Raw genomic sequence first — 115,337 nt, 5'->3', positions numbered from 1 at the left:
GTAAGTATATGTTAAGCATATATGTTAGAGCCCGTGGACCCCTGCTCTAATCGTCCAAGAGAGGAATCCGGGCCCTGGGGTTTTCACTAATCATTTCTACGATTAATGCACGATGTCTGGGGGCTCTAATCTATTCCAGTGAATGAGTAAGCTTTTTAGCAATGTTTCAGTTATATCACGGCACGTTACTTTCATGTGGAAGGAAACCCCAAGGTGCATGTAGACCAAAGGCCAAATGCTGACAAACAAGAACCATTATCAGAGCAAATCTGGATTCAAACCCATGATAAGCGGGTAGTGATAAGCGGGAACGACCAGGGCAAGCAGCTCAGACGCGGTTAACCCTTAACCAAAGTGTCTATTCAATACTAGCACAACTGTATTATCCAAGATACAAATGTACAGTGAACTACGGTTATAACGAACTCAATTGGAGCACTTATTCTAGTTCGTTATAACAGTAGTTCGTTATAATCGCTTATACGGCATATATACAGCAAATGGCCGGGACAAAATAAAAACAGTTCGTTATATCCGTCAGTTCGTTATATCCGTCAGTTCGTTATAGGCGTGTTCGTTATAATCGTAGTTTACTGTAGTTGTGAAGGAATTTTAAGCGTATCAGTCCATAGGGGGATTTCGATTCTGTTACCTGGATTATTGCGTGTCGTCTAACCAGACACCGTGGAACATGCTCATGCCCACAACCACTAGTACATCCGGCCATGTCTCGATTATTTACAGGCCACTGTGACATAGCTGGGTAATTGCAGCCTGTCGCGTAGGTATAATTTTCACTCATGCACTCATAGACATGATCAAAAATATTTCTGGCAATGGGTGAATCTCACGTGAAAAGTGTTCTGGAAACAAGCTATGTGGCACGTTGGTTCATTGTTCAAGGGTTGCCCGTGAGCGCGTTAGTAATTTGCTGTAGGGTTGATAGTATCTGTCATCCGTCGTGAGAATGGTGGAGCTCAGCTGACATGACTTACCACAATAAGCGAATCTTGGTCATTTAATCTACTTAACGTATCGCCCCGTGGGGATACCAGGCAGAGCAGCCTCCAAGCATGCCGGTCAGGTTGTTAGAAGCAACTGAGGATCGAGTGGATGACATGTGGGACTCCGTTGATTGCGTGTCTTCCTAACGACATGAATCGTTTCCAATATTATTAATCGGTGAGTTCTCTGGAACGGAATGTAACCTCTTAATTCAAAAGTTTACATTTCACATAATCATTGTGCCTCACCAGAGTTAACGAAAAACATGAACTCACTCTATACATAAACATATGTGCCACACCAGGAATAAGCCTAAACACTAAACCACTCTACACATGAACATATGTGCCACACCAGGAATAAGCCTAAACACTAAACCACTCCACACATGAACCTACGTGCCACACCAGGAATAAGCCTAAACACTGAACCACTCTACACATAAACATATGTGCCACACCAGGAATAAGCCTAAACACTAAACCACTCCACACATGAACATATGTGCCACACCAGGAATAAGCCTAAACACTAAACCGATCCACACATGAACCTACGTGCCACACCAGGAATAAGACTAAACACTGAACCACTCTACACATTAACATATGTGCCACACCAGGAATAAGCCTAAACACTGAATCACTCTACACATAAACATATGTGCCACACCAGGAATAAGCCTAAACACTGAATCACTCTACACATAAACATATGTGCCCCACCAGGAATAAGCCTAAACACTAAGACACTATACATATATATATACACTCTACGCGTATAGACACACGCGATACAACGTACATACGATCCCTATGTCATGTGCATGACATGACATGAACACCTGGTGTCATCACTAAATTTTCAGTGGCCTATTCATATAATTCCCACAGCTATTCACACTTTTACGCCAAGTGGAACCTGTTTCGGCCTAAAATCTAAGCTGGTTATTCCATTGCATTGACAATTTATATGTCCTCCACATGCCTTCCATAAAACGTTTTGAAAGCTTTACTGAGGCCTTGAATGTTAGAACCCTGACAAAACAACTTCTGAGCATGAGTCGTATGACGCTCTTTGAAATCTTGGTAGAAATAGCTGGCTCAATTGTACCTTAGAAGTTTTGAAACGTGGACACCAAAGGCTGGAGCTGCAGGAATATTGCTCGACATAAAGGGAAAGTTGACTATTGGAAAGTTGAAGTCACCCTCTTGTCATACAGTCTTGTGGAGAGTGTTTTGTCACTCTGAATGTTTATGCATTGATCTAAATATGAAACAGATGCAGCGGTTTTACTGGTCTCTGATATTTCTAGTTCAGGTGGGTAAATCAGTGGTAGGGAATTGACGATAGCATGGTTATTGAACGATATCAGATCATCGATACACTTGTTAAACTTCTTGGCACAATAGCATTACTTTGACTTTGCCCAAACCACTCTTCCTATAACCACAACACCGCACTACATATTTACACTACACCACTCTTCATGTTAGCAGTACACCACTCTACACGTAAAGACTACATCACTCTGCACTTTAGCACTGCACCGCTCTACATATGTACCCACTACACCTCTCTTCATGTTAGCAGTACACCATTGACCCGTGATGATCCGGGGTAGAACAGGAACCAATGCTTGCCGTAAAAGGCGACAACGCTTGTCGTAAGAGACGACTCGGGTGGTCAGGCTCGCTGACTTGGTTGATGCATGTCATCGTATCCCAATTGCGTAGATCGATGCTCATGATGTCAAACACTTGCCGTAAAAGGCGACAACGCTTGTCGTAAGAAACGACTCGGGTGGTAAGGCTCGCTGACTTGGTTGATGCATGTCATCGTATCCCAATTGCGTAGATCGATGCTAATGATGTCAAACACTTGCCGTAAAAGGCGACAACGCTTGTCGTAAGAAACGACTAGGGTGGTAAGGCTCGCTGACTTGGTTGATGCATGTCATCGTAACCCAATTGCGTTGATCGATGCTCATGATGTCAAACACTGGAATGTCTGGTCCAGACTCGATTACTTACAGACCGACGTCACATAGCTGGAATATTGCTGAGTGCGGCGTTAAACAACAAACAAACAAACAAACAAACAAACACTACACTACTCTACGCGGAAGCACTACGCCACTCCGAACATAAGCACTACAACTCTCTATACACACGCGCTGCACCAGAACACGTTGAATTTGTTTGAAGGTAATTCGAGGGGACGTATGTCAGAACGCAGTGTGTGAAAAGATATACTTGGCACACTCAGCCAGGGCAGCATGGGTGACGTCTGTGTTCCGCTGGTCCAAAGTACGCTTTTCACTTATTGATATCAGCTTTAATTGAATCACTGTAAGTGCATTTGAATGCAAGTGTGAATCATGTTTGGGTCTATCTGCAGCCATCATCAGACCTGAAGAGCAGGGCATGTGTTGCAGAATGAACACGCAACAACAGCATTATCTCCAAGTATAGTCATTAAATTACTATTTAATCAGTTTAAACATATTTTATTCACATTCCGTGAAAGGGATCGGCTTTCACACCTTGCGAAAGAGTCAGAATTCATTTACAAGCAGTGCAATTAGCATCACATAAAACAAGAGAAGTAAAGTGGCGAGAGAAAACAAAGAAGAAAGAGAATTATTAATAATCATAATGTAACACATCTGTTTGATGTTGATATACAGGTATTTACAGTCGAAAACGTGTTAATTTCATCGACAGACTCTCTATCTTTATCAAGATCAAATCTAAGTCGATATTCACAACATGATTTGGCGTACTATCACACGATTCACAACATTAGCATTGTTCATTACGCATATTAATAAAACTGCTAGGCAAAAGAAAGTTGAAAATTGGAAATGACCGACAAATTATTGTTACCAAAACGTGTCTAGGGTTGAAACAGTCGCCGAAACACTGCAAACCAAAGGTCCAAAACACAACCATTGCACCCGCATCCAACACATCACCATCGCACAACCATTTTTTGTTTGTTTGATTTTTAGCCAACATCAAACACAGGTGTTTACTTTCTTTTACCCGGCGGTGTATTATTTTAAATATTATTACTTATTTTGATATTTTAGCTAAATTCCATCCGAAATGAAACTATTTTATATTTCTTACTAATTGTTAGCTGTAAATGTTTTGTAAAGAAACATTGACATGAGTGGTATCTAGAGAGGTATCGGTGAACGTTGTTGCGGTATGTATAGCGTCCACGGACTAGCGGAACCTGTGAAAGTACATAAACAGCAACACCTGTGGTTTGTTTGGGAGCAGACATTGAAGTCTGATTCGTCCGGCCTGCTACAGCATACCTTTACACCGGTATATCTGCTTTTGTTTCGCCACCTGCATTCTAAGTCAACTGGAAGCACGCTTCTGGCCTGGTTACTTGTTTATTATTGTATTTCTATTCTTTATTATCATTAGCCGAGCTGCAAACTACGGTGTAAAATGTGAGCCTGGAATTGATTTGTACATTAACACGTAGGTATTGATACAAAGGTCGATAACAACGAACTTAGCTGAGGTTACCATTAAAGAATCATCACTGGAATTAACTCGCAATATTAATAAAATAATATTCCAATACAACTAGTTATTCGAAAACAACAGATGCGTATTGAAATACAAAGAGGTATCGAGTGACGATAATGGATTGACAATCAACAGAATATGTTTGCGGTGTGTTGTAAGTGTGCAAACAACCGAGAAAGGCTTCAGTGTTGTATAGTAATCATATGAACGTTTGAGATGACTTGATTAATAATGGATCATGTCCCCACGACTCGTCAAACATTTGTTTATGCGGCGTGGCATGGTCCGAATCAATTTCAAAAAGACAATTTAGGGAGTCTTGTCCACTCCGCTTGCAGACCCTGGCCCATTTCGGGCCGATCCTGGCCCATTTGGCATTTAGCATTTGACGTCGACGTACACGTCTCCCGATCTTGTCCCAGACGTGTTCTTTGTGGGAAAGATCAGGACTCATGGTTGACACCTGCGTTCTAGTGATGTGTTGCTGCTGGAGGTAGGCAGTTACGATACGTGCATGGTGGGCATTATCGTTATCGTCTTGAAAGAACAAACGTGAACCAGTAAAGCGTGCACAACTATTGGCCATTATGGTGTCTCGTACTGTCCACTGACATTCCATAGACAATAGGTATTTGCATTGGCGGGATCATAGTGATCCCGTCACATACCGTTATACCCTCACCACATTTGTCACGTTGCCTTACGTTAACGTCCGCATGATGTTCATCGGGCGCATCCAGACACGACCACGCCAATCCCGAAAGTCCAGGCCAATTCTGGAAAATATCTGAAAACATTACACGAGACAATCGGCGATTACCCCAGTTTTTACGCTCTAAACACCACTGGTATCTGGCTAGACACCACTGGTGTCGATTTGTTAACGGTTGTTAATCGCGTGGTCGCCGGGCATACAGATTAGCTGCATGCAGACGATTTATAATAGTCTGGTCAGTAACTTGAACTCTGGTGGCCTGGCGCAAGTGAAAAGAGGTTCGACCGGCATGTTTGGCCTCGATTTCTTGAAGCCTGAATTTCTTATTAGTCAATCCTTAACTTGACCAAGGGCTCTATGAGCGGGACGATCATTAACATTTTGTGTCTGCAGAAACCTTTTCAAAAGTCTGCAAATCGCAGACTGTGACACAAATGACGATATTGGCAACTGCAACCAGTTGAAAGCATGCCAATGGCCACAAAGCGTTCATCGCATTGTTGACGACGCACTCTCAATCTCATCACACATACTGCATTACGGCAAGAGTAGAGAACTCACGTGTTACTGTGGATAAAGAAATTCAAAATTACTTTTGCCTTAGAGCGATTTGACGATTGACCCTCTACCGACGAGCTCGGAGGAATTACATGGTCCATGTGCAGTGTTTCGTGTGTGTTGGGACGTTGGGTATTAGTTCCGAAACCTAACCAATCTCTGTCAGTCATTCCTCTTAGCTAATCTTTCTCCTGGCGACCAAACATAACATATTTATTTCATGATCCCCTTTTGTTTTGGATAATAACAACAATGATGATGACAAAACTTATAAACTAGAACACTAAATAACTCATACACTTGCAACCAATGTTGTAACATTCGCAGCCAATACTGCTACCTCTACAACTAATACTACTACTTCTACAACCTATATTGCTACTTTTACAAGCAATAGTACTACTTCTACACCAAATGCTGCTACTTCTACAGTACTGTCACTAATATAATCAATACTTTTACTTCTATAACTAATAATGATACTTCTATAACTAATATTGTTACTTCTATCATGAATACTGCTACTTCTACACCTAATACTGCTACTTCTATAACTAATACTCCTACTTCTATCATCAATACCGATACTTCTACACCTAATACTGCTCCTTCTATCATGAATACTGCTACTTCTACACACAATCCTGCTACTTCTATCATTAATACTGCTACTTCTACACCTAACACTGCTACTTCTATCCCGAATATTGTCCTCTATCATGACTACTGCTATTTCTATCATGAATACTGCTTCTTCTATCATGAATACTGCTACTTCTATCATGAATACTGCTACTTCTATCATGAAAACTGCTTCTTCTAATATGAAGACTGCTACCTCTATCATGAATACTGCTACTTCTATCATGAATATTGCTACCTCTATCATGAATACTGCTACTACTATCCCTAATACTGCTACTTCTGTCATGAATACTGCTACTCCTATCATGAATACTGCTACCTCTATCATGAATGCTGTTACTTCTACACCTAATACTCTACTTCAATCTTGACGACTGCTACTTCTACACCTAATACTACTACTTCTATACCTGATACTGCTACTTCTATCATGAATATTGCTACTCTATCATGAATACGGCTACTTCTAATCATGGATGCTGCTACTTCTATCTTGAATACTGCTACTTCTATCATGACTACTGTTATTTCTATCTTGAATACTGCTACTTATATCATGAATACTGTTACTTCTATTATGAATACTGCTACTGGTACACCTAATTCTGCTCCTTCTATCATGGATACTGCTACTTCTACACCCAATACTGCTACTTCTATCATAAATACTGCTACATCTACACCCAATACTGCTACTTCTATCATGTATACTGCTACTTCTATTATGAATACTGCTACTTCTATCATGAATACTGCTACTTCTACACCTAATACTGCCACTTATATCATGCATACTGCTACTTCTACACCTAATACTGCTACTTCTACACCCAATACTTCAACTTCTACAACTATAAGTGCAACTACTACTCCATAACAGAAATCCCTACTACTAAACAATTCGTAGAAATTTCAAAGCAAGAACTGCTGATTCGTATTCAAATACAAATGGGAAAACATTTTGAAGACATATTTAAATATATTGGGAGTTAGTGTAGATATTAGCGGAAAAGTCCATCAAGGGATTTGTTTTGTGAGAATGAGAATATGTGGGACTGTGTAGATACATCCGGTCCTTGTTGCATTGTGGGCCTGTGGGATCGCGTGGTCGTGTATGGTAACGGGGAAAAGTAACTGTGCTTCAAAGTGGTGGAAATGTTATGTTATTGAAAATAACAACATATAAGTTAGTTGTATGATCTTGTAACATAACAAATTCATAAGAAACCCCATATCTGGTAACAAGAGACAGGGGAGCACGCATTAAAAGAGGGGGGATGTAACAACTAAATTTATAATGTCAATATTGGTGTGATCACCATTTGGGTAAATATAGGCGAGGCAGCGGTGACGCATTGAAGACTCTAGAAATTGAAAACAGCATTGGGGATGTTGTTCCAAATGTCAACCAAAGATTAGTCCAACTGAGTTGGGGCTGGTTCTGGTCTTGTCGTAGGCGTCGGCCATTTCTTTCCAGACTTGTTCTGTAAGGGAGAGGCGGCCACTGCAGTACAACAGTGGTAAGCTGCCTCAAAACGTCAGTTACAACACGCGCAGCATGTGGGCGGGCATTATCCTGCTGCAACGTGACGTTACGTCCCTACATTCGAACGATGTCGTCCCGGTAGCGTTATCATTCAAATTGCATTTACCAATGATAAGTTGTGTTCTCCCATGAGTTGTGATGCCACCCCATACTATTACACTTCCGCCCTAAAACTGACGCAACGCAAGCGTCTCTTAAACGTTTTTCTGGACGCCTGTAGGCTCATGCATGACCATCAGAGCTGTCCAAATGAAACCTGGACCAATCTTTAAACAGTATACTCTCCCAGTTTTGTCCTCTGAACCTCAGATGTTTTCCACATAAAGTTTGGCATGATTGGCGGTGACGTGGACGCCAAACTGGTCGTATCGCTGGACGTCGAGGTCTGACGTTGTGCTCCCTCAATTGGTTGTGTACGGGTCTGCCAATAATAATGTCTCAACCCCGGACTTGTCCGAGCTGTTGATGTTGCAGTTTGGTTTCGATTCCGTTGATGCACCAACCGCATATGGATGTCTTGACCTGACGTCACACGTGGACGACCGGCCCGTGGGAGAGTTGCCCTGCTTTAGAAAACGTCTCAAAAGAGATGATATTGTGTTTTGAACTTTAAAATGTCTAGCAACGTCATTTACACCATTCTTGTTGCAGCATACCCACGGAGCGTAGACGATGACCTTCAGCATGCTGCAACTTAGCGTAATCGTTATTTAACAATTTAACAAAATATATCCCCTTTGCCATGATGCAGCTGGGGTGTGCATATTCCTATACCATAGCGGTACCCTATACTGGCGTCCTAATGACACTTAATGCAGGTGAGATGTGTATATTCCTATACCATGGTGGCGCCCTATACTGGCGTCCTAATGACACTTAATGCAGGTGATATGTGTATATTCCTATACCATGGTGGCGCCCTATACTGGCGTCCTAATGACACTTAATGCAGGTGAGATGTGTATATTCCCATACCATGGCGGTACCCTATACTGGCGTCCAAATGACACTTAATGCAGGTGAGATGTGTATATTCCTATACCATGGCGGTACCCTATACTGGCGTCCTAATGACACTTAATGCAGGTGAGATGTGTATATTCCTATATCATGGCGGTACCCTATACTGGCGTCCTAATGACACTTAATGCAGGTGAGATGTGTATATTCCTATACCATGGCGGTACCCTATATGGCGTCCTAATGACACTTAATGCAGGTGAGATGTGTATATTCCCATACCATGGCGGTACCCTATACTGGCGTCCTAATGACACCTAATGCAGGTGGGATGTGTATATTCCTATACCATGGCGGCGCCCAATACTGGCGTCCTAATGACACTTAATGCAGGTGATATGTGTATATTCCTATACCATGGTGGCGCCCTATACTGGCGTCCTAATGACACTTAATGCAGGTGAGATGTGTATATTCCCATACCATGGCGGTACCCTATACTGGCGTCCAAATGACACTTAATGCAGGTGAGATGTGTATATTCCTATACCATGGCGGTACCCTATACTGGCGTCCTAATGACACTTAATGCAGGTGAGATGTGTATATTCCTATATCATGGCGGTACCCTATACTGGCGTCCTAATGACACTTAATGCAGGTGAGATGTGTATATTCCTATACCATGGCGGTACCCTATATGGCGTCCTAATGACACTTAATGCAGGTGAGATGTGTATATTCCTATACCATGGCGGTACCCTATACTGGCGTCCTAATGACACTTAATGCAGGTGGGATGTGTATATTCCTATACCATGGCGGTACCCTATACTGGCGTCCTAATGACACTTAATGCAGGTGAGATGTGTATATTCCTATACCATGGCGGTACCCTATACTGGCGTCCTAGTAACACTTTACGTAGCTGGGATGTGTATAGCCCGATACTGCGATTAGCCTCTAGCGTTGTTTGTTTTCTGCTGAAGCTTGTTGTTGCTAGATCATCTGTTTGTAATGCCAGGAAGATATTTTAACCCTTTGTTTGTTTTGATTTAAGCCTGGAGCTGACAGAGCGCCTGTACTTTGACACCATGTGCATGCTCTTACCATGTGATGCATCGCAGAAGGGCGGTCTGCCAGAAGTTTAAAAAGCAGTGCTGATTGCAGTGGAAGGGAGACAAGTTTAGCTTCACTCTTGTCCCTCGTTCAAGCGCCACAGAAAGATTTTACGCACGCCTTCTAACAAGGCACATAAACATGGAATTGTTTTACACCCAATGGAATCCGATGGATATTCGAGACATTGCACATTGTACCCATGTACTAATTCAACCCTGGTTTTCGGCGTGACGAGTAGACGAACGCATTTAGCATTAGGCTACCCCACAGCCCTTGGCTGTAATTAGATATGTTTCCATACTTCACAAACTATTAGTTACGTGTCACTCTCCAGTGTACCGGGTAAACAAATTCATTAAACAGAGGCACATCAATGTTGGCAAATATATTGGAAATCAGGAAATATCGCTGAGCTTGTTCCAGGAATGTTGTGCTTTGTAAACAAAATGTAATGATACGCCAGCATTGACTCTAATCACAACTACTCACTTGAAGCCGGTTACAGTTAGTATAATAGCACAAGAAATGGCTACGAATACCACATGATATCACAGAATAGTATTCAATGCTGCTGTAGCTGTCATCATTTTCTGTTTCACCATACTGTCGGTTTTAGCAAATTACTTCAAACTTTTTTTATTTTCTTCAAGAATTAAAAGTGAACATATGTTTAATTATGCTGAAGATTAGCAATATGTAGCTTACATTGTTTTGCTTTTCATCTTTTAAAAATCCTTGAACAACATTTACTCCGCAGGTTTTTCGTAAATTTCTGGCCACAATTCTCAGTTGGAATGGGAACGAAAATTTGAGACGTGATATTCTTTCTTCCCTGGTATGCATCAAAACGCCTTGTCCATATATGCATTCCCAGATCTAGACCTTATAACTAGTGCCGTCAGTTTGTTTCTGTGGGTGCAATTAGAGTAATCATTAATGTCAAAGTGATCCGCACTATCAAACCTGGGTAACAGACAAAAATGGTGTTTCAAGTATTAGAATGAGACTCGCTAAAACTGGCAATTGACCCGGACCTAGTTCCTCGTCAAAATCCTGATACCATAATGAGACGTCAATAACCTTCATGCCATCACGTTAACACCATATCCCCACAATGAGACGTCAATAACCTTCACTCCAACACGTTCACATTATATGCCCACAATACGACATCAATCACCTTTACGCTACATGTTAACACCATATCCCTACAATGAGACATTAGTAACCTTCCCGCCATCACGTTAACACTACATCCCCACAATGATAGATCAATAACCTTCACGCTACACGTTAACACCATAACCCCACAATGAGACGTTATCAACCTTCCCGCCATCACGTTAACACCATATTCCCAAAATGATATGTCAATCACCTTCACGCTACACGTTAACACAATATCCCCACAATGAGACGTTATTAACCTTCCCGCCTTCACACTAACACCACATCCCCAATATGATACGTCAATAAACTTCACGATACACGTTAACACCATATCCGCATAATGAGACATTATTGACCTTCCCGCCATCACGTTAACACCATATTCCAACAATGACACGTCAATAACATTCACGCTACAAGTTAACACCATATCCGCATAATGAGACATTATTGACCTTCCCGCCATCACGTTAACACCACATCCCCACAATGATACGTCAATAACCTCCACGCTACACGTTAACACCGTATCCCATCAATGAGACGTTATTAACCTTCCCGCCATCACGTTAACACCATATTCCCACAATGATACGCCAATCACCTTCACGCTACACGTTAACTTAATATCCCCACAATGAGACGTTATTAACCTTCCCGCCATCACGTTAACACCATAATCCCACAATGAGACGTCAATAACCTTCACTCCCACACTTTTACATCATATGCCCACAATGCGACATCAATCACCTTTACGCTACACGTTAACACCATATCCCCACCATGAGACATTAGTAACCTTCCCGCCATCACGTTAACACCATATCCGCACAATGAGACATTATTAACCTTCCCGCCATCACGTTAACACCACATCCCCATAATGATAGTCAATAACCTCCACGCTACACGTAAACGCCTTATCCCATCAATGAGACGTTATTAACCTCCCCTCCATCACGTTAACACCATATTGCCACAATGATACGTCAATAACATTCGCGCTACACGTCAAAACCATATCCGCACAATGAGACATTATTAACCTTCCCGCCACCACGTTAACACCACATCCCCATAATGATACGTCAATAACCTCCACGCTACACTTAAACACCATATCCCCACAATGAGACGTCAATCACCTTCACGCTACACGTTAACACCATATCCCCACAATGAGACGTCAATCACCTTCACGCTACACGTTAACACCATATCCCCACAATGAGACATAAGTAACCTTCCCGCCATCACGTTCACACCATATTCCCACAATGAGACATTAATAACCTTCACGTTAACACTATATCCCCACAATAAAACGGCAATAACCTTCACTCCATCACGTTTACACCATATCCCCAAAATGAGACATCAATAACCTTCAGTCCATCATGTCAATAGCATATCCGCACAATGAAACGTCAGTAACCCTCACGCCATCGCGTTAACACCATATCCCCACAATAAGACGTCAATAGCTTTCACTCCATCACGTTAAGACCATATCCGCACAACGAGACCTGTAACCTCCAATTCGCCTCGTTAATAAGTCCAACAACCAATGATTCTCACAAATAAACGTTAACATTCAGTCAGGAAATGTTATGCAAATGAATATGGAAGCACATTAAGTTTCAACCTCACCACAATTAAACCTAGCGCACGAACCGACAATGATATACCAGGTCAATATCAACTTTGTATTATCATTATATTGTGATAGCCATTACTAATTTAGGACAAAGGGTACTTCTTCACCGCAAGTTGGAAAATTGAATTTTAGAATAACTTGAAATTAAAAACCTCCCAAATTTGTTAACTGAAATCGTAAATACCGTTTCAATTAGCTTCTTGTATATTCCATGCATAAATAAAAAAGTTAATGTCCTGTTAGTTTTCGTATTGACATCTTTTTCAAGTTAACCTGTTTGAAGAGCAAAATAAACAGCCTGCATGTACACGCATCACTGTAAAATATGAACAAACTGACTTTCATCCTCTGTGTATACGTGCGATCTGATCGATGTGAATGTAGTGTCCGAAGATGCATAACCGTTACCTACAACAACGGAGTAGCTACAGTGATTTCAATGTTAACCGCATACCGTTCGGACACTTTGACGGCCGATTTTAAGAAAACAACATTTCTTTGGTTAATAGATATCAGGAATACAATTTGATATTGTGTAAAGGACACAACAGCCTCCGGGCTGGGTTCTGCACGTTTACTGCATCTTCCCGAGGCAAGGGAGTTAACTGACTGTAAAAGTCTAAGTTTCCACGCTTACCGAACTACGCTGGAATTGTGTGCCTCGATCGTAGCGACACCAGTGGTTATTACGAGTTATGCCCCGTCTATGTCACTCTTGACCAATCAGATTCCACCTCTCATAGTATATGCATTTGCTTCAAACAAAATGGCGGCGTCCAGTCAAGACGATCTGATCTAAAATCAACCTATTTATTGTAATAGAAAGGGTCTTACCTCGCGAAGTGAATCAAATCACTTGAGCACTTGATTAAAAACAGATTTGGAAAATATCTGTCGACGCCCAGTTGACGGTACACATGCTCTGCAATTCCTACAATCGACCGAAATCTGCAGGGCAGTCGCCATGCGGTTTCTGAACCTGTGTTTCGTTACGCCATGTTGATTGGACTATGCATAGACTCGCTAGTCCAGCCAAAATGTAACTCCATTCTTGCAGCGTAGTTCGGCTATAGTCAGTTAACTATCTTGCCTGGGGAACATGCTTGCACTGGTAAAACTAGTGACTCCAGTTCCAGTATGGCTTGCTCCCAATGATGGTCAATGTGGGAGTGAAGTGAAGAGAGTAGCCTAGGTCCTTCTGTTTCCAATTTTAATTTAAACAAAAAAATGAATCTAATACTGAAGGCTGTACCAGACAAACGTTTACCCCGTTATGTTATACTCTTTATTGGCGACATTAAAGGTCAATATAAAAGAAACACCTGAGGGTGGTGGAGTAGGTAGTAACAAGTTGTGATATTGCTAGAAAATTGTTAAAAGCGGCGTAAAACTAAAGTCACCCACTAGCTGAATGTTTGTGAAATGTGAAGGGTAGACCGCTTTCCAAGAACAAATATTTGGAAGATAAAACAGGCGAATAAATTTCGGTTGGTTCTTTGATTTCGTAACCAAATTGCGTAGATCGATACTCGTGATGTCTATCACTGGGTTGTCTAGTCCAGTCCCGATTATTTTCAGCCCTCTGTCATATAGCTGGAATATTGATGAGTGTTGCGTTTAACAACAACCAATCAAATATTTCTTTGTTTTCAAATTGTAGTGGCTAAATCAAAGCTGTGTATTCCACGACGTGGTCGTTATTACAAAAAAACATTCAAAGCATGCATATAACCAAAAACGGATATATATATTAGTCGCATAACGACCAAAAATCAGTAACAACGTCAGCTGCAGCTATTCCTAGTTCTGAAATGACAATGTTTATACATCACCCCGTTACGACGTTTTATGCTTAGAGATGATCACCATGTTACATGAACATGATCTTGATTGTGTTAATTGCCTTCTGGCTCATAGTAGCACGATAAACTGTCTGTTTGCGCCAGGAGACGTCATATCACCCGAACATCCAGACAAGGATGAGTGTAACCTCATTGTACTCAGTGGGCTGCGGGCTATATGCAAACTGACGCTTTCGCAACTGACTGTTCAGAAGCATGTCTATAGTCCAAGGTCTACACACGATGGTATGTGCCATTTGATTAATAATAATAATCATCATCATCCGTTTACTATGCGTCAGAATCCATCCACCAAGTGAAAGCTCATGACGCTAAATTATTCTTTGCCCCGGGGTTTGGATGACGTCATAGCAAACACTATGACGTCAAAGGAAACATGAAGACGTCATAGGAAACACTATGGCGTCATATGAACACTATGACGTCATATGATGTACGTGGCCTCAAATGATTGCTTGGTTACCCAATCAAAAGCCTCTTTGCAATTTATCTTATATTCTTAACCACGTGGTGAAGATACAGGTGGTAAGATACTAAATCCGTACGTCACACGTGTGTTGTACAAGGTTAACGTTGTTTCATTCGTTTTGATTGGATAACCGTGACCTCTGTCACACCGGGACTACTTTGTTTCATTCATAAAAAAATCGCTAAACGTCTTTCATTTTGCAACAACAAGGCACAACTAAAGCAATCCCAAGACAGCGAGAGATATTTACAAACACTTTATTAAACCAAACAAGAAAGCCACACGCATCAAATTTGGTTTTCATTCTATATAAGTTTTGTATATAGCTTCTACAGAATTATATTATCGAGCTATATCGATTTACAATATAGGACTACCGATCAATAGATCGAGGGTCCCCATGAGCGTGAGGCACCCGACCACTTTCGCAACTTTCAATTTGATTTAACGTAAAAGGATAAGCGTGGTGAAATGAAGTCAGTTTAAACTATCTGGACAGATATCTAGACTTACTTTGGATGATCCGGTTGTGCCATCAAAGCGTATTTTGAGACAATGTTTCGGGAGGTGTTTGTTCATGAATGAACATACACGACTGCACGACCAGATCACTCAAAGTGAACAGTTCCGATGCAAATCATTTAAAAACTCCGTGAATAGTGCCTGATTTTTTATTTTGTGGCCAGAACATCCCAAATGTGAACAATAACATTCCCTGGCGTAAAACGCTGTGAATAGATCACGGTTGTCTTTTCTTATTCCGATGGTGACCTTGCCCTTCGTTCGAAGCTGTCACTGACATGCAAGCAAACTTGAGTTTGTTGAGTTTAACGTCTTCAGTATCGGGTCGTTCAGTTATCACGATTGTCTTTGTCGACGATATGATTTCCCTTTTCCAAAATGGTACGGACAGGGTATAAATTCGGATGATAGATCACGAAAACCGAACCATTTTGATTGCACAGCCGGAACTCCGGCAATGTGACTGACCGACTGGTGGTCCGATATTCAAAGCGCGGCGCTATTGTGACTTTTCAAATTTTCCTATAGGTGTCCTGCATACTAACAACAAGGCGTTTGAATAACCAAAAGTTGAAGAAATTCTTCCAAAAGGATCTTGAGCGTCGGTGCTGTTATGTTTGCAAACACAACTGCAGGCGCATGTTGTCAATGCGTATGCAAAGAAATGTCAACAATGCCCATATTTGGGCATATATCAATAATCATGCTCATCCAGATTTTGCAACCGGTTTCAGTTTGGTCTGTCAACGATCAACAGTTGTTATGTATTTACACTTAAATATATATTTAACGTGGGTATTAAATAAAATACCACGCTCATTCCGTTAGATACCATTTTTTACGAAACGAGTGGACGTTCTATGGTAGCGAAATGAATGTAGAATTCTATATATATGCAATGGAATCGTGGCAACTGTGTTAAACTGTCAAATAAAATCCTTTCATTGAGATTAATAAGTAAACCTTACCACTTGAATATACTGTAACAGGATTGTAAAGCATCCCTAATAATTTCAAAATATCATGCAAACACCAATTTATAAACTTACAAACGGACGGTAGCTTGAGACCGTATGAGTAACAAGTGTCGCTGAATTTCTCAAGCTGGTTTTCCGCGAGAGCAAAGGCTGAGCTCGTGTTAATCCCTAACATCCGTGTCGCATGTAACGCATCGTTCGGTTCAGAGTCCTGATAATCTTTAAAATATGGTGATCGTCAAATATTTAACTCTGATGTGACGTTTTGCTGACATAAGATTGGAAAGCGATCGCGTATACAAAGCCGAAGCATTTGAATCTTAAACAACCCAATGTATGTTTCATCAACTGTTAGATTCACACGTAAAATCTACCTTGGCCGTGGATCTTCCATTCAAGCCATTCAAACACTGAGTAGTACTATCAGAGTTGCAAGAAGTTCAATGGGTTTTCTTTAAAACTTTATTTATGCAAAATATCTATTTTTTTCAATCTTGCCAAAGTGCACTAAAATTCTATTTCGTTTGTCTTTTCAATATGGTGGATATCCCATCTAATCATAAGCTCCCCGATGGACAGCCCCTCACGCCGCCGAATCTTACGGTACCCTTTGTACACAACATAGGACAAGCTTGGTTGACTGCACGGCTACTCCCTTCCTCTTACCCTACACCGTCTGTCTCGCATTGCTATGACTGTTGCACATGTAGTTGTATCTATCCATCTATTTTATTTACCTATATCTATCCAATCATTTACTTAATGCGGGATACATGTCGCGCGCCCGTGCCTCTTACACGTTTTACATCGCTTATTTTAAATGTATTTTTTTGTAACATTTGTGTTTTTAGCACACTATGTGCTTTTATTTGTACTTATGAGATATTTGGTGTCCCATAGGCCATATCGGCCGGATGATATACAATAACTGTTTTTAACTGTTTGTCCTTATGTATGTATATCATGAGACACCTTAATTAAATATTTTCTTCTTTTTTCTTCTTCCTGACTGATAGAATAGAATGATGCAGGTACAACACAAAACCAGATTGTTAAGAGCATTTTTATGTTTACTAATTCACCTCTATTCAGCACTATATTACGTTACATTATCTTTATGATTAATATACAATGACATTACACATTATTGCGGCTCGAGCACGTTTGAGTAGGTGACCAATGGCTTTCTTCCCCGTTGGAGCTGGTCTTAAAATAAAGCGGCAAAACCCTTCCATATCCAATAGAAATCCAACAGTCGAGAGTACGATACCGACTATATTATGAGCATGGCGTCTTTAAGGTCCGATGCGAGTCGAGCTTTGCCAGTTTCGCCTTGTCCTGGGCCTCGATCTTCTTTATGGCCCTCACGAGTGTGTAGACGGTGGGATTCAGTCTGGTGTGAAATCTTTCAAGGTTGTTGTTTGTGCGTCGGCCATTTGTCAGGTGATGGTTCCATAAATGAAGTGGAAACTTGGCTTCACTGTCGACCCGAGTCGTTGAGGCCTCGGCACGTTGAGCATCAGGGCAAGAGTAGGTCCATGCTTGGATCTGGTCCAGGGGAAGTAGTGCCAGACCTGCACTCAGGGATCTGTCTGAAGTAGGTGCAACTGACCTTGTGTGGAGAACGCTATTTTTAAAGATATTTTTATTTTGGTTTCAGTTTACTTTACAGTGTGTTTTCCAATATGAATTAGTTATCAAATCTGTGACTTAAGCTCGCTCGGCATGTTATCTCCTTCAGACCAGACATTTTTAAGTAAGTTGGACTGTCCCATTCTAACAGTAGGTGTTCTCTTAATTGATGACCTTATCCCTGTGTGACAACTTGCAAAATAGTAGAGTGTGGCAAATGGCTCGTGTGGGATAGAACCTGATCACTGACCTGGCACCGCGTTATGTAATAACTCTTCCTACAAAACCTGACCGACATGATCAAATAAAGAGACTTGCCAGGATTACCCACAGAAGCGGACAGAATATGCGGCGATGAAGAATCACCGCCCGACTTCCTGTTTGTGTATAAGTGACAGAGCTAGTCTCCGCGCCGGGAACAGTGGGCCCCTGGGGCCTGATTATTCTGTCATGTGATCACCATTACTTTTACCATTTCTACCTTCTTCAACCTCCAACAATAAACCTAGCTGCTGCTGCTGTCGTCTTAAACTTCCCCACTGAGTTTTTTTCTTCTATCGTTCGACTGAGCTTACAACCGAGGGCAAGCCGTGCTCTTGGACACCATCAGTGCAGCACAGGGGTATATAAGACAGATTATTCGTATAATCAAGCAGATAAAGCAATCCCGTTATAGCAATATAATCTCGTCAAGGTAATACGTATTATTCATTATTCATCCCTTAACCTCAGCATGGTCAGCATAGACTGTGAACAGTGGACAAACTGACATGAATATTACAGTACATTGTCTTTGTGGGTGTTCTTTCTTTGTGGTTTTCGCATTCAGACACCAAGGTGGATATGATGAAAGGATTGTACAGCTTATGATGGGCTAGTGCCGTTAAACGAGGGGACTTTGGGAATTATGCAAAAACAATTATGGCTTGTAAAATTGCCTTGGGTGTAGTTCAACAAAGATTGATTTAAAGGCATGCTTCATCCATTGACGTTAAGGTGTAATATATTAAACGTTGTTGTTTTAATTTGATTTGTTTCACTGAGGTAGAATATCACCATATTCGCGATTCTGGTCACACGTTGAGAGGGAGAATACCAGCGAAGGTACTGTACTTCTGCGGCAAACACCACAGATTCATTCTATAGATTCAGAGATCATACATTCTCTAAGAATGTTCTCGCATAGATCATCACTGAGGCTAAATATGCCCTATTCAAATGAGTATCTTACAACCATCACTGAGAGGGAATCTGTAAAAGGTGTAGGCGTCATTAAACACATCTCAGTAAATTGCAGTTTTCGTTGTTACTTTTGTTAGAAAAGGTATGGAATGATGGAGGAAACATGTAAATATGAAACCCATATATCTGTTAAAGCGTGAGCCAAACGATCCTGCCAATCTATGCAGAATTCAGGCAACGAGGAGAGCAGAGGGTCAATTGTCCACTTTTCCCCACACATGCCCCTTAATGGTCTTTTATCAGTCTTTATGTCTTAGATTCCAGTACGAAGATATGAACAATTCCTGTCTGGGGACGGGCGTGGAAAATGTTATGTGATCATCATTCAACAAAGCGATCTCCGACTATCGTAAATCTTGTATGTTAAATGGGAATTGTGACTGTATTAGCGCTGGGTTAGCCTACATCTCACTCAGTCAGGTTTGGAGACGATGACATCCTAAAGTTGCTGAAGCTGTCCAGGTGCCGGGGGCAGTGCACGAATTGAAGGATGGAGCTTGCTAATTTTCCGATGCTGAGACATAGAATGGCACAGTAATTATTAATGAGTAATAATTGAACAGAGGTTTGACAGTGCCTGGGGCTGTGGCTTTGGGTTTGATGAACCATCGAAGACCTTGTTAAGTGATTTCAGACATGCAATGGTAGATATTCAGAGGGTGTTACTAAATAGTATACGTCATTCGTAAAATTGATGCGCGATGCTATCCAAAACCTTTATGACCTTTACATAGAGTTTTCACACCAACTGCTCGCCGCCAGTTACTTTAATAATGAACATTGTGAGAATGGCGGTGCTACGGATAGAGCAAGGTATGCTTACACTTTTCGAGAACACCTGGTGTCATCATTCTGTTTCAGTGCTTCATTCATAAAATGTTTATCACTTCTTTGCCTTTTACGTCCTATGAAATTTATTTCGGGAGATATGCAAGACTATTCTGTGGCGTTTACGTTTTCAATAAAGTACATTGGCGCATGTATACGTTCCGCTAACTGCTATCCCTGGCTCCGAATATAGTTTAACCAACTTATCTATTTCATATGGAAACAAAAACAGCATAGCAAAATATTGATTAACAAACAATAATATTGAAAACCAGAAGTGTATTTAAGAGCATTACGGTTTAGACACAAAAAGAGGCATGCTTATATTATTTAATCGGTTTCTTATTTATTTCATATTTTTATCAATCCGACTTTTTATCTGCTTGTTTATGTTATTAAAAGTGAAGGGTGAAAAACGTGGAAGATATAACGTGATCAAGTGCGGGCATATAACTACTGAACATACGTCAGTGGCAGACAGAGTGTTGACTGACTTTCAGTTGAGCTTGTTCTTAACTGTGAAAACAATGTAGCTGATTGAACGGAACAACCAGAGAAAGTCATACAATGACGAGTGTGTGCTGTAATCTGATGGCAGCTCGTCCATGAAGGGAATTAGATCTAGGAAATGTTTCGAAGTTTGCACAAGGTATGAATAGTCTTCTTGAAACAGTGTCTTGAAAAAAAACGTGCTATTCAGTACAACTTCTATTTAGCGGGTTCTGCTATGGAATTATATGACTTCATCTAAGGTATAGTGGCGTCATGTCTTCCATGTATGGCCCACCGCTGTGAGTGTTCACGAAGAAACAACGTATACGAGGAAACATTACTCATAATGTTTGTATTTCAACTGCCGATAAACATGAACTGTTTTCAGATTTGCTAATGCTAATGATTTGCTCAATTTTAAAATTTGAAACCTCCAGCTAACGCCGCAGTTCCAAATGGAATACTCAACAACACCTGCCAATCTGAAAACAGATAATGTTTATCTTTCAATTAAAGCCAAATCCAGTTCGACAAGGCGCAGCAGGACGTCCCTGGGTGAAAGTCAAAGAGAGCAGGGCAGTGCAAGTGCCAATGTATGGCAAACGCCCATGAACTTATAACCGGGATTTGGTGCATGGATACGCAGGGCGCAAGTCAGACACAATCTAGATTACCTGACTAAACTGTATTTTCCTAATGGGAGAAAAATTATACAAATTACCCTGTGCCTTCGACGCCAGTAAACCAGAGCTGACGTCTCAGATTGCAATCATAGTGTTAAGAGTTAAGAGGTTTAGACTCCCTAGGGGCATTGAGGAGAGGAATGACGCATGCACAGAATATGCAAAAGCATGTAGCCATATTGATTGGGTTTTTTAACCTTTATTTTTTAATGAAGTGATAGTTGAATCATTGAGGTACATATGTTTAGGCTGAATGTATGTACCAAATAAATATTGGAACTATTGCAGACTGAATATCTGAACAGTCAGTCGTTTTGCTCATGACATAGTTGGGATCGTGCAATGAATATTGAAAGGGTTTTGTGGGTTTATTTGCATATGCGCTCATGAGTTCAGGTTTTGACAACATTTGTAAAACGTAAAAAGCAAAGACTGACCAGGCAAACACCCTAATATACTGCTTTGTCAAACTAATACTGAACATGCAAGTTCAACGTGATCAACACTTTTATTGAAAGATATGTCTATATACATAAAAACAAATCACTAATACACTTTACGAATCATAAAATGCAATGAAGACGAACATTCAAAATTAGTATATTTATAAATATATTTAGGAAAATATTTCATTAAGAAGTTCATGTATTCCTTTCTCGAATTTATTGAGACTTATTTTCAATGTGTTCCATTATGTTGTTGAATGTCAAGAAGTACAATATTTCATTTTACTTCATACACTATGTAATTCCACTTGGGGTATTTTATATTACACAGATTTTGTGTTCCTAGACATTCTTAGAATATGTATGAAATGTCAAAAGACACATCAAGTGTATTTATGATGGCATACCAAACCGTAAGACACATCTTCGGAAACTTAATTGTATCATCCAAACATATTTTGTCAAAAATGGCTTATGCTTCATGACCAGGAATACCAGGCTGGACTTGAACACACTTTTACCAAACATGCCAGTCCACATGGTAGGAAATGAATGTATTGATTTGATTTAAAAAGAAAGAACTCTGAAGCACGACGTAATTCAAGTCCAAATATCATAAAACGTAACTTGTTTATGACTAGGTGTTTCAGACATTCACATCAAAACATCTGCTAAAAAGAGACTGGTTGCAAGTTAGGTTTACGCCATGCCATTGGAGTGGTATTTGTGAGCTGCAACGATCAGAAAGATGTACAATACGTTTGTGTCATGTGCAACATCTTGATAATGTGCAACCACCTTTGGTGATATACAGTGATGCGCACCCATCTTCAGTGATGTGATGTGCAACCAACAGGGTGAAATGAAATCACGGTTCCATAATTATAGGAGTAAGTCAGTGCATCCATGTAGCATCCGTTTGTAGTGCAGAGATAAGGCATTCTTCAAGTCTCAGCGATAGGTGAGGAGTTACGTCCGTGACATAGGATTAGATGATGTCAAATTGAATGATGAAGTGAGTGAATGAATCTGGTATATGGAATCAGTTCTCTGTCGGTAGCAGCTTCACTCTGTTCCTGATGATGACACCAATTCAATCTGTTGCCGATCTGATACATAGGGCGCCATAGTATGGCATAGGTAGTTGTTCACATCGAAAGTTGATAAATAGCAGCAGTAGCAATCCCATATAGTATCATCGACATGAAACAATATAAACATCACGACTGTGCCACAGCAAAGTAATGTACTCTCCTGGTCTGGATTGTTCCATGCATGTAATTCCTTCTCTGGACTACACTCAGATGATATCTGCTGTTGCCTCCGGAAGAGCAGGTAATGCTTCCCCATTTCGCGAACACCCGGTGTCATCACGTTAAATCCTTTTTACGGCTTACTGAAGCTGTTCGGCAGATAATCGATACTGATTATTCTCTGGAGTGGACGTTTTGAATTTTCTTATTGTCTTTTCTAAAATGATTATCTTAGCACAAGACTTAGCGTCATAAAGAATGATGCCGTTGGCGGCGAACACAGTACCAGCAAGCAATCACAGAGCCTAATGATTACAATTGCTTAACCAGCTGACTTCTTTCCTTCATCTCTTGAGTTGCATCGCGCCGTTCCTCAATCACTGTATCTGTAATACACACAGTTGTTTGTTGGTAACTGACATCTCACCGTTCCATAACCACTTTACTTGTTATTCTAATTTCATTTCCTTATACGTTACCGAAATTGCATACCATGAAATGCATGTAGCTCTTCCGAAATCGCATACAATGTAATGCGTGTAGCTGTTCCGAAATCGCATACCATGTAATGCATGTAGCTCTTCCGAAATCGCATACCATGTAATGCGTGTAGCTGTTCCGATATCGCAATACTTGCCTTGGTATATGCGTATTTGTTCAGAGATCATACCTATAGTGCTGATGAACGGACGTATAATAATGCTGGTTCAGAAAAGGTTCTGCCATCACAAGGCTTGAACCCACGTGGCCTATGTTCCTAACCACTATGTAGGCACACGCAGTAATGTTGACGACTTGTAACACTGATAAATACACGTCTAGTGCCAACCACTTCTACGAAAAATATCACACGTGTATACATGTACATTACATTCTTAGGTCTAACATGAATTAAATGATAACCTTTTTCGTCCATACAGTATCCCCACGCTTGCAATGTACATGCATGAAATACAATGTATACATACAATGTAAGCAAAACTGATGTAGTGATTGAGTTGGGTTATATGGCGGAGTGTCGGTGTAATGCGACAGGTACACTGCGGTAATGCAGATGGTGTAGACTTTTGCAACTTTGGTGAAAAATGCGAGCACTGAGGACCAAGGATCCTAATCAGGGTGAATCGGAGATTCGCGCAAATCCTGATTTGAAGTGTACTCAACTTATTGTCATAGCATCACGACTGTACACTGGTCGCATGTACTATTTTCCACGCGTACAAAGTCTCGTCAACACATTTATAAAGAATGCATGCTTGCTAAACATTAAGATCAAGTCACTGGCTATTGTAAATGTCCATTTGCACATTTGAATGTCCACGTATACTAAAATGTATATTAAAGTGTATCATGTCCACGTGAAGGTAGATTCAACGTTGCATTAAAAGTTAAAGGAAGGCTGAAGGTCCCCGCAACGTTGCGATCATGTAATTCTGTTGGCTGGGATGATGCAACTATAGTGTTAGAGAACGCCCAGCAGTCAACATTCACATACTACACGTACGCCACACTGAAGGTGAGGCAAAGGTCTGAAACAAAGTGGTAGTTATGCAAGACCTTTATGTGTGTAGTGCAAAAGACCACATGAAAAACATCTTGTCATTACTATGCAAGTAACTGCTTCACATTACAGGTAAGTTGCTGTCCCAGTTCCAAGGCGAACATGAAACAACAATTCAATATGTCGTTCCAAGAACTCAACGTTTAGGTCATGTCACTCGTTCTAACAGATAATTGATGTCTCAGATCTTTTTATTTCGTTGGCTTGTCCATCGTCGTTTCAAATATTGTGAACGCTGAAGCAAATATGGCTACCAGATACAGAAAGAAAAAGAGACGATCGAGCACAAGCGCCATGACCTTCCACTCCCGAGCAAGTCTCTCCTTTTCTTCTCTGTGTGAGGATTTATCCCACATCAGTTTCATATGTCGCCGTATTTCTCGCACCTCCGCTTCAAGAGCAGAAAACTGATGTCCAAAAGATGCATCCGCCTCCCCTGATGGAGTATGCATGCTGTTGCCGTTAGAAATACCACGCCAGCTCTCTTCTGTCTGAAGCTCGTAACAACCCACTCGGTCATACTTGAAGTCACTGTGTTTCTTCTCTCGGTTGTTCTTGACGTAGTTGGCTGCGGTGGCCGCCGCGATCTGGTCCTCTTCGCCTTTGTCTACCAGTTGGTTCCGCATACAGAAGATACGCGCAAACCCGTCCAACATAATCTGTAGAAGAAGAACATTAATGTTTGAGTGCAAAACAAAATGTTAGACAATGCGTTATATTTGATTACATTACAAATGTATATTATACACTTGGGGACTATCAAATACAGGTAGATACTTTTTTTTATTTTCAACATCTTGACAGGTCACTTCCAGGGATCCTGATTGAAGGCCGATGCCTTGTCAGATACTAATCGAGGGCAGGTACTTGACAAGATAAAATATTTAGTGAATGATCATATTTTTATCTCTTAATTCAAATATTTTTCATGATGTTTGAAAGTAAGAATCTTTTAAATGGAACTATACATCATGCACTGTCTGCAACACGAGAACAAAGAAAAAGAAAACATTAGAATTATTTCAAAATGGTAAGAATTGAAAAACATGAAACAATTTGACCATATATTGTCAGACAGTTACCACTCAATATGTACCGCAACACCTACTGTGTCAGGATAAAGGTAAGATGCAATGTGCACATTGAAACAGGACGTCCTTACATAATGTCGTAATTCAAAAAGACGTTATCTTAACCCAAAACGAAAAGTTGTGACGCCAATCCGCCTGCACAAACTGGTAAGCTCGTTAAATGAGGGTTAGTGGCCAATAGGAAGCCGTGCATGGGCTGAATTCGGTCGGCAAGAATAGTACGGGTCTGTAGAGATAAACAGTATAAGGGATAAATTACCAATAATTACCAACAAGCGACGAGGAATTATAGACTTCTGTACTGATAAAGGAATGATTTAAGCCCTGAAGGACAGATTATATTCTATTCCGAGCGGTCAATAGTCATTATAATACACCATATTAAAAAACAAGTATGTCAAGTCATCCCAAAAGAAAAACGTCATAGAAGTCAATGTTTTGTTCACAAGACGTCATGTTATCAATTTGTGACGTCATGTGGTATTGTTCTAAAACATATAGTAATGCGACGTCATGTCACTTCAATTGACCAATCAGCATTGAGAATCGGTGAAACGTACACGTGTCAATATCTAAAAGTAATTACACGCCATTTTTCTATCCCTATGGCTAATATGTTGAATTGTCCGAATTTCAAGACGACCGGTGTGTTCTGTTTTTAGAAATCGGTATTGCATTCCGGATTTCGAGTTTACTAGGTTTCGCTGTCAAATAAGTCTCGTGAAGAGGATTTTCATGAGGTTGTAAAATTAGTTGTACTGTGACAGCACCAACTGACCTTCTTCAACAGACGTGGAACAGTTGTTCTTGATCCCCGGAAATACAGGTTGACCACAATGACTGACAGTAGTGTTGACAGCGTGATTAATATCATGTTAAGACAGTAGTATGCACCTGCAACAAAAAATCCGTCATAACATAGCTGATCAGTAGAATTATATATATTTATACATCATGAGCATCGATGTATGCTAGTGGAAAGCGATGACACCCAATCCCATCCCGTTAGTCGCCTCTTACGACAAGCATGGGTTATAGAAGAACATTCCAACCCGTATCTTCACGGGGACGGTTCTTGTCATTTCAATGAGAATATATTTGTATCAAAACAAAGTGACATAAATATCTGCACAGTCTAATTAGGAATGATATAGCCAGCCATTTTATCGTAACTTGTGTAGAGACCGCATGCTAAGCATATTTTGAATTTGAATCCATGAATTAGGTTTCATTTCATTTTTTAAAAGCATCTTTAGAAAGCATATTGGATCCATCATTTATACACCAGGACACTTTCATCTTTCAAGAAAAAGATTGACTGGCAATGTGCTTCAACGAAATCACTAACAGTTCATAAAATCAAATTCTTTGATTCAACTTTTATTTCAATAAATAGACTAATTTACTTACGGCAACAACTAGGAATATAAAACCAGAACATCACGTAACATTTCAATTTAGGTATCAGCTATTCGTACAGCTAGGGGTTATGTTCAGGAAACATTTTCTTTCATCTGAATGCATGGGCCGCCCTTTAATGGGTGGGACACACGATCAAAGGAGCCGCTAATACAGGCTAGAAAGTGTCAAACGCGGAACTTCCCTTTCTTTACATATATGATAACGTTGCAAATTGTTCCCTCATAGGAACCGCATTTGACCGTAATTACAATATGTTTTCATGGATTTCATTACGAGGCCCTGCAGACCAAAATCGACCTCTTTCGTTGAAATGCGGGGCGTGACGCATGAATATCTGCGCGAAGTGGAAATATGACATCAAGACATTTTATATATAGATAAAACAGCTGCGATGTCGATTCTTCAGTTCACTGAGATGCGTCAATATTATTCTTACTAAAAATAATTAAATAGCTCTCGGCGTGTTTGTTTATTTGATGAGAGAGGGGGGCCTTTTGACCTTATCCCGTTTTATTGACAACAAAAGTAATGAGGCGTCAAAAGAAATTTATACTTTTCGGTAAAGAAAAAAAATATTTTTATTTTAATTTGGTAGTGAGTGAATCACCAATTACTTGCAGCATATCATCAAGATACACTTGTATTGAGGGCTGACAGTAACACTGAAGATATGTTTTGGAACACGAAACATACTTTTATACAGATTTTTAAAGATTTCGATGCGTGGTTTTGAAATTGATGCGCCATTGCCCAAGAAACTTAACCTTTCTTAACATAGTAACTGACATGCCAAACCATGATATACTACCACCCCGTGTACATATCGACCCCATCATTGAGATTATGTTGAATGAACCAGTAGTTGAGTGTATCATTACTGCAATACATGCCCTGTGCACGGTGCACGGGCACTCGGCCGAACCCCTGAACCCATCATACAGTTAGATCCTCAACACATCGATCACTGACAAGAAAAATAGATTCCTATCGTAACCCCAAGGTTATCCAAATTTTCGCTTATCATTCACCGACAGAAAACCAACTCTTCCTCTATAAGCCTAAGGTGCTGCGCTTTCACTGATCAGTCGGCGAGCTCTCCTGTGCAGTTCTGGGGTTACCTCATTAACAGGCTTTCTCTGGTAGATGAAGAACATAGAATTACCCTTTCTTACACAGCCCGTAAGTTACGTATGCGTTCACTCATCAATCAAAGACATGGAATCAAAGTCACCTACGCTTGTGCTATACACATGGGTAGGAAATCAGTTTCCTCTACAGATTCTCGCTCTTCGTGTATAGATGAACATCGACAAGTGATGGTACTTACCGATCAGGGGGATGGAGGATGCTGCTGGCGGGGTTGATTCAGCAAGCAGAAGAAGCAACACAAAGAAAGCAACGAATATATTCATTCCTGAAAAAAGTCAAAAGCAGTATATATGTAGTCATTTCCTGAAAAACGAGAGAAGAACGTATAACAAATGCATAGTACATCATTAAAATAATGCGAGGATGAAATTAATGTGTGTCCTTGGCTCGCATTTTTATGCGAACTGTTATCACCTTTAGCTATATCTGAGTTTCCAGCCTTGTCATGTGCTGATTAGTGATTTGCTGATTGGCAATTTTAATGGTAGGCCCATTCGCATTAATTTCAGAACGCATTAAATTTTGTGGCTAGTAGACTGATTAAATTGTGTAACATTGATTTCGGGGTGAACATATATCCTACGTTGATGGTTCATTTCGGATAGCGAGTGATAAGACAGAATACTAGTCAGACAAGTTTGTTTGTTGTTTTAATGCCGCACTTAGCGGTATGAAATGATAATAATAACTGATTATCTAATCCCCTTAGTAGAATATAATGATATGAATGTTCTATAAATACACAACAAGCGGCCTATATGATCCCCTTGTTTTCAATATGCTTTATGTATAACTATATGACCCTTACGTGCAAAGTAACGGTCTATCTGTTCCATTAGTACACGATAAACAGCTGATTCATTACGTGTGTACCGTTAGTTAACAGTAATACTAACCTAGCTGCATTTTGGCTGGGGACTCTGGGGGGAGCCAGAAGAGAACGAGGGTGAGTGAAGAGAGGAGGACACAGGGCAGGATGAGGATGTAGTTGTAGAACGCCACCTTCCTGCTGATCTTCAGCGTGAAAGTCAGGTCAACATACGGTTCTGGACAACACGGGTAATATTTCACATTCTTCTTAGCTGAAGAATCTAGAATATCCCATTCGTTGCTAGGAATATAGTCAGTCATTTCAAAACCTTTCACTGTGTATAAGAATTCCAGGTCCAACTTAGATCCATCATATGTCCAAGAACCAAACTTCAGAACGCATGTCTGAACATCGAAGGGGAAATGCCGAATATCAATAGAGCAAGAACTCTTAAAAACAGCTTGTGGGATCCATACAACGCCTCCATCATGAGAGATGACAGCCAAAGCATCCCTCTTTTCTTCCAGTCGAGTGTCGGCGCTGTAACAAAGGTGGCGAGAAATAAAACTAGCTCTTATAACATTTTGAACACTTCACAAAACATTAAAACCAATGAATGTATTTAGGTACTGTTTTACTTCTGTTTAATAATACTATATAGCATCATGAGGAACAGCTGGTTTGATATTCAGGGGAGTGAGGGGCTGAAAAATATAATTTTCCCTCAGGTGTTTACCTCAAAAACATTTTTCATGACGTCACATGTAGTTATTATATCCTACATCGTCAGGGCAATTCTTTGGTTCAGGCGATGTCTCTTTGTGGTACCGGATAATGTGAGAAAGTTTATTACATAAATCACCATGATATATTGCACAGGTCATGTATCAGGTGAAGCAAATATATTTGAATTATACCTCTGTTCGCCCAGCAGTGAGTGAGTACACGGTTACATGATATGGCAATGCAAAACCTTTCAGCTCCTTCTATTCTAGATTTTATAATCCCCAGGATGCTGGGAATGTCATGTTTTGTGCACATTCACCCGTTTTCTCGGGTATTATTTAATTCAGTCAAGGAGAAATTTGTCCAATTTTCTCTTTGCTCAACAAATAATGTGGAAATGTATCAGCCTAAAAAGCACGCCATCTGGAACAGATCGTGATACTTCAAATAAACAGGAGCCTGTGTGGAATGTTTAAATATGTTGGCGCTTACGTTGTAGTTGTTTTAAACCATACTGATGTTTATAAACATTCAACGGGTCAGTGTAAGATAACTGTTTTAGAGTAAGATTGTGTTGATTCATTTTTCTACATACAATACAAGAACATAATTAGAAGAAAACGACCCCAAATCGTTTTTGATATTTTAATGCCATGAAATGTAAAGAAAATAGGTCTGCTTAAACAAAGTAACAAACCTGCATCCGATTGATCTAGTGCCCGAAAAGTAAGTACCATAATTGGTTGAGTGCATGGAGTTCAAGTGAACATGGTACCCTGATCAGTTAAGTTCAAATGAACATGTTGCTCTGATCAGTTAAGTTCAAGTGAACATGGTCTCCTGATCAGTTAAGTTCAAGAGAACATGGTGCCCTGATCAGTTAAGTTCAAGTGAACATGGTGCCCTGATCAGTTTAGTTCAAGAGAACATGGTCCCCTGATCAGATAAGTTCAAGTGAACATGGTACCCTGATCAGTTAAGTTCAAATGAACATGGTACCCTGATCAGTTAAGTTCAAATGAACATGGTCTCCTGATCAGTTAAGTTCAAGTGAACATGGTCCCCTGATCAGTTAAGTTCAAGTGAACATGGTCCCCTGATCAGTTAAGTTCAAGTGAACATTGTTACCTTTTCAGTTACGCTCAAGTGAACATGGTTACCTTATCAGTTAAGTTCAAGTGAACATGGTCTCCTGATCAGTTAAGTTCAAGTGAACATGGTTACCTTATCAGTTAAGTTCAAGTGAACATGGTCTCCTGATCAGTTAAGTTCAAGAGAACATGGTGCCCTGATCAGTTAAGTTCAAGTGAACATGGTCCCCTGATCAGTTAAGTTCAAGTGAACATTGTTACCTTTTCAGTTACGCTCAAGTGAACATGGTTACCTTATCAGTTAAGTTCAAGTGAACATGGTCTCCTGATCAGTTAAGTTCAAGAGAACATGGTGCCCTGATCAGTTAAGTTCAAGTGAACATGGTGCCCTGATCAGTTTAGTTCAAGAGAACATGGTCCCCTGATCAGATAAGTTCAAGTGAACATGGTACCCTGATCAGTTAAGTTCAAATGAACATGGTCTCCTGATCAGTTAAGTTCAAGTGAACATGGTCCCCTGATCAGTTAAGTTCAAGGGAACATCGTTACCTGATCAGTTAAGTTCAAGTGAACATGGTGCCCTGATCAGTTAAGTTCAAGTGAACATGGTCCCCTGATCAGTTAAGTTCAAGTGAACATTGTTACCTGTTCAGTTACGCTCAAGTGAACATGGTTACCTTATCAGTTACGTTCAAGTGAACATGGTGCTCTGATCAGTTAAGGTCAAGTGAACATGGTTCCTTGATCAGTTAAGTTCAAGTGAACATGGTTCCCTGATCAGTTAAGTTCAAGTGAACATGGTAACCTGATCAGTTAAGTTCAAGTGAACATGGTTACCTTTTCAGTTACGTTCAAGTGAACATGGTAACCTGATCAGTTTAGGGGCAGTGATGCCCTGATAGCTGTGATTCAAGGGAACGTGGTATTTGATTGGTTGGGTGTAAGTATACGTGGTACCCTGCAGCTGATTGGTGATTGGTTCAATTGAAGGGAACAGTGTACCCTGATTGGTGTCGTACAGCAAAACTGGGCTTGTGACATAAAAATATTCGAGACGATATCCATAATAAAATAATTTATGGCATAATTATTTGGTTATGTACACTGGTAACAATCTACAAATACACCATTTGAATTATGTTATTTTTACAACGATGATAGGCTGAAAAGAGTGTTTTGTAAAACTAATGTTGTTTTCCAAAACAGATATCAATATATCATCGCCTTTCGAAAGATCAGTGATTAGTTACTATTGATTTTAGATTGATTTGTCTCAGCAGAGTGTTTATTTTGGTCTCTTACAGCCCTGAACATCCTGAAAGCAAATATTACTAGATCAATTGGATGAAAACATTTCAGTAAACAGTTACTTTGCTGTAGCTTTTAGAAGATTATCAAATACGTTTACATCATTGAGGACATGTGACGTGTCACAACTGCCCGCAGGCCATTGGCATGGTATTTGTGCATATATGATATCAAACTCCGTATTCTGGTGCAGGAGGAAAGGGAGGGGAGGGTGATACAGATAAGGGGCATATGATGGGGTGTCTCTGTAGAAGCCAAATCGATAAGGATGCATGTTAACCAAGTATCATCGCAATAAATTGAATATGTTCATGCTTGAACAGACATATGAAGTTTTTCTCGAAATTACTGACGGAAATGCTTTGAAAATGATTGACCTTAGTTACTTCTATGGGTTAAAAAAGCCAATTACATTGGGCTATCTAATCATCGTGATATTTCTCGTGTGCAAAGAGGCGAACAAAGGACGGAGATGAGCACTGTTTCAGACAAGGGGTATCGGCCGGGGTACCGGTTGCTGCCCAACTGTTCCTGGCTCAGCATATTTGTCTAAATCCTCGATGCATGATAGGCCATGATGCTCAATGTGCTACATGGCCCTCGGTGCATGAAAAGTCATGGTGTTCAATGTAGGACTTGGTCCCATATGCACACTAAGCCATTTTGCTCAATGTGTGACGTTGTCCTCGATGCATGATAAGCCATGATGCTCAATATGGGCCTTGATCCTAGATGCATACGTCATAACAATAAACCAAACATTTAAACATATATTCCACGCCTTGGGCGAAAAACGGAAATCGTTTTCTAATCAGAACGTTTATGTTTTCATTATAAAGCTGAAGTGTTGCTTGAGCGCACGTCATCAGTCGAACTTACTAGTTATACAATTTGATATCTGGCATCCATATTGAATCGGTAGGTACACGCACATTGGTGATGTTATAGTCGCTGACGTTCCATTTCAGGTATATATCCGTCCATTGCTGAAAAAGAACAATGAGTTATATATGTTATTATGTATTTAGTAATGACATATTGTTTTAGCAGAAAAGAAAATATCACACTTGAGTGAAATAACACTTTGTGAACACTACTTCAATGTTGCCCCAATGGCACTATTACTTTCCGAGTGAAAAGATCGCAAAGAACAGCAAGAAAATATATAAAATATTGAACATATCGAAAATGTTGTTGTCAAACAACACCTTGATCTTATCTTGTGACAAAGTTTGTGACACACTTTTATGAAAAAAAACAACTTTACCAGGTCACTCGATGAGATTATATCCATCTTGTTGTAAATACAAAATAAGTTATGGCAGACAAATTGTTATATCAATGTTGCTGATGTGAACAATGTTATATCATGCGTGTTTTATTCATGTTGTTTTCTATGTTAAATGAAATGTCCGTGGCGTTCTCTACAAACCTGTTATATCTATATTGCTGTTTCTATAAAACATGCTATAACATGTTTAACTATCCGTACAAATCATGTTATATATCCAGATTTATGTCTAAAAAAAACATGCTATAACATGTTTAACTTCCGTACAAAACATGTTATATCCATATTTATGTCTCCATAAAACATGCTATAACATGTTTTACTGTCCGTACTGTCCGTTTTATCCATGCTGTAATGTGTACATAAATATTATATCCATGGGGATCATTTCAGTAACATGTTGTATCTATGTTTAAGTATCTAAATACATGTACACTGCTAATCCGTGTTGCCATCTCAACGTGTTGTACTCGTGTTGGTTCATACGACATGCATGTTATAAATGAATAAATGAACAAAGAAACAAACTTACAAAGAAACAAACTTACAAATGAACAAGTTATCAGTCAGTCAGTCAGTTAGTGAGTAAACCAACCAACCAGCCAACCAAACAACAAACAAACAAACCAAACAATGAATGGTAAAACCACACGTTATGTGCCAAGATGGGACTCACATACGACGCCCACACGTTCGTGCTGAGGATCTGGTTGCGTTCATCCAGATCGAGGATCTGTATGAGGCTGAGACCGTAGTAGATGGGCAAAGTGTCGTTTTGCTGCTTCACCGGTCGCCCCATCTTACCAAGCTTAGCATAGTCCTCCAGTAGCGTCCGTATCAACAGTTTCTCGTCCGATAGGTCGGCTCGACCTGTAGGAAAACAAAGGCTATCATTTAGTAAATAGAAGATCAACGCATACTGTATAATTTCATTCATTCGAAATTGTTTTCAGTTATTTGCATGTTACAATAGTATATATATATATATTAAGTATAAAAGTAACAAGCAGCTGTGTTTATCAGTTTGTATAACACCGTATACTGTAAAATAAATATCAGTATCACAGGTCAGAAACCTATGATCCTGGGTTCGAATCCAAGATTTGATTTGATTATGCTTTTTGGTTTTCTGGCACCATAAGTGGTAAACGTTTGAAACTTAAAAGGCTTTCATCCAATATCAAGCTGACACGCCTTGATAGAACTGAATAAAAAGAACTGTTCAAAGCGACGTTAAACCAGCCTCACTCACTCACTCGCCAATGTAAATGGAAGGCCAAGGGAAGTGGATCGAAGACCATTTCCACATTGATTGAACCTAGTATGTTACTGACAAATCAAACACTGAAATAGTGCCAATCTGCCTTTGCGGGTTAAGGCAAGGGAGCGGGGGACATCCCTGCTCGACTGAGGAACTCAAATATGCACAGCCAATTGCGGTGCCTCACACCGCAGAGCCAATCTTGGCCCAAATCTCAAAACCGACAATGTTGAGAGACAGAAACACTGATATATTGAGACAAGGTATGTGATTCGATCATACAAATAGACATTTCTCGGATATTGATATCTGTGTATTTTGAATTAATAAGTCATATATTGTCACATGTACAGGAATACTCTTTGTTAGAGTTAGGCACCGACATATAACTGGAGCAGCAGTCCTGATTGTGGTGTTTTAATTCCATGTAGTGCAGCTTTCACCTTCATAGTTATTTCTAGACACGTCATGAAATGAGTTCCATGACCTTTTCTGCAGTTGTTTGATAGAGGTAAGCATGTTGTGATCATTTTCAATAAGTGATCATTTTCCGAGCCATCCATTATATGTATGGAACGTCAGCAGGGTTTACATCGTTGACAACTTCTCTCATGATTTATGATTTATACGTCCAGCCAGCGAGTCAGACGTGTTTCATATCAGGTTGAATGGGATAATGGCCAGACGTTGGTTGTCTGATAATCAAGTCTGGCAGATTAATCGTTCAGTGTCAGGGCTCAATAGGACCTGACGTAATGACGAAGCGAATATTGGTCAGACGGAAGTCAGTTATTAATTGATGGTGGGTGTCAGTTTGGGAAACGTACACCATAGATCACAGGATCCAAGACACTGACGCCTATACTGAGGGACGGCCACAACAAATGAGCAGCACAACATCCAAGATAATGACTCATACACTGAAGGACGAACTCTGCCGAAGAGCATCACAACATCCCCAGCAAAGTAGAGTTACTTCCCTTGAATGAAGTGTTAACTGTGAGATTAAATTTAACAACATGTTAGGCTCTGCTAACCTTAATTGACGCGTCGTTGAGTATTTAACGATTGTTTGGGGGTAACATTGGCAATAACGTAACCATCTTCCCGAGGCAAGGGAGTTAACTGACTGTAAAAGTCCTTGTTTCCACCCTTGCCGAAATAGGCTGGGACTTCTGGGTTATGTCCTTTCTATGTTTCTCCTATTGGCAATCAGAGTCCACCTATCATATCACTTGCATTTGCTTCAAACAAAAAGGCGGCGCCCAGACAAGACGATACAACGGGTCTTACTCCGCGAAGTGCATCAAATCACACGATCACCTTGATTTAAAACAGATCTGGAAAATATCTGTTGACACAAAGTTGACGGTACACATACTTTGCAAATCCTGAAATCAACCGAAATCTGCAGGGTAGTTTACGAACCGGATGTCGATTTCGTTTCACGATTTTGATTAGACTATGCATAGACTCGTTAGTCCAGCCAAAACTCAATAATTCCATCCTAGTTTGGCAAGGGTATAAACTGGACTTTTATATTCAGTAAACTCCCTTGCCCCGGGAAGACGTAAAGTAACCGAGATTTGAAAACCTGGGCTTAAATTACTTCACTTAGTCAACATCAGCTCAGTATGTATTTGACACAATGATCACATCAACTCATGGGTGAGATGTATCTGTATGTGTATTGATGGTATACCAATGGCATAAAAACATCAAGTATGACGATGGCGCCAATCGTGTCCTTGCCATGGAAATGTCATTTAAAGAGGATTCAGAAAAACCGACATTTAAAAAACAAATGTGTATAAATGTGCATATTTACTGATTGTGTTCAATCACAATACGTGTATGAATAACTAGATATGCAATAAATCATTTTAGAATTGACTTTCGCTTTGTTGTGTCAGTTCCTGCAGTATAAATATTCATACAATGAGGACAAGACTGTATAAACGTAGCACTTAACCGACCAGCTGACGATGAGACCATTGTGTCCAGTAATCTAACAATGTCAACCACGGACACTTTTTATAACATCCGAGGTGAGCGTACTGCATTTTTTAAAGCATTTCATAAACAAGACTGATTGAGAATAGTTTTATGCCTCTTTTAGCAACAATATATGTTCCAGCAATATCACCACAGGAAACACCAGAAAGTGGCTTCAGGCATTGTACCCATGTACATGTGTGGAACTGAACCCGGGCTTTTGGCGTGACAAGCGAACACTTTTACAGCTGTGCTACCCCAAAGGCCCCACCATAAACAAGAACTCCTCGCAAAGTCAGCGAAAATAATGACTTTGTGTCGCTCTTCAGCGGACAAGCTGAAGTGTTACGATCTGATACCGACTACATGATATGAAAAAGCAGATCCCCAAACACATACAGTTTTACAGTACACACGGTGAACTTGTTTATGAACAAGAAATGAACACGCTTATGATGACGGGGAATCCCAGCGGAGATTAACCCTTTTCTTTCAGAAACCAGTAGCCGTGAAGGAGATTGTTGGGGAATGTGTGAAAAATACATGTCCAATGCCGGTTTTTATATTCTGCTCTCAGGGCAGGCACGGGGGCGAATTAATTTTGAGTCTGTAGTATGATACAAAAAGAAAATGTGACTCAGTTTGAACTATAGTATGCTCACCTACAGACCACTATTACGTACTCTGTTGGTGCCTTTACAATGATATAATATATACACACAGCTGAGAGAGACTCTGACTAGTTTGTTCATGTAAACACCACTCTCCATCTCCTGCTGCTGCAGCATCATGCACACATTTCCATCACTTCCTTGACATCCCTCTAAACCGTAAAGAAAGACATGCAATAACCCCATCCCACACACATCGTACATGTCTGACACGAAACATCAAGTGATCATGTGAGGGGGACATGTACGCAATATCACTGATGGGAAGAAGAAAAAAAAATATAGCTAGGTTTACCGATATTTGTGAGACGCTTCTTCCGCTTTGTCATCTCAATCGATACAACCAGAAAGAAGGATCGCATGATCAACCGACGTCGAAAACACTTTTCTAACCAAATGGGAACTGCGTGTTTTTTGCTTGGGATACACAATTACAGATATATTGTTTCTGTCGAAAATAATGTGAATACGTCCGTGTTGTTTTTCATCCACACTCGAAGTTGGTGTTTGACACGACAATCAGTGGAGTAACATCTGCCTGGTAATAATGGATTGAAGCAAGCTGTGAGTCATTTTTCACAGGTTTCCACTTCTGACATTCATAGTTGACACGGGGGAGAAGAACATCACTACATATTTCACAAAAAATTGTCACGTTATCTCAATCCAAAAAATACCTCTTGTCTCATATTGACATCTAATGTGTTTATTCGGAATCACTCTCTGTTCAAAACCACGTGAGAATTAAAGTATCACTATTTGTGCTATTACCATAGGTTAATTGTCCAATTGGATACTCAGTGTAGGGCATGGTCTATTCATTTTCCGTGGGTACTGTTGTCACCTGCGCTGTGATATATAGCCTGTTTTAACACCCTCAATTTACCACATAGAACATAATTTGGTTCCGACCGTATTGTCATGTAACCATTGATGTAAACTATTCCTGTACCATGCAGTGTCCACCTCGTATGTAGTCATGATGGTTGTTTGGTTGGTTGTTTAACGCCGCACTCAGCAATATCCCAGCTATATGACGGCGGTCTGTAAAAAATCGAGTCTGAACCAGACAATCCAGTGATTAATATCATGAGCATCGATCCACACAATTGGAATCGATGGCAAGCATCAATCAAGTCAGCGAGCCTAACCACCCGATCCCGTGAGTCGCCTCTTACGACAAGCAGAGTCGCCTTTTACGGTACGCTTGGGTTGCTGAAAACCTATTTTACCCATCTATCTTAGTGATGAGGGACTCGTCATATCAAGTACCAGCTCCATGCATATAGTATATATAACATGTACAGTGTTTCTTTCTTCTTGTTTTTTGTTGTTGTTGTTTAACGCCGCACTCAGCAATACTCCATCAATATGACGGCGGTCTGTAAATAATCGGGTCTGGACCAGACAGTCCAGTAGTTGACATCATGAACATCGATCCACGCAATTGGAATACGATGACATGCATCAACAAAGTCAGGAAACTTGATCACCCGATCCCTTTAGTCGCCTTTCTCGACAAGCATATTCGCCTTTTACGACAAGCGTGGATTGCTGAAGACCTATTCTACCCCATATCTTCACGGGTCTCATGTACTGTGACTAGAGCTTGTTCCGTTAACATTGATCAGTACGACAGTATACTGACTCCGAGCCAACCAGTTATTTCTTTATCCCCTTAATGCCGGGCGCCAGGTAGGGTAACAACAAGCTACATCTGTTTAAGTATTTCAGTATGACGCTGCGGAGATTAAAACACCGACCTTCCTCTTTCAAGGCAGACGCTCTATCCACTAGAGCATGGAGACGGACAGCAAGGGTATAGTATCGCCAGACCAGGAATCAAAATTGTGTCGAACTGGGTTTTGAAGCAAGTCAAATTGGATCCGAAAAGGCCTTAATAACCGTTTTACCACATTGACATAGTTCGCAGTCCACTGATCAACAATAACATTATAACTACAGTGTACACATTCACCTGTCACTCATATACACCCCACTTTCACCTTACTTCTTACATGGATGTTGCACATGCTATCAACCACTCGTTCGTTTAGTGGAGGTTCATTGTAAGTAGCGTGTAGTAACTCACTAATTTCCTGAGCCAAACTCTTTCTCTTGGTAAATGGAGGTCTGGTGTCTGGTTTCGATTAAGAAAACATATTAGGATACAGGATATAGTCTATCAGCCATGTAAGCCAATCCCTATGTTCAGCTCACACGTCCATCTTCACTCAAGCGTTTCTGCCATAGTGAGTGAGTGAGTTGGGTTTAACGCCGCTTTTAACATTATTCCAGTTTTATCACGGTGTGTCAGCTTAATGTGGGAGGAAAGTCCGAAGTGATGCTGGTCTTAGACGTTTACCACTTCGGTGAAACCCACGAGCACGGGTACGGTGCTGACAAACCTAGAAACATAATCGGGGTGAACCGGGATTCCAACCCACAATCATAGGTTTCAGGCGTGTCCAGGGGATGCAACGCTGCACAGCGAATCGCGGCGCCTCAGACGACCGGGCCACCCATGCCCCCTTTTCTGCCATAACAATGATACATGTTTTCAATGTAACGTTGAAATAATTTACGTCTTGACTTGTGCATGTACATATGAAAGATTCAGTGTTAAGTCTTCTGTCTTTTCTCATAGTTTCGAATGTGATCTTTGCCTTAATAGATAAAAGCAACGAAACCCTTTCCGTACTCATGGAAAATCTCCACTTAAAGAGTGTGAATCGTACGATTCCGACAATATTCTGAGCATGTGTTTATGAATCACCATTAAATAGTAATGGCACCAGGGGTAGTGAAAAGGCAAGCGAATGCTGCACAAACACAAGCGACGGCAAGTCAGTGGTTCACCTGAACTAACACGGGAACCTATGTTGCAAGTCAAATAGGGCATTGCATCGGACATTATTTTGGTCACTGAAGTCACATTTGGAAATGTCGTCTATGTGTCTACCACAAAACATTTTGAAAGCTGTGGTAAGGCCTTGAATGTTGTAACACCAATCAAACAACTTCTGAGAAAGAGTCGTATGACTGTTTGAAATATTTATAGGCTCAATTGTAACTCAAAAGTTGTGAAATGTAAACGCAAAAGGCTGGAGCTTCTGGAATATTGCTCAAAATAAAAGGAAAGTTGATGACTGGAAAGATAACGTCACCCCTCGATTGGTTAATTAGCCACAGCGTACAGAATTGGAACGAAATACGTGCATTTAATTATACAATTAACATATTGGTCTCTAGCACAGAAGTGTATATATGTGTTAAGGAGAGCATTACCATACATACAATCACAGTATAAACTGTTTTAGCCAATGCATTCGCAGACATACGATAATTAAAGTGTTCTTCTTATCTATACCTACTACGCTTGTAGATTTACATATATAGTGTTGGCTTGTAACAGAACCATATTCAAACTCATGGACTCATTTTTCTCACTGATTACGCACAAGAAAAGGATCGCTTGAGGACCAGTCTCAGAGCAGAAGGCAGAAGGAGAACCCACGCCACATGGCGCAATGACTTCCCAACTGCCTCGGTCATTATCTGTTATTCCTATGTCAATATTACATTTAAAACTGGATGTGTATTTCCCACGAAGACAATGAAAGAAACACTTGAAGGTGCTTTAGAAACGCCTTAAAATGGGAACGACACATTAAGCCATTATGCCAATAGCCTAAATGATTTCATTCTCAGCAAAATCAATAAGTCTAGCAGGGCTCACTGATAAGTGAGTCTCAACGCTTATTCATAAGTGTAACCGTGGGTAACACACGCTAAACTGACTACATGCATAAGATGACCTCATATTCGAGATGGCATGATAATGTACTAAAGGGCTAGGAATGGTTACCCAGACCCGAAAGCATACATTAGATTACCGGGGTAGTACACGCGGGTGCTATATGTGCTGTGTTTAAAGATCCGCAGCCTTCGAAATCTTCATCTGTGAATTGTGTGATGTTTGGATGTTACAGGGGATGTGAGTTGTACAGACGGTCTGCTAACTGTGAGAGAGGATGTCAGTGGGAGACGAGCCGGGCAGCGGGCTATGAGAGTGTCAGCTTAATGTGGAAGGAGAGACAAGAGTGACTCATGGCGTTGACGTTTATCACGCTGGGGATTGTGTGTGTAATGTGTCCCCATCTCTGTCAGTGTCTATCTGTGTGTCTGTGTGTGCATCAAGAGTAATCGATTTCATTCTAAGAAGGGGCACAGCTTTTAAAAGGTGTGTGTGTGCGCGCGTGTATGTGTGTGTTTGTGTGTGGAGTAAACAATTTAATTCTAAGAAGGAGCATAGCTTTAAAATTTGTCTGTGTGTGTATGTGTGTGTGTGCGTGCGTGCGTGCGTGTGCGTGCCTGCGTGCCTGCGTGCGTGCGTGCCTGCCTGCCTGCGTATGTATGTGTGTGTGTGTGTGTGTGTGTGTGTGTGTGTGTGTGTGTGTGTGTGTGTGTGTGTGTGTGTGTGTGTGTGTGTGTGTGTGTGTGTGTGTGTGTGTGTGTGTTCCAGTTAAATCTGAACTACACAAACCAGTGATTGATATATGAACAACGTCTCACGCCGTCAGGGTACGATAGGACCCGATCAACCAGATTACCGAGTCTGACCATCCGATACGATCAAACAAACCGTCTCTGACGACAAACATAGGTTCCCCGGGTCCAACTCTGACCCTCAATCCACACGAGGGACGTTGTGTGTCATAGTCTTGAAACTCATCCTTTGGCATACCATGGGACCGTTCTATCGATTATCTGTCCATTTGTGCCTACTGTTCTCTCATGGGGGGTGTTCCTGAAGTGCAGATCTGTGATATATCAAGACATAAATGCACGTCTTACATCTTTGTCTCGTACATTCGGCCAGCAATTTGCATTGCGAACAAATCACTATAAGAGTTTACGGCTCATCTAAAGCGACATCTATGACAACAGAATGACGGGTCTCTATCTATAGCGTTGCAAGTTCTTTCAGCGGTAGTTAGGTGGTACATCAAATATATGATGCGTCAAATTTGGAAATGTTCTCTATACCGTCATATAGCTGGAATATTGCTGAGTGCGGTGTTAAACAACAAACCAACAAAAATCCAAACCTTATACGTTTCTAAAGCTTTACCAAGGCCTTGAATGTTATAACCCTGATCGAAATCCTTTGGAGCATGAGGCGTATGGCGCTCTTAGACATCTTCGTAGAAAGGGCATTGTACCTCAAAAGTTGTGAAATGCAAACACCAAAGGCTGCAGCTGCTGTAATTTTGCTCGACATAAAGGGAAAGTTTGCTAGTTGAAAGTTGAAGCTATGCCTCTTGTGATAAAATTTTGTTAATAATTTGTTGGCCCTGGGGATGTCTACTTTTTGCATAAATGTCTTATCACCAAACATGCATATATATGTGATTTATAAAGGAGTCTAGCATTCCACAAAAAAAATTCTTTGTAAAATTCCGATCAAATTTTTCTTTCCTTCTTGTCAAAAGTTTCCAGACCTTTGAAGATAAAGATCTAATAGTATGTATGGTCACTACGTGTTATGACAAACGCTGCATGGATCAATGAATGAAGATTTTCTTAAGCTTGTCGTGTGGGATAGTGGTGTGCAAAGTTGAAAAACCAAACGATCGCCGACATTTGTATTGGTCCATTTTTTCAAGCAAATCTTATGAGTTTTTGATAATCCACATGGTATAAAGTCCATTTGTCTTAGGTGAGGTGAAATGGGGTTTAACGTCGCGTCCAAGATTATTGCACTTATTTAGCGACATGCATGCACGTGTGTGTGTTTTTGTGGCTGCTTGTACTAGTCCGGACTGATGCCGATTTATAGTGCTAGCTCGGTCCCGTTTGTCTTAAATACGTCCTGTAAATATAGAATTTTATGGAGCTTCAGAATGCAGTACAAAAGAGGAATGTGCGTGTATTCAGCTTTCAGAGTCAAGCCAAGGGTTGTTGGGACTGATTCGTGACTTGTGCAGATTTCATCCTCAGTCAACATACTGTCATTATATATGTCATTTGTTTTAAATATCATTCATACCAAGTTCTTTGATCAAACAATTAATCTAGCGACGCTTACATATAATGGTTATGCAATTTGTCTTTTTACCACGTGAAAATGGTCTCCGTAAAACTCTGTGTCCATTTCGCTGCCCAACTCATAACCTGAATCTACAAAACATGCAGTTTAATATAACTATTGATCAATCACTTACTGTATGTACAAAATGTAACTTTTCAGAAATGGAAACTGAGTATAATTTTCATTTTGTTAAAATAGCAGGGACCAATTGATACCCAAATACCATTGTGTAGAATCATTCTTTTGAAAGATTAACAATGTTCTATGAAAGAATATATTATCATAAATGTGTGAATGTGTGAATATGTGAATATATAAAAAGAAATGTACCAACCAAATAACGAATGTAAAAAACTGCTGTCATTTTCAACAATCGACATGTCATCTGGGATCATATGACCAACAGGCTGGTGGCATTATGATGAGTACTAGTATTGAGGGCCACACGTTGTTGAGTCACTATTTGATAATGATTTATACACACCACCATGATATAATGGGAGGCTTACAATGAGGTCGTGGTTAAGGAAATGGTTTTGTCGGTTTTATTTACATCATGAGGTGTCAAGCCCACATTTTGCAACACGTTTCCATGATTGAACAACTTAGGTGGAATGGTGTTACTGTAGGAAAATGCAACTGTTGGCGGTTCCTGAACTATTGGGGAGATGCAGCGAAAGTGACGTCTGTCTGCGAATATTATTTTTGTGAATTTTCAATTCCCTTGTAAATCTCAAATTCAGGAACAAGCGGATCAATCGCTGTGACATCCGTAGACATGAGCGTCTGCTTGTAGCTAGTGTATTGAGACATTACATTCATTTGTTAGGCTATCCGCGGTTGGGTGACAGGAAGCTGTGTGTGAATGTCCTAAATCTCGATCGTGATTATATGCTTTTGTAGTAACCGTGCAACTGTTTAGCTGTCTATGGTGTATGAGGAGCTTAAAGTACACTCATTGTCCTTCCATTTGACACTACACCTTCTGATTTGTTGGGATCACAGCAGAACACCCACCAAGCTGTCAAGGTCATAAACCTGTCTGCTTTATTGAACTAGCGTAAATATTGCTCACAAACAGGTCTGGTGAAAACATCAGACATGTTCAGCTTCAGGACAAATGCCGTCTTTTCGGAACAACTTCCTGATGATAGAGCACATAACAGCATAAAAACACTACATTAGAAGCAAGCTAGCTCTGTTAATACGATCAAGACAATTGTGTAATTATTCAGATATCACAAGATATGTTATGCCTAGCATGGATAGAAACCTTATGCTGATATATATATAGGGGAACTTCGAAACATTATCATTATTCTTTCTACTTGTCCTGAGGAAAACTTAATCATTATAAATATTGTCTAGGACAATGACAGGTTTCTATCGCTGCCACGGATAGTGGAGATAATAGCTGTGAGGACCCATGACACAGCCTTGATCACTGAAAGAGGTCTGTAATTATCATGCAATGCTTTTATATTCATAGTTGATAATCGCGTCAACAGCAAGGATCAGCAATCAATATGCCTGCAATTTTTAATGTTAACCTGAGGGCGATAATGAGCACGTTTCATGTGTTATAAGTTCATGTTTATGTGCAAAGTACACGGTGGTGTGATGCTAACCCAACATATTATGATATAAGCAGAAAGATAGTTGTCGGCTTCGCACAGAGTTGTAAATTAATGATGATTTATATGGAACTTTATCCGACAGGATCTGTTGATAAGTACAAGGGTTAGTTTATGTGACGTAGCTGCCTTTTCACATATGTCGGGGGCCCACACTGAACACACACGAGACACTCTGTGTGTTGATGATTTTATCATCCTGGCCTTTGCATGATTAAACATTACCATGGGCAATTACAATTCATGGTTGTGAGGGGAAAAATGAGCAAGCAATCGTTCGGAAAATTACCACCGGTTTGATGTAAGCGGAATTATTTCAATATGATAGTGAAAGAATGATCGGTTCTGACTGGCGGCGATGCCAGTTCCCAAAACAGGCCTGCTCTTCAGGGAGAGCAGCGGCAACCGTGCTTCAACTCAATTAACCCCGTGATGCCCTGCACGGGTACAACAGGAATAACTACTGATTTTTTCTACTACGCGTTTGCACAAAATGGTAATAGAGCAGATCCCTAGGTTTCAAATAGTTTGCTTGAGAAAATAGGGATTAACCGGTCAGGGCGGATGTGTATTGGCGGCTGTTAGGATGGATGGAGTTGGTGGTTGGTGTGGTTTGTTTGGGATGAACACATAGGGGTAGGGTACGGGGTGATGGTGGGGAAGGGTGTGTGGGCTGGCCATGTGGCGTGGTTCGGGTGAATGATTGTATGTGGATGGAGACGGGTGGTCGAATGCATGTGTTTGCGAAGATGGGGCGAGTTTGAGTATAAAAGTGTTGGAAAAGTCGATAGGTGGTGATACGAGATGGGAAGATTGATAGGTTCGGTTGATAGATGATTGAGTTTTTGACTGGGTAAAGTTCTTGCCCAAAGTCCCTATGTTATTGAATGGGCCAACCTATATCCACTATAAACTAACAGTGTCGTAGTCAGTTTGGTATAATTTAATAAAAGATCCTATTTGTCCGACTTCCCGGACGAAATAATGTGTTGCACTGATCCTACACATAGAACTCAATGAACAATGAAGGTTGATTATGTAAATGTGGTCTGTATCAAAGGAATGTTGTGGCTCTTTCTCGTGCTCGCCTGACAGATAGACAGCTCTTCACCAGCTTCAGAAAGGCGGCCCGGACAATCAAGTGCCATCCTTCCAATAAAATATCAAAGATGTCTTAGAGCGTGGCTGGTAATACAGATCTTTGTATTACACGATAGGATGCAGGATGTCTCAAGCATGAACTATGGCATGATGTCTTGTGAGAGTCAAGTCCATATGTGTCAATGTCTCGCTCGGCAGATGTTCGGTTGCTGACATGGCACTCGGTGACAATGAGTGCACCATGTTGGTGCATTCATCTTCTGGCGGTCAGACGAGAAGGAGTTCTGTGGTTTACTACCGACACCCCAACCATGTTCTTCGAAAAAAATGAAGTCCTAAAATTCATATCATTTCAGACTCAAGGTCGGGTTTCGTAATTTTCGAGGCACAATACAAAGACTCAACCGTGCACACTAAAAATGTTATTGGATTAATATTCTGTGCGGGTGACCCGTGAAGATACGGGGTAGAATAGGCCTTCAGCAACCCATGCTTGTCGTAAGAGGCGACTAACGGGGTCGGGTGGTCAGGATCGCTGACTTGGTTGATGCATGTCATCGTATCCCAAAGGCGTGGATCGATGCCCATGATATCAACCACTGGATTGTCTGGTTCAGACGCGATTATTTACAGACCGCCGTCATATAGCTGGAGTATTGCTGAGTGCGGCGTTGAACAACAAACAAACAAGACAAAACAAAACATGCACGAGTGGTTAGCGATGCAAGTTTGACAAAGGGTAATACAACCTGGACCAAGAACATCAAACGACGTTGTTGCCATTACGACATTGAATACACCCTCCAGCGTACTCTGTTGGAAAAGGTAGAGATTGACCACATTCAAGGTTCCTGCATCACCTTTTTTGGTCAAATGATGAGTGAGGACATACTTGAGCATCGTGACCATTGCCTGTATACAATATACCTAAACTTTACCTCATGCCTTATCATGATGTGGAAAAACCAAGCACTATTCCTTTTTCTAGGATTGAGTGAGTAGTGTTTAACGATGCGTTTAGCAATATTTAAGCGATATCACAGCACAATACCAAAATGGTCTTCTCACATTGTACCTATGAGGGGAATATTGAATATGGTTCTTGGCGTTTTGGATCTTGTCTGTCTAGAATTACATTTCCACGACTACCAACGAGTATGTTTTCTTATTTAGCATATAACTTGACTTTCCCGTAGGCTATATCATCAAAGATACTATGCGTCACCATCATCACACAATATGATATCAGTCTTTTCATAATTAACTTTATGTAGTTGTACAGTAGCTCCAGTCGCGCTCTGCACCAATACAGAGACAAGGGCTGCTGAAAAAACAAATGCCATAGTCGTTCCTTATTCTGGTGATAAGGGTGATTCTCAGAGTTATACACCTGGACCTGTCTGAACGTATTATATTGGCATCGGTCTGAAAGTAATAAATTGAATGTAATAAATTGGCATCAATGGTGTCAATGTAATATGTCGACATCGATCTGAATGCAATATATCCGCATCAGTCTGCATATAATATGTCGACATCGATCTGAATGCAATATATCCGCATCAGTCTGCATATAATATATTGGCATCAGTCTGAATGTAATATATCGGCATCAGTCTGCATATAATATATTGGCATCAGTCTGAATGTAATATATCCGCATCAGTCTGAATATAATATATTGGCATCAGTCTGAATGTAATATATCCGCATCAGTCTGCATATAATATATTGGCATCAGTCTGCACATAATATATCGGCATCAGTCTGAATATAGTATATCGGCATCAGTCTGAATGGAATATATCGACATTAGTCTGAATGTAATATATCGCCACAAATCTGAATAGCATACAATGACACAAAGGTTAGATAGATATACCAACCAGTTAACCATCCACACATCATAAGCTGCCTGTTTTGCATTGTGTATTTCATATTATTAGTAGTTTCATTTCATAATGAGTATGAATGTGTCTGCATGTAACTGTAGATTTGTTTTGTTATGCAGAAAGTGTAGCTTCAACATGGTTTGATTGTCAACCGATCCAGTTTCCTGGAAATTGTGTAAATATGTTCAAAATAATGGTCTTTGGTTATACATCTGCAGTAATCTGAATGTAACATATTGTAAATCGTGAATCAATATGCGCGCCGACACCTTGCCTACAATGCGTCATGACATTAATGCGATCAGTCCTACCTTTGAATTCTAAAAACACAATCTCATTAATCGGTAATAAAATGTTGAATACTATGATAATGGTGAGGGGTATTAACAATTCAATTGAATAATAGCGTTTACTTTTTTCACAAACTTCACTTCTCCCGCTTGACAGATGATCCCACAGCCAGGAAAACAATGACAGAAAATGACAAATGAATGATAATCACATGAGATAGGTCCGGTGAACCGACAAAGATTGTAATGGTTTCGAGTATTGCACGAGTTAGCATGTCATTGATCTTTAGAACATAAATAACCAATGTGACGTATTCATTAAGCATCGCCGATTTGCTCTTCCGGATATTTCCACTACTAGGATGTGCAGTGTTTTCCCTTTAATTATAAGATGATTTGAAAAGATTGCGAAGAACAAATACACCGTCATATGCGGTCGGCGACTGTTCTAAATAGACAGTGTGACTCGATAACCAATGGAAAGCACAAAGTGGTAAAGTACATTGTTTACTGGTATCTTTGGTATGTGATCAATGCCATTGTTACTAACCTGTGCAGTTATCTGATACTGCACACCCGTTTGTCCAGATACACTTTATAATTGCGAGCATTACCCACTCGGAATTTTGGGACAGAATTCATCCTTGGATCGTTTCATGAAATATAGTATGAACTCCAATCTGAATGTAATATCTCGGCACCAGCACGAATGTAACTTATCCCTAATATGCTGAATGTAATATATCCTTACCCGCCTGAATGTAATATATCCTTAACATGCTGAATGGAACATATCCTTACCAGTCCGAATGAAATATATCCTTACCATACTGAATGTAAGATACCCTTACCAGTCTTAATGTAATGTATCCTTAACATGCTGAAGGTAATATATCCTTACCAGTCTGAATGTAATAGATCCTTAACATGCTGAAGGTAATATATCCTTACCAGTCTTAATGTAATATATCCTAAACATGCTGAAAGTAAGATATCCTTACCAGTCCGAATGTAATATAACCTTAACATGCTAGATGTAATATATTCTTACCTACCTGAATGTAGTATATCCTCAACATACTGAATGTGATATATCCTAAACATGCTGAATGTAATATCTCGGCACCAGCACGAATGTAACTTATCCTTAATATGCTGATTGTAATATATCCTTACCCGCCTGAATGTAATATATCCTTAACATGCTGAATGTAATATATCCTTACACGCCTGAATGATATATATCATTTACATTTGAATGTAAGATATCCTTATCCGCCTGAATGTGATATATCCTAAACATGCTGAATGTAATATCTCGGCACCAGCATGAATGTAACTTTTCCTTAATATGCTGAATGTAATATATCCTTACCAGTCCGAATGAAATATATCCTTAACATACTGAATGTAATATATCCCTACCAGTCTGAATGTAATATATCCTTACAAGTCCGAATATAATATGCCCTTAACATTCTGGATGTAATATATTCTTACCGACCTGAATGTAGTATATCCTCAACATACTCAAAGTCCTTACCCGCCTGAATGTAATGTATCCTTAACATATTGCATGTAATGTTTCCTTACCAGTCCGAATGCAATATATCCTTAACATGCTGAATGTAATATATTCTTAACATGCTGAAAGAAATATATCCTTACCCGCCTCAATGTAATATATCCTTAACATGCCGAATGTAATATATCCTTAACAGGTTGAAAGTACTATATCCTTACCTGCCTTAGTGTAATTGTGTTTTGAACATGCTGAAAGTAATATTTCCTTACCCGCTTGAATGTAATATATCCTGAGCATACTGATTGTAACATATCCTTACCTGCCTGAACGTAATGTTTCCTTATCCGCCTGAGTCGAATACATCCTTAAGATGTTGAATGTAAAATATCCTTACTAGTCCGAATGCAATATATCCTGTGTTTTGAACATGCTGAAAGTAATATATCTTTACCCGCCTGAATGTAATGCATCCTTAACATGCTGAATGTAATATATCTTTACGCGACTGAATGTAATGTATCCTTAACATGCTGAGTGTAATATATCCTTACTCGCCTAAATGTAATATATCCTTAACATGATGAATGTAATGTATCCTTACCCGCCTGAATGTAATACATCCTTTACATGCTGAATGAAATGTGTCCTTAACAAGCTAAATGTAATGTATCCTTACCCGACTGAATGTAATGTATCCTTAACATGCTGAATGTAATGTATCCTTAACATGCTGAATGTAATGTATCCTTAACATGCTGAATGTAATGTATCTTTACCCGCCCGAATGTAATATATCCTTAACATGCTGAATGTAATGTTTCCTTAACATGCTGAATGTCTTGTATCCTTACCCGCCTGAATGTAATGAATCCTTAACAAACTGAATGTTACATATCCTTAATCGCTTGAATGTAGTATATCCTTAACATGCTGAATGTAATGTATCTTTATCATGCTGAATCTTATGTATCCTTACCCGACTGAATGTAATGTATCCTTACTCGTCTGAATGTAATGTATCCTTAACATGCTGAAAATAATAGATCCTTAACCGCCTGAATGTAATATATCCTTAACATGCTGAATGTAATGTATCCTTAACATGTTGAATGTAATGTATCCCTACACGCCTGAATGTTATACATCCTTACCCGCCTGAATGTTATTTATCCTCAACAAGCTCAAAGTTATATATCCTTACCCACCTGAATATAATGTATCCTTAACATGCTGAATGTAATGTATCCGTACCCGCCTGAATGTAATGTATCCGTACCCGTCTGAATGTAATGTATCCTTAACATACTGAATGTAATGTATCCTCAACATGCTGAATTTAATGTATCCTTCACATCCTGAATGTAATGTATCCTCAACATTCTGAATGTAATCCATCCCTAACATGCTTAATATAATGTATCCTTAACATGCTGAATGTAATGTATCCTTAACATGTTGAATGTAATGTATCCTTACCCGCCTGAATGTAATGTATCCTTACCCGCCTGAATGTAATGTATCCTTAACCGCCTGAATGTAATCCATCCCTAACATGCTTAATATAATGTATCCTTAACATGCTGAATGTAATGTATCCTTAACATGTTGAATGTAATGTATCCTTACCCGCCTGAATGTAATATATCCTTACCCGCCTGAATGTAATATATCCTTAAAATGCTGAATGTAATGTATCCTTAACATTCTGAATGTAATGTATCCATAACATACTGAATGTAATGTACCCTTAAAATGCTGAATGTAACGTATCCTTATTATGCTGAATGTAATGTATCCCTGATATGCTGAATGTAATGTTTCCTTAACATGCTGAATGTAATATATCCTTACCCGCCTGAATGTAATATATCCTTAACATGCTGAATGTAATGTATCCTTCACATGCTCAATTTTATATAGTCCTTACCGTCCTGAATGTAATGCATCCTTAACATGTTGAATGTAATGTATCCTTACCCGCCTTAATGTAATATATCCTTAACATGCTGAATGTAATGTATCCGTAACATGCTGAATGTAATGTATCCTTAACATGTTGAATGTAATATATCCTTACCCGCCTTAATGTAATATATCCTTAACATGCTGAATGTAATGTATCCGTAACATGCTGAATGTAATGTATCCTTAACATGTTGAATGTAATGTATCCTTACCCGCCTGAATGTAATATAGCCTTACCCGCCTGAATATAATATATCCTCAACATGCTGAATGTAATGTATCCTTTACATACTGAATGTAATGTATCCTTACAGGCCTGAATGTAATATATCCTTACCCGTCTAAATGTAATATATCCTTAACATACTGAATGTAATGTATCCTTAACATGCTGAATGTAATGTATCCTTAACATGCTGAATGTAATGTATCCTTACATGTTAAATGTAATGTATCCTTAACATGCTGAATGTAATGTATCCTTCACATCCTCAATGTTATATAGTCCTTGCCGGCCTGAATGTAATATATCCTTAACATGTTGAATGTAATATTTTATTACCCGCCTGATTGGAATACATTCCTCTACTGCTGAATGTAATATATCCTTACCCTCCTGAATGAAATGTATCCTTATCATGCTGAAAGTAATATATCCTTACCCGCCTTAATGTAATATATCCTTAACATGCTGAATGTAATGTTTCCTTAACATCCTGAATGTAATGTATCCTCAACATGCTGAATATAATGTATCCTTAACATCCTGAATGTAATGTATCCTCAACATTCTGAATGTTATAATCCTTACCCGCCTAAATGTAATGTATCCTTACCCGCCTGAATGTAATGCATCCTTAACATGCTTAATGTAATGTATCCTTAACATGCTGAATGTAATGTATCCTTAACATCTTGAATGTAATGTATCCTTACCCGCCTGAATGTAATGTATCCTTACCCGCCTGAATGTAATATATCCTTAAAATGCTGAATGTAATGTATCCTTAACATTTTGAATGTATTTATCTTTAACATACTGAACGTAATGTACCCTTAACATGCTGAATGTAATGTATCCTTAATATGCTAAATGTAATGTATCCTTGACATGCTGAATGTAATATATCCTTACCCGCCTGAATGAATTGTATCCTCAACATTCTGAATGTTATAATCCTTACCCGCCTGAATGTAATGTATCCTTAACATGTTGAATGTAATGTATCCTTAACATACTGAATGTAATGTATCCGTAACATGCTGAATGTATTGTATCCTTAACATGTTGAATGTAATGTATCCTTACCCGCCTGAATGTAATATATCCTTACCCGCCTTAATGTAATATATCCTTAACATGCTGAATGTAATGTATCCTTAACATGCTGAATGTAATGTATCCTTAACATGTTGAATGTAATGTATCCTTACCCACCTGAATGTAATATATCCTTACCCGCCTGAATATAATATATCCTTAACATGCTGAATGTAATGTATCCGTAACATGCTGAATGTGATGTATCCTTAACATGTTAAACGTAATGTATCCTTACCATCCTGAATGTAATATATCCTTAACATGCTGAAAGTAACATATCCTTGACATGCTGAATGTAATGTTGCCTTACAGGCAGAAATATAATGTATCCTTAACATGCTGAATGTTATCTATCATTACTCGCCTGAATGTAATATATCCTTAACCCGCTGAATTTAGTATATCCTTACTCGCCTGAATGTAATATATCCTTAACATGCTGAAACTAGTACATCCTTACTCGCCTGAATGTTATATATCCTTAACATGCTGAACATAATATATCCTTACTCGCCTGAATGTTATATATCCTTAACATGCTGAATGTAATATTTCATTACCCGCCTGAATGTTATATGTCCTTAACATGCTGAATGTAATGTATCCTTACTCGCCTGAATGTTATATATCAATAACATGCTGAATGTAATATTTCATTACCCACCTGAATGTTATATATCCTTAACATGCTGAACATAATATATCCTTACTCGCCTGAATGTAATATTTCATTACCCACCCGAATGTTATATATCCTTAACATGCTGAATGTTAAGGATATATTACATTCTGGCGGGTAAGGATACATTACATTCAGCTTGTTAAGGATACATTACATTCAGGCGGGTAAGGATACATTACATTCAGCTTGTTAAGGATACATTACATTCAGGCGGGTAAGGATGTATTACTTTCAGTATGTTAAGGATACATTATATTCAGTATGTTAAGAAAACATTACATTCAGCATGTTAAGGATATATAACATTCAGGCGGATAATGAAATATTACATTCAGGCGAGTAAGGATATATTATGTTCAGAATGTTAAGGATATATAACATTCAGGCGGGTAATTAAATATTACATTCAGCATGTTGAGAATATATCCTTAACATGCTGAATGTAATATTTCATTACCCGCCTGAATGTTATATATCCTTAACATGCTGAATGTAATGTATCCTTACTCGCCTGAATGTAATATATCCTTAACATGCTGAATGTAATGTATCCTTACTAGCCTCAATGTTATATATCAATAACATGCTGAATGTAATATTTCATTACCCGCCTGAATGTTATATATCCTTAACATGCTGAATGTAATGTATTCTTAACATACTGAATATAATGTATCCTTAACATACTGAAAGTAATACATCCTTACCCGCCTGAATGTAATGTATCCTTAACAAGCTGAATGTAATTTATCCTTACCCGCCAGAATGTAATATATCCTTAACATTCTGAATGTAATGCATCCTTACCCGCCTGAATGTAATGTTTCCTTGACGTACTGAATAGATGAATCCTTACCCGCCTGAATCTAATGTGTATCCTTAACATCCTGAATGTAATGTATCCTTCACATGCTCATTGTTATATAGTCCTTACCGGCCTGAATGTAATATATCCTTAACATGCTGAATGTAATATATCCTCACCCGCCTTAATGTAATATATCCTTAACATGTTGAATGTAATGTATTCTTACCCGCCTGAATGTAATGTATCCTTACCCGCCTGAATGTAATATATCCTTAAATGTTGAATGTAATGTATCCTTAACATTCTGAATGTAATGTATCCTTAACATACTGAATGTAATGTACCCTTAACATGCTGAATGTAATGTATCCTTAACATGCTGATTGTAATGTATCCTCGATATGCTGAATGTAATGTATCCTTAACGCGCTGAATGTAATATATCCTTACCCGCCTGAATGTAATATATCCTTAACATGCTGAATGTAATGTATCCTTCACATGCCCAATTTTATATAGTCCTTACCGTCCTGAATGTAATGTATCCTTACCCGCCTGAATGTAATATTTCATTACCCGCCTGAATGTTATATATCCTTAACATGCTGAATGTAATGTATTCTTAACATACTGAATATAATGTATCCTTAACATACTGAAAGTAATACATCCTTACCCGCCTGAATGTAATGCATCCTTAACAAGCTGAATGTAATGTATTCTTACCCTCCAGAATGTAATATATCCTTAACATTCTGAATGTAATGCATCCTTGCCCACCTGAATGTAATGTATCCTTAACGTACTGAATAGAATGAATCCTTACCCGCCTGAATCTAATGTATCCTTAACATCCTGAATGTAATGTATCCTTCACATGCTCAATGTTATATAGTCCTTACCGGCCTGAATGAAATATATCCTTAACATGCTGAATGTAATATATCCTTATCCGCCTGATTGGAATACATTCTTATCATGCTGAATGTAATATATCCTTACCATCCTGAATGTAATGTATCCTTATCATGCTGAAAGTAATATATCCTTACCCGCCTTAATGTAATATATCCTTAACATGTTGAATGTAATGTATCCTTACCCGCCTGAATGTAATGTATCCTTAACATACTGAATGTAATATATCCTTAAAATGTTGAATGTAATGTATCCTTAACATTCTGAATGTAATGTATCCTTAACATACTGAATGTAATGTACCCTTAACATGCTGAATGTAATGTATCCTTAACATGCTGATTGTAATGTATCCTCGATATGCTGAATGTAATGTATCCTTATCATGCTGAATGTAATGTATCCTTACCCGCCTGAATGTAATATATCCTTAAAATGTTGAATGTAATGTATCCTTAACATTCTGAATGTAATGTATCCTTAACATACTGAATGTAATGTACCCTTAACATGCTGAATGTAATGTATCCTTAACATGCTGATTGTAGTGTATCCTCGATATGCTGAATGTAATGTATCCTTATCATGCTGAAAGTAATATATCCTTACCCGCCTAAATGTAATATATCCTTAACATGTTGAATGTAATGTATCCTTACCCGCCTGAATGTAATGTATGCTTACCCGCCTGATTGTAATATATCCTGAAAATGTTGAATGTAATGTATCCTTAACATGCTGAATGTAATGTATCCTCGATATGCTGAATGTAATGTATCCTTAACATGTTGAATGTAATGTATCCTTACCCGCCTGAATGTAATATATCCTTAAAATGCTGAATGTAATGTATCCTTAACATGCTGAATGTTATATATCATTACTCGCCTGAATGTAATATATCCTTAACCCGCTGAATATAGTATATCCTTACTCGCCTGAATGTAATATATCCTTAACATGCTGAAACTAGTACATCCTTACTCGCCTGAATGTAATATATCCTTAACATGCTGAATGTAATATATCCTTAACATGTTAATGTAATGTATCCTTAACATGCTGAATGTAATGTATCCTTAAAATGTTGAATTTAATGTATCATTAACATGCTGAATGTAATGTATCCTTAACATGCTGAATGTAATGTATCCTTGATGTGTTGAATGTAATGTTTCCTTACCGACAAAAATGGAATTTATCCTTAACATGCTGAATGTTATATATTCTTACTCGCCTGAATGTAATGTATCCTAAACGCGCCGAATGTAATATATCATTACCCGCCTGAATGTTATATATCCTTAACAACCTGAATGTAATGTATTCTTAACATACTGAATAGAATGTATCCTTAACATGCTGAATGTCATATATACTTACCCGCCTGAATGTAATGCATCCTTAACATGCTGAATGTAATGTATCCTTACCCGCCTGAATGTAATGCATCCTTAACATGCTGAATGTAATATATCCTTACCCGCCTGAATGTAATGTATTCTTAACGTACTGAGTATAATGTATACTTAACATGCTGAATGTAATGTATCCTTACCCGCCTGAATGTAATGCATCCTTAACATGCTGTAATGTATCCTTAACATGCTAAATGTAATATATCCTTACTCGCCTGAATGGAATGTATCCTTGAAATGCTGAATGTAATGTATCCTTACCCGCCAGAATGTAATATATCCTTAACATTCTGAATGTAATACATCCTTACCCGCCTGAATGTAATGTATCCTTACCTGCCTGAATATAATGTATCCTTACCCGCCTGAATGTAATGTATCCTTAACATTCTGAATGTAATGTATCCTTACCTGCCTGAATATAATGTATCCTTACCCGCCTGAATGTAATGTATCCTTAACATGCTGAATGTGATGTTTCCTTACTCACCTGAATGTAATATATCTTTAACATGCTGAATGTAACATTTCTTCCCCGACTGAATGTAATGTATCCTTAACATGCCTAATGTAATATATCCAATTTGGACGTGTCACAAATACATCTTTACCAGTATAAATATAATATATCTCTTCCAGTATAAGCAAGACATACTAGTATCCTTACCCATAGACACATGACATATCGATACCAGCATAAATGCAGTATTTTATTACAAGTTTGAATTTGATATATGAGTACCAGCTTGAATGTAATATTTCAGTGGTATGAATGTAACATATGATTAAACAAACTTTTATTCAGGAAATATGAATTACATGCAAGGGATAGGTGAACAAATAACTAAATATCTGTCTACTTATAAGAGACAAAATCCTTTTCTTATTCATATCATATATCTGCTAAAATCAGATTCGATTGCGCGATTCCGACTATATCATGAGCATGTGTTTATGAATCACTATCAAATTGTGATGACACCAGGTGTGATGGTAACATTGGTGATGGTAATATCAAATAGCTTTCAAATAGCTGTCAATTACTATCAAATAGCGGTGATGCCGCTCTTCCCTTAAATAACACATGTAACTTCAACTTCACACACACAAACGTTTAACAAACAAAAGCTGATGTTTACCGTTATACTTCCCGTGGAGCTAGGCGCGAGTTGGCCCCGGTATATGTAACAACTACAGTCCTATTTAATCATTTACCTCGTTGTGTTCTGTAGAATTTGACGAATAGAACTAACAGTTTCTCAATGGATTTGTCATTTATACCGTAAGTTGAAAAGCCTTGATTAAAGTAAACCATAGAATAATTTGAACTAATGTACATTCGGGTACAAAAGAGAACAGATGATCTATCCGGGCCTTCTACAGCTTACGGTTGAAGCTGTGATACTGGTCTGGGAGAGATGTCGAAGCCAGTTTCATTATTCAAATAGGTAACTGCACGTTTATCCGGGCAATATTGTTCTCAGTCAATCGAGCTCTTGAGTTTCCAACATCTGTGACAATTCTGCAGACATATTATCCGATATTACGTCACAATAATCAGCTTGAAAGGAAACATCAGTACAATATGTCTACTGATATTTTCTACTCAATCTACATTTTAAACTTAAGGCAATTTACCATTGGGTTTACCTTTTTAAGTATTAATTCAGTATTTAGTCTGAAATGTTAACCCATGGTGTTTGTGGCTGGTTACCCCCAGAAGTTCCTCATTAGCCATGTAAAGTAGTGGTTGATGCTTATTATATCAGAACCAGTTTCAATGTCTTATGGCTTAACCAGTATAACATTGATATATCAGTTCCAGTTTGAACGTGATATACCTTTACCAGCCTGAATGTAATATATCTTTATCAGTATGAACGTGATGTATCAGTATATTTATAAATGTAATATATCACCTCCAGATGGAACATAATCAATGAGTACCAGCCTGAATATTTTATGGCACAATCAGTTTGATAAATGTTTCTGTTATGTTGAGAGACTTGTGAACTCACTTGTAGCCTCGGCGTTAGAGAAGTACAGGATTGCCGTGAGAAGGACAGCGTTGAAGAAGGCGATACATTGTGACGTCATCTTCACTGTGTTGCTGACTGACCAGTAACTGTGCAGGGGACAAGAGAGAAACGATGAGAGACACGAGGGTCGGGAACAATTAGACGTCAGTGAGAAGCATCGTCAGAGGATTGTCTGTTGGTGTCTAATTAAACAGAGTAAAGATATTCTCGATCTTCATGTTGGTGTCTAATTAAACAGAGTGAAGATATTCACGATCTTTAAGTTGGTGTTTAATTACACAGACTAAACTAAATCTCAAAGAACGTTATGATATATTAATTATTTTATTGATTTTTTATCTGTTTATTCATGGGATTATAAGACTTGTGCGATCACCTGTAAAACAACTGCATAAATTATTTTTTTTAAATCACACTAATTTGCACTATCAAACAAGACAAACGCTTCTTCGTCGGATGGATTTTCCTGAAAGCAAAATACGAAAACACATTTTATACAACACATTGTCTTCGCCCAGAAGTGTATAAACATCTACATAGCAACCAGACGTGCTCTGGTGTGTTATCACCCAATTTATATTTTTATCAAGGAACAATCGATCTGATATGCCAGGCATCCTTCAGGGTTGATGATGGTATCTATGACATTCTCAGAGGGTCCAGGTGACCTGCATTGTACGCCTGGTGATAGAGATGATAGCTTGTGCAAGGCGTTCTCGGAGCTCGCAGACAAACAGAACACTGGCTTTTCATTTCTCTCTTCACAGTCAAAGAAGGGGTCGTGAAAAGGTTATTGTTTGTTAATTAAATCACGTTTTAACGAATCATAAATTGTTTTTAACAGGTGATAGAGATAATCTAGATTTATCTTTCTTGTTAATCTAAGACTATCTGTACGTTAATCACGTTTATTCATCATGCAATGAATATAGATACTGTGACCAAAGTCTCGCTTGATATTATTATCAGCACGAGTCGATTAAAGCAGCAACACCTCAAGGTTTGTCGAAGTTGTTTATATTTTTATTGACAAGTTTTGATAAATTTGAGATTTTAATTACTATCCAATATCATACTAAGGCATTAAATAACGATGCAAATGTTTCCGTTTTGGTATCAAGTTAATGTTTAGGGTCATGAAACATATATGGAACATCGTGAGTCATGAGGAAATGTCGACATGCACTTATGAATTCGACTGAAACCCGCCAGTGATTTTGCTTTTAACAACGTCACAATTTTAAAGTGACCTCATGTCGTTCTATGATGCGCATAGATGGTGCGTGATGACGTCGTGTCAGCTTTATGTGGCTTAACACGGGCAGCATTAGTTCGCGAACTGGTTGGCAAATTCCAAAACGGATTCTGTCGTTGTGTTTTCACAGGACATATATGTGTGGTTGTTATCTGCTTGTACGTTGATCGGGTGACCTATTCGGCAGCCTGCCACTTGAGAGTTTCTTGCGCGTCTGTCCTGCCTACATTGAAGCACATGTAGCACATGTGGTGCCTCCAAGTGTCTTTGTTCGGTGTGTGCCTCTGTTCACCCAGTAGTGAATGGGTACCCGGTAGGTACCCGGTGACTGTTAACCTTCTAGTGTGGTTGGTGACCTATGACGTTCTCGTAAGAGCTTAGGTGTGGTGTGGTGACAGATCACGACAGAACAGAACTATTTTCAATCAAGGCTACATAGCATAGCACTCATTTGACAAATTACATATTGCTGAAATTTATCTATTATTTGACACCATAAATCTAGAAAGTTTGTTTAACAGAATAGTATTTCTAATTTTAAATAATTTTATAATATTGAACATAGAAGGCATCTTCAGGCAATATAATGGGAACAATTTCTTTCTTACACCTACAAAGTATTCACACATAAAAAATGTTTCGACTTATTATTTGTTTTAACCAAAAAAATAGTGATGCTCGTATCCAATATCGTTAGATTGGCAAAACACATTTTCTCTATCAAAGGCATATGGTGCCACCGACCAGGCTCAGGATTACTGGAAATAGGTTGTTTAAAAGTCTACATTGTATTACAGTAAAATACATTCATTGGTCAGATTTTGCAAATAGAATTCATTTTCAATAGTATCCTTGACTATCTAATAGAATTTGCCCTTTCATGAGGAATCCATGTCAGATCTCCAATTTTAAATATATAGGTCTTCACGATATTTTATTTTTATTTTCAATTTCAGGTCATTTGTTTTGTTTTTTCTATTTCACGAGAAGTCCAAATGTAATTATTACCTGTCTGGAAAAATAAAATTCAGCCTATTATTTTCTGGTTTACCGTTAAAATTTTGCACAAATGAAATAAGTAGAATTGTGTACATGAGACGAGAAAGTTTTGTTGGTTTTCTTTCACCAAACAGCATATATAGGGGTGTGCTTTTCTTTGCTTGAAGCAATTTTCTAATGAAAGTCAGGTAAACATTTTCAATCATTGTTAAGTCCCCAAATTCTGAAACATATGTTAAAATAGGAGTTACGATCACAATAGTTAGCTTCAGTTGGTAACTTATAAACAAGGTGTACAATCTGGCTTTTCATAGTATAAAGTTCATCGGTTTAGGGCATTTCCACATATGTTTTGTCAATGTACATCTTTCCACAAATATATTTATACTTTTCAAGATTCTGGAACCAGCGAACCCTAGCACAGTTGAGAGGCGCAACTCCATGCAGCGAATAGCGGCGTGTTTGATTCCATGCAGCCCGTGTCGTCCGGGCATGTATGAGCACATCCTAAGTCTAAATTGAGAAATTGTGCTAATGGCTACACCTAAACATTATGTAATATCTCAAGTGACATCATGTCGTGGTCATGGTCATGCTGCTGAACAAAGCGCCTCGGGAACAATCAGAGTCATGTGGTTGTATCCCAAGTAAAACAACAACATCTAACTTCCTTTGAGGCCAAGTTGCTTCAGATATATCGTGACATCATGGACCACGCCAAGATGACGTGACATCATGGCACCTACTAGGATACTGTAGAAAAGTTGGGAGGCAACAACATTATGGAAACAGACAACAAAGGAACGCCAGACCCGGATATAACCATTTAGAAAAACAAAGCGTCCGTGCAAACGACTTTGGGGGTTCAAACACTGAACGTATGCCTAAAACTGATATAGTCCTAAGAAACCAATGTTCCAGTGTAAGATTCGAACACACAAACAGCGGATCCGGGAACCACTATGAAACATCTCAGACCACAAGTCCGCCTAAGTTAAAACACAAACACGTGAATACTATATGTGTTAGAAATCTTAGGAGTTAGAAAAATCGATACACATATTGCTCATATTGCACGCTATGGACATTCAGTTTCCCCATGTCTAGACATTTTATTGACTGTTTGAACACGCTACCGTTATTTCCTAAGATATAATGAACATTCATGTTTGTCAGCATGAAACTGCAACCTTCCTTGTATTTTACATGGGTGGTGAACCCTGGCCTATGTGGGCGACGTCGTTCATTAGCTGTCTTTTACCCCATGTTCACATGGATCATGATTTTTTCACTCCTTATATGGAGGACAACAGGTGTCGGACAATACAAATCAAAACATGTGGATTCACATGTAAGTGTGGAGGTGCGTTATAAATAAAAGCGACAGAAACATTTCCATAATCTTAAGATATCAGAGTCCAATATACGATTCCGACTATATCATAAGCATGTGTTTCTAAATCACTTTCAAATCGTGATGGTACCAGGTGTTCGCAAAAAGGGGAGTGTATTCACTTGTCACAAACACATGCAAAGGCAAGTCAACCGATCACTTGAAAATCCCTGACGCTCGACTTCCTTTAAATGACACCCTCTGTTTCCGTTAGATACTATAGAATTCTTAAATATGGTAATTAGTGAAAACAAGTTTGCTATGATTTCATTTACTGCTCTGTAAAATGTGTACATCTCCATATGAAAAAAACATTATATTTGCTCGCGTTAATAAACAAAACAGAAACCGTTTGCATAATGGCTTCCACGTGAAAAGTAGTACTGGTTAATATTCAAACTCATACTCATTGATTCTGTGTTTCTATTTGTGTGAGCGTTTTATGATCTTTAATTTGGGAATTGTTTAATAACTGAATATTCACGTTCTTAGCTGTTTATACTCTCAACAATCTCAGTGCCCTTTGAAATGTCAAACAGCGCTGTTTGAATCTCGGTCCTTCAGTCGGTCACTCTCACCCCGAGTATCGCCACCAACGAATCAATACTGTTCGGTTTCCAGGATGCATGAGCAGAGCTTTTTTCTTGTCTCTAACGTTTTGAAAAAGAGAAATCAGTGCGATCACTAAAGAAGTTTAGTGTTTATTGTACCGCTCTATAATGACGTAGTGTAAATCAAGAGCTTGATTATGTCATTGACAACTTCAAAGGAAGGGCAAGGGCACCTTGAGAAAAGGACCTGATAATCTTGTTGCACAAACTGCGGTGTTCATTACAGACTGAAATGTACTATTATTATTCGTATTTCGGGCGTTATGTTACCAAACGCTGAAGTCTCCGCGTCAGGCTCACTATTTCAGTGTTTCCTGATTGTGTTGGCCGAGTGACCTATCGTGCTTTTGAGTGACTCATTCAATTTGCAACTGCTTTAAAAGGAGTCGGAGACTGAAGATCCAGGAATATAATCCCCGGGCCAAGTCACTGCATTTCGAGAATTGTTGACAATATGTTGATTTGCATGCGCATATGTATTACACTGGGTCTATATGCAACTGGATCTTACCATGCCAGTTATATATGTTAACCTGCTTCAAAATAGATGTAACTGTGTTATTTATCCAATTTGGTTTTCAGAAGCACATACTTAAAGCATAATCTTTTTTAGCTTTGCAGATGTATGTTTACTAACATTCTATGTTTTTTTCACCTTGAAATTTAAACAAATGCAAATTCGGCAGAGCTTTTTTCTGTAGTCACGCCATGGTGATGTGTCTGGTTATTTTCATTGCCAATGTTCAACAGTTGGAAAGAGAAACAACATTAACGGTGCTACGCTTTCTTTGCTTACCAATGTGAATTTAGACGGCATCAAGCTAAACTGTATTATGCTGTAACTGGCCTGTTATTTACGCATTTAGACGATTTATCAATATGTAATAACATATGCATATAGTCCATACCATAATAAGTGTGATTAATTTTTAGAGATCAATAAAGTTCATTATCACATATACTTGTGAGTTTAAGCATATAGAACTAGGATGCAGGTTGTAGTTTATTCACTTTCACTGAGTTTAAGGAACGATGTGACAAGTTACTTCTCATAGAAATGTGCAAATTTCGACTATTTCGCGAATCTTTAGGAGTGAAAAGAATTACCTTTCCTGAAGTGATCATACGCTGAGTGAGATTCCAATCAAAACAAACCCGTGCGTAACACACGCATGAAATACCCCTTTATCCAATTTACAAGCACTTTGATTAAATATTTATAAAAAAATCGGAACAAGAACGTATATGTCGACGAATTTTGTGACTGACCTTTGTAGAAACAATAAAACAGGATCTACAACTGATCTGATACGTAATTCGGTACAACTCTTACCTATAACTTCGTGAGTATACATAACGTAAAACATAGAATAGGTCATCTGTTTCCGTACCAGATCAGGTTTATGCCCTCGTAAAATAAGTGTAGATCAGCACACCCAGGGCAGACGAAAGTTCATGTGATATATGTCCTTAATATATATGTACAAAGGAATAATATACAGTGCTGTCCCACGTACTTTGCGTGTCCAATAAGGAAATATAATATTTACATGCGATTGAATTGTGATTTATATGGACTGGTGTAAAAGAACTCCCGAACTGAACATGTTCAAATGCATTTGAAAATTATTCAAAATTATACATGTACCGTATATCGTCATCAACGTTTGATTATGCAATGATGTAGTTATTGTTCATTACATGCCTGTTGATGTAAATATAAAACGTCAACGCCAGAGAACGACCTGTTTCGATTATCCGCCGAAACCGATTCCATTGGGCGTAGAAGGAAACAGAGCGGTGATAATTCTATGAATGGGTAGTTTTAAACTTTACTGTTATACGGCAGTGTGGATCATCATGTTGTTACAGGCTATATTGAAGGAAGTTCATCACTATATATGTACCAATAAAAGATTTGTGTAAATAAAATAAACATGCAAAGAACTGTTCATCTCTTGCATTTCTCGCCCCCTTCAAACAATTCTCTCTCTCTCTAACTACGTTAAAACTGCAGCATGGTCTCTCTCTCTCTCTCTCTCTCTCTCTCTCTCTCTCTCTCTCTCTCTCTCGCTCTCTCTCTCTCTCTCACAGTGTTGTATGTAATTATATATCAACTGAGAAGAAAAAGAAACTATACCTCTCACTTGATTTTGTCATGTTTGATTTCCAATTGAAAATTTCTTAAGTTGGCGATATTATATCCAAAACGTTAACTTTACTGGCGCTTATCCAGCACTCAAAGAATACTTCTATATGGTTTTATTTTATAAAATTAAAATTGATTCAAAAGTTCCACACAAGAAAAGAAATGTTCGCATAATACACAACTGTTTATGTATATCGTTGATATACAATCACGTATATATGTGTATACAATCACGTATATGTTTACAATCACGTTTATAAATGGGTAAAATCAAATTATATGTGTACAATGAAGTATATATGAGTGTACAATCAAAGATATTTGTGTGTACGATCAAGTATATATGTGTGTACAATCAAGAATACATGTGCGTACACAATCAAGAATATATGTGTATACAATCAAGTATATATGTGTATACAATCAGGAATACATGTGCGTACAATCAAGAATACATGTGCGTACAATTAAGCATATATGTGTATATAATCAAGTATATATGTGTATACAATCAGGAATACATGTGCGTACAATCAAGTATATGTGTGGGTACAATCACGTATATGTATGTGAGTACAATTAAGTATGTATTTGTGTACAATCAAGAATATATGTGCATACAATCAAGTATATATTTGTGTGTACAATCAAGTGTATATGTGTGTGTATAATGAAGTATATATGTGTATACAATCAAGTATATATGTGCATACAATCAAGTATATGTGTGCATACAATCAAGTATATATGTGTATACAATCAAGTATATATGTGCATACAATCAAGTATATGTGTGCATACAATCAAGTATATATGTGCGTACAATCAAGTATATGTATGTACAATCAGGTATATATGTGTGTACAATCAAGTATATATATGTGTGTACAATCAAGTATATATGTGTGTAAAGTCAAGTATATATGTGCATACAATCAAAGGTATCTGTGTGTACAATCAAAGGTATCTGGGCATACAATCAAGTATATATGTGTGTACAATCAAGTATATATGTGTGTACAATCAAAGGTATTTTTGTGTACAATCAAGTATATATGTGCATACAATCAAGTATATATGTGTGTAAAATCAAGTATATATGTGTGTACAATCAAGTATATATGTGTGTGCAATCAAGTATATATGTGTGTACAATCAAAGGTATTTGTGTTTACAATCAAGTATATATGTGCATACAATCAAGTATATATGTGTGAACAATCAAGTATATATGTGTGTACAATCAAAGGTATCTGTGTGTACAATCAAAGGTATCTGGGCATACAATCAAGTATATATGTGCGTACAATCAAGTATATATGTGTGTACAATCAAGTATATATGTGTGTTTTGACACGTGGCACTGTTCATGTTCAAATATATAACCGTGTGCAGAAAACAGCTTGTGTTTTACATGCGTGTCTTATATGTGTGTTTTACATGTGTGTAATGTACCGCCTGAGTATACCCGTAGTATAATGTAGGTTATACTTGAGGATGACATGGTTTGTCGTTCACTACAGGTACATATACCCGCTGTGTTCCGCAGGAAAAGGTTCGGTGATTATGCGCTATAATGAGCAACTGCAGGCTAAAAGCGTCGCCCCATTCATATCACGCGCGTATCTGTGATGGCTCTGTCAAATTAGCTACGCATATGCAAGATAAAAACTGAGTTAACGAAGCGAATTGGCTTCTGTTTCACTTGATTAGCTTTAGGTATGTTGATTTCTGCACACATTATCCGACAGGTGGACCGCCTGTAACGCTGTACATGGGATAAGGCAGAGTGGGATAACACGACCCAGGGCATCTGTACAGCTGATCTGATTCCGTGCATTGAAATTTCATCTGCCAATTTTACACATTATGTAATATTACTTATGTGTATCTATTGAATATAAACTTTGTGTGAACCCATTTAGATATGTTCAATAGATACACATAAGTGGTATTACATAATCTGTAAAATTGGAAGATAAAATTTCAATGCCCGTAATCAGATCAGCTGTGCAGCTGCCCGGGGTCGTGTATATATATGTAGTATCATGTATTTGTACTATATATTGCATGTGATTCAATTCCTGTATATTATCTATTGTATGGTTTGTTGTGTAAAACGTCAACGCCAGAGAATAACCAGTCTCGGTTATCTGACGAAACAGATTCCAATGAGTGTAAAAAGCAAAATAGCGGTGACAAAATCAGTGATGACAACAGGCATACGCCAAAGAGGTAATCGTGTCCGCCACTCACACTGTTTGCATAAAAAAATAAGTGTTTGTCTGTTGCCTGACGCCTCATAGCGATACATTTATTTAGACTATATTTTCCATGAAATACCTCTTAAAATTTAGTATTTTTTGTTATCCTGCCTGGCGCTCGGCAGGATACTGTGTCTGAGAGGGATATGCCCACATATATTCTCTAATAAAAGAAACAAAACCCTAGGCCTTTCCATAAACTTAATATTATAGAAGCGACACTACACTTTCCGGCTTATTACTTTCTCCAAACTGAAAAAGTTGGAAGAATGACGTTGGATGATAAATAAAATCTCACCCTCGTGTCTTTTGATATCAAATATATCAACACTCGTTGATAAAAGTGGAAAAAAATCCTCGGCAAGCCTCGGAGTTTTCCCACTTTTATCAACTCGTGTTGATATATTTGATATCAAAAGACACTCGGATGAGATTATCTATCTCTCCACGTGACCCGAAATATGTCATTGGCCATTCGGTGTGTGTATGTCAAGTGTGTGTAAGTCACAGAACATCCGTCGGTGTGTGTCAAGTATTGTGCATACTTCAATCAATGTATTTCGTTATGCACATGATATAGTGTGTACGTCGTGAACGTATGCCATTGAACCTGTGCCAGTGTGTGTATGTTACTGAACATATTTACTGTATGCCTACAATTGTGTGTCGGTACCTCTGCAAGAAAAAGTGTGTACATGTGACTCTGACGTTTGTGTGTGTGTGTGTTGTTTCTTTTCTGTGTCAGCGACTGTGTGTGTTATGTCTGTATGTGGCTGTGTTCAAAGGAGATATGCTGATGTGTGACATCGACAGTTTAGGTTCGATGCGCGTCACAATTTCATCGACCATCCAAGATTCTGAAACAGTTTTCACTCAGTAAATTGAGGATGACGAAATTTTGAAAGTGTAGCAAGACTTAGAATTAAATCAGTAGGTGAGCCTCAGAGCCTAAGTAGTTGCTAAAACCAGTAAGAGGCAGTAAATGCCATTGACACACATGAAGGCGACAGACAATGCCCAGAGGTGATGATGGTCACTCGCGCTCAATTTGTGCATGTCAGTTTGTGTATGTCACACTGAATGTTACTACGTATCTAATGTCATCTCTCAATTTGAGCATGTCACTATGTGTATGTCACACAACATATTAATATGCATCGAACACCATCTCCAATGTGTATACAATTGAATTATACCTCGTAGATCACTCTGTGAATAGCAATGTGTGTATCTCTTTGAACATGTACATATACACACACTTACTCAATTTAAATAATATATCGTATATCCCTGTGTTTTTTTTGTCTACGTTTATATATGGTTTATGCATATGACTGTCCCCAAAGAGAAAGCCTCGTTTAATGTACATGTTTACTTCCGGGTATTACCTTACTCTATGGCGCAAAGGTTCCCCCGTGGGTACATTTTGTCAAATAAATGCATTTATCACTGGGGTTAACCTACCCCTCGATGGCAATTTGCCTCATCCCATGAGGTGAAGAAAATGGTTTTACCCCGTAGGCAAATATGTCATGCAGACGCTCTTTTGCAATATCGTACCCGGGGCAATTGAACATTACCATTTATGTATATTTTTTTGTTCTTTTACAAGTCAATAGTTCAGTGACGTGCTGTCATAATTTCATTGCTATCTCCCCCACACGTATGTGGTCTGCGTCAATATAGCAGCATCATAAGTAACTTCTTTTACCAGTAAACTGAAGTGCGAGTGGTTCACGAATCTGTCATTTGATCTACAAGAACATAAGCATCCTTCAATTTAAAGGAGACAAATAAAGAATTTCACAGGTTACACAGTGCTTGGGCTGCCGCGGTCAGTGTTTCAACAAAGTCAACATCTACGTCTTTTTTTATTCGTACATCTTTTCCTCCTGCCATTGAAACGACCTCATGTGCTTGCAATGACCACATGTGCTTGCAATGATCAGGTGCGCACTGTTGGATGAATAATTTTATAAGACTTCTTAGCTGAGAGTTCGCACTCATGAGGTTAAGTGGTAAACTAATATAACTTTCGGCTTTTCTCACGCAAGCTGAATAAAAATTGAAATATCGTCCAAACGTCGTTAATCCCAACTCACTCACTCTAGTTGAGTTTGAGATCAAACATGCATCCTGTACATAACCGACCCATCCTATACACACATCTGTGTAGTATTTCATCATCACAAAACGCCTCATTATTGGGTGCGAGCTTTTTATGTTAACTTAGAAGATCGCAGTTTGCCTGAGATTATTTCTTTGAGGCCTTCACTTTCAGGAAATGTTACGGCAGGAAACACAGTTTTGCATATTTCGCACCTAATGTACACTAAGAGACACTGTTGGTTTATGCAAACTAACTATACTACAAGTAGTAGGATTATCTCCAGTTGTGTACAAAAACCTACCTCTGTTACTCCGTGGGAGTGAATCTGCTCAATGATCACTTCTTCCTAAATTGTGTGAGACAAAGGAGATCAAACAATATTATAGACATTCTGAAGTCCTCTCCATTGACATTTTGTCATCCAACGTTTTTAAGACATCCGAACAGTATCTACTTTTTTCCCCTTCGCCACATGGTACACTGTCTAAGTAAGAGAGAAATCACTCGAAATAAATACCTGCATTATATGTTGTCAACCGATCTCGAGGGATATAATAAATAATTTGCTCAAGTGAATCAGTTTTTGTGGATATACTTCGAAGACATCATGTAACGTCCACAACAACATATTTCACTGTTTCGCTGTTCCTTCTAAGGGAGGCTAAGGGCTTATCAATCAACCCTTGCATACTGATTACCAATACAATACACAGCTTCACTTGTATTCTGATTACCAATACAATACACAGCTTCACTTGTATTCTGATTACCAATACAATACACAGCTTCACTTGTATTCTGATTACCAATACAATACACAGCTTCACTTGATCTCGCTCATTCGTTATCATGTGATACTGAAGTCACTGACAAAAAGGGCAAATAAAATTTCTCTGTGAAGGAAACCCGGTGTTTCAGTATGTCAATATGAGTGTCAAAGGTGGTTTAGGGATACCCCATAATTCCACTGGACAGCACCTCTGTTTTAAACTGTTCTATCACTATATGTAGTATTATTTGGTGGCGTTACTCATTTGCAGTGTTGTATACATTAACATCTTGATAATTTGAATACTTCTGTTTGTGCTGAATCGATTGGACTGACTTAAAATCGTTGTTTTATCGAGTGCACACAATGTAATAGTTGATTGGAAAATGCCGTGCGAATGTTGCGGACTACATGGAGACAGAGACAATGTTCCTGAAATTCAAGGATTACATTACATTGAGTTCTAGTTCCTACCAGTTCGAGGGCAAAATTTCCTAAAGACGTTATATGGGTATTTGGTGGTTGGTATAAAATATCAAGTTTGTTCCCCTTCGTGTGTCACTGGGTATGGATGTGTAGGTATGAGTATGCTGTGTGTAATCTGCTTACATTAGTCCACTGTGTATGTAGGTATGTCTATTTATTACTGTGTTTATTCATGTATATGAATATCAACGTGGGTAAGAATGTCGAGGTATTACTCTCCATATATGTCTGCATAACACTCCGTGTGTGAGTGCGTGCGTGCGTGCGTGCGTGCGTGCGTGCGTGCGTGCGTGCGTGCGTGCGTGCGTGCGTGCGTGCGTTCCCAAATAGTCAGTTAATCAAGGGAAGGTTGGTTATCTACGGATTACTAGAAAAAACAGAGTTTTGGAAGCACTAGTCACTGAGCGCCTAGTCAAACACGGGAAGGTTAGTTATCCACGTATTGCTAGAAAAACTGAGTATCAGAAATCACGGAAAAGTTGGTTATCATCGGGTTTCTGGCAAAACTCAGCATCACAAAACTACTAGTAACTACGTTTAGTTCAGTGCAACCAGACTGAGCCCCGAACCTACTTACTGAAGAAACCTGAGTTTCGAACACGACCACTCCAGTAGCGAGATAATCGTGAACGATTTAACGGAGCCTGGAGGTTGAAGATAAGGATTTTACAAAGTTTATATACAGCGCACGCAAACGATGGAGGAGATATCCTCTGCTGGAACGCCGGGGAACACAACTGACTGAGGCGACAAGACAACGTGTGTTTCTAAACGAGGGGAAAACACCAATAGCAAACTAACTACTATTTATCTACACTAGACATGTTAGTATCAACATAAAGCGCTGAACATAAGCTATCCAACGGTACCATTAAAGATTCACAACAAGCTATGTACAATTTTTATTGATGAAGCAAACATTTAAATAAATATGTGAGAAATATCTGAATGTAGACAGAAATTCCTCTAATGTTTGCAAATCATAATACAAAAACATTTTCAATACAGGAATATAGTAGCGAGCATTTGGGAGACAACATACATCAACTTATTACATGGTTTGAGTGTGTCATTAGATTACAAGAGAGAAAAAATAGTTGGGCTACTAAATCTCAAACAGTAAAATGATCTCACTCTGTGAGATAGCGACCGCCGGAGATGACCGAGCTCTGCCGGGGAACATGGCGGCATTGGACCATGACAAGTGTAAAATTGACCCATGGTGACAGTATGTATTTATCACTGTGTATATTTGTGAATTTAGTATTGTGTACATGTATGTATATAGTACTGTGTATATGTATATAGTACTGTGTATATGTATGTATGCAGTACTAAGTATATGTATGTAGTACTGTGTATACTATGTATATAGTACTGTGTATATGTATGTTTGTAGTACTATGTATATGTATGTATATAGCACTGTATATATGTATGCATATAGTACTGTGTATATGTATGTATATAGTACTGTGTATATGTATGTATATAGTACTGTGTATGTGTATGTATATAGTACTGTGTATATATATGTATATAGTACTGTGTATATATTTTACTGTAGTACTGTGTGCATGTATGTATATAGTAATGTGTATGTGTATGTATATAGTACTGTGCATATGTATGTATATAGTAATGTGTATATATTTGACTGCAGTACTGTGTGCATGTATGTATATAGTACTGTGTATGTGTATGTATATAGTACTGTGTATATTTATGTATATCGTACTGTGTATATGTATGTATATATATATATATATATAAATAGTACTGTGTACATGCATGTATATAGTACTGTGTATGTATAAAGTACTGTGTATATGTATGTATATCGTACTGTGTACATGTATGTATATAGTACTGTGTACATGCTTGTATATAGTACTGTGTATATGTATGTATACAGTACTGTGTATATGTATGTAGTACTGTGTATATGTATGTATATAGTACTGTGTATATGTATGTATATCGTACTGTGTACATGTATGTATATAGTACTGTGTATATGTATGTATATAGTACTGTGTATATGTATGTATATAGTACTGTGTATATGTATGTATGTAGTACTGTGTATGTATATAGTACTGTGTATATATATGTTTATAGTACTGTGTATATGTATGTATATAGTACTGTGTATATGTATGTATGTAGTACTGTGCATATGTATGTATATAGTACTGTGTATGTGTATATAGTGTTGTTTATATGTATGTACATAGCACTGTGTATATGTATGTACATAGTACTGTGTATATATATGTATATAGCACTGTGTATATGTATGTATATAGCATTGTGTATATGTATGTATATAGTACTGTGTGTATGTATGTATATAGTACTGTGTATATGTATGTATATAGCATTGTGTATATGTATGTATACAGTACTGTGTATATGTATGTACATAGTACTGTGTGTTATATGTATATAGCACTGTGTATATGTATGTATATAGCATTGTGTATATGTATGTATATAGTACTGTGTATATGTATGTATACAGTACTGTGTATATGTATGAAAATAATACTGTGTATATGTATGTATAGAGTACTGTGTATATGTATGTATATAGTACTGTGTGTATGTATGTATATAGTACTGTGTATATGTATGTATATAGCATTGTGTATATGTATGTATACAGTACTGTGTATATGTATGTACATAGTACTGTGTGTTATATGTATATAGCACTGTGTATATGTATGTATATAGTACTGTGTATATGTATGTATATAGTACTGTGTATATGTATGTATACAGTACTGTGTATATGTATGAAAATAATACTGTGTATATGTATGTATAGAGTACTGTGTATAAGTATGTTTATAGTACTGTGTATGTGCATGCCAGGGTGTCATCAGGTCCAAGTCACACATAAGTCAAGTACAGTTTGGAGGTGCACCTGTCAGCTCTTATCTCTACTTTGATTTAGCTAATGATTTTCGGTATCTGACTACTTTTCATTCTGTACACATCGGTACATTCAGTTACATCGGTCGTAAACTTGGGCCTTGGTATACTGCCAATGTCATGTGACCTCTCAGCGTATCTCCTCCGAGTGGAGGAGGTTCCCGTGCTGCCTGATACCTTTGGGTGCAGTGTCAGCCCACCAGTAATCTCAACATTAGACGTAAAGAACGTCTGTGGCAAACGTTCTCTTTTGTTATGTTTCATAGATTGACGTAACGTATATCTGAATTGCTCCCCAGGGCACGCATTAACATCCCCAATCCAGTACCCAGTACTGGTATATTTATGAGTAACGCATCGCATGTATATGTACAATGCCATTCCAAAATGAACCAGCTTCATTACTATTGCTCAAATTAGTCAAAGTATCTGACAGAACAACGAAACGAAGAACCAGCAGGCAACAGATCCTTCGGCAACTCAATGCAAACAAGATACTTTTTCCCTGCCAACATGGAGCAGGCAAGATACAATGTCCATGCCATATAGTCATTTCAACAGACAGTTGTAACACTACAATCTGATTTGGACACTATATTTTGCCACTCTGGCACCGACAAAAACAGTTTGGAATTACCTTTCTCAGACAATTTAACACGACTCTGCCAACATGGGGCATACAAGGGAACGTAACCCAGTAACATATCATGGACAAGGTTGTCGTTTCCCTGCTACTATACAGCAGACAAGGTACTGTTTCCTGCCAGCATGGGTTAGACAAGGTACAGTTTCCTGCCAACATGGATCAGACAAGGTACTGCTTCCTGCCAACATGGAGCAGACAAGGTGCTGTTTCCTGCCAACATAGAGCAGGCAAGGTACTGTTTCCTGCCAACATAGAGCAGGCAAGGTACTGTTTCCTGCCAACATAGAGCAGACAAGGTACTGCTTCCTGCCAACATAGAGCAGGCAAGGTACAGTTTCCTGCCAACATAGAGCAGGCAAGGTACTGTTTCCTGCCAACATGGAGCAGGCAAGGTACTGTTTTCTGCCAACATGGAGCAGGCAAGGTACTGTTTCCTGTCAACATAGAGCAGGCAAGGTACTGTTTCCTGCCAACATAGAGCAGGCAAGGTACTGTTTTCTGCCAACATGGAGCAGGCAAGGTACTGTTTCCTGCCAACATAGAGCAGGCAAGGTACTGTTTCCTGCCAACATAGAGCAGGCAAGGTACTGTTTTCTGCCAACATGGAGCAGGCAAGGTACTGTTTCCTCCGAACACTGAGGAGACATTCACTGTTTCCCTGCCAACTCAGTGCAAACAAGATAATGTTTCCCTGCCAACACAGAACCTATAAGATACTGTTTCCCTACCAACATAGAGCAGACAAGATACAATGTCCCGGGCCATATCGTCATTTCAACATACAGTTTTACTTTTAACTAAATTAAATCTAAATTGGTCACTATCTTTTGCCATTAGGTTCATTGAATTGATTCCTGATTATTGATTTTAATTAAGTACCTGCTGACATATATCATAATCGATTAAAACATGCAGCTGTGTTTACGCGCATTGTTTGAGATGACAGGTAATGAATCAATTAACTAGCAGACATGCCAGAGGAACATTGTTATTGAGCGTTCTACCGATCAGCAATGGAAAGACAATTTCTATATGGACATTGAAACGTTTGATATTATTTGTGAAGTTAATGTATTAACCAGTAGTCACATATTACCCACACCACACGCAAGGGATCTATCATTAACCGGCATCAAATACAGTCATTCAACTTTTGACTTCAAATCAGAGACAGCAATATTTGAATCATGAGATATAGTGGGGTACAACGGACAATAAACTGCCAGGCAAAAAGTGTACATCCATGTTTGGTGGTGGCTAAAAGTGAAACAAACAAGAAGTCGTTATTAGATGGTGATGTATTTCATACCACATCATAGAAGTGCTTTGGACATTGCACTTTTTCGGTGACTGTGTTCAGCCAATGAAGCGACTAAACCCTTTGCACAGAAATCTCTGCATAAAGAAGTGTCGGTTGTACGATTCCGACTACATCATGAGCATGTGTTTATGAATCACTATCAAATAGTTATGATACCAGGTGTTCGCCATCAAGTGTGCATAGGTGCACTAATGCATCCAGGCAGGCCACTCTGGCCATCTTATCCAAATCGTTGTCCCCTCATTTAAGGCGACCACGGGTACAATGTTAAATGGCGTGTAAAGAGCCACTTTGTTAATAATGATAAACCATCTGAGAAGAGAGCTAGCTGTTAAAGGGTGTGTGTGTGTGTGTGTGTGTGTGTGTGTGTGTGTGTGTGTGTGTGTGTGTGTGTGTGCGCGCGCGCGCGTGTGTGTGCGTGTGTTAGTGTGCGTATGTGTATTCGTTGGGTTAATATCGCCATCCCCTTCAGAGTACACAAATACGCCAGACCACACGTACACTGTTAACACCGTATTCATGTCTATATGGCACTCACATGGATAATACGTTTATTAAACCATATTCACACACATAAGCACTTTTAAATGCATCTGTTATAAAGGTAGCATTGGTAAATTGATGCATAAACCAAGCACAATGTGTACACGTTGAAGCACAGGAACACGACCCCATGTGTATACTCAGCTTTCATCACAACAACACTGGCTTACGTGCATTCTTTGATGACAATAGCATGCTCTGTCTCTATATCTGATTTACAACTGGACAAGTTTACTTTCATCCTTTGATTACAATAACACGTGTTGGTGTTTATACTTTGATTGCTATAACACCTGATCCAGTGATGACAGTAGCATATATGTCTATGTCAGTCTAAATAACACAATGTATCTGTGTGTACTGATTGCAAGAAAATACTTTATGTTTAACAGCACTTGGATTAACCTGGATATCTACAAAGATAAAAATAGCCTGCAATGATATGACTTAGTTTGCATACGTTTATGTAATTAAAATTACAAAAGACAGCCGTTAACACAATGTTCATTCTTTGATTTCACCTTAACCTTATCTGAGTCGTATTACAGACATACAACACAATGAATTGCATTTGACATAAGCGGGGAGCAGGGGAGAGAAAGAGTTGAATATTCTAGTCAGGTGAGAAGTGAACGCGTTAAGTCTCGTTGTCCGCTAATGACACATGTAACGAAGATATAATTACAGCTTACAAAGATTCTCCTCGTTGAAATATAGTTTTGTGGAAATAACATCCATCGAATGGCCCTCCAGCCGACACTCAATGTGTTTTCAATGTTGATTTATAGATTAACATTCCAACTCAGCCCCGCCCTTCCATAGCAACTGTTGCTACGATCCAGCCATTGTTTGCAATCACAGAGGCGACACAATTTCATCAAAACAGAAATCCCAATGTACCTAAAAAGGTATTAACATGCAATTCTAATTCGAATTTAATTTATTTTACCTTACATTTTTAACGAGTTATATATTTCTAAGAATTCCGTAAAACACGCTATCGGAATGGTAGACAATTCATTTCGAGGCATTGTGTGAGAGAGATCATTTAACATTTTCATGAATAATTGATATTCCTAACTCAATTTATTTCACACATTAAAACAATAGCTCAGGCCTACACAGGATGAATTCGAATACGCGCTTATACATTTCAAAAGAATATGCCTAATACAACTTTGTTTCAAATGCAAATGCTTATGAATTACCTAGTCTGAAACTATGTTTGTACTTCATTTGGAAGACACACTGATCGTGTTTGTGTCAAGATGTGTGCGATTAAAGAAAGTAAAGGAACAGAATTATTTATTTAAGGTCAGTGATAACAACACGCACTTGCTGCATCTTTTATAGGTTGCAATCGATTTAAACACAGCGAACAGGCAACTAAACAGACACAGATGTCCATGTACTCTATACGTAAACTATAGAATGAATATTTTACATGTGTTCACTTAGACAATTCGAAAATGATTGATGTATTGTTTTAATGTACGAATGAAAATAAAAACTATCAAATTACATTGAGCTACATACATCTCTGCCGAAATTAGGAATATCGCAGCTGTCTTACAAAGAAACATAATGAAGAAAGTGTAGTTTAGGATAACGTAATCAGTAAATATTCCAACAAGTGAAGGATTGCATTTCAACATCGACGTTTACATCAGTTTCACAGACAATTTTTTATTTGTCCGATGTGTTATTTGCCAATAAATCCAAATACACGCAAGAAGAAAGCATAAAAAAAGCTTATGCTCATTGGCTTCTGAGCCTATACTATTGATTTCTATTTCAGTAATCCTTTTCTGCAAAAGCTTATCAAATAGAGGATAATGACCATTGCATCTATCTGACATGCATATTTTGGCAAAGTACGTACTTTGGTACCTAAACATGGTAATTAAGTTATGATCAGAAAATCTATACCAAAATTAATATGTGACACTTCGGAAGAGCAAACCATTATGGCGTCTTCCTCGGTATTGTTTTAGCCTGTCGTAACATGCTAGTGAAGCGAGGTTGCAGCACATAACAGTATTCACCGGGGATATTTAAACGGGGTTTTGCTGTACAATGGATCATATTCATATGTGTAATATTTACACAAAAGTAAGCATCATTATCGCCAATGTCGCGTTTATCAACGGAGGGTTAACTTGACTGTACAGAAACCTTCAGCGTACAATGGAGGCGAGGAACACATACACACTGCTTCCCTTGAATTCTACGCCGAGAGGTGTCAATACCAGCAAGAGAAGGTAGTTGATGTCACTGGCACGAGACATTGCGGTGGCTAGGCCAATAAGAAAGGTGCAGGAAGATGACCCAAACTACCATAACAAGTCACAGCGTGACAAAACGTGCCTGCTCACAAGACCGTAAGGGTTAATAATCCCAGGAAGGACCGTTACAAGGTTCCACTAGCCCGGGAAAAACGAGATCTTCACAGCCAGATCTCACCAGAATGATTTTCCTACATAAACAATTTGGGAAAGACTCCAAACAGAAGGGTTCTGGTTCCGAAGGCCAACACAACGCATTTAAATGTATGTACACGATCAAAGGAAAATTGGCGTGTTAACCGATGGTGAAATGTCCTTCTCAGACGAGCCCAGAGACTGTCTAGACTTGAACAGAACGCCATCTGTGCCATTGCGCATCATTTGGAGGTGGAAGCTTGGTGATGTTGGGCGACATTCAGCTGAGCCGTCAAACCAATCTTGTTATCAACAGACATGGTGCCATGACATGAGATCTTCACAAATGTTATCGTTCCTCCCGCACAACATGGTGATCCTCGCTTTATCTTCATGCATGACAACGTGTACGCCTGTCCACATCGAGTCGCGAATGTTGTCGCCAGAGCTAACATTTTAACTTTCAATTGGAATGGTCTTCGAGACATCCTGACCTAAATCATATTGACCATCTTCTAACAACTTACAGAGACGTGTTTGTATCCTTGAGCAGGTGAACGGTACAAACATTTCCATGCAGTGACGTGATCTGGTCAATGGCACGAGGTATACACGCAGCCATTCCTGCGAACCGTGGGCATACACGTTACTGAATCATGTATGTCCTTCGCACAATGACTGACTGATGTGAAATCAGTCTGGAGGATTTCCTCACCCATGCATAGGCAGCAATTTGCTTTTGAAGGTCAACTGTTTGGGACATTCTCGCCCTTTTATTTGTATGTAGAAATCACTCCTGGAGGTATTTACCTCATTTCTGAAACATTACCTGGTCTTTTTAAGGTATGAATTGGCCCCGACGGGCAATCAGATATTTTCCCTCCTGTTTTCGCCAGTTAAACCTGGGGACGTGTTGTGGACTAACGTTGATTGACGTTTTTATTTTAACGGATGTATGTTTCCTAAACAGTAACAACGAGCTGGCATTGTGTATCCTGGGATAGTGGGTAATTGCGTTGTATGCCACTTTGAACAGTATTTCAATTGTATCAAGGCGTGTCAGTTCAATGTAGAGGGATAATCCAACTTGATACAGGTCGGAGACGTTTACCACTTTGGCCAAAATGGTTGCACGTTTCAGGTTTTTATTCAGTATCACAGTTTCACTTCCGGCCTAAAAGTACACTTGCGATACAAATGATTTCAATGGCTTTACAAGTGTTACTTCTCTTCAAAGTCAACATACACACATCATTACGGAAAGAAAAAACACTATTATAATGGTCATGTTTATACCAATATTCCAGCACTATCACTAAGGGGGGCACCAAACTTGGGCTTCACACATTGGGAATCGAACCCCGGCTTTCGGCTAGACGGGCGAACGTTATAACCACTAGGCTACCTCACCACCCCATTGGAATTCGAACAGTGTATTTACATCGAATTCAGGCGTCTTTAACGACCATTCCATATCCGCACAGCCTGTATTACTTGCCCACATACTGCTTTAATACTCAGGAATGCGAAGATGAAATCTGATATAATGTTTACATTTTCAATCAAGAAGCTCGTATTAGAAGAGGGTCGATTTCAAACCAATTATCTCCCATATCAACCATCAAAGTGTTTACACTAGCCTGAAAGATAACTGTCATACATGTCTGGGGCCGTTTTACACGTGTAAAAAGCAGTAAACTACTTCAATAAAACGAATGAGTGAGTATAATTTTACGCCACTTTTAGCAATATTCCAGAAATATCACGGCGGGGGGACACCAGAAATGGGCTTTACACATTGTACCCGTCAATAAAACCAATACGACGAAACTTCCACGTGTTTCTCCAGTATGAGTTTGTGCGATCACTGCGATACTGGAAATGTCGTGTATTGTAGTTACATAATGCAAGTCAATTTATCGCCCCACTGAAACAGTGAAACAGTGAATGAGTGAGTGAGTATGGTTTTACGCCGCTTTTAGCAATATTCCAGCAATATCACGGCGGGGGACACCAGAAATGGGCTTCACACATTGTACCCATGTCGGGAATCGAACCCGGGTCTTCGGCGTGACGAGCGAACGCTTTAACCACTAGGCTACCCGACCACCCCCCAACAGTGAAACAGAGAAACTTAGCTTAAAAGCCAAACGTTAAAGAAACGGCGTTATATTTCCACAACAAAGGGAATACATTCACATTTTACGACATGTGGCATATCATATACGGCTAAGACGAATGGAAAGGGGATCTTTAAATTAAACTTTACTGCTTTGTAACCTAGGCGCATAACGTCATGGTGTACGGCGTGACGTCATCCACTGAACGTTATCGCTGCACTTTAGAAAATGAGGGGAATACGTAAATGAGCGCGTTTTTTTCGATTTGATAGATACAGTGTTTTCTTATAAATAACGTTTTATCCATATGCGGTTAACATACTTTGAAAACTTAAATACTAGGAAATATATTGTCATGGAAAACTGTTTACACGGTGACAGTGTGTCCCAAATTTGTTCTCAGTAATGGCGTGGTGAGGTGAAGTGAAGTGAAATGGGGTTTAACGTCGCGTCCAAGATTATTGCACTTGGAATACAGCGACGTGCATGCACGTGTATGTGTGTGTGTGTGGCTGCTTGTACTAGTCCAGACTGATGCCGATTTATAGTGCTAGCTCACTGAGATACCAGTTTAACATGAATACCCCACTCAGACTCATTATACTAAATCTGAGCCGACCAGTCCTTGTTTTAGCCCCTTAATGCCGAGCGCAAGACAGGGTAACAACAAGTACCATCTTTTAACGTCTTTTGGTATGACGCGGTCGGGGATCGAACCCCGGACCTTCCGCTCTCTGGGTGGACGCTCTACCATTAGACCACGGAGGCGGTCAGTAATGGCGTGGTATTTGGCAAGTGCGTGTGACATAGGAATAGGGAAACAGAGAAAAGGACATCACACACAGAGTGATACAGGTATTATACGTACAACAGACATCAGGACATCACAGAGAGAGTGATATAGGTATTATACGTTATACAGAGATCAGGACATCGCACAGAAAGTGATATAGGTAGTATACGTTATATAGAGATCAGGACATTACACAGAGAGTGATATAGGTATTATACGTTATATGGAGGTCATGACATCACACAGCGAGCTATATAGGTATTATACGTACAACAGACATCAGGACATCACAGAGAGAGTGATATAGGTATTATACGTTATACAGAGATCAGGACATTACACAGAGAGTGATATAGATATTATACGTTATATGGAGGTCAGGACATCACACAGCGAGTGATAAAGGTATTATTCGTTACAAAGAGATCAGGACATCAAATACAGAGTGAAATAGATATTATACATTATACAGAGATCAGGGTATGAGTGAGTGAGTGAGTATGGTTTTACGCCGCTTTTAGCAATATTCCAGCAATATCACGGCGGGGGACACCAGAAATGGGCTTCACACATTGTACCCATGTCGGGAATCGAACCCGGGTCTTCGGCGTGACGAGCGAACGCTTTAACCACTAGGCTACCCGACCGCCCCAATCAGGATATGACAGAGAGAGTGATTCAGATGTTATACGTTAAACAGATATCAGGACATCACATACAGAGTGATACAGGTAGTATGCGTTATACATAGATCAGGGCATCATGGAGAGAATGATATAGGTATTATACGTTGTACAGAGATCAGGACATCAAACACAGAGTGATATAGGTATTATACGTTATATAGAGATCAGGACATCAAACACAGAGTGATATAGGTATTATACGTTATACAGAGATCAGGACATCAAACACAGAGTGATATAGGTATTATACGTTATACAGAGATCAGGACATAACAAAGGGAGAGCGATGTACGTATTATACGTTATATACATATCAGGACATCACACACACCAACCGGGATATTGCTATACCTTATATCAGGCTATATGGAAAGTAGAGTGCTATAGGATACGTTATACAGAGATCGGTCAGGAAGGGAGAGTAGAATAGTTTTAGATGTTACACAGACATCCATTCACGTGTTCAACAGACAGACAGGAACAGCCACAGATTGCATCTACACTTCTCATTACTCCCCTTTCGTTCAATCATGTTCTTTAAACAGATCCCGAGGATCTGATGAAATGCTGAGAATACAAGAAATATAATTCGATGCTTTAAAGTATATTTCTACTTTTTCTGTATAAATCAGTTCTGTTATCATCTTGTGCACAAGGCCCGACTAAGCAGTCTTCCATTCATTTCAAAATGGCAGAATTAAAATAATCAGTATATGTTGCCTCTAACTTACTGGTTTTATGTCAGATGTATTTGCAATCATTAAAAGTATAGATATCATTTCAGCCCTGTAAATGCATTTGATCTACTTTTATTCCTGCAGAAAACGGTTGATGCATTTTCAGTCCTCTGAAGCTCTAATGTTTTCTCTCTAATACAAATACTGTGCACCTCCAGGAAATTGCTTCACCTCCAATGTTGTAAACGTTTCATTTGTACTCTTATAATTTATTGTACTGGCAAGTGTTCTTCAGCACTCCTATCGATTTCCTTATATGATATGGCATAATTCATATTGATAGTGCGGCTTTGTTATTTTATTTCTTAGTTTATGTTATTGCTTTGTCGACCGTAAATTAGAAGCCTTTCTGTCACTGCCGACAAAACTGAAAGAAAATTAATGACATTGCAATAATTGATGATATTCGCAATGACAAATTTACTCTAAATAGAAAGTTACCCAATTATAACGGTTGCTCCCATTCACTGCTGATAATTCGCTGTTTAATGGAGCACATTACTCCTAAAATACAACTTAATACAATCAGTACAATTTCTCAGGTGCTCGGTAATGAATATACAGGCAACCGCTGTCAAACAACCAGCGCCACGTTGGTGGGTACCGCGTATGACAATGCACACCCTTGTGTAACACAGCGATTACCGGTTGGCGGGTACTGGGTATGACAGTATTTTCATATGGTGTTATGCTGGAGGTTATGAGTTGGGGATAACAATACCCACAGCTGAAGTATACCGAACTGCCGAGCTACTTAGTGAAGCTTGTTTTCTTTATGCCATTGGCAACGTTTGGAAGCGTTTTATGTTCAGGAATATGCGTTACCAAGACGACTTGAATATGTGTCCCCGGAACAGTACTTATATTTTCAAAGGAAGACCATTTTACCAGATCGACATTTCAGTGATAAATACATATTTTCAGAACAATACATTTCATCGTATCTATGTATATTATACCCTTGATCTTGAAATTATATTTAAAATGACATTAATATTTATAACATTTTGTTTACATTTACGACGTTGTTGCATCAACAAGTACATGGCTAGCTGGGCAACTAAATCCTTTTGATCCTACAATTATGTTTTCTACTTACAGTAAGAAGGTATATGTCACCGCTCCACGTAATGCTGTTTCAACATCCAGCTCCAGGAGGTAGATTGCAGACACAAGCTCCTACATATGGAACGTGCATGCCGCCATATTCCCTATGTGCCCCTGCAGATGCTCAATCGAGTGATGTCAAGCGTTCCAGACTGTGCCCTTTCATACATAGGTGTACTTTCTATATGTCCATGGCTTTATACACTCAAAAGCCACCAGAATGATAGATGGTAATTCCCATTTAAAGGTTAGTCAATCAAACTCTTGAAACTTCGTATCTTCAAAAGAAACCATCGCTATTTATAATGTGTTGGTGGCGACTGTCGTATATCCACATTGTGACGCTTTGTATGTATCCGTGATACCTACACAGGCCCCAATATATCCGTGGCTCTCAACAATTAGTTCTTGTAGATTCGTTATATAGCAAGTTACAGCACCAAAGTACAATCCATGTCTTGTTTACACAAGCATTCATGAAGCTGTGATCGCTCCATATTCATATCTTGCCATTGAGGTTGGCAGTTATCGCTATGGACCTTCGCTTCGCTCAAGCGACACGAGAACACACCCACTTTACAACGCTTCGGTAAGGTAATTTGCCATTCAAAAGCGAACAACTTAGCGAATTACCTTCGAGTAAATGGCAATGGATTTGAAATAGTCTTCCTCCATTTGGTGATTGCCACCGACAGCCAATGGTTGCAAGGAGGCGGCGTACAATTTAATCCATATCAAACCAGGACAGTAGACATTTGCGATCCTAATTCTCGATGGTCGCAAAGCAATTTAGCTAGAACATGATCGATGTGACAGCATGCCCTCTGTCACTGTGTGTATAGAACATAGCAAACACATTGATTTGAGCCTATTAAAACAATTACCGAGTAATAAGAAACTAATTTTTTTTTGGTGCTCTGCAACTTACTTTATCACTTTAAATGTCAATTTCCGTAAAGTAATCTGTCGTTTACTAGAGGCAAAAGCTGCTATATCTTTACTCATCACTGCAATATTGCCCATCATTTCATCTATTGGGCCCGGGAGTGTTCTTATGAAGGCAAGGACAATGCATGTTGGGACGCCTGTATGAGACCCCATTTTGTAAGGTCGACGTGAAACCCCGTAAATATAAATAGCGGCTGTTACGATGAAGGGCTGGTATTGATTCCTCTATTAACGTCAGCGTCATGATGGATGCTTTTTCTTTCTGACTTTGTCTCTGGAATTGATCACGCTCTCACTTGCAGAGGAAGAGGCACAGGAGATGACGACACGAACGCTGTCTTTCTACAAAGAAGCAACACACGTTCTTTTCAAGGAGTCGCGGTAGTGGTTGAGTAGTATTATTGATAATGCATGTAACAAGCGACATGAACCAGGTGGAATTCAATAGCGACCCGTTCGCTAGACTGGGCAAGGAAATACTCTCATTGACTACCCTGGCTATGTATACACTAGGGCCTTACCGCCAAGACCAACGTACTGAACCTACATATAACTCCGGTCACTAAAAGATGGGAGTCAGATGTCTTGTTGAATGGATGTAAATCTGTTTCTACAGGTACGGTAAGGCCTGAGTTTGTTTCTCTCGGGACCACGTGGTTGATCAAATATTTGGACAACCTTTGAAGCGTTAGTGGAGGGACTCATAGAGGCACATTAGGATTCTTCGCACTAACTCAAGTATAAGGCATGGGGCCAAGATACGGCTCTAATTAAAGTGCAATGGAAAATATACAGGGGTATAGTGTTACCTACTCGCCAAACATAACTGACGGATGTATGGATATGTAGTACAATCGTAAATTAATATTGCTTTTATATATAGGGTTATATTCCACATCCTCGCGAAAAACAACATTCTGAAAAATGTAACACCTGGTGTCATCACCGATTTTCAGTGGTCCTTTCATTTAATTACACAGCTATTTGCCCTTTACGCCAAGTGGAATCTCTTTCTGTAGAAAATCTAGGCTGGTTATTCTCTTGCATTGACAATTAGTTTTAGTAACAAGGAGTGTTGTACAGACTTGTATTGCGAGCCATAGTGGCATAGTTGCAGCATGACATACTTGCGCAATATAACACTACTGTTATTGTAGCAGATTGTGACAAACCCATGGTGTTACGCTACTGATATAGGGTCATGTTACAATATTCTGCCTCGAGGTAACAAGGATATTATAGCATAATCGCTCAATGCATCATACTTGCGAACCATAGGTTCCATCAATATAATTGGCGTCACATTGTGTGTGACATGCCATTTTAATGCCACACCAATGGATAGGGAATATTGTGATATTTCCACGCAGTACCACATCACTGAGAGACATGGAATCAATGCGTGACATTCTTGAAAGCAAAACCCCTGATAGACATACGATATCTGCACGACATGGTGTGATAGTTATAGGACATTTAATCACTTGCGGACTGAATATTATAGTTTTTCAATAGCAAATTACGGTGGTATAATAACTCGACAAAGCAGTAAATACACAAAATGAACATTTATTTCTACAGGGTTTGCTATCAACTTTATTGTATACTAACTAGCGCCCCGCCATAACAGGCATTCGATATGAATGTAATGTATCAAGATTACGTGTCTTATAGTGAAGGCAACACAAAATCCTGTGTCGATGATCCACACCTGCATAACTCTAACACTTATCAGCCAGAAGATAAATGTTCCCTGGTCACCCCACCATGGCATACTCATCCCGTGATCAAAGTGATTGGGTTGTTGGTACGCTCGAGACCCGTGATTCAAGTAGCCAGAATTTTGTTTTGTAACAAGAGAGACTATTCATAGACTCCGATAAGATATCGTTTGATCACCGTCATGGGATGGTAGACTAAGAATATTAACCGCAACACAGTTTCCGCAAACTCGAGAACCCGATAAGGTATGGTTGGATCACTGCCATGGAAGGGGATATTGGTAATTCACCGCAGCTCAGGATCTTCATACCCGATCCTCAACCCTAGGGTAACTTAACAGACTTTTCAATGCAACTGTTCTGACAGTCAGAAACAAGGCCCAGGAAGTGATCCATTTGTACAGACTGTCAAAGTCAGGAATGCTTGATACAGTGACTTCAGCACATCTGTTGGACAAGATGTTGATCCCGAAAGAATCTTTCAGTGAAAAATCAAGATTCGGTTTGAGTGTTGTGGAAGGATGTGCCTGGATGATAAAACTGTTAGAATAACTTCACCGATATGTGTTACGATGGCGGTGGGCAGGATTGACTGAAGTGGTGTAACGGGACGGAGTATATTTCCAGCAAAGTTAGTGAGTGAGTTTGGTTTTAGCAGTATTCCACTTCCAGCAATATCAGGCGGGGGACACCAGAAATGGGCTTCACACATTGTACCCAGTGTGGAATCAAACACTTGGCTTTGTTGTGACGAACGAAATCCTTTACCACCAGGCTACCCCCCCCCGCTAAACATGCGTATGAAGGTGCAATGACGCTGACGTCATGGTAGCAATCGGACAATCTACTCTGCTTTGACAGTGATTTCTTTCGAATATGGAAAGGGGTTTGTCACTTTTATTTCCAAGCATTTACAATACATCCAACTAAAAAGGTCTATTCGTTGTTCGTGTACACATATTACTCCTTACCCAACTCAATATTCATGTTTCCCATAAAACCCAATGAGATGAACCTGTGACCCCTGAATCTTCAGCCGCTGACTCTCCAGCAGTTTCGAGGAAGACATTCTGGAATAGTTGAGCGGCATTCCCATAAGGTTAGCGGACAATGTCGTTGAGGTCATTGAAAGACATTGGCAAGCCTATTTAGACGCCACGAGAGGCTGTATAGCGAGCTGACATGCAACTGTCTCACGACTCGTTCATTGGGTGCGCATCTTGATGGTCATGTTAAGGGTTTCTATAAGAATACAATTCATTGCGTTTAATACCAGTTCATCAAAAGTAACTATTCCCCTTATTCCTGAATACCAGGATCTAAATATGTGTTTTGTTTTACTGAATATATTCTTACACACGATGGAGAGAACAATCTAGTGAGAGGTATTGGATACCAAAGCTACAACACATGCGACAAATTATTGTTTGAAGATTTTATCTGATGGGACAAATCAATAGAATTAGAGAATGTAACTTTCGCGAACGATATCATGATTTCCATGTGTCATAAACATAAACAACGTTATGGGCGAAACAGTAGATATTTAACCTACGAGGACACAGACTAGACTACAATGAGTTACTACCGAAGCTGCGACATCAATATGATAACTGGAGCCAGTAGATACTTTAACCAAGACACCAATATATTGACAACAATGATTTACTACAAAAGCTGTTAAGCCAATAACATGGATAAAATGACAAAATACTTAAAACACGATACCAATAACGTGAATGTAATGATTTACAACCGACAGTGCAATGGACAGCAATAGGAGAAATTTAAGTTATGATCTCATCTCGATAATATTATTAAAGTGAGTCACTAGTTAAGCTTCGTTAACAAAGGCTGGCGGGCACCAGAAGGCTCGGATATGGTAAGCCCTCATGCTGAGATGACACTGCAATCTGGACAGACTGTAGTTGACTCTTAAGCTGAGATCACTACACTGTCATCAGCAGCTAATGCAGAGGATCACAAAAAACAGAAAACGGAGTTGGCGGAAGCTGAAAATAAAGGCTTTCCATCCTATTCTAAGAGTGGTGACGAACTGTTTTGCATGCACGTTTATAATATTAGTTAACACATATGGGTTTTCATGAAGGTGCTTCCTTGTTTTACAACGCAGCAAATCGAATGAGAAATAGCTGAAAACCGAATTCTCCTTTATTGAGAGTCGGAATGACAGTTGTCACTTATCAGAAATGTAAGTGGGCACAGTTGTGCCGCCACACGGACACGCGGGCCCCACACGCGGATCGATCAGGTCTGCATGGTGCTGCTGCCATATCGCGTGTCGAGTTATTAACAATAACAGAACACTAACGCGTCAAGTTGGACAGCACACGAGAAAACAAGACAAACCCATTTCTCGTTACGACTGCAGCCCCGAAACATCATTTTAGAGGTCGGGATCCCTCCGTCATATCAATCCGCATCAGAGGTAACAACTGGTACTGATGGACAGCAACCAACAGAAAACATGATTCTAAAGACGTTATGATTGCTTTCTCCAGGACAGACTCCTTTGATTAATGAATGTGTGATGTGATTAAAACTCAGAGCGGTTAGATACTGTACTAATGAATGTAATCCGTTCAACATTAGTGGTACATTTACTCTGATAATGATTTTATATGTCACTGCGTTCTTGTCGAAAGAATGCTGTAAGTAGTTTGTTTGGAATGATGTGCATGATCCAAATATCATTTTCAGAATGGTGGGTATGTTCCAAGCAGTCTATTTCAAATGATGTGCATACTGCAAATACTTCTTTTGGAATGGCTTACCTGCGTGTTTTATTTTACTATTACCCATGAAACGCTAACGAATTTGAGTCCATGTCTTTGAATTGATATATTTTCCTTCAAAACTGTTTCTGTGAGCTGGTACAGGGTAAAGGCTTGTACTTTGTACAAGCTAGGTTGTCTTCCTTCCCCTGATAAAGCACCAGTCAGGATATAAATAACATGTGCACTATTATAACTCTTCATCAATAAAAACTCTAAGGTGACTCTGTCATAATGTATTTATAAATGACGAACCTGTCCATGGGCCAATGACCTTTCTTCAGAAATAAACTATTATCATTACTTTGTTATGTGTGACATTTGAATATAGCTACTAAAAAGACATCTTAAAACAATGGTACATACATTAATATCACCAGGTTTGTTCCTGAATCTTCAACTCATCACTCATTATACTGCTCAAATAACTTAGTTTCATCTTTTCTGTGCTCTCTGGGACATTCGTTCCAAGTTTGATATCCTTTTGTTTGACTTGGAGGGGAAGGATCTTATATGACTCTAGGATATTCATTACGAAATCTCTACATGAATGATCATTCGGCTTGTCCGTTCGATACAACTATAAGAACGGATGGAAAAAGTTTGAGTAATTAGAAAAATCTGGTTTAAAAAACATACGGGTCAGTACACATCTAAGTCACATCATGGTTGCAATTACAACACCGTCTTTGAAGTTCGATTGGTTAAAAACTGACCACCGGAGTGGAAACTCTAATGAATTACATTGAGGAATTCTAACGCAACACAGCAATAGCTGTATGTTCTCTGATGGCTTCCTGTTTACTCAAGTCCTCTATGTGATAATGGTAAATATATATCTGTATGTGTCTGTGTAATATCTCTAGATATATATGTGTCACTATATGTTGCATGTATTTGAAGGATATCTGTAAGTGTGTATGTATGTGTGACAGCATGATGTTTGTATGTGTTGTAGAGGTTATCGCCAAGGCTCGCTAAATATACAAGTTATTCCTAATACAGAATATATACCAGCATCTTAGATCGTTGTTTCATGATAACTATTATCCCAGTAATTTCTCCAGATGCCCGATGGTTAATTCCGACTCACCCGTCGATTGAAATGGGAGACGCCATGTTTGTGTGTAAACACTGAAAGTAGTACCTACCTAAACTTTCATATTTGCATCTTTAACTGTATGTGACCCAACGGATACCGTTTCATTCGTGTGTCGGTATGATATCTGTTAGTATTATATTTGTGTATGTATCGGTATAATATCTCTGTACATGTATGTGTTAGTTTAATATCTGTATGAGAGCTTGTGTAACATCTTCATAGGCAAAAGGTATTGTGACATACCAAACACAATGACAATGGTTCAAAATAATTTACTGCCTTGGATGAAATTGCATAACATTAAAAAACAATGTCTGGAGATATGGTAACGAGCAAGTGTCCTTATGAGGAGCTCTCCTGACAAATGTAAATGAGTTGTGCCTCTTTGGAGTCAAGTTCACACAGTCAGTGGCTAGTGTGTACATTTTGTATCCTGACATCATCTTATTGAAGCCAATAAACGGTACATAAAAAACACATGGCGTGACGTAACGTTCACCTGTGCCTGTGGATACATGACGTGGCATCAGGTCAGGGAGAAAGGAAACGGGAGTCTTCAGTGACTCTTCTCCACTGACGAGCTGCCCACCGTAAATGTTGTCGTCAGTATTTGAGGCCTCGACGTTCTTGTTTCGGCTGAGCGCCTTGCAATAAATGCCGTAGATGCGTCGACGTCGTCCAAGATACGTGGTTCGAGTCCATATGTCTTGCCGAGAGGTTGTCACGGGTGGGCGTTCGCTATAGGGACGTCGACGGTCTCCAATGTGGTTGTCTTGCTGATAGCCATACCTGCCATATTGAATTGAAGTGCGACGTCACGCTGCTAAGCACCGGTTTCAAGCACTCCTGTGGTCGCCATCTGTCATTTTCACTTATGCGTGTCATGGTGAAATCTCATCAAAACGATCAAAAGTGATGTTTTTTAGGACTCTGCACTTCCGAAGATTGCTTAGAGTGGCAATGATGATATCTGGCTTTTTAGAACATTGAAGTAATTTCTCCTGAATATTCGTTATTTCTAGCAAAACGCATGCTCCAATACCAGCGAAATTTGGTTGGTTGCGTTTCTACGATCTTTTTCATAAAAGCTTTCACTGATTCAAACCCAAAAAAAAACATGAAGGTTTGTTAGTGAAAAAATCACGATACACGAGTATATATGTATAATGTTTTATAAGATATCTGTACGTGTCAGCATTATATATTATAATGTTTTATATGATATCTGTACGTGTCAGCATTATATATGTATAATGTTTTATAGTGAGTGAGTGAGTGAGTTGGGTTTGACGTCGCTTTTAACAGTATTCAAGTCATATCACGGCGTGTCAGCTTAATGTGGGAGGAAAGCCCGAAGTGATGCAGGTCTTAGACATTTACCACTTCGGTGAAACCCACGAGCACGGGTATGGTGCTGACAAACCTAGAAACATAATCGGGGCGAACCAGGATTCGAACCCACAATCACAGGTTTCTGGCGAGCCCAATGGACGCAACTCTGCACAGCGAATCGCATCGCCTTAGACGACTGGGCCTCCCGTGCCCTATAATGTTTTATAAGATATCTGTACGTGTCAGCATTATATATTATGTATAATGTTTTATATGATATCTGTACGTGTCAGTATTAAATATGTATAATGTTTTATAAGATATCTGTACGTGTCAGCATTATATATTATGTAAAATGTTTTATATGATATCTGTACGTGTCAGTATTAAATATGTATAATGTTTTATAAGATATCTGTACGTGTCAGCATTATATTTTTTGTATAATGTTTTATAAGATATCTGTACGTGTCAGTATTATATATGTATAATGTTTAATAAGATATCTGTACGTGTCAGTATTATATATGTATAATGTTTTATATGATATCTGTACGTGTCAGTATATAATATGTATAATGTTTTATAAGATATCTGTACGTGTCAGCATTATATATGTATAATGTTTTATAAGATATCTGTACGTGTCAGCATTATATATTATAATGTTTTGTAAGATATCTGTACGTGTCAGCATTATATATTATGTATAATGTTTTATAAGATATCTGTACGTGTCAGTATTATAAGTTATAATGTTTTATATGATATCTGTACATGTACGTGTCAGTATTATATATGTATAATGTTTTATAAGATATCTGTACGTGTCAGCATTATATATTATGTATAATGTTTTATAAGATATCTGTACGTGTCAGTATTATATATGTATAATGTTTTATAAGATATCTGTACGTGTCACCATTATATATGTATAATGTGTTATATAATATCTGTAGGTGCCAGTATTAAATATGTATAATGTTTTATAAGATATCTGTACGTGTCAGCATTATATATTATAATGTTTTATAAGATATCTGTACGTGTCAGCATTATATTTTATGTATTATGTTTTATAAGATATCTGTACGTGTCAGTATTATATATGTATAATGTTTTATAAGATATCTGTACGTGTCAGTATATAATATGTATAATGTTTTATAAGATATCTGTACGTGTCAGCATTATATATCATAATGTTTTATAAGATATCTGTACGTGTCAGCATTATATATTATGTATAATGTTTTATAAGATATCTGTACGTGTCAGTATTATATATGTATAATGTTTTATAAGATATCTGTACGTGTCAGTATTATATATTATAATGTTTTATATGATATCTGTACATGTACGTGTCAGTATTATATATTATAATGTTTTATATGATATCTGTACATGTACGTGTCAGTATTAAATATGTATAATGTTTTATATGATATCTGTACGTGTCAGTATTTAATATGTATAATGTTTTATAAGATATCTGTACGTGTCAGCATTATATATTATGTATAATGTTTTATAAGATATTTGTACATGTCAGTATTATATATGTATAATGTGTTATATAATATCTGTAGGTGCCAGTATTAGATATGTATAATGTATATAATATCCGTAAGTGTCAGTATTATATATGTATAATGTTATATAATATCTGTAGGTGTCAGTATTAGATATGTATAATGTATATAATATCTGTATCAGTATTAGATATGTATAATGTATATAATATCTGTAAGTGTCAGTATTATATATGTATAATGTTTTATAAGATATCTGTACGTGTCAGCATTATATATGTATAATGTGTTATATAATATCTGTAGGTGTCAGTATTAGATATGTATAATGTATATAATATCCGTAAGTGTCAGTATTATATATGTATAATGTGTTATATAATATCTGTAGGTGTCAGAATTATATATGTATAATGTATATAATATCTGTAAGTGTCAGTATTATATATGTATATGTTTCAATATAATATCTGTATATGTGTGATCTATTGCCCTGTGCACCTGATAACTTACACCCTCAAAACGTCATTGGTGAATTATATTATCGGCGTTCTTAGTTGCAAACACTTCACTGTTTTCAACCAAGGGACACTCATGGCAAGCCACAATGATATCAGTGCATGTGTTCTGTGTTGGGTACCAGTATATTCGTATCTTCCAAGCGTCGAAAGCTTACTTTGATATAAGTTATCTGTGAGGTGTCTTTTTTCTCACAACCTCATATAGTGACAACTTTACCATAACACCTGTATTGTCGGGATGGTACCCGTTGTCGCATGTACATCCTCCAGCATCAATGATCTATCATAACTTAATCGTTCTGTAGTCTATTCAATCACACCCTCACATCAGACGTCAATGACCAATGAAATGGGCTTCATTTTCAGTTGATGGTGATAATCGTTTTACCGAATCCCTCCTCCCCGATATCTCTCTCTCTCTCTCTCTCTCTCTTTCTTTCCCCCCTCTCTCTCGAGAGAGGTTTTAGATTCACTGCACTTCATCTACATTGATATTGTCTGTCATACAAGGGATTGAGCATGCCCAAGTAGCATCGGCGACTGGCGCATGACTCACGCCAACAGGGACCTCATCACCATCTCTATATCTCGCACGCCATGTCGTCTCATAAAGTGGTAATGCACATGAGTTTGAATATGTTGGAAGTGCTTACATGTTGGTGTAGTAGATTGATCAAACAGCTTGATTTTGCATTGCATGTATAACTTTCCTACTCTGATTGCACACGTACAAATGTGTTTTCGCTTGATGTTAGCAGCGAAGTAGAGATATATGAATTTATCGTTGTAAATTACTTAAAATGCTGCATCTCTTCAAACACTGACAGTTCTTAGCATATATGAATAGCGTGTAGGGACCAGGTACAATCGAAGTATTCGGGCACTTAGGATGGGCGACTACTTTACTCACTTACTGCAGATAACTGCTCAGTAGGGAGTCACATACCTCCAAATTTTCACTATAGCTTTTTCATACAACCTTGGTTGCAAGCCAACTCAGAAACGGTTAATATCGCAATGGCTAAAACAGTGTTGTATTTATAGTTTGTGTTTTTACCTCCCTAAATCTTTCTCTCAATCACGATATCTATTATCCATATGCTTTCCCTTGCCCCACCCATCCTAAGATCATTCTTTATCACATGCTTTCGATAGTGAAGCATTCTTACTTTCCCTCCCTCTTAGCTCTTCTTTCTTAAACGTCTCCCTTTCCCCATCTTCTAACCATTTCTCTATCCACACGTAAGTACCTATTGCTCTTATCAACAGCTTTACTGCCATTATATAACAATCTCTCTTGCACTATCGCGCATTTGCCACCATTCTCCCAAGACATGTTCCCCTCTCCGCCTTTCTTTCCATACATTAACTCCATCTCTTACCCGCAGTAGGTGCACATGTCTTACTCTCGTTATCTTCTAATATCTCCAGACATCTTAATTACTCTCTCTCCCCTGGCCGCGTCATACCAAAAAACGTTTAGAGACGTGTTTTTGTTACCCTGCCTGGTGCTTGACATTACGGGGATATAGCAAGGACTGGCCGCTGTTAGTATACTGTGCCTGAGTACGGTATCTATGTAAAACTGTGGCATGGTATCCCAGTGGGCTAGCACCGGACTAGTACAGCATTCACATACATGTATGGGTGAAATAATCTTGGACGTGAAGTTAAACTCCATATCACCTCTTACTCTCTCATCCATGCTCTCCACATGCTCCCTCTCCTACTCCCCGTCCCTCCGTGAATCTTCCCCTTTCTTCCCTTCCCCTGTTTCTTGTGTGCATGTCCAGCCATCTTATTCACTCACTCACTCAGCTAAACACCAACCCACATGCACACACATACACTCACTCACTTACTCAGTCACTCATACCTATCGGTCATCTCATGAGCCTCTACTTTGGGATCACATTCATTTCTTATATATATTTATTGTAGATAGTTTTGTAGATAGTTTTGAGAGTAATATCCGTCTTTTCTTAAATGTCACTTTGATGTTGGGTGTTACTGATGTTCCATATGCGATACTTCATAATTCCGCCTGGGAATGAATTTGAATATGGGCAGTTACTTGGCAAGGAAAGTTAAATCCAAATAAAACAGAAATCCCGTAAAACCTGCACTGGTTTGGCGCCTCCTTTGAAGATGATTGAAACTGATGCCATTCAAGTCCACTACCATAACCCTTTAGATCTAAACAACATTGCTTCTGGCACGCCCATATTGATGCAGTGTTGAAAAGATAGTCCCAGGATTTACTGCTGACTTTTTAAATATGAACTTAAAAATTACCAAAATAACAACCACACATAAATCGTATTGCCATTATTTGACTATTTTGTGATATTTGGGAACATTACGCCCAGGAAAAAGCAACTTCTTTTCGAAAACATACTTGCAAATCCCATACATACAAGTTGTGGCGCTGTAAGAGGTACTCGTCATACGCTATAAACATCCAGAAGAGGAAACATAACGGAAACAGTTCTACTAAGAAGAGAGAGAAGTTCACAAATAAATATGTTGTTTTTGTACGCTATAAAGATACAGAAAAGGAAACAGAACAGAAACAGTTCTTCAAAAGAAGATTAGTTCACAAATTAGTATTTTGTTTTATACAATGTCTTCTCAACAGCACGTCAGCTATATTACGGCCACCTGTACATAACTCAACCTGTACATAATCGAGTCTTGGACAGACAAGCCGTGGTTGATATAAGGAGAAACGTTTCATGCCGCCTGTGCACGATGACGCGCCAGCAACCATATATCACCCAGCTTGACCACCTCATCATATTAAGTCGCCTATTACGACAAGCAACAGTGTGTCACGGCTCTATTCTAGCCTGGACATCTCAATGATTCTTCCAAACTATCTCGATCTATTTAGAACCTCCATGTGTTCATCACATTCTTATTCGAAATCCTTCTTTCCTAACAACATTAATATGTGTAACGGTTTACCGAATTACACAAATATAAAACCATTCGTCACCACTCGCCCCTTTCCGTAATCTGCAAGAAGACTCGTCCCCCTATCGATGAATGTTATGTGCGAAAATACGACAAACCAATCAGAACGCGCGTATGATTTCAAGTACTTCGTCAAAGAATCCCTCAGAAATAATTTTTGATTTTACATATGTCTTGCATCTAAAAACATACCCAAGACACAGTTAAATGTGTTCAATCATACTGTATAATTCCGCAAGTCCAGATGTGCTTTAAATTGCATCTGAAATATATATGATATATGGGGAAATATATGTGAACCATTACGCAACGAATTGCCAATTGTTTTAGGTATTCCCGTTTGCGCTAAGACGGAACCCGGTCGCAAAAATGGCCACGAGAGGGGCACGAGTCGCTATTCGGCTTGTCCCGGAATAACACGAGTTGGTCACGAATAATATAAAACGTGAACGCAAGAGAATAACCAGTATCGTTTATAAAAAAAACAGATTCCATTGGGGGTAAATAGTAAAATAGCAGTGAAAATGATGAGATTGGATCACTGAAAAGCAATGATGACACCAAGTGTTCGCAAAAACGCCGATAGTGTTCAAATCGTTATCATGATGGTTAATAATGAAATAACTACAAATTATTGCTTAAATTCTTAACCTACAACTTGTTATATAATCCATGTGTCGTATCAAGTTGTAGTGATTTATATGCAATCAATCTGGCAAGATTTATTTCTGAAAACAAATGCAGCTACTTCTTGTGGAATTAAGGTTCTCGTCACACTGAAGGCCCGGGTGGGATTGTCCACATGTTGTCCCCGGCCATGGTATTGCTTGAATGATGCAAACATCGGCACAAAAACATACTCACTCACTGATTAATACATTCCAACCTCGGAAACCTGTTTTGTAGAAACACTATGGTAAGGAAGGAACAAACATGACCATGGAGTGAGTTCACAAATCTCGATTGCTATCTGAAACATTTCTACTTTTGGATTAATCATTTTTAACACATTAATGTAACTTGAGAAGCTTTTTGATATTTGAAACTGTACTCCGGAGAGGCACTTACTAAGCCAGTAATGGCTTGTCTGCCGATCCATTTTCAACAGATGAAATAATGTTTAAGCCACTTCTTACCCTTTCAGACCATCTCTGGCTGTCATGTAGAAACGATTAACAGTGATAATGACACCACCCCCAACACCACCCACTACCCCATCCCCCCCCCCCCCCCCCCCCCAACACCCCCCTCCCCCCATCCTCTCTCCATTGTCTCTTTTCTCTCTTTCTCTCGTTCTATCTCTGTCTTTCTCTATGTCAATCTCTTACAATCTTTTTTTCTTTCTCTATTTATTACTGTTACTCTTTCCGTCCATCATACCCCTCTGCCTTTTTTCACCCTTTGTCACATTTTTTTTTTGTTGACATTTAAACATCTCTCTTTCTCAGCTAGTTTATTCTTCTTTAAAGCATTTTACTTCTACACTTTCTCTTTTCCATTTTTTACACATCCCTCACTCCCAATTTCCTCACCCATCCCTCACCATTGTAATCCCAGAAGTATGATACGCCCAAAATAAGTAGCTCCAAGTGTATTTAAAATCAGTTTAAAATGACTATACACTTCAATACGGGCCGTTGAAAACGCACATCACCAAGTATAGATGCGAATGTTTTGTAGGAATATAGGAGAGAAAGAAGGAGAGATAGCAGATGAAAGTGTAAATGTATTCAACAGCGGGGGAAATTGTCATATCTAATCTCCTTCTCTGCACGGCCAATATGGATTGCAGAGCCAGGGCTCTTCGGCGTTAACATAGCAGGCTGTTGGAGATATCTCTAAGGACTGACAGCCGTTATGCCTGACCAGATTAAATAGAAAAACAAACACAGAAACAAAACCGTGATGCTTGAGACGAATACGCGGATGTTTGCTGAGAGCTTAGCCGTATATTTCTCATTACCGTGCGAACACTTTTGTAGCAGTCTCTAGCGTGACCTTAACCATTGTATATTTGCATAAAACGGACGCCTTTCATTGATAGATAATCGCCCATATAGTCCACTAAAACCATGTATTGATCAGGAAATAAATAATGTACTGTAGGGACGCGGTTCTCTCTGTTGGTTTGTTCATGGTCCAATTGAATCAATAGACCATAATACTCCTGAATATACACAGTGAACTCATGTACACACGATCTCGCTACTGAATAAACTTGCTGACAATAAGTCAGATACACACAATGACAATACTGAATATGAATCATTTACACCTCATTATAAACACTCAATACCATATAATAACTAGCGTATACACCATGCTGATTTTTTTAATAATACATCTATTAGTAATATAGTGTGCCTAGGCATCACCTTTGTGTAGTGGATGGTGGTCACTCCAGGGATGGCAAACATGTCCGATTCGTCGGGACATATTGATTTCCCATGTGACTTTAGCTGGCCAGGGCGAAACACACACCATCCACACTATACATGTCGCTTAAACATATTTCATTTTGCTTTTTTCCGTGAATATTACAAAAATTATTATTTGAAAAATGATTATATTGATATTTTTCATTCATCCATGGTGATAATAAATTCGTATATTCGTATAAAGCATTTAAACACCATATTGCACTTCTTTTACTATGTTGAAAACCTATCGTGCTTTGAAATATATATTGGTGCGCGAAACTACGTAATACTTCCACAGCAAAATGACTATGTGTGTATATACGTGTATGTGACTGTACTGCTCCCCACAGGTCCCGCTAAGCTACTGGAACCTGCACTGGTTGTAAATAGTGATTGTTTATCATTTTTGACATGATGTGAACTTATGTCCTCTTTGTTATGGTTTATGACATTTGTAGAAGTCATAACTTTAATATAATCTACCGGGCAAGAAAAAGAATACACCCATGTTTGAAGGTAGCTATAAATGAAACAAACATGAAATGGTTACTCGATGGTGATGGATTTCATACGTGTATCATAGTTGTGTTTTTGACCTAAAGTTTCCAGTGTTTCCGCGACTGCTTTGAGCATAGTAACATTTTGATAATGTTTGAATGTTTGTTGTCATATGTAATTTTCAAGTGTATACTGGCAGTTTACAAAACACGATATGGTCCGAGTGACCCAATGGCTTAAAACACCGCAACCCGCCTTGATGAACCAAGTCCTTTAGCCGTACATGATCAGCTGATCGTGTGTTCGAATACCAGATTCTCACCGATACTCGATTTCGTGTATTTCACCAAATTGGTAAACGTCTAGGACCCGCGTTTCGTTGGGGTTTGGTCAGTTAGCACGGTAATATAAAGAACTGAAATTATTTTCAAAATGGCATAAAGCCCAACTCACTGTTATAATGTAGTTTTAATGAATTCGCAGATCACGCGATAACATGCCAAAAGGAGATGTGCAATGTATGCAGAGTGACGCCTTTCATGCCGCCTCCTCCCATGACAGTGTAAGGCGTACACGCGCCTTGATTGTGATAGCTCTACGTGTATCCGATTACTTACAAACAGAATAAAAAAAATCCCAGTATTTTACATTTATTTTATATTTTATTAGATACACGCAATATATGTCATATGGAGCGAATAAAATTCATTCGCATCCGTAATGCATTAATAATCTTGGCTAACATATGGCAATTTGGTATTCCATCAAAAAGGAGAGCCAAATGGATTTTTTCGTCTCTCTTAAGCCGGATTATTTTTTTCGGCAGAGTCCCATCAACTGTGCACTCAAGTACATTCAGTGCAGTGAAAGCACATCCAAAGGATATGGGATTGAATATGCCATTGAATAGTTGACGAAGATCCTAGATTACACGTTGGATACTAGACACAAGGCAGCTTGATGATGTGCGTTTTACTGATGATTTTAGAATTGACCCTCATTTTGTTTGAGTTCTATGGAGTGTGAACCTTTACAGAGTAAATAAATGAGGGAGCAAGGAACTATTAATTTTGTAATACGTTCCACTGTTGAAATTATCTAACCACTGTTTGAATCGGTACATCTAACCTCAACTGTACTTGGAAAACGATCGTATAATGTAGATGCCGGTTTGGAATTCTCTACTCTTTGTTCAGCTCCCTGATAACCAGATTCAATTGAATTGAATTGTGTTTAAAGATAAGGAGAGAGTGTTATATGGCAGTGCATTTTATTGTTTAACAGTGATTGTAACGGTGTTACATTTTTTCTGTCTGAGATTTGGTCGACGCTCATAGCATTGTGTTTGGGCAGTGATCAGTCGTCAGGAAGTTACAATATTTAGATGATAGTGTGGAGTGTAAACTTTCTGTAGGCCGTGGACATGACTCTGTCACGCGTTTCATCAAAACTGGGTAGTGGGGGCATGGGTGGTCCAGTCGTCTAAGGCGCCGCAATTCGCTGTGCATAGTTGCGTCCCTTGTACACGCCACGAACCTATGATTGTGGGTTCGAATCCTGATTTGCCCCGATTATGTTTCTAGGTTTGTCAGCACCATACCCGTGCTCGTGGGTTTCACCGAAGTGGTAAACGTCTGAGACCTGCATCACTTCGGGCTTTCCTCCCACATTAAGCTGACACGCCGTGATATAACTGGAATACAGTTTAAAGCAGCGTTAAACCCAACTCACTCACTCACTTATCACATCGGAACCAGCTTTCACGTGAGAATCGTTCATCATCCCTGATTCCCTGCCTCTAGCCTATCTCGGAAGCTTGACCACTCTCACCGTTGGTTTAATATATATAATTAACACTGACCTTTCCTCTCATCACTGTATTTTGTATCTGATGCTGACCACTGCCATCATATTATATATTGCCGATGAATATTGTACAACCACTCTATTGTGTACTGCCATCATATTATATATTGCCGATGAATATTGTACAACCACTCTATTGTGTACTGCCATCATATTATATATTGCCGATGAATATTGTACAACCACTCTATTGTGTACTGCCATCATATTATATATTGCCGATGAATATTGTACAACCACTCTATTGTGTACTGCCATCATATTATATATTGCCGATGAATATTGTACAACCACTCTATTGTGTACTGCCATCATATTATATATTGCCGATGAATATTGTACAACCACTCTATTGTGTACTGCCATCATATTATATATTGCCGATGAATATTGTACCACCACTCTATTGTGTACTGCCATCATATTATATATTGCCGATGAATATTGTACCACCACTCTATTGTGTACTGCCATCATATTATATATTGCCGATGAATATTGTACTTCCACTCTATTGTGTACTGCCATTGTAATTGCTGTGCAGTAATTTGTGTTGATTTGATAACCTAGTTAAGTTTTGTAATACAATTATTGATTGTCTACCGCTTGTTGGTTGTTTGCTGGTTTCACACTACTTACAGATTTCTGGGTTAACATATTGTTTCAATTTGGGAATCGACACGTAACAGTTAACTCTGTAGTTAATCGCTCACACTTCCACCACACGTTAGCCTGGTCCTTCCTACAAAGCGGTCTCAGCGCTGCGACTATCGTAGGTCAATGTTAAGGTGGCATGGTCTTGTATTATTATCTAGATCACTAGGTAAACAGTTTAAGCATGGTCTTGCATTATTGTCTTGATGTGGCTAAGAATAATAGTTAAAAAATGTCTTGCATTATTATCAAGATATCACTACGTGAAACCGGTAAGCATGCTCTTGCATTATTATCTTGAAGTAACAAAATAAAAAGACTAACCATGGTATTGTGTTATTATCTAGATACCACTTTGTAAAAAGTTATTCATGATCTTGCTTAACTTATCAAGATGTCACTAAGTCCATAGAGACTAAGCATGACCTTACATTATTTTATCGATGTCACTAAGTAAAAAGGTTAAACGTGGTCTTCCATTATTATCTCGATGTCAGGACGTAAAAGGGCTAAGCATGGTCTTGTTTATTATCTGATATCACTAGGTAAAAAGGCCAAACATGGACTTGCATTATTATCTTGATATCATTTCGTAAAGAGAGGTTAATCATGACCTTGCTTTATTATCTAGATGTCACTTATTTAAAAGGCAAACCATTTGTTTTTTCATAATCAAGGATTCTTCAAGTACTTTAGCAGATGCTTGCTTTATTTTCCACTTGTTGTTATGCACAGACATACGTTTTATTACAGACGGAATCTTTTAGAGACTATAATAGAATATTTGCCAATTTCTACTAGAATGCTTAACATTAAGCTTCACTAAATATCGTTCAATAACCGTCAAAATGCCAATTCCCTTCCCTGATTTACCCACCAGAACAAGAAATAAAGAGACCAGTGAGACTGCTTTTTCTGTTTCATATTTAGATCTATGCATAAAGATTCAGAGTGACAAAACAATCGCCACAAGACTGTATGACAAGAGGGATAACTTCAAATTTCCAATAGTCAACTTTCCCTTTATGTCGAGTAATATTCCTGCAGTGCAGCTCCCGCGCTTGGAATCTAAATTTCACAGACCGCCTCCGTGGTCAAGTGGTAGAGCGTCCGCCCAGAGAGCGGAAGGTCCGGGGTCCGATCCCCGGCCGCGTCATACCAAAAGACGTTAAAAGATGGTACTTGTTGTTACCCTGTCTTGCGCTCGGCATTAAGGGGCTAAAACAAGGACTGGTCGGCTCGGAGTCAGTATACTGTGTCTGATTAGGATATTCATGTTAAACTGCGGCATGGTATCTCAGTGAGCTAGCACTATAACTCGGCATCAGTCCGGACCAGTACAAGCAGCCACACACACACGTACATGCATACGCTATATAAGTGCAATAATCTTGGACGCGACGTTAAACCCCATTTCACCTCACCTAAATTTCACAATTCTTTAGGTACAATCGAGCCTGCTTTTTCCATCAACATATCAAAGAGCGTTACAAAAATCTAGGTTACAACATTCAAGGCATCAGTAAAGCTTTCAATTGTTTTATGGTGGACATGTGAAGGGCATTTCCAAATTTGACGCATCAGTGACAAACATGATGTCCAATGCAATATTTTGACTTACCCCATATGTTCCTGTGAACAGTTGACTTGTCTCTGCATGTGACGGATGCGAACAGTGCAACAGGATACGCGCATGTTTTCGCCAACGTCTGTTATCATCCCTATTGCATGCTCATGCTATAGTCGGAGTCATCCAATAGCAGAGATTTCTCATGATTATGGAAATAGTATTGTCAGTTATATTGCAAAGAAATCATACAATAGACTCGCTTTTAACAGAGATTTCTTATGATTATGCAAATAGTTTTGTCACTTTTATTGAAAAACACATTATAACGATGACATAAATTAAGGAAAGAACTTGTGTTGTTCCATACACGATGGTTGAAAATTGAATTATGATCAAGAAAATGTGCAGGTTACATCTGAGGCTCAGTCTGCAAGTTGAAGATAGGAACCCAAATATCGCAGTGATATCGGAGTACTTTATCTCCATTGAAGTGTGAACTCCCCTGGACTTGAAACCATGTCAATTATAGTTTGTCGACTTCGTGGTCTGCAATAGGAAATAGAAGTCCAAACTTACGCCTCAAAATGGCGACTCGATTACAATGCAGAGATAGGAAAATTAATTGTTTTCGGGAAGATAATAAAACTAGACATGGATATGAATTGTTAGCTTTGTGAAACGGTGCTACAAGTATGCGACTCTGTTACATATGGAGGAATCCTCATATCATGTAGCCTCTCGTGTAAACCATGAATTGATAAAAGTTAAAAGGTAAAGCTGGACTATCAATTCTCTAGGAGTAAATCACTAAGACCTCCACCCTGCTAGTTCTGTCAAAATATGGCACAGAATGGTTCTAAAGCTAGGCGAGGAAAAGACATTGTCTCATCAAACTCTTCGATTAATTATGATGGGGTTATATTCATAAATGCCAACTTCAGTTTCTCGGCGTACTGCTGCAGAATGAGCTATGTAACTTGCCCAAAGAACATCTGAGAGAGAGACCATGCTGCAGTTTTTAACATAGTTTTTAACACCCACTCAGACACAGTATACTGACTACGAGCCAACCAGTCCTTTTAGGCCCCTTAATACCGAGACCCAGGCAGAGACACAACAAGTACAATCTTTTAACGTCTTTTGGTATGGCGCAGCCGGGGATCGAACCCCCCTACCTTCTGCTCTCCACTAGACTAAATGATCCTGTTAATATCCTACTTGTGGAGTGTTTCCAAACAAAGCAACATGGAGAACAGTCAACACAGCAATGGGCTCACAAGGTGTCAGTTAATTTAGGCTTATCCCGCTCAAAGATATTCATACAAGACTAACCTTATAGATGTACTGGCTTCTGGCAGTTGAATATCCCGAAATCGAACAACATTTCAACTGTATGTTGAAATCTCCCCAGGATTCGAACAGTCTACAAAGTGTAACTTGTTTCTCAGGCACGTTTAGGACTATGACAAACATGTCATATTTCATGGTGAATCTCTCTTCTGTCAAAGAAACAGTTTCTTTTCAATACATATTGATGCTCTTGATGTGAGTACGGGGGTAAATTGTAAAATGCAACATGATGATGACATGCTTTCATTGTTGCTCGGCGGTAATACTACTCTCAATCAAACAATAATTGATGGGCGAAACCCAAACTACAATATTGCTCAATTTTACCCAACTTGTTTTCTCTTCAAATGAGAACGATGTAAAGCAAAATAACTCAAAATCGGGAACAATCTATTAAATGTCAATACGGTACACAGCAATGAATACACTGCACCCAAACAATATCTGTTGTTTGTTATTTTTATTCTCATCACTTGAAAAAAGTCGTTTAGGGCACTAGCATGTTGTTATGTGTATAAGTTGATATCTCGAACGAAGGGGGGACACAACGGTTGGAGGAACAGCGCTACACAACGGTACAGGGAATGACAGCATAAGAGGGGTCGTCTCATGATAATTTTAATGCAAACTGACTCGCTCTCCTCGACTCTCGTTCAGCACAGGCTCAGGGCATAAAGGTATGATGTACAGAAGGTGCCCCTTAGACAAAACATTTCAACTGCTATATTATCATTAATTTACTTCTTTTTTTAAATTGTGCATATCAAAGAAACACCTGTTCCTTATGTCCAGCAGGCTATGACGTCCACAACCCACTTGCCACAGACCTTCTGATCTGCTGATTATGTCAGGTTGTTAACAAAAGAGCCTTAGAATCATTCCGGTGGCTTATGTGCCTGGTCAAAGCATGTTCTAGGTAACACGAAATGACGTTTGTTGAAACCAACATTAATGTCTCAAAGATTAACCATAATGCTGAATACAATCAAGAAGGACTTTCTCTATATTCACAGAAGGTAGTTGAGACAAGTGGAATAATACTATGTGGATTCTCAAAAATGGATTGGCTTGAATTGTATTTTACAATCTCAGAAATGCGCTGAGTTTGAGTCAAACATTGGATTTCCAACTTTTTACGCTATTATTCTAACGACAAACGAAAGAAAAAACTTGATCCATGGGGCATTTGTTACTAAACGAGGTGACCATCGTCAGAGGTTCAGGACAATTTGCAAATAAATGTGAGCAAAGTTCATTTGAAGTTGACTGAGAAAATATGTCAAATGTAGGACTTCCTCTTTGATGACATCCATGTGAAATTTGGGTATAAATTTTTCTAGTGAGACGTAGGCATCCCAATGGGCACCAATTTTGCTCCCCTTCTTGCTGATCTGTTTCTTTATGCATATGAGTCGGAATTTCTCCAAGGGCTCAAACTCAAGGGCTCTAGGCAAGACGTTCAACTTAAGATTCAGGTATATCGGTGATCTGATATCGTTCGATAATGGTCAAATATTCAAATGCCTTCCACTAGAAATAAAAGAGACCGATGCGAGCGGTCTATGGAGAAAGAATCAGAGTGACAAAAGGAGACTGTATGACAAGAGGGGTAACTTCAACTTTCCAATAGTCAACTTCCCTTTATTGTCGAGCATTATTCCTGCATTATTCCTATTGTAAAGCCTTTAGTGTCTACATTTCACAATATTTGAGAACATTTCCAAACTTGACGCATCAATGACAGAAATTATGACCATTGCAATTCCCATTTTGACTTACACCATACGTTCCAATGTTTTTATTTTCAGGTGAACAATTGACATGTCTCTGCTGGGGTTGTAACGGTTGCGAACAGTGCAGCAGGATACGAGCATCTTTTCGCAAACATCTTGTATCATACCTGTTTCAAGCTCATGCTATAGTCGGAGTCATACAATAGACGTGCTTGTAGCAGAGATTTCTAATAACTATTGAATTTCTTTTGTCACTTATATTGAAGAACACACTATAACGATGGCATAATTAAAGGAAAGAACTTATGTCGTTCTATACAAGATGGCTGAAAAGTGAATTATGACCAAGAAAATGTGCAGGTTAAATCTGAGACTCTATCTGCATATGTATGAACAATTCCCAAACCATTGTATGTATTCATTGATGCAGCATTGGATACGTTTGCACCACAAGAAATTGTTATTAAATTTGTATGTACATGTGTATTCACCATACTTTAATATTGTGTACAATTTAATGTGTTTATATAATCTGAAGAAACATTTGTGAAGATTACTTGTTTGTTATATATTTGTAAATGTTTTATGTATGAATACTTCTTAAATTATTTCGTTTCAAATTTTAGTCCCGATACTTTCATCCTGTATACTATTATGTATAACCCTTGTGTATATGTACAATGTATAGTTGTAACACTTGTTAACCAGTGCAATAATACATGGATATATCCACATGTGGTGTATATTGTTTGTATACGTGTGTGTCCGACTTTGTATCGTGTTTACCGTAAAGTATCATGCGAACACGTGTGTTTTATATCTTATTCATCCGATACGTCTATTGTGTTTTTTTCATTTACCCTTTTTTAAGAAAATGATCATGTCATGAAAAGAATTAACTCACCTATGAGACAGAGTCCGAGATATACTACACACTGGCGATATATTGTGAGTAGTGTCATTCCTTCTTGACTAGACAATGGGGAGTCCTGGCGTGTCACTGAAGCGCGTACAAAGGTCAAGGAACCACACAATGCAAGACCATAGATTCAATAATTTAGCGTCGGAACTTTGGAATTCTCTTGAGATGCAAGGCGCGCGGGGTCTGGCCGTCCTGCGTGGTGGCAGCCCGCAAATAGTAATGAAATCAAACCTGTAGATGCCAATGCGCCATCGAGTGAGAGAATTCGCCCAGGTGCGTAATCAATTGATGCACTGTTAACCACGGCCAGTGCTGGTGGCGGCAGCGGCCGTTGAAAGTCAGACACGCATAGTGGCCAACCCTGACTGCCCTCCAGCACGCGATTCTCCGAGTTGTTACCAGTGCATAGCACGACGTGACTTCCACAAGTGAACACTGCATTACGTGCTTTTAATCCTGCACACTATCAAGCGATCTGGCCCTGTGACATTGAACAGCGTATTATGATGTAGGGCCTATTTACTCTTCATATTGCACTATGAAAAGGTAATATGTGTGCCTCCTCCAACTGCACAGTGAATTACGTGCTGTTAGTTTGCACACTATCAAGCGATTTGGTTCTCTGTCACCAAACGGCGTATAATCATGTGGGCCTATTTACTGTTCATTGTGTCATGAAAAGGTAATAGTGGTCTTCTACAAGCTGTAAAGTTAACATTTGAAATGTGTCCCTTCCGCTATCCGTGCATCACATGGACTGAAGCGGAACATCTTCACATGACTATTGTAAGGCATATTGTAATATATGCACCATTCTACACAGTTCGTTACACAGTTATTAAACGTCAGTTATGTCAGCTTCAAATCGTCGCAAAGCACTGTAATAAGACAACTGGTGTCATATGGATTTCTCATCACTTTAACAATATTCTGCTCATGAGAAATATGAAAACCCCCACCATGCTATGTTTAAGTTACCTCAACAGGATTGAAGCGAAAGGGTTAACTCATTACATCTAACCGAAAACTCCAGTGTTTTTAACACTTCACACCGAATTAAGCCTATCATTAGTGTTAGATTTCTTCACACTACACGTTGTAGAAAGATATTTATTGAGTTAAAATCACTTTGCACCACATTAAGCATATTCCACTGGAAATGTATTACACATGCCATTGACAAGGAACCTCTAAACACTGCACACTGCATTTAGCGCATTAATGATATCTGAACGTTTTCACACTGCAAGCAGTGTTAGGATCAGTTTTTGTAAACATTTTTTTTTTGCATTCATTATCTGCTAAAAGTAAACTAGGCATGCTGCGAAGGTGTCAGAGACTTATTATAACACGGACTGGCGTTAAATGAAGTTTTGGGCATCAGGGGTTTGTTACACTAATGGTTACTTACGCTGAGACCTAAGCATGGCGTGTGATCCTGTTACATCGAGGGCTTAACATGATGTGTGAAACTGTAACATCGCGGTTTGAGAATAATGCGCGATTCTGTTAAAACGAGGTCTGAGAATAATGCGTGATTCTGTTAAAACGAGGTCTGAGAATAATGCGTGATTCTGTTACAATGGGGTCTGAGAATATTGCGTGATTCTGTTACAACGAGGTCTGAGAATAATGCGTGATTCTGTTAAAACGAGGTCTGAGAATAATGCGTGATTCTGTTACAACGGGGTCTGAGAATATTGCGTGATTCTGTTACAACGAGGTCTGAGAATAATGCGTGATTCTGTTACATCGAGGTTTGAGAATAATGCGTGATTCTGTTACATCGAGGTCTGAGAATAATGCGAGAGACTGTTACATCGAGGCCTCAGCATGGTGCGTGAGACTGTTTCATCGAGACCTTAGCACGATGCGTGATCCTGTTTCATCGAGGTCTTAGCACGATGCGTGAAACTGTTACATCGAGGTCTGAGCATGGTCTACATACTGATCATAAGACACTCCCTATTACATCGAGGCCTTAGCATGATGCGCAATCCTGTCACATCGAGGTCTTAGCATGATTCGCGATCCTGTCACATCGAGGTCTTAGCATGATTCGCGATCCTGTCACATCGAGGTCTTAGCATGATTCGCGATCCTGTCACATCGAGGTCTTAGCATGATGCGCGATCCCGTCACATCGAGGTCTTAGCATGATGCGCAATCCTGTCACATCGAGGTCTTAGCATGATGCGCGATCTTGTCACATCGAGGTCTTAGCATGATGCGCGATCCCGTCACATCGAGGTCTTAGCATGATGCGCGATCCCGTCACATCGAGGTCTTAGCGTGATGCGCGATCCTGTCACATCGAGGCCTTAGCATGATGCGCAATCCTGTCACATCGAGGTCTTAACATGATGCGCGATCCTGTCACATCGAGGTCTTAGCATGATGCGCGATCACGTCACATCGAGGTCTTAGCATGATGCGCGATCTTGTCACATCGAGGTCTTAGCATGAAGCGCGATCCTGTCACATCGAGGCCTTAGCATGATGCGCGATCCTGTCACATCGAGGTCTTAGCATGATGCGCGATCCCGTCACATCGAGGCCTTAGCATGATGCGCGATCCTGTCACATCGAGGTCTTAGCATTATGCGCGATCCTGTCACATCGAGGTCTTAGCATGATGCGCGATCCTGTCACATCGAGGTCTTAGCATGATGCTTGGAACTGTAAGAGACCTCCTGTTACATCCATGTCTGAGCATGGTGCGTGAGACTGTTACAGCGAGGTCTGAGCATGGTCTACAGACTGATCATAAGACACCACCTGTTACAGCGAGGTCTGAGCATGTCACAAGCTACTGATGAGACCCAGCACGAAAATGCTAAGAGTGACATGTCGAGGTAACGGCGACTGTTCAGGGAACAGAGAGAACCGTGAGAGACCGCCACCTGCATATGCGTAGATCTGAGGGTCCTTTGATCGGCGGCGTACAACAGGATCATGGACGAGCATCTACAAGGGCGGAAATGTCCACGGAATCTAACAAACTAACAGAACTGATATTTCAAAGGAACCGGAGACAATCCCCGAAGTAACCAATAAAAAACACGTACTAGAACGGCACCACAACAAACGGCGCCAGTAGCTTCGCAAACAAAGATTTCAATTGTGCTCAGTTCATTCAGTAGCCAGAACATGACATTTCAATGCAGACTTAATGGTGCAATGACACCTTACCCAACATCTGCTAAACTAGTTCACACTCACTCATTCACTCACTCACTCACTCTGCACAGCCATAATGTTCTACCTACCTGGGCAAACTGACACGGTCGATTGTGACGTCAGCTCTAGGTGATCGTGTCCTAACGTTGGAGGAAAACGATTGACGATTAACCACAGCTTAGGTAACATTCGCGCACGTAGGAAGAATCTGCAAATGGCTATCACACGTGTTGACGAGCTTGAAAAGAGTGCAGATTTCATTAGCAACACTCAGGAAGATAAAAGGAAGACCATCGATATGGCTAAGAAAGACGTGACGTCATCCCCGGGGCATGTGATTGATCCTCATTCCAGCGTGTGTTACCTTCACAAGAATGGGCACCTGGTGAAATTATTTAATAGGTAGCCAAGATGTTTGGGGAGCAAGGTGGTATTAACTGGCTTCCCAGAACAGTATCAGAGGCGGTCAGCCAGCATGTAACCAAACTCGCATAGAGAACAACTCTCAAGCTGCCATGTAAGTTAGCGTGCATGTTGCTGGGGTAAGAAGGAAACAGCACTTTCGGACATAACCGGACGCAAAACAGATATCAAAAAAGTAATAATAATAATTAATAATGCAACAGATTCCATTCACTAAGTGAATGTTCATGGCCTGTGTTATCACTACCCCGGTCAATGGATGATTGTGCAGTCGCCTTTCATTTTCAGCTCCCAAAGGAACATACGATATAGAGTAAATAGGTCAACAGTAACATCACCATCTCATCCTACCGGGTACCCATTCACTGTTGAGTGAACAGAGGAATATTTAAAACAAAGTCACCTGACACCAGATGTGGTACATGTGCTTCAGTGTGGGGCAGGGCTAAAGCCCTTGAAACTATCAGAAGTCAGGCTGCCTATCACGACCATCCATCTCCTCTCCGTAACCAACGCTGCGTAAGTTCACCTACTTTGTGGTCTGTGCGCTAAACACAGGGTCACGTTGCAGATATGTAGAATATTATTTCTGTAGCCGTTCCTCGGTCACAAACCGAACTCAGATTTAAGTATTAAACAACAACTTGACGTCATAACCTGTCGGATTAGCGTTTGTTTTAGAAACAAAAATGTTACTCATTTCACTGTATGTGATGTATGTAATACTAAACAACAGGTAGACACTTCAGATGGGTCACAAGGTGTCATCCCTTTCCGTCACGCGTCTTGTGGTTTATACCTTGTAGAACTGCCCATCCTTTTCAAACATGCTATCATGAAAATGTGCTCACAGATTGATCATGACTTCATCATTTTCACTACGTTTGCCTTTGTGCCCAGTTACGTGAAGATCCGGGGTAGAATAGGTCTTCAGTAACCTATGCTTGCCGTAAAAGGCGACCGACGGGATCGGATGGTCAGGCTCGCTGACTTGGTTGATGCATGTCATCGATCCCACATTGCGAGGATCGATGCTCATGATATCAATCACTGGATTTTCTGGTCCAGACTCGATTATTTACATACCGCCGTCATATACGTAGCTTGAATATTGCGGAGTGCGGCGTAAAACAACCAACCAACCAACCAACCTGTGCGCCCATTGGAGACTGTAGAGACGGATAATCGAGTTTTTATCTCTAGCTTTCACGTTTTGAGCGTGTTTTTTTTGGTGTTTCACTGACTTATGAGGGACATATTTGTACATCGTACTAAGAGATACAATAGTTGATAAGATAGATACATGTTTGGACAATGGGTGATAGTATAATACTTACATCAGACGGAAAAGAAAAACAAACGGTTAACCTCACAGTCATGCAAAGTTTTTTACAATCCATTCATTAATTTATTTCCAAAAGATAAGGTAAGGCTCATATACTGATTAACACATCTGGAGCCAGTGTTCATATGATATGTTTCATGAGGGTTAAATTTTATGAAGGTGGAAATTATATGAATGGACCATTGAAAATCAGTGACGACACCAGGTGTTAGCGAATAGGGTAGGCATGACCTGCTCTATCGGTAGCACCCGCCGTTCATACAATTTTCATAAAACGTAGGTATTTATTGCCTGACGTAGCACAGTTGTATTCCTACCATGCGACGTCAACCTGCAAACAAACCAGACACGAGAGTACCATTGCTGATTTTGTTCAAACTAATAAACAGTGGTATGTCAATTTTGAATTACTTCTGCTGTGTACAAGTGCAGGGATTTGGCTGCTTATGAGTACAAAAAACGTAAAGAAGTAGTTGAGGCGCAGTTTTCAAATCTCGGCCCAAACATTTCTTGTATGGTAGACATGTATGGTAGACATGTGAAGGATGTCCACATTTGACGGATCAGAGATAAAGATTATGTCCGATTAATTCCCTATTTTACATATGCTTTTTCAGGTAAACATTTTACTTACCTTGGCATGTGTTTGTGATGCGTGCCACAGAAGGGAAAGGATACGCTCGATTTTTGCAAACTCCTGGTATCATCACTATTTCATAGACATTTATTAACATAAGCCTATGATCCACTCTGAATTATAGAAAAGATTTAATCTAGCTTTCAGCGTCAGGCAACAAAATTTACTTTATGGGGGATTTACGCCCAATGGAATCTGTTTCGGTCATTCTCTGGCGATGACGTTTTATATTTATGGTTATGGAAAGGGTTTATCGCTTTTATTTAAAACACCACATTCTAATGATGACATAAATTAAGAAAAAGACTTCTCTCTTTCTACACAAGAAGTTTGTAAATTGAATTATAACTAATTAGATGTTCAGGTTAAACATGAGATTGTATCTGCAATTTCATATGATAGGAACCCATTGAGATTGTATCTCATTGGAGCATCTTCACGCGGATGTTGAGCGTTTTGTGTGAGTTCCCGATACCCTTGATACCCCCGTGGTTGCATGCCTACACTGTTTACTCATACACTACCATTGTATCTCGAAGCAAAGCAAAGTGATGGGGAGTCCGTGCGATCGGAACATAAACACTTTCCAGACAATGTCAATGCTAACGTACTTAAAGAGATTCTAAAGGACGTTGAAGATGATGTAACTGACAGTAATGAACAGGTAACTAAAATAAATAACTTGTTTTGTGAAACTGCGGGAAAACCGTTGGTTATAAATTCACGTGTTGCTTTCTGTTCTTGATACGCACGATATTCTTACATGTCACAAGCGGGGTTTCTGTAAAGGTTATAGCACCACTGACTGTCTATTTGTCTTAACTGTCCTTACTCAACTACTTAAATCACGCAAGATAAAACTGTACTGTTTTTTTATCGATCTTGGGAAAGTAGATGTTGTATTGGTCTGAGGCAAGCGAAGGAATTGGTGTCTTGGTTATATTTATTGAGGCCAGAGGCCAGGCAAGGAATACAATCGTATTACCATGGACCATTATTCTTTATACACACTTTTTGAAATCACTGGCGACTTCAAATTAACACAATCCATG

At 39.0% G+C, this 115,337-nt stretch overlaps 1 protein-coding gene across 4 annotated transcripts; it reads right to left on the bottom strand.

Annotated features, from left to right (window-relative positions):
- Positions 1-21,822: 21,822 nt before the first annotated feature.
- LOC124142709 (neuronal acetylcholine receptor subunit alpha-7-like) lies at positions 21,823-109,281 on the bottom strand. Of its 4 annotated transcripts, none has more exons than XM_046511302.2 (8): positions 108,683-109,280; positions 59,385-59,491; positions 34,465-34,658; positions 33,377-33,483; positions 29,458-29,912; positions 28,740-28,826; positions 26,769-26,884; positions 21,823-25,558 (listed from the first exon to the last, which is right to left on the bottom strand). In XM_046511302.2, exons 2-8 carry the CDS (start codon positions 59,461-59,463, stop codon positions 25,091-25,093), a joined length of 1,506 nt encoding a protein of 501 aa, XP_046367258.1. In that variant the 5' UTR covers positions 59,464-59,491; positions 108,683-109,280; the 3' UTR covers positions 21,823-25,090. The 4 variants fall into 4 exon arrangements, with proteins under 4 accessions (XP_046367258.1, XP_046367257.1, XP_046367259.1 ...); XM_046511301.2 differs by lacking the exon at positions 108,683-109,280 and adding an exon at positions 84,747-85,413; XM_046511303.2 differs by lacking the exon at positions 59,385-59,491 and having other exon boundaries at positions 108,683-109,281.
- Positions 109,282-115,337: the final 6,056 nt, after the last annotated feature.

Source organism: Haliotis rufescens, unplaced genomic scaffold (genome assembly GCF_023055435.1).
Source record: "Haliotis rufescens isolate VD_foot unplaced genomic scaffold, xgHalRufe1.0.p SCAF_20, whole genome shotgun sequence".
Taxonomy (NCBI): domain Eukaryota; kingdom Metazoa; phylum Mollusca; class Gastropoda; order Lepetellida; family Haliotidae; genus Haliotis; species Haliotis rufescens.
Note: the sequence above shows the minus strand (reverse complement) of the source record. Positions and strands in the feature narration are given on the sequence as shown.

Bases quoted from the DNA above. Each gene is read 5' to 3' on its own strand.
- LOC124142709 (XM_046511302.2), bottom strand. From the start codon at position 59,463: ATGACGTCACAATGTATCGCCTTCTTCAACGCTGTCCTTCTCACGGCA. The intron at 28,827-29,457 runs GTTAGTATTACT...GACTTTTTTCAG, and splicing joins CCCAGCCAAAATGCAGCTAG to GAATGAATATATTCGTTGCT. The intron at 25,559-26,768 runs GTCAGTTGGTGC...CTTCTTCTACAG, and splicing joins TTCCACGTCTGTTGAAGAAG to ATTATGTTGGACGGGTTTGC.